Source organism: Varroa jacobsoni, unplaced genomic scaffold (genome assembly GCF_002532875.2).
Source record: "Varroa jacobsoni isolate VJ856 unplaced genomic scaffold, vjacob_1.0 contig00672, whole genome shotgun sequence".
Classification (NCBI taxonomy): domain Eukaryota; kingdom Metazoa; phylum Arthropoda; class Arachnida; order Mesostigmata; family Varroidae; genus Varroa; species Varroa jacobsoni.
In genome coordinates this window covers 1-129695 of record NW_019214508.1, presented here as the reverse complement: position 1 = coordinate 129695, position 129695 = coordinate 1, and the positions used below count along the sequence as shown (strand labels likewise).

The following is a 129695-nucleotide window of genomic DNA, read 5'->3' as shown; positions in this document are numbered from 1 at the left end:
TGTTATATCCCTTTGAATTATCTGTCTAGGTACACTTCATAGTACTTAGCGTTTTCAACCATTTTGATCTGGTTGTCGGCATGGAGTGATGTAATGGGCCAAATGCGCCTCTTGCCAATAATAGGTAGCGTTGCTCTTTTTAGGTGCCAGTGCAGTCCAGCATTTGTCATCCACCCGAGCATGGCTTATAGAGTCCTGTCAACATCAATAAATTATTGAATTTGGTGGTTGTGTTGTCCTCCACGTGGCTTCCAGATTTTGACGTATGCTACCAGCGCTATCTAGTGGACCCGTGATTGTAACACGTCGTAGGCAACATTCCAAAAAAGAGGTTCTAAAATTAAACGTCGACGAGTTCCCGCTGTTATATCGAAGTTCCATCTTTATCTCGTAATTTCCCTGTCTGGTATGTTAGTGCTGCTTTCTTTTGTAGTTTTAATAATCATCTACTAGAATAGATTTAAAGATTATTTTGACATCCAAGGTAAACCAAGCGACAGCTTGCGCGTCTTCAACAATAAACTGGGACGTAACTTAGATTTAGCGACAACTGAGTAAATTGTGGAAATTCGCTAAATTGTACCTACATGTGTTTGCGGAACCCGAAATGTGTAGAAGACAGTAGGCCGCGTTTTTTTTGCAAACACACGCAGCCTCTTCTTCATAATCATTTCGAATTGTTTGGCTATGAGATTATCAAGCAGATAGGTCTGTGGTGTCCATTCGAAATCAGTACCAACTCAGGCGTGCTTCATAAAATAGACCTCCTGCCTTCTCGTAAAACTCTAACAATCGTAGCCACAACTATTCGAGGGAGCACTTTTACCTTCATCCAGTCTCGACGCCTTGCCTGCCGCCGTTACTGCTGTGACTGTGACTGTACGTGGCTCCTCCGTTTCGCTCTTGTTATGAGTTGAAGATATGTTGAATATGTTGTATGTAAATAAATAAGTATGAAAATATGTTGAAGAAATAGATTCTTCACGATATTTATCTTCTTCTCATAATAGCAGGCTTGAACGCTTCAATCATTTTCCCTGCAACCATTCTGCGCGGTAGATCCAGGGGGCTAAACAGTTTTTTTCAGACCAAGAGGCATTGTGGACGTACTGACTTTTTCACGTACTTTTCATAAAGTTTTTTCAGGAATTATAGACCAACCTTCTTCTATGATTATTTCTTTTAGTGCTTTTGCTAGCACTGCTTGGATTTGCGTTCCGAAATGAGATTACGAGTATAAACTTGCTGGGACTTTGCACGACCAGAGCCTTTTTCACAGTCTGCTCCATGCGTGAGGTTTCAGTTAAACTCTGGTCAAGCCTCCACCTTCTCTAAGTATTGTCTTTTAGTATTGACTTTAGAGGTCTAGCACACTAATAAGTTGTATGGCTCTCGTCCTCTCAGGTTCTACTTCAGGTTCCTGTCTGCTCATTCAGTCTTCAATATTGTCCTGTTTGCTTGATTTTAGATTACGCCTCATTCCTGTAGTGACCTTTAAAGTTAGGTCGTCAGTATAGGCTGCCCTGCGTACTACATGCGGCGTAGCTATTCTCAGCACTTTGTCGTAGGCGAGAGTTTGTTTTGAGATAGAACCCTATGGCATCCCTGGATTATTAATGTGCAATCCTAAATTCGGATTTTTCGGTTGAAAATATCTAGCTTGCCCCTAACGTACCTAAAGTCACGTTCCAGTTAATCGCATTTGAAGCATTCTTTACATTCAGAACAATAGCAAAACAGAGACTACTGGTCTCTTTTCATGGTGGTTTTTTCGGTGTGCTTCAGGACCAAGTCTATGGCTGAAAGAATCGTTGGGTTCTTAAAGAAAAGGAGGTTTTCTGCAGAGGCTCCCTTTCCATTATTTTGCTAATCGGTCCTCCCATAGTAAGAGCATCTAGCGTCTTATCTTTTGTACTGAGAAGGTCCTGCACGCTTTGCTACGCGTACCAGCTATCCTTTTCCTACTTTTTCGGAAATGGCTTTCTCCCAGGGGCTTAGTGACCATGTGCGAGAACATTTCCGGGTCTTGATTTTTATGATTTTCTGCTTCACGACCTGCAATGGTTTTATATCTGACCGATGTTTTATCCACCTCAATAACTTTTTTCTAGCTCAGCTCAGTGCTGTACTGGACCTCAATTGCCTCCTGTTTTTCTTCTCGATGCTTCAAAAATAATTTTTCAGCTGTCTACCTCATCGTTCGAGTTGGCAGTTTGCACAGAATTCCGCCTGGTCTACCTCCGACTGTTTTATAACCTTGTTGCCAAAGGTCGATAACCATTTTTGTCAATAAGGTTTTGCCACTTCTTCCTTTTGCTCCTCTTAATCTTTTTCGCATATTGAGTTGGCTTCTTGTAGTTTATTAAGTTAATCCGTCGAAGCCCTTCCGCTAGCCTTTGTGCAAGCCTACATAACTCTATTACAAAGTTTTCTGGCTCTTCTGATCTCTTTGACCCACCCATATTTGAGCTATTTTTTTTTATTAGTGGTGAGATATGTGAAAATATTTACGGGTCTGCAAACGGATGCCAGGATTTTCATCACATCCTGTGTTCAGTGTACGGTGCCTCTACTACTGCATCCTTCAGCATTTCCTCGTTTAATGTCATGGGATCTCAGTCGGTCTCTAACTTTGGTTTCCTTCTCAGTAGGAGCTTCATTTCGATTTAGTACCTTTCACGCCACAACCTTGTAAATCAGATATGTATAATGGCAGAGACTCTTTAGATCCTCTGCAACATGCCATAAGCACTCTCTATAGGCCTACCGTCCTTTCTTAAGAAGAATATATTTACAGTTACTGGTCAGCTACAAATTTCAGACATCGTCGAATACGATTAAAGATGGCTGTGCACCTGAACTAAATATTTACATATGGCTCTTTTATGTGAAAGCTGCCTACCTCTGCTTTTTAGTATTAAAATATATGACGGTATAGTCGCTGGTGAAGTATTTTTGAACCCCTGTAAAGAAAGTCTCTTACTAAGGTTAGTATTCGGTTCCCCCATTCCAGGCTACGATCACTGTTACAACTCGTTTCGGCATGCTTCGAATGAACCTTCGCACCATCTTCGTCACGTACGATACCTGGGCCAATTCTTAGAGCACTGTGTTTCGGAGTTTTGAGATGTTCGTGATCTCCTGTTTGGTCCTGACTCGCCCTTGGACATATTTCCAAACTCTTTCGATCAGATTTAAATTGGATGAACTTCATAGCTATAGCAGTTTTCAACAAAATAAGCCATAAACTTTTCCGAAACATTTAGCCATATGACATAATGACTTATCATGTACGAACATATAGTTCTCATCCGGGGACCCTTTTCGTACCCGGGCAAGCACTTTTATCTGAAATACCTTGTCGTTTTTTCATAGTCACATTTACGAAATATAGAGCTCCTGCACTGTAGATAGAAATTACGACTCCCATCATTATTTTCTTAAGATGCTTGACCTGCTGAATCACACTAGTCGGATCTTTCGTCGGAACGCTTGTAGGTTTGTCGAGTGTTACTAGCCAAAATCTCGAAGTGCAAAAGTTTAAAAGACACATCCCTTTCAATCGTCTAACTTTAAAAGATTTAAATGAAGCTTACTTTCAAGCATAATATATCTAAGGTTTCTGGCTAGTTTACGACACTTAAAAACCATTCATTTCGATATAGCATCGGAGGGTTTTTACGGACACTGACCCTACCATTTTCTAATGTACTTGAGAAACCGTTACAAACCGATCTACTTGCAGCACGGTTAGAATAATTCTGTCCTTTCGTTTTGTTGTGCACCGTTTTCGACGTTTATTTCCTTTTGCTGATGATAGAGAGTAAAAGGATGAACGAGGATAAGATTTCTCATTTTTTGAACCACGTTATCGATAACACACTTCAATGTTCCGACACATTTAGCAGATTCTTCTAGCGATCGCTTTCCTGGTATGAAATGGCTATTCGAGTCCACTGCTTTTCCGAGAAATTTTGTATAAACTTATTATAAGTCCATAATTAAAAAAGCATGAAAATTATTAAAATTAACTTCAGCGCATTTATGGGCGCAATAACAAAGATAGATTAAAGTAGTAATTGCAATATTACATTTCGAATCATGTATGTCCCTCTATGGACGGAAGAACACAAAGTCATATACCTGAATTGTGCCTAATAGCTTGAGCGCTCTTACATGCTGTAGTGAACAGCCATCCAATCACGCGCCTCCGTAAGTACCTCCCCTTTCATAGCGGTTTTGAAGTGCTTTTCTCGCGGCAGTTTCACCACATGTATATCATTAGAAAGTATGGGAAATCTGCTTTCACACAAAAAATGTATGCAAATATCTACCTCAGGTGCGGAAAATCTTCGATTGATATGCCCTAGTGCTATATATTGTTCCCTAGGTCATAAGCCTTTCGGCATCTATCGAGATTGATCTAGCACACTTCAGCCATTTTTTTAAAAATAATTGTTGGGCTCGAATTTTTATTTCACCTTGCAGTCTAAGCCGCTTTGATCGTTTTCTGTGTTAGGACTTTAAACACTAGGGTTTTGAGCGCTTGTACATACGGGATCATGTCTAGCGTTGTCTTGGGCCTGAGCGCTTCAATCTTTACCACTGACCATATACATTAAGAGTAGCTCCAATTCGCCGTTTACTCTCTCATCAAACCTTGTTAGTCGTGCCGCTAATCTAACTACATCTTTTGACAACGTGTTTGCCTACTCAACTTGAGAATATGTAAGGTAGTATGAAATCTACCTAGATACACGTCGTGTCGTATTTGGTGTTAGCCCTATGAAACACCTATGAAACATGGTACAATAAAAGAAGTAAAGGTTCGAAACATTTTTTAGGTCATTGATCCAAACTAAAACTAGTGGGCTTGTTCTGGAATCCCAAACTGTCCAAATCGATGATCTGTTTCGGGCTTCACAGCTTGTCTAGATAAGAGTCATTGCCCAAGACTACAATTTGTATCGATCCAGTTTCCTGCTTTTTCCCTCGGTCTAACCAACGCTTCTTCTGGGTCTCATGCATATTACAGCTCATCGGTGGCCTCAAAGGAAACATTCTACCGCCCTTCTGCATTTATTATAAGTTAGATCGCCAGCAACTGAATAGCTGGCATAGTTCATTAAGAGATAGAAAACAAGTGTCTTCCTTGGTCGAATCTCGGCCAAGACTACCTTATAACTTTCGGCTTTTGAGGCTCTCAGAAACCTTTCCATGTATCTTTCATTGTGGCATATCGGTAACATTTTTTTCTCTTAAGAGACATCTTTCGTCATCAGGCCTTTAATGACCCGATTCTTCAACTCGAGCCCTGTTTTCGTGCGAGTTCATATCTTATATCTCAGTCGCGTCCGTCCATTTAGTAGTTTTCAAGTTACTCTCTATCTTTCAACTTTCTTCGTCCTTTACCGATTTTAGGAGAATTGCACATAAACGGATAGGTAACTTACACAGGAATGTATCACTTTGGAGATTCTTCCTTGTTGTAGGGAAAACCTCGGTAAAAATGTTTTACGCGGATGTCTAAATTTGAACACGTGACTTTTGAACTGGCTTTTGATATCAACCTCGTTACCGTTTCCGCATCACCGGAATCCCCTGAAAATCATCCGTGCTGCCTGGAGTAAATCTTTTGGGGAGCTAGCACGTTGCATCAATGATACAGTTCCAGCTTCCATTCCTTGGACCTCTGTAGCGATAGCAAGCATAAAAAAAGACTTCATCGCTGTTAGAGTTGTCGTCTATTAAAACATCCTTACTGACAACGGCTGTTATCATTCTTCCTGTTGAAAGGGCTCTAGGGACTTTGAGTCGGATCACATCTCGTAGCTCAGCTTTAAAAAGTTCTAGGATTTACCGTTCTTAGGAGGATCTATCTCGAAGGATGTAATATCTTTCGGTAAACGGGAAAAATTATTAGTTTGTCTCCCCAAGGATCCCTTGCGTTTTACCTTTATTCTCGTTTATACATACTCTGGCCGCTACATTTTGATTAGAAATGTGATATTTTTTCGTCTTCAAAAATTTCGTTTCGAAATTGCGAAGGAAAACTTTGAAGGCAAGCATGAAATGGGAATGCCGAAAGAAGTTTTACGCACGCTTTACATCTGGCTTTAACACTCAAAGCTAGCTAGTTGCTCAATCGACTCCACAGCCCTTCAAGTCCACTTATATAACATATTGGGCTTAAACAAGGTCGTCTTAACTGCGATCCCGTTTAATCATTCATGCTAGCAAGAAGACCTTAAACGACTTGGTCTCTAAATAAATGAGGTCACTGCAGTCGTAAAGGCCGTTTCAAAATGATTAGACCATAAGTAGTACCGACTGGATGGCATATACAACGAGCACCGTAAACCAGTAATGGCATACACGCATTGCTCGGCCATTTTATTCAAGCCATGGGTAGAGTATGAGAAAATACGCTAAACTATTAGGGGAGGAGCACTAAAGGGAAGGAAAGTCCCATATATCCCAAATCTCTGAGAAGGATCACGAAGAACAACTGTATGTATAAACGATTACCAAGTGTTCTTTTCTGGCGCCTCGCCTCCTATTTGAATCACCGAGACGCCGTGCCCAGTAAATAACACGGCTTTCGTGCTGACAGGCTGAAAATCACAGCGTGTGAGACACGTAAGAGATGTAGACCTTAAGCTGATCTACGTATGCTTACTGACGAAAGTCATTAAAGGTTCCAAGAAAAAAAATAGAATTGTTGATTAGGAATATTTCATAAGAACCGTATCGTTGAATAAGTTGAAGCCGGGCAACCGACAGGTTTCGTTTGAGAAAGTAACCTAAGCCTATTACACTTCTCTCACCAGCAATCTCCTCTCTGAATATAAGAACAATATTCTAACATAAAGACCATTTTATACGCTGATAATCTAGTATTGTTCAGCAAGAATCGTCATCGCTTACAACAGACGCTCGCGACCCTAAATGATTACATTACTGAGATTGCGCTGCAAGTCAACGAAACTAAAGCTAAGGTTCTGGAATTTAGAAATGAGAAAAAAACCTGATTTTTTACCTTAATGAAACATATCAAAAACCTGTTAGATTTTCCATGTATCTTGACCTCATTGCGCTGTCAAGAAATAATTTGTTGGAAAAGCGCATTGTAGAAATACAATGCATTGTATCGAACAACATGCGCGGTATTTTAATCATGTAAGAGAACTAACCCTCTAAAATTTAACTGTCCTGAGTAAAATCAAGCTAATGTTCCTGCAGTTGATGTCAGAAAAGCACTTTCTTAAGAGGAAAAAAATGTTTTACATATGAGTGAACACTGTCGGGATTAGTTAATGATCCTCTACGTACGAGCCAGACTACGTGAGAGTAACTGTGAATGAAAACGGTCTCTCGCCACTATGCGCCAAGATTCTGCAGTAGAACTGTTAACTCGTTTTTATGAATACATGCCAATGGGTTTGAATTACTGAAACGCTTGGAAAGCTTTCGGAAGCATTTACTCAGAGCAAACCCTTGGGTCGCCTTTGTATCCTTTTTTTCTGTCTCCATTTCATATCAGTGGTCGTCTTTCTTTGTTTACGTTCGTTCAACCCGATCTCCACGCTTTGCCATCTATTGACCTCATCCCTATGCCGCTTAGTACGTTGTCATGTATTCCACTATTTCGTAATTGTTTTCTCTCTAACCCTTACCGGCTTGGATTTCCTTTGCTTCGCTTATCTGTTGCACCGCACGATAGCTTTATTCCGCCCCCATATCTTTTACCCTTCTAAAAGTCTACACGGCAAGATTTTGGCTAGGACCCAAAGTGATTCGGTCGGGATTGTCTGGTGCACCCGATTGATCCTGATCACGAGCAGATTTTGGCCCAATCTTATTCCATATCTATCCTTTGCCGATTGCATTGTCAAATCCACCTGTATGGTTATACGATAGTGTTTTATTCCAGAACCGAGCCCAAGAGCCTGTGGTTGCCGCCGATGCTCTGCTAACCATCGGCAAGATCCGCAACCTGTTAGGTCTCTGCCGAAACTAATTTCACGCTAAAAACGGCTCCTAGATACATTGCCTCTTTCTCAATATCTATCAGACGACCCGCTGCCACAAGGCTAACTCTTCGTCCTCGACCATCTTGCTAGGTACACGGTTTCCGTCTTTTTAAATGTTAACTGCAAATGAATGCAATCCATTTACTGTGCTACTCTTTCCAAGACTTTATTGGTCGCGTTCTGTAGGGCGTTTTCTATGCTAGCCGTAATCATGAGCGCAAGATCAGCGGCTTAGGCCAGCATTGCAACTCTTTTTTAAAGTTTTTCCTACTATGGCATCCCATCATAGGCTAGGGTCAGAAAATTATCCAGCAAAAATTGCGAAGGGATATATTCTAAACGCATCTATTATGACGTTCAGTTAATACTCTTAGCAGCATTTCTAACATCGTATAGAATTATGAGGATGAAACCTTTAGCAACGTGATTCTTTTCTTCACCACCTGTTTTAAAATCAATCCAGTGGAGATGCTCTTTTTCTAAAAATCATTGTGCTAAAACTCTTATCGTCTATTTTTGTATTTAATTTAAATACAGGAATGTTTTCCAAAATTTTTCTCAGTATATCTAATAAACATATTTGAACGATGAACGCCTAATCGCTTCTTCGGGATTGGGAATATAACCAGGCTTCTCTGTACCACGTAGCTCTAAAGTAGCTTTCTCTGAAAGAGGGTCAGCTATCTACCCACGAGTGTGCAGCCGCCTCTGAGAGTATTTCCTTGTTCTCCTCCTTTTTCGGGTGTATTTTTTCTTCCAAAACTCTGAGATCTCTCTATTTGAAGATAAATAGCAACTGTAAAAGATTGTAATTCTATTTACCTCAACTCAGAGGAGTCATGTTTTACCCCTGTGCACTTCCAATAGCAGTTTTCCTATACTTGGCTATCCATTAGGTTGTCATGTCATCATCCGGGTGTAAAATTCACCCCGTCTTTTCATCTTTATAAATGCCTTATTTGGTTTCGACAGTAAGGATAAACATATATTCTTTCCAACCTCTGTCTTTTTTGAAAAATCATGCGCATTTTTACGTCTGTTCAGACTGACCTGTTCAATCTTATCAGTTTGCCACCTTTTTGCCCGACGGTTTTGCCTCCCATTCCAATTTGAATTCTCTTTTGTGTTCAAGCATACGGACCTCTTACTGTTTTTTACTGTTTCTCAGTCCTTATAATTTCCCCTTCTACTTCTAGCATTCTTTTCCTTGCCATTCACTTAATTGTTGTTTTCTGATGGGTTTTTCGCATCGCAGTTTTTTTGCATTCATGACACGTTTTGTTACGGCCCCCTTTTCTTTGCATTCCGGTACTCTGCGTGTTGGACTCTGGCATTCGAAGCAAGTGGGTAATGTCCGCCTTTCGCAGAGCTATCTACAGTTGAGATACCAAAGTCACTAACAATGGTTCTACGTCCTACAAAGTGCCAGAAAACTTTCAAGAAAACTTGTAGAATACACCTTTAGGTAGCTGTATTTTTGCATTCTAATTATCGCTGTCTTTCCAGAAGAAGAGTTTTTAATAACGAACTATGAAGCTTCACAAAGACACGTCCACCTGGCTTAACCTCCAGCAGAGGATAGAACTGTACTTGTCTTCCCGTAATCGCTTGATGAATCTGACTACAAGACCCGTTCGTTTTTCAAACAGCTTCATAAGCACTTCTGCTTTTGCGATATAATAACTTCTTGCGCCATTGCTGTCAGACATGTGCAAAAGGCAACAAAGGTAAATTGTATTAAATGCCACCTGACTCCCGCTATGTCCAACAATGAAAGGAATTAAAGAAAATTCAAATTTAATTAAATTTAATCGAAAAATATTTAAATTGGGAAAAAAGAAAACCCAACGAAACCTTCAAACGGACTCAACAGATGCATAGTAATATGCATTGCCGTCCATAGGTTTCATCTCTTGATATTCACGAAAAACAAGTCAATTAAATCAAGTTCTCCTCTTTGATTTACCAACCTACCTTTGATTTGAAAGACGCTATTATACTCCATTCGACTGCTAGATCGTTAGCCATAACATTTTCCCCATTTTTATAGATTATTACTGAAATTTCCTCATTAATACATTCGAGACAAATATTGGGCTTAATAAAGGGTACTTCTATGCTGACAGTCATTTTCTAGAGAAAAAAGTGCATATAAAAACGCACACACCAGTGGCCATTGACATGCAATTGTTAGTTTCCTTCAACTCAAGAATAAACCGCTTCCGCAGCGCCTCAGTCCAGAAAATTTTTATTGTGTGCATGAGATGATCCCTGCACTTAACCACGTTGACGTCAAAATCTACGAGCAACAGCTACTAGCTATTCTTGGTTCTTCTGTCGATCCACTCCACTCTAACTGCCCTAACCGACCATGGCTTGATAAACTTTGCCATCTGTACCATGCGGAGTAGTGGCTAATGCGTACTCAGCAATCAGGTCCTTATCAGTCCACCTCACGACTATCTGTCGGAAAATCCACCGAGACCGAATCATCTGAGGCTAACAGAAACTTCTAAAGGAAGCGGAACGCCATTCCTATAAATAGCAATCGTGAATTATTAGCCCGGCCGATTACCCACCGATTCTAATCCCCCACTGATCATATCAGCCTAGAACGAGGTCATAAGTACAGAACAAAAAGATTTAGGGAACGAGTTCTTGGTATAAAGCAATGTCCAGGCATTTCAAGCAATACCGTCAAGCATGGCAAAGGGATAGACCTAATCAGAAGCGATGACCTAAAAGACGCACTTATTCTGGCCACTTACTGGGCTGTGCTTCTCAATGAGTGCCCTCCCATAGGCTCGCTTTTTCTAACGCCATCTTCCCTAACATTTTCAAGAACCAGGGCAACGTTGGTCAGCCAATTTATCGACGAAGCATAGCCGAGAAAAGCTTAATCAATTTCTGGAGACCACAGCAATAATGCCGAGAAATATGACTTCTAACAAAACCGTTCTACCACGATACTTGAAGACTATGGGAAGGGCCTCGCAACCAATTTTTGCAGTATTGATAAGTTTTAAAGCGGCCTTTGACTTACCCCTCTGTAACACTTTACTGTCCATAAGGCTGCCACCAAATATCCTGAATAAGTTTGTATTCATACCAGAGAAGGACAGGACCATGATGATGATGGCATGGCGGAGCTGCCCAACTTTTGTAAAACTACCACAGTAGATCAGAAATATAACGTCAGCAAGTTAATGTTCTCGGTCTTCCTAAAAGATATGCTTGCCATAGTTCGGGGTAGTCGTAGTATGTTTAATGTCGTCTTATACACAAATGCTCTGGTCATCTATGGCCACAGCAGGCTTTAGGTACAGCGGGCCTTTTCTAGGCTGCACGTGGCCTTTCAAGAACTCGGTTTATCTGTCGATCAAATGAGTTAATAGTAATGAAATTTAGGTAGGAAGGACGTATTGAATCAAAATGCAAGTTTTCGCTTGTTTACGTAAGCAAATACACATGTTTCGGTATATTACTAACCGCGAAAAGCACCTGCTTTATAGCTCACAACACCAAAAGATATCGAAAGGCGCTTTTCGCCAGGTCGACGATCGAGAACCCTCGTTTCCCACAGATCTCTGCAGCCTTTTCCACGTGGAGTGTCATCGAGGCACCATACAGAGTGAAAAAAAAATTATGTAGAAGTACCTAAGACAGACCTCAAAGTCTTAATTCGCTTGAAAGCATCCAATTTCAAGCACATTCCAGGTCTCCAGTATCGAAACAGACTTGTATGTCTGCTAGCTAGCACCCTTTCATTTACGATACAACCAACAAAATCTCTTTTTCAGCTGTTTTTTCGCTACCCAGTTTACACTTGGCACATTTCTTGTATATAATTATACAACTTCGTAGACCAAGCATATAGGCATTTTCTTTTAGCTAGGGTCTTTTTTGTCAGTGCCCTTTCAAGTGCATACAGTGGTTCCCAAAAGTATTCGACCGCTCTGTTCCAGCAAAGCCGCTTGAGATAACCTTATTAGCAGAATCTAACCGATTAAAAAATGAGCATATCTTTTGAAAAAATAATTATTACACACCATCATCCTGTGAAAGTGGTTAACCCAGAAGATTATTTAAATAAGAGAAACAAAAAATAAAAAGGTATCATTTTTGAAGGTAGTTGCTCGCAGAACAACACTTCAATTCTTACATGACATGATTTGATGTAATAATATAGCCCGTTACATTGCTATGTATTGAGTTTAAGATGAAAAATTCATTGTGCAAAAAATCAGAAAATACGTGCAAAAGTTAGTAAAAAAAAACGTTAGAGTTTCAAAAAACAGAGTCCGACTAAACGGGCTGTAACCGTCACACAGTTCAAAAATAATGTAAGTTCACAGTTGCGAACTTACATTAAAACTGAGCCTCAGAGTGAGAAGTGAGTGAGAAGGTATGAATGCCATTGCTTTGGGTTACTTACACTTTTTTAAATTGCAGAATAGACCGAAAGCTGTACGTTGTCACACTGCAGGAAAGTCTCACTTCATACTTCTAGAAAATAGGTGGTCATTGCAGATTTTAGCAAGATAAGACCTCTAAGTATAGGGCTACGAATATGGAAAGAATTTTGAGTAAGTGAAACTCCAAAGTGACGCTTATGCCTATCCCTAGGCGTAGTGAGGCTACATCGATCCGCTGGTATAAGCTCTGCAACCAAGCACAGACTACTCCTTGCAAAAGATCTTAGACTTGTTATGCAGCGCATAAATATTGGGTAGGTAACTTCAGATTTCCCATGTCACCCTCAAAAATGGAACTACTGTCTTAAAAACAGATCCTAACCGTGCTTCTTTCAGGCAAATAAATCACAGATAGAGTACAAAGGTCATAAATAGGTTGGTTACAAACAGATTCTCGAAAAACAATTTGCATTATTTGCTATTAACAGCACATTTAGGAAAAACGGCACAGTTTAAATTTTGCTTGTCTTCGCTAATGATTATTTTCTTGATACAACGTTTTAAAAGCCTCTAATGAGTACCTTTCTACTTATCTTAATATCAGCTCAGTTAATCAGGACGCGTAAGAAATTCCTCTCAACCTTTCTGCTCTACTCCGACCTAGCTTTTCGGCCGCATATTGTGTCTCCGAAAAAGTAAAACTCATCTAACTGTGAGCTAACTTTTCCCATATCAAGTACCGGCCTTTGTACTGCACAGCTGCGTCCTCTTGCTAACCTAGTGCCAACTCTAATTAACCTTTGTTTTGAGCAAAGTGCGTTTTCTCTCTTCGTTAAGAGTTCCGTACAGTACCTATTCGTAATGAAAATAACAATCAAACTAGTGCTAACCAGGGCCCTACAGCAATATGAACTTTACTTAGCAAAATTTTTGAAAGTTGTCTTTTAAACAGACTTGGTCGGTTTTAAAATCTTGTCTAAAGTCAATGCGGTCTCCTAGAGCACAATAAGATAACGCTCTCTATTATACAACTTTCTGATGTTTTACGTATGTACATACGACGTATGGATACGGGCCAACATCGTATTACACTCCTGCCCAGCACATTGTAAAAGGATTTGATTTCGTTAAACCATCTCACAAGAAACATCGTGTTTATAATGCTTCTCACACTGCCTGCGACTCTATCTACTCTTCGATGGCAAAGTTTAGAAAAATTGCCCGTTAGAGTTTGTCAGGACGATCCAATTATATTTTCTTCTCTAAAACTAATCTTAATTTCTGCATTAAAAGTGGCTTTTAAATTTATTGAGGAATCTATGGAGAGTCTTTCAGTTTGCTTTTTTAGAAGCTACATAAGGCGTGGCAATAAATTGGACCATTAGTTTTGGCGAAAAAAGGTTTTTGATCCTGGTAAGCAGCAAGTTCAGCGCAAAGAAATTGGGTTCTTTTCCGCTTAAATTGCAAACACGACGCATGACGAGTTTATTGCTTTGTCTTAAAAAGAATATATTTTTCTTTAGTAGCACAAACAGCTCACCAAGGTTTGCCTTATGGGCAGCCCGCCAAAGGTTGATTTGTGTTTTACACCTGTAAACGTTAGCGTTAATGTTTTCCATTACTCGGACCTTCTTCTATATGCAAACGATTTACTAACGATGCTGATTTACAGGAGTTTTTTAACAATATTAATGAGAACCTTTTTTCAGTTCTTGACTGGCTCGATCATAATCGCCGCTCAGTTTCTGTATCAAAATCAACAATTTTTCTCCTGCAAAGATGATCTTTACACTTATATTAAAGCTATGCCTTAGTTGCCCTCTTTTCAATCAAACTTTTTTTAGTTCTAAATTGGCCTCGAATATTTTAGATTAGATAGCGTTAGCGGGATCTCTTCTACCTCGGCTTTAGGAAACATCTTTCAAGTACCTTCCTCAGCTGCTGATTCAGCAGCAATGTCTAATTCGCATACCACTTAGGTCTTACTATTTCACCTAAAACTCATATTTTATGCACTGATTTATAATAAGAATAATAATAACAAACATATCCGTGGTTTCTTTTAGAATACGTGTGAGTTAATTGACTCTGCAAACACTCTTTTTGCTAATGTCACATAATAAGTGCGCTGAGTAAAACACGTTCAGTTCGAAGATAGCTCCTGGGGAATTCTCTAACTATTAGTATTCATATAGTTCGCTCATCCTTTTGTCATTTTTTGGCCAATTTTTTTTTAAATTTTCAGTAGAGTCACTAAGAACACGTAGTATTGTATCAGAACACCCGAAGTCCCACTTAGCTTCACAAATAAGTGCTCCACACTTTTGACCATTACTCAACTTTATTTTCTCTCAATGATGAACTCTCAATTATTAAAGTAACCGCCTTTTAATCAGCAATCTGAACTTGCTGTGGAATCATTGCTTTTTTGTGTAAATAAAGCCGTAGTCCCATTTTTCATTTCCTTGGATTCTTAGAATTGTTTTCCGATCGATTGTTTTCACATTTATCTAAAAAGGTATATACCGAAAACGTCAAGTTTTATGAAAAAATCTGCGATGTAGAATGTTTCAGCCCAACTGGAAAACGACGTTCTCGCACAAAGATTTGTTATCTTATTGCAATAAGATTTCTTAAGAAGATTCATCGGTAGTCCGGAATCAACTCAACACTTTGTGCTGATCTTTTTTGTGCTTGACTTGATAACCTGAGTGAGGTATAGTACCTGTTCATTATGTTCGTGGTAAAACCAGTTGCCTGTCTTATTTTCCAATCAGAAGAGGCGATTTGAAACTGCTGATTGAGTCAGTACTGACGGACCAGCAAGTTCCCGTTCAGTTTGATCAAAACTTTATCATAATAAATTTTTCATCCTGAAATGCCTCAAGGCTTCCAAGCAATAAATTATCACCCCATGAATTATCGCCAATTAATTTTTCCTTTTCAACCTCTGGCTTTTTGATTGAAAGTACGTACAGTACCCTAGAACCGTAGCGGTTCTAGGGTACTGTACGTACTTTATAATAAGCCATGACACGGGGAAAGCAAAGCCAGGTTCCTCTGAATTAGAAGTATTCACAAAGTCTTTCGTAATTGCCATGGTTGACTTGGTCAAGTTCGTAGAAAGCTTGAGACAGGTTGAAACCAGGATAAAAGAGCTAAACGCTAAAAAACCTTTACTTTTTTTTTTCTCAAAAGGAGAGCGATATGTGAGATATGTGTTTAGAGATATGTGAGAGAAAAAAAATTACATTGGCCTTGAACTTAATCGGAGTAATCAGGTAACAAAGCCTTCCATGCGTTACGATCGGTAAGAGCGAAAATCAAGGATATATACAACCAGAACAAACATGTGGAAAGATGGAGTTGGCATCAAAACCCGGGATGGAGACCTGATGATCAAAATGCGGGAAACGAAATAGCTAAGATTCATGTGGATCTCCGAGAGACGGCTATCGAGACTGTTCTTTTAGGAAACGTTAAGCCCTTCTTAGATAACCAACAGATAGGAAAGGTAGTCAAAGAGTGTAAAGACCAAAATAGATAAAAAGCAGTATTACAAAAGTGGCTTTATTGAGCACCTAGCCCGGGGGCTGCAAAGGCTTGACATCCCATTGCTTCGCGTGTTTACGGATGGACACAAAGCTCCGTTCGGTACGCGAAGTACGAAAATGCTGTGGACGAAGCAAGGAAGAATTGCAAGAAATCAGCCTCGCACGTAAGCTAAACCCAAGCACACAGTAAGCACTAGCAATCGTAGGAGCAGGATGGGGATCCACAACACATGTCTTGGAACAGATTGCGTCTGGGCGTAAAACAATCGAATCACCAAAATCCTTCAAACCGCTTGAAACTCCAGGGGAAAACACATGCTGTGCTTAGTGCGGCAGTACAGAGGCTTACAGTAGACCCAACAAGAGAAGGATTATGAGTTTACCTAAATGTATAGCAGGATGCAAAATGCAACTATGTCAAGGAAAGCGTTACAATAGGACGAGAATTGTAAAGAAAGAAGCGCTTTCGGGGAACCAGTTTTGAGTTCTGAAAGGGAAAACCTACACACAAGGCAACCATAAAAGTACGTAAGAAAGCTCGCCAGAAAACAGTGAAATTGGAACACAAAAACTTTCCACTGTTCAACTTGCTGGTTATTGCATTCATTGGCATTAAATAGGGGTGATTAAGAGCGTTTTGGAAAAAAGATTCTTCCATTACCAACGAAGATTGATCTTGTATATCCAGTTGACAAAACTGTTAACATAGAGACAGGAAGTTAGAAGATACGGCAGTAGCAGAAATTTGGTAAAAGGTCGCCGAATGTTATGCTTTACAAGAGAATGTAGTAATTCGCGTTTACTTCCTTCAAAGAACCTGAAGTTTATGCTCAAAGTGGCTTTAAACCTCTGAAGAAGTTATAAAAAGGACAGCGATTTAGCAGACATTACAAAGCTTTATACCAACAGAGTTTCGTTTCTCTTGTTTACGGACAGATGAATGAGTCTCACGTTACGACGCTGAAAATTGACTATCAAAGGAAGTAGCTCCAGGTGTCCCGGCTGTGCGTAAATGCATTAGCCCATCTCCTCAGTCCGGCTAAAAGAGAAGAACAAACAGCTGGCAAAATTGGAACAACTAGGAATATGTGGAGAGACTGCTGACGCAAGAGGATTGACAACAGATCAAGATACCTAAAAAAAACAAGGTTATATGAAAACGTAAAGACTGCAAAAAGACGACGGGTTAAAGACGATATTATAGCTGAAGCAAGAAAGTTCCAGTACTATCCTGACCAGGTGCACAACCGTTATTGAAACATACTCAACTATGATCCGTATATGACAATGATATTTGTACAGCTTAACCTTGTAGTCCAGCTTCGTCGATGCGTCGAAAAATTAATCGTTAATTGTAGAACCGTGAAGAACAATGCTGTCTAGGTATGCTGTAACTCTCGAATTCTTGCTATTTGTTTATCAGTTTCTCTATCAAGTTCTCTTTGCGAAATTCTTGGTCATCCTAACACCGAAAGGGGTCTGCTATATCTGAAAATTTCACCTGAGTAATTTTTAGTGAGTTAAGCTGCAGGTATGCTTCAAATAAGTCAGTAGAAAATAAAACTTCTCATAAATTCCGATAAGGGAAATCGTCACTCGTGGTCCTTAAGATTGATGCAGTAAAAAAATCGGCCTATAGCTTGATATCATCATTTCTGTCCCCAACTAATGCAGAATTTGAGTAAGTAATATTAGTCAGAACATTGTTAGTGACCAATCGTTGAAGTCCATTTTAAACTTCCAAGATATGTCTTCCTTCAAGACTACCGGATGATCATAGTTTATTAACTATTATGAATGTAATTTACGTTCGTTATAGTGTCCCAATTCTGGTGGCAATACAGATGTTTTCCTTAACGTCGTCGTAATTTTATGACGTTCTCCGTCATTATTTCGTTTCGTGAATCCGTTTTCGATAACGACGTCATCGATCTCAGCGGTTAGTTTACTCCAAATATTTTCGTTGCCCTTACATTAACTGTCCGACTACAGTAACATATGATTTTAATGAGATAGTAATTGCTCCGAAATTTTTCTCCAGCCAGGTCTACCTCTTCCGTAAAATATTGTCGGCTTCTCAACATATTAGTAGCTTCAGGTGTATAAGGACTGTAGGTAAATTTTGGCTAAGAAATGCCTCCTATGTATCTAAATTTATATTGATCACGCCTGATTTTATATATTGACTCAGACGGATCGTTTTGTCTTTACTTTTGACAGATTGGAAGATCGCTGTAAAGCTTATGTTGGACAGTACTTATTTCAATCTCACCCACATAATCATCGGAAATCGAACGTTAACAGAAACTTATTCTTATTTTTATATTAGCCATTTATTATTGCAATAGGTATGACTGATTTTTATAAATGCGGTTTCGTTGCTTACGACTGCCTCAACATCCCATACATCGGCGAATTTTGTGTCTTGTAGCTCCTAAGTTTATTGTATCTCGGTGTTCCTCTAAATCTATTAACGCGTTGTTATTCTTGTATGCTTTTATCTTTCATTCGTTTCAATATGTTTCAAGTGCACAAACTGCTTAAGTGCAAATGCACTTTTTTTCTATCATAAAATGTGCTGCTTCATCGGCATACTGCAGAGTTACTATTTTTCATATTCTAGTTTCATTAACTCAAAAATCCAGACAGTTCATTTCAAGTAGTCAGCGAAACTATCAAATTCGACTAATAGTTGTAGACGATTAACTTCGCAGGTATAATTATCAAATGTCCTGCTTGTAGTCTAAATAACATTTGTTCAATATAGTATTTTGTATTTAAAATTTGTTGAAGCATTCATTGCGAATTTAAATCAAATCTTGAATTTGCTATATTTTGTCGCCGATATTAAGTACAAATATATGCAGTAACTCGTTATTTTCTTGTGGTAGAAACCACCACTGTGTGATCTTTATTTCAGAAATAAAGTTTTGCTTAGTAGCCGTGGGAACTGCCACAAAGCCCTGTCTTACAGAGAATCTGTAAAAACAGTAAATCAGAGTGTCAGGAAAAGCTAAAATACGACCTCTGGAAAAATTAAAAGAAGTGTGGCCGAAATCCCTAATCATTGCAAATGTAGTGGATTTAATGACTGCAGTAAGTTTGAGGATATCCCTCAATTAACATCCGCTTGTCTTCCAGAATCGTCTCAACGTACTACTGAAGTCATTCATCTATTTTAAACGATTAATCCTTCATGTTTATAGATTCGAAATGTTTCAAGAAGTGTTTATAGACGATTTATGTGTGATGATTCCTTATGTCAGGCACCTTTAAATTATCACTTTCCGTTTATCATTCTCGCTATTTTTCCTAAGACAATAGAGTCCACATACGGTGTCATTATACAGACTGGATTGTCAAAAATGTATACACTATTTTTAAACCAAATTAAAGCATTTTTTTTTAAATTTCAATATTACCACACTAAATACACAGTTTTAGTTAATGGCGTTCTTTTTTTAGTAACACCACTACCTCATACCTACAGATCCTCTGCAACTTCTGGACAAAAAATTGTGGCAAGTGATTTTTGCATCCTTTTATTGGAACTAAACTAATAAAATTAAAGGAATTTCTCAGAAACCAAAACTAATGATGGTCTTATGATAAAAGGTCCAGGTTATATGGCGGATGCATGAACATTTTTCATTCAGGTTTTTTTGTCGGGTACCTAAACACATAGTTTTAGCTACCACATACGCGTGATCTGATATTGCAACGGTGAAGGACAATGGCTCGTTGTGCACTGGCTTCGGTCGATTTTTTTCACTTGCTTACTGTCATTTTGTCAGCTGTTAACAGTAAAAGTCCGAATCAATCGTTTCAATAGGTGGCTGTAACTCATAATGCATGATTCGTTTCGCATCTTATCATACATTGCGTAACTTCTCTTGCATGAATTAGTGTGGTACTTACAATTTAAAATGTTCGGTGGTGTTTGTTTAAGTCCTTGGTCATGTGACGACTATTCATGTGTCACTCTTGCTCACCTTTCGGAACAATTTCATCAATATTTTCCATTTTGGTCGACCTTTGCAAAAAGCACCTTTCAAATCTAAATTTTCAGAACGAAAGCAACAAAGGCATTTTTGGATCGCTTCCTGCGACAACGTTTCTTGGCCACAAACACCATACATTTGTAATCGGCTTGGGCAGCGTTTGTGCTTTCGTCGTAATAAAGTTAGATATAATATTTTTGCAGAAATTTCACTCTTTTGCAAAACACGCTATTTGAAGTTCGAATAAAGGCATTCCAACAATATAGCACATCTGCTACAGTTAAATTTCAGCTTTCAAATAACACGGACGCCAAAATGACAAAATCCATATTACCTGAAATATGTACTTTTAAAGCTACCTAGCTGAAAAAAAACGTAATTTTTGGACAATCCAATATTATGCAAATTTCTGCATCATCGACACTCCACGTAAACAGCTACAAGTTGCAGACTGAAGGCATAGCGCGTGCTATCTTCACTACCTTCTGCTTTTCGTTTTGTATTTATTTGTATTTTCTCCATTGCCCACTGAACTCATCAATACAGTCAAGCGACAGTCGTTTTTCCATTCCCTTCAAACCACTGTACAGAGAATTTGATTTCCGAAAAGGTAAATATGCCAAACCATATAAAAGAATCATGCAGCAGGTAGTTCATATGCGCTCGTGCTTTATATAATAAATCCTAAACACATTAATTTAACAACACTGTCCAATTCTGCGATTTGAATACTTCTTTGTTATCTCTTCTTACTTATTTCGAAAATTAAGTACATATGACCTTAAATAATAAAACAAACACTAAGGCCACTTTTTAAAACGCACCCTGCATATGTTTTAAAAATATATGCATTTATTTTATAATTTCTTTGTACTTTTACAGACTGGAACAATAGTTTCAAATAAAGATTTAAACTAAATAGGCTTTATGATATATCGCAGTGTAATTATTTTGTTGGTAATAAAAATAATTAGTAAATTCTTCCCATAAGCGTTACTGAAACAAAAACTGTTTTCGAGCGACATCCGATATCCTAGATCATATTTAAACATTGCTTGACACCTTGATTCTTTTAGATGGGAAGGCGGCGAAGGATAAAACGTCGTTTCGACACTCAGTGAACGCCAAAGACAAACGCTCGAAGTACTGCTTTTTTCGTCCTTCGAGTAAATGTTATCACCTCACATTAAAATCAATAGATTATTCGATTTGTGCAAATTATTTATGTGGAAATATATTATTGAATATACACATGTAGAATTTATGTACGAAACAATAAGAATTGCAAATCTAAGAATTCGCCTTTATATTCTTCTAAATAAGCAGTCGATTGAAGGCACTTTGGAAGTCTCTAGCCTTTAACAGAGCAAATTTACAAACTTTGCTTTAACGTCACATAGAGATGTCTGGTTTCTAGGATACATTTATAGAATATCCGCGCTTCCATTCGATAAGCTTACTTGTCAGTGGGGAAATGTCAGCTTTTAATGCGCGCTGACGAGGTACGTCGATTTAAATTGACGTTTCGAGATGCACAGTTAACGGAGAGACCTTGTGTAATAACCATAAACTTCCTACGCTGTTCAACAAAAGATAAACCGTAACCAAATTTTGTGTTCTTGAAATACTATCGTTTATAATTACGGTCAATTACAATTGCAACCGCAATATTATTATGATCCACTATTTTGTAAGTTATCTATTGATAGAAACATATTAGTTAATCAAAGAATATGCTCAAACTCTCTCCTTAACCGTCATATGTTTATTTGACCTATATCTGTAAAAATGCCAATATCGGTGTTTCCAACGCGTGGAGTGTGAACTTATCAATTCAAAGTAGATTAGGCCTGTGGGACTTCAATATGGCACAGCTTTACAAATGTGCTTCTATAGCAAACCATACTTGACAGGTTGCTAACGTAAATACTTAATAGTCAAACGTGCAATATCATTCGTTTAGCACGAGTCAACAGCATAGAATCAGATGAACGAATTTGTGGATGAAAGTTAGGAGACTAGATGTTCGAAAAGCGTAAAAGCTCAAAACAGCCAGAAGGTACAAAAAATTTCAAAAACACTCATCGTTAAAACTTATTTAGACAATTCAATTGGTAACTGACATTCTACTCCCCAAAACTGCCATAAACTTCTATATCAGAAACCTAAGTGTATCAAAAATGGCTTTGCGGCTAGTGTGACTTATTCTCGATTTCCTTTTTTAATTTAAATCCAAGACGATGCATTGTGTTTCACCACGATGAACTAACTTTCTTTCTCTAGAAAGAACTGGCTTTCTTCTGGTAGCAAGAGTAATATATGAGCGCATATCCGCTACGACCAAGAATTGCCTACAGAAGCTTGGCTGGATTGGAACAGCTCAGCCTGCGTACTTAAGCAACAATGTAGATCATCATGTTTATATACCATGCGATAAAACAGTTTGCAGTGTGGGCAGACAGCTTGCAAGTTTGCGAAAACATCAGCACATGCCATGATCAATAAACGAAAGCCTGTGAATTGCTACATAAGAAAGGTCACGAAAGCCAGGAATGTCCATAATAGAACCAGAATGGCCTGTTTTAGTTCTAGGAGTATTTTAAGTAAGCAATTATGTGTACTCCTAGAAGCCAAACGGTAAGAAGAAATTAAGCAAAAGGAAGAAGTACGGACGGCTCTTCGAGCTCGAGACACAGTACACAGTTGACCTGAGGTGAGGCTTTAAAACGGGTCAGAAAGTAGATGTCGAAAATGCAGTAAGGGTATACCATCCGAAATCGTGAGCTTGGTAAGTTTTTGGGCCAGGTATATACAGATCATTCTGACCCTTTGATATCGAAGGCAACGCACTCAAAGCGCTTATCATGATGAGGTTTGTTAGCAAGATTGAGGAAAAAAACCTTTACAGAAAATTAGTTCGGTTTAAGAAGGAAGGGTGGACTGTTTCGGCCATAGACTTAGCCTTGAAGTAAGCTCAAAAAGAACAGCAAAAGACGCCAAACATTAAGGATCTCCACTCGTCTGGACATAAAATATGCCAGCAACTGGAGGAACTGGAATGTTATTTTAGACTTGCTGGTAACAAAAAGTATATCCCCCTATCTCTGATACATTATTTCTACCTATGTAGATGATCGAAAAATTCGAACGGAGTATAATACCAGGTACTTCGCAACGGCAAAAGCGTCATAAGCTTTTACTCTTGGAAATTCGCCTCGGAGTTCGGACAAAATGATTGTCTACTCATTTTGTCCGAATCTACGTTGGATGGAACAAGTTCAGTAACTTATGCAGACGACATAGCGGTTGTTATTATTACAACTAGAGAATAAGGCAAAGAAAGCCTTGGGTAATGCAACAGACTGAATGAATAGATACCAACGTGAACTAGACGCAAGTCATATCACTTAATAGTAATAGGAAATTCGAAAATTTTACTATCAGTATATAAGAACACAGAACAATCATAGATGTGGTTCGATACATGGGAATGAGGCTTGCTCAGAACCTAACTAAAACCTTACACTTAGAGCAAACAATGAAAATGACAGCCTTCTGCACAAAGCTTCAACAGATTTATGCTGAGAGTCACGGAACCAAGTAAAACAGGGAGAAACCTACTTCTGCAGTGGCGAAATCCATAATTTTTTTACCCAGCTCTCATCTGAACAAAAGCTGCGCGGTCAAGGCAAAAAAAGATCCTCTCAGATAAGTAAAACATTCCAAGTATCCTCTATTTTTGTCACTATGGTCATGAGCACGATGGTACCGTAAGACATTATATAGAGGAACAGTAAGAAATGTATAAAGATTAGAGGCTTGCCCGAAAGAAAGCCAAGGGAAATGCCCTCAAAAAATTGCAGCAGGAATAGGTGCCCACAATAAGGCTTGCTGCCTGGATTACAAGATTAGTACCAGAAATAGAATACGAATTGTAATAAATTATCTATAGAAATATCTTGTATCAGATTACTTCAATTTTAAATGAGATAAGCAACTCGTAATTTTTCGAGTTTTTTGTCTGGCAGTAACACTGCTTAACAAACCTCCAACACGAAACGAAATGTGCCCTCGCCAGGTTTCAAACTCACATCTGGAAGCAGATTGGTTTTAACTGGCGACGATAGTTCGGAAAGAAAATTGAAAAAGGTGATTAACGACAACCACTTATCGCAAGAATCGCAAGTATGAGTACAAAAAGCTCCCCAGGGCAAAGAAACTCTTTGTACAATCGATGGAGAACAACAGATATGAGATATCTATAAAGATAGAATGGATTAATTCTGAACACAAAGAATACACTGGATAGTAGCATGCTGATAGCTCACAAGTTAATCTAGAAGCTCTGGTTAACAATAAGATTGTTTGACTGAACACGGGAAATAGGTTCAGAATAGTCCTCTAAAAACACATCACAAGTAAAAGTCCTCAAAATACAAGTACGCCATTGAAGTTAGATCGCACATGATATAACATAGATAGCAAGGACTACGTGAGCTCCTATTCGAATGCAAAAAAATAAGGACGTGTGAAGCACTAATTAGTACATTACCGAAAGAACAATGTTTAAGCCAGCATGTAAGAGTGTACAATAGAACAAATCAAATAAGAATATTCCTAAATCGCAATTATGTTCTAGACAGAACGAGATGCAATATAAATAAACAGCTAAGAGAAACCACAGCAGAACTTCTACCGTTATAAGAAACTACTGCATGTTTCTCAGAAGTGTCAGAAGCTTATGAGCTCTAATTATCTAAAGAAAGTCATACAACAGTAGCATATAAATTGAAAAAGGTTCAGCTACAAAAAAGATCACCATAACAGGAAAATTATGATCCGACAAATGGTCCGATGAAATTGAGGACCAAGTGTGAATATGGGAGTTGGCGCAGGAGGGTGCTGACAATCTTGCTAGATACTTCTACAAAAAAAAATATTAAGATTCTACTGTAATTTCTTCTCCTTTTAGGAAAAATATGGTTACAGTCACTGAATATTGGTAATCAAAATGATTGTATTATGAAAGCTAAATCAAGCTCGCAACAAGAGGTAGCTGATGTCCTTAGAAAGTTCAAGAAGACGACATCTAGGAGTACGTATGTAGTCATCTATTCTTGCATCTTTTTGCAATAATGTAGTATATTACTTAAGCTAGGCAAGTTCTAGTTGCATAAGGGGACAAAGCTGATTTGGCCGTACAGTGATAAATAGTTGGAGGGATACTGTAATTCATAATATACAGTAGCCTACCTACTGGTTTTTAAGATATAATCACAACAAGTCTTTCTACACAGATACTTGTTTCTTAGAATTACGAAAATATTTGACAAACTAAATTGCGCAGTAGATTATATTGTTAGGCTACGTCTAGGCAGCAAGCCATAAAAAAAGTCTACAATATCTTATGATCAACACCCACAAAAGTATATGCTGTTTCACGAGTATGCGCATCGGATATTTAGGTCTAGCCTTTAATTAGTAAATGACGATGGAAACCATCTTTTCTAGAATTACAACAATTACGGGTTGTCGTTATGACTTTCTTATTGTCGAAGACACTGAGGAACATCTAGACCTTTCAAGATAAGTGTAAGAAAAATGTAGAACAATACAACGCAAAGTTCTGCGTACTCAGGTATTCAGCAAGGGGAAACAAAACAATGTTCTCAAAAAAACCAGTAGTTGCTTCAATTCCGACGCCAAGGGGCGTTATTAAATTACGCTCGTTCTTAGCACACGTAGCATTCTACGCTTCCTTTCGTTGATAACTCAAAATTTATCTCTTATCACATTAAAAACCGAAATGAGTTACTACAGATTGAGACGCGTTTAGACTGGACCATGGAGAGAAACAAATGTCTGGGAAAATTATATTGATTTTACACTTTTTACACTTTCATTTACACATCATCGAGTTTGTGGCAAAAATTGAGCATTGGGTAGTAGATCTGATATACAATTAAAAAAAGTAAAAAACATTCCACGTTTATTAAACAAATTGCATATCATTCACGTATAATTATAAATAATTGTTAAATTGTAAATAGAATTTGAATTTCTCTGCTTTAAGGACAGTGGTATATTACTGCGAATAGCGTAGGCTTTGAACTTAAAATAATGGTTTCAAGTTCCGCTTTATAAAGTTGGAAGAGGTTTTCAGCATTTTGCTCGTTAAATAACGGTGGTATAAAAGGCAAGTCAACATGGATTTCCTGGTAAGAAACGTGTCCACCGTAGTCGTTTTATAAATTGCATATCTTCAAGCATAATGATGTGTTTTGCAGTTTTTACAATGAAGAAATTATATACAAGTTAAGATAGAACCATAACCTTGTTAACCTTTTGAGCTCCAGGGAACAGCAGATCTTCAAGATCCTTGTATATTTTAAATATTGACTTTAAGTAAAATACATTTACGAACATCAAGTAGAACTACTCCTAACAATGGCACAATACAACTTTTTTGAGGAATGTCCCAAAGGGTAGGTAGCGAAAAACAAAATAATTTCAACCTTCACACAAAACACTTGCAATTAGATAGGCTGATAGCCATCATAAAATCGATTGGTGAAAACTCAATCAGTAGGATTCTATGATGCACTCTTTTGAGTGGAATAAATGCGGTGGTATGGTCCGTTACCGGTCCAGTTTTGAATCACTGCCAACAGTTGCGTGTATGTAAAGCAAAGGGCAACGAAGCCATACTGGGCGAAATCAAATAGTACCTTTTGGCAGAAAAAGCAGACACGTAATGCATTTATTTGTTTTTCGAAAACTTAGCAGGCAAGTGAATACCTGTACTTTTCTACATAGGTCTTAATTTTTTTTGGATGTAGGGATGTCAATACTTCGGCGAAGGAAGTTTAGGATAACACTATCATGGCAAAAATGGGGCTTAAGGGTACAGCATAAATCGCAAATTCTTAAAATACAAGAACGTGTAAAATCTGCTCTCGCTTTAAGTTCAGATAGTAACCTAAAGATGAAAAGGTGTTAAGGACGTGAAGTGTTCTCGAAAGCCAAAGTTCATCTCTGGGAAGATATCGTGTCATATTCGGTCACACTGACCGTGCACGTCCATTTTAAAGCGTCAATTAGAGCAGCGACTTCTTAAAAGATGTATTGGATAACTAAAAAGATTGTAGTCCTACTAATCAAAACAATCACAGCTGTTACTGTTAAATGGTTGCATTAAATATTCGTTAGAGCCGGATATTGGAAGCCGTGAGTCTCGAATAACGGCGGAAAATTTCTTAGTAAGACGCACAACAACGCAGTAGAAACAACGTAGAAAACGAAGTTGGAGTTCACATATTTAGTACCCCCTCATCTCGGATGCATTGAGCTGCCCACATAAATATAAGGACGATTAAGGAACACTTAAATGTGCAGAATTATGCATATTATTAGAAGTCAGGTTAGTTGTTCTATAAAAACACCCCATAAAAAAGCACTTAGGAAAAAAATTTAATTGAAATTAGTGACCCAGTCATCATTAGAATACAACGTCTTTTCAAAAAATTATTGATAGTAGGGTCTGTCAAATCATAGGCTCAGAAATCTTGTTATTAGATTTAATGCATTCATTCATAAAAAACACCCTAAGCATCAGTTCAAATTATTAGCTCAAACAAGGCCATTTCTACAACCTTAATCAACACCTCCAACATTCATCATCTTTGGAGCTCCCGGGCTAAGGCGATCGAGCAAAAACTAGCTTGATAAGGATCACTCTATTCATATCTTAGAGACTGAGATTATATAGGTCATCCTGATCGCCTATGCGAGTAAATATTCTAGCCTGAATAAAACTATATATTGAGTGAGATCACAACATCTTACATACAGTCTTCAAATTATATAGGTCACCTTTTCTGACCATGGAAGCTTCCAAATATATTTTCAAAAAGCAACCTTGCAAAAAACGTCATAGTAAGCTTTATACTCTATGATAAAAAGAGGTCCCCGCGTACGTGACAAAATAACTGAAGCTCAAAAGAAAACAGCGCTAAGCAACACACAGGTATCAAAACCAGAGTACTTGCCCTAGTTTTTTTTTCAAATCCTGCGTTTTCAAACCCAAAAAATTTCAAACCTGCGTCGAATAGGAAACGATATATAATTCCATATAGTATGTAAACATATAGCTATGCACGGTCAGCAACAGAGGAAGGCCTTAATCTAATGGATACTACAGTTAAGACGCTAGCTATATCTTACACTACCGTATCAGGTAACTGTATCGAGTTCGGTACCTGTGAGCAACTCACCTGCCTTAAATGCTTCGTTTGTCTACCAAGGAAAAGCACTGAAACAGAAAAAAATGTGGAATAAATAGAATTGGCAACGTGTGTGAAATGCGATGTTCGTTGCGGACCTGAGTTCATGCTCAACATCCTCAACACTGTGGAACCTAAGTCGGGAATGCTATTGGCAAACGATACTTTTTGGTGGGCGTCTTTTACCGCCAGCCAAAAAATACGACAAACTATTACATCAAGCCCTAAAATGAGCTCTTCTCTCGAGTACTAAAGGAACAATTTTTAATGTGAAGGCTGCAAGAACACTGGTTTCTATACTCAATGGTAGGACTCATACCCATGATGTGTAGCTTCGATAAGTAGTCTAAAAGAGGTTTCGTAAGCGTCGCAAATACCAAAACACTTTGCTCTATGGCAGTACGTAATAAAGCTATGAAAATGAAGGCAAACAGAAACAGAGGAAGAAGATAGCAACTGCAGGTGACACTGAAAATCTTCGGTGCTTTTGAAAAAAACCTCATTTAGGGCAGCGGTAGCCACGACCAAATTATCTCCTGGAAACTTCTTATTGAGAAGAGAATAAAACGCATTATAACCTTAGGAAGAGTGCGCTTTCCAATGTCAAGGAGACCTGAACTAATAAGTCAAACCAGATAGGTGCAACCACGGGAAAGCTCAAAAAAAAGATATCCAACGGATATAACGGACGACATGGTCAGCTATTATTTTACACGGTACAAGTATTATCAGATACGGCTTTTTCAGCGGTTGCCAAAATAAAATAATCGGAAGGGACGATTACGCAATATGCACAGATCACGACAGCAGTGAAAAAGAGATGGTCTTCCATGACCTTTGCATAAGCAAGAGTCTTTACATGATCAATATCCAATTTTGCAACAGGCTAAAAAAACTCAAGACGAAATGAGTGGTTTTCAAAAATGTTAGAGTCATCCAAAATTGGCATCTGATGAACTACTTGATAACAGGAGCACTCATTCATAAAATATCTATAGACATGAAAATGCATAGTACAGTTACCACAGCTGCGGACGCAGAGACAAAGCCATCACCTGTTCGGGCCTAACCAACAGAGGGAAGCCAAATTGTTCATTTTAATTTTTGTCAATTTAAGTAATTAGAAGGATCGATGCTTACTTTTGGTCTTTGCTTTTAGTGGATAACTATTTACGACAAATTCATCTTCTTAAGTTGAAGTGTCATTTAGTTACATATCCTAGACATGTATAAAGCACTTCGGTTGCTAAAGATTTTAAGAAAGAAAACTGCGTAATCTGAGGATATCTCATTTCTTACGTAGAGTTATGATCTGCTTAGGTCGGTAAGAATATCGCACAAACACTTCGTCAGTGTGTTCACGCACAAACTACACCTAACTAACATGCCGCGTGCCACTGTACCCAGTAGAGCCGCTCTTATGTTTTAAGCCGCTCTTATGCCGCTCTGGGTCATATTGATACTTAAAAGTGCTAATTCACTGGTGAATGGTAATGACCGTCCTGTGAGTATTTCCCCATCAAGTTCAAAGATGTTTAAGAAAGCTGTCTTCAACCAAATAAATTACGAAAACTCACAATTAAATTACCAATTCAGCAATACGATATCATTATTCAATGCCAGCTCAGGTTCACTGCAAAATTGTCAACCGTAATTAAGGTAACCGACTTCGTTGACCGCTTCAGAATATACCCACACAAAAAGACCTATGAAAGCTGTATGTGTCGATTTATGGTCGATTTTCGATCATTAACGTCAATAGATTGCTTAGCGAAATGTCCACAGAGCCCAGTTATATAGTTCGAAATTGTACAGGGTAACGCAGATAATAGTTTTTTTTAATATATACACTTATATATATTGCGCAATTCATTTTACTCCCTGGTGTCGTAGCTGTACTATTTGTTGAAAACAAAACGAGGTTCGGGTTAATAATCCGGGATTATCTTAACGGACTTTTAAGCGGGTTACCCATCATTGAGCAGGGGATTAACCTTGCCGCAACCGCAGTATACAGTTTCTACAGCTGCGAATTTTCAACGACAGACTACATAAATCTTGGAAAAACAATGCCTGGGTGTGCTGAATGACACCAACTGTCTTGACTTATAACTTAGAGTTCGATCTAACTTTTTTTTAACTAAAATTACATATAAAAAACATTAAAATTTGTTATAACTACTTGTCATGTTTACTAAAATTTCCCGAGCAATTCCAGAATAGTTATAAAAAAATTGCATCCTAAAATTGTAATAGATCAAAGGCTACTTTTGAAGTTTATTTTAATTGCCCGTAATGCTGAATGCTATTCTTTGGAGCCCTTAATTTAAATTTCTTACAATACAGCTAAAGGTACGATTTACTAAGTATAGCACAGCATTTACTGACTAACTTGCAATCATTGATCAAACACCTGCATTTCTAGGTATACAAAATTTGAAAGTATCAAGGAAATAAAAGTTTTCCTTGAACTTTTTTTTGAATTTTTTCGACATCGATATCAGGAAACCTGCGTTTTAATTCTGTCACGTCAACGTCGGGGAACAACTCAAACTGGCGACGAACCCTCCTTCGGTTTGCTTGGTCTAGACGTTCCTAAAATGGAAAATAATGATACAAATTAACGGTTAAGAATTATTAATTTCGTGTATGTTCGTACAGTCTAGGAGTACAAACACTAGAGGAGACATTATGGCGTCAAAAATAATTATGCTTATCTCAATACCATAAACTCTAAGCCTTGCAAGCAAGGCTAGAATTTCCTGTAGACAAATAAAAAATAAATGGAATTGTAGAGATACAGCATTAAAAGCATGTCTAGTTCACATTTATTAAATATATTAAGACATAATAACAAACCAAATTTTATTTTCCTTTTTAAGTGTTTTCGGGATTTTGAGATCCCAACACAGTTTCTGTTAGTGAAAGGAAATCTAAAACCTAAATAAAGCTAATTTCAACTAAAAGATATCTTTTCCTGAAGTTGCTGTTTTTCAAGACGTGTTATTTTTAAAAAGAATGTTTCGTCTCTATTTAATTATAATGTCCAATTGTATCCTCTATAGATTTGCTCTGCATTTCGTAACTAAGTACTCAGTGCCATCGAAAAACACACGTGTTTGATTGTTTCAAGTTTTCAATTCATTGTTGTTATTTATTTATTTTTTTCTTATTTATTATTTATCTATTATTTTACCTTTTGTCGTTATGTACATTTGGCATATCTTAGAATAGATTCCGTAATATTAGTTTAAGAATACTCAGTACTTTATAGAGTCGTTTGCTGAAAATTTTCCCCGACTTTTTGTCAATCCAGAGATTATTACTGTTAATTTAATTAAACAATGAAAATGTATTATTCGATCGAATAAAAAACTAAAAGCAATGATGCACTAAGATAAGCACACTCGAATGCCGTCACAGTAAACGTGTTGCAGTCAATATATTCCTGTAAACCTAAGAACTCCAGTTAACCGAAAAAAAAGTTAGTAAGAGAGAGAGGGAGAGAACGAAAAAGAATGCAATTTATTGATTAAGCTAAAAAAACGCTTCCGATAATTTTTTACATTTTCGCATAATATTCAAAGTTTTTAAAACAAAAAATTGCATACTTTTAGTGACACATTTTACGTATAAGTATAATGAAGAACTGAGTCAGCAGTTATCATGTGTACGTTACATAACTAATGTCACAATGAGACACATAAATATATAAAGAAACAACAAAATACACCGTACCTTTCTTTTCATTTCCAGCTCCCGATATCGCTGAAGAAACCAGTTTTGGTTCTTATCATTGAATGGCAAGGGGTACTTTCTGTTATATGAACTGTTATACCGCTGAGGCATCCAGTGCTCCGACAGACGTGTTTTTTTAACAATTCCCATCCAATCTAATTTATTTTGGACAGGCCTTTCCCCAGATTCACCTACCTCCAGATCGAAATAGGCCTTGTTACGCTCTCGAACAACACTTTCAAGGTTTGTCATCGATTCCTCAACCTTATCTAACCGCTCGGGGCTCGGCATAATTTCGATCTCATTCTTTGCTGCGGCTTCAAGCGTGAGCAATAGATTGCGCTCTTTGAGAAGTACATACCACAGTTTGTGGAGATCACTGTTCGATTTAATTCGCAATTCATGGAGGTTCCAGCTGCGTCCATGTTTCACTTCAAAGGCTCCAAAGTTTTCGGGACTATCAAAAAACTCTTTCAGTCCATCTACATTTGTAAACTCTTCCTTTTTGTTCTCAACATCTTTCGATGTTTTACTTGGTGAGCTTACCGTATGTGAATTAAAAAAACGAACTTCAGCGAAAATACGGGCACAACGCCGGAATGCCCCAAATTGTTGGATAAACAAAGGCATGAGTATACGGGTTGTGAGTACCTAAAAATAATTGCGTAACGCAAAATGTTCAAGATCGATGTTAAAAACGGTACAAAACGTCGTCTAGCACACACAAACGTACAGCCAATTCTGGTTGAATGCCTAACGCCGGGGCAGGACGTAAAACTCGAGATGTTTAGGTGTCCTGTGCCCCAATGTTTTTATTGATGGATGAATTATGCTTGAAGAGGTCTGGAGGCGATTGAGTTGTGAGAAAGGAGCCTTTGAGTACTTTCCAAAACGCGCGCTTTCTCAATAATTTATTCCTTTTTACGGACAGTGGGTAATAGGCTTTATTATATTACAAACACAAGTTCACATATACAAGATCCATAGCATGGAATGAATTTTGAACCTCGTTTCCGTTCAAACTAAATTTGTCGAGATCACAAAAACGGTAGCTCTTAAAAAATCTAACGTATTATAAGCTTGCCATATCGTATATTTTCATACTTTTCTGTTCATTTCACCATTCGCGAGACAAATTGGCGAAATCGAGGTAGTGAATGTCTTGAGCTACCTAAAAGCTCATCAAAGTTTTCCCTACTTGATATAGTTAGCTGGATTCGTACGTGCTTCACTCTGGTTATGCTAGCGATGGTGAAGCTGTCTTCTTGTCAACTGTATAAGAACCCCAGCATTTAATTCGCAAAATATCTTTCCAATCTGATCAATTGAATTATTTAAAAAGCAAAATAGATGGAGCATATCTGCAAATCCCATAGTCTAATTAAAAATAGAAAGTAAATAAAATTCAACAAAATCTAATATTAATGGTAGTATCAATTATTTGACATTGAAACGTTACATAGTATTAAAGCTTTTTAATTAATTATGTTTTTCGTTTAATTTTAGCTCTTTAATTAAATGTGTCTTAGAAATACTAGATAAGGTTAGTTTATTGACTATTATTTGTTAATTCGTAAACGCTAAGTCAATAATAAGAGATTATTGTCGATCTACCGAAATCTATTTTTACTTTGAAGCGTGAGGGCCCTAGAGTGTGACTTTGGTGATTTGCTGAATGGGCAAATTACCCCTGCCTTGAACCCAAGTTATCAGTCTGTCATTTTAGTAGGCTATCAGAAGCCAATAGAAATCTAGCCTCTTTTAACATATAGATCGATAAGATTGTTAAAACAACGGGACCTTATTGTAATAAGAAGATATGCTACGATACGCTTATTCACATCCTACTGGCTACTCTCATTGCAGAATTGCTTTACACGTGCGAACTATTAAAATAAGAACTAGTTATGTAATTCGTACCAACTGTGTTTCGTGTATTCCGTTAGCAAGTTGTTTTGTCCCAACTCAATGTGATATTCTGTCCTTCTGTAGCTCAATACATCGCTTTTCGGAAGATATAATTTTTATTTCTTGGATGAAGCGGGTCTTTCCTGCCAGCCAGTTTTGTTTAACTATGAATCTTGTTAAAGAAATTTTATATTTGCATTGTACTTGGGCAGTAGGTTGAAGTTTTATGTCACTCATAAATAGCAAGATAGGCTAGGAATAGGTCGTAAAGTAGGTGTCATGGCGTTGAAATACACTTTTGGGGCTTCCGAAACTTTTCTTTCAGACCACAACGTTGGTGTAACTAGGCGCAATACGCACTTATATGACAAATAGCTTCGATACAAAATTATATTGTTAGACTTATCTAAACGATAATTTCCACTGACTTCTTTAAGCATCAAGTCCATTTGACTAGAAATATAAATTTCTCAGCTGAATTCACAGTGGAGGTGCGTTGTAATCGCACACTAAACCATCGCGTTAAGTTAACTAACGATAATATGTCTGTGGCTCATTACCATTTAATTTGAAGTAACCGACCATTAACTGACGACTGAACCCAAAGCTTTATTGTTATGTATCTGGTTTTTTGCCCATCCTAACGCCATGCAAATTTCAAAGACAAATGTGGACAGATGTCCTAAATAGTATCGAAGGGAGAACAGCTGAAGGTCCATCTTGATTTACACTAAATCAAAATGGTATTGAAAGTTCAGCGCTAAAATTTACTTTGCAGATTACAACGCCAGCAAATAATTTTGTTTAAGTTAGTTTCACATATTTTATAATCAACAATATACGTGTCCCTCTGGCCATGTCATTATTCATAAAATTAATAGTAACGTAATCTTAGATAATAATTCAATCCAATTCCCCATCTAGACGCTGCGCCAATTGAAAAAAGTCTTGGAACGATCAACACGAATGTCAATATATGTAAAATTCGAAACACATCATCAATAAAGTGCGCCGTACCACGAATATACCATTTATCTTTACAACCGAATATGATGCTTAAATGAGAAAAACGATACAACCGCTACGTTTGCTTTTTAGGACTAGATCAATCTAGTCGCATTGACTACTGCAGCCAATTAGATCAGCTTTCCGGCACTTCTTAGCGTTTTTCAGAGAAGTGTCTAATACCGTTTTATTCACATGGACGGATTAATTAAAATATGTGCTAAAAATTTTATGTGAGCACAAATTGCACTTCGGACAAAAAGTAGCTGCGGTCTCTTTAAGAGCCTACTGTGTTCGAAAACCAAAGCAGCTTAATGCAAAATTGTTTTCATTACAGCCACTTTGATTAACCGTCAAAAACGGAGGCGGAAGGTGCTGTTTATGTTTGTAGACAATAGTATCTACTTCGTACCACTTTTCTGTTTTACTAAAGGATTTTGGTAATAGGAAGCAGAATACCCATATAGGTCCAGTCTATTCCTATTTCAATAAATCCTTGATGACCGAAGCAGAAACCGAAACAAGAAAAATGCTTTTTACGCGAATTGGATTTTAAATGTTTGCTTTCAAAACAGAAGATACAAGCAATTTTACGAATCTCGCGGTAGTCGTTTTAGCTAAATTGACTGACTTCGGAGGAAAACGCCAAGATAAGATAGATCTAATGCTCATAGGATACCCTCTCAAAAGGAGCAAAGATCATTTGAGGCAATTAAGCTAAAATGTCATCATAGCTTAAACAAACGTTGCTACAAATAATGAAATAGGTAAAAAGGATTATAACCTGCAGATTCTGTAGAATCAATTATTAAAAATCACTTTCTCTGCAAAACCAGATTTTAAATTTCTTAAGGATCCTAAAGCAATATCTGCAACTGGCTTAATCTCTCTTCAAGAAGCTGAGAGATCTCCGCAAGTAAAATACGCAAACGAAAAGGTCCTACGTCCCAGCGCCTGCATAACGCATCTTTTAATAACTGGTTGCGTAGCTTTCCTTAGGATAAAATCTTGTACCGTTTTTTTTGTTCTTCTTCGTCGGGTTTGGTTCAGCAGCCTCTGCCAGCACTGCAAATACCTCGGCCACTGAACTTAAATAATTTTGTGCTCATGTTTTGCAGCCTTTGTAGACAGAAGATGTTGTCTTTCAGCAAACTGTGTATGTAGTTTTATTAAGAGAATAATTATATGTTTTATAAATTAATTTAAACTACTGATGTTTTTTCAGATGCTATATGATTGGTTCTTTCATTGTATAGCAATATTTATCAGCTAAATGAGTACAACTATTTTATCTCCTAAACGCCGATAAAAGCGAAAATATCTGCAAAAGCGAAAGAGTCGCAAAAGGGAATATGTATGTATACATATTGTAACAAAGGAAATATAATATCAATAGATAAATAAACACGCCTGCAATTACACAAAATTAGAGCTAGCACTTCTGAAGCGCTTGTCCGTCCCAGCCGATAATAAAGCCAGTCCGCTTCATTTTGATGGCAAAGGCGGAATAGCTGGCGATATGGTTGAAAGCACGGAATAGTTACCTTTCCTAGGTAAACGCAGGAATATTTCGTTTGCCGGTAGAGGAGGAACGGGAGATGCTTTAACGGTTTGTGTGGATTAAACGACGGAAAGCTAGAGGTCAAGCTCAAATTTAGCGTACTCTCTAGAGAACTAGGTCCAAGGTATGCTACTTTCGGTAACTTATTTACAGCATCTAGAATCAGAAAGAAGTGTTCATTCGGGTGATCCGATCTTATATGCTATAAAAATATGAAAACCTCCACCACAAGTGTATTCACCAAAGAGGGAATAACGGTTGCTGGGAGGACCTACGCGCAGTTCCCGCAGGTAGCAAGGAAGGACCAGGAGTAACAAGTTTCAGATGTTTTGGCATTGAAATTCGAAGGCCGTCCTGCGGATCCTCTAACCTCTATACACGCCACTGAAAATACCATTCTCGGCGCATGGATCATGACGTATTTATTAGCCAGTCCTCAGTGCCCAGCGTTAATACGGGAAGGCAGGGAGGTTTCTGGGTCCACGTTCAACGAACGCACACTGTAACGGAAGGGTCACAATCACGCAAAAAATCAGCGAAAGTATTAGTGTTCCAAACGTGTTATCTGAGTTATCCAAATGTTAGCAAGATCGTACACTAAGTAATAACTAGTTTTTTGGAACATTGACACGGGGATATGGGCTGTACCACGTGAGTCCGTCGGCGGCTGCTACGTGTGCTAGTTTGTGGGAGAGAACCAAGGAAGTGCAATTTTTCACTCCGTTTACCGAGTATCCGCAAATCCTTTGCTAGAAGGTAAGCATTCACCTTATCGAAGGAGATGAACAGTTTGTCACTGTAGACACTACCACGGATTTCGGACCGTCAGTAAGTCTTAGTACCTGGGCCTGTTGCTTCGCACACCCCTGAACGCGTAGAGGCAGTTGCGCCACCCCTTAGTTGGTTTGGGAATACCACCGGACAAATGCATAAAGATTACGGGGATGCCTTGCTAGAGAGAAGCGTAGAGTTCCTGGGTTCTAGAAGATATCGACTGCATATTGAAGACATTCTGACGAATAAGTGTGACCGAATTATAAAAAAGAAAATATGATTTTGATCTATGAATAAATATACACCTGTGGCTATATAAGATCAAATCGAGTAGCTGAGAGGTGCTCATTTTTAAATAACGAGAAAGTTAAGCAACTCTGCTTCAATATATGTATTGTATATAAGATGCACCCAACAGGATGGAATCAATAAAGTAATGGAATTCACTTAGATGTTTTCCTTCATAGAGCGACCACGAAAACTCCACATTGCTGTGATTTTGACAAAAATTTTTGGAAACCGTAACACTGTTTGGATAAATCAGTTGAATAGATTTTCTATATCTATCGCTATTCAGTTTATATATATATTATATATATATATATAATTTTTCAGTCTATTGTTTAATATTAGTCTAAGACCAAAATCTTCGGTTAATATTTTTCTTGTATGGATCAAGATGATTATATCTTGTAAAACTGATGTGAATGTTTGATGAATATTTTAAGCTACGAGTAAAGAATTTAGTGGTCTTACGATCATACGATTGGCTACGAAAAAAACGTCCCTGGCGAATGTCCAAAGTACGTACATGAAACAGTTATAGATACCATATAGTTCACTAGTATTTGATTTGAATAAATATATGCAGTGAACAAAGAAAATGAGCTGATATTTCAAAACCACACAATTCTTAGTTAGCTATACCTACTTGCTTTAAGCTGCCTGTATATTGTGAACCAAAATCGCATTCAAACATTAATTCAACTATATCGATGAGTCAAAGAAACAGTTCTGCAACTAGTGGGCATTTTTTATATGCAATGCCAACAACTTCAAACGCACTTTGGCACAGATGTTCATGTGTTTGAGTTAGACAAATAAACCATTTTAATAGACCATAAATAGACCATTATCATATACAATATCTGTGCTTTGAAGCATTTCTCATTTTTTTTTATTTGACATTGGGATCACTATCCTCCAAACATAACATCTGAGGATTTTGTTGTATGTTTGCTGCGAATACTGCAACAAAGCTTGGCAGTCATGACGAGCTTTATGCTCGCAATGCGGCAAAAAAACCATTTGTTGGCTATTTCGACGCCAAATATCATTAATCGACAGCGACCTTATACATCTGCCGAGTATCAATCAAATTTCATGTGTTCACCTTTGTCAGCAGCAGTTAAAAATTCCAGATATATTAGTCAAGAATACAGTATTACATAATAAGGACAAGTATATATAACCATTTAAAACATTTTGTATTATATGGGGTATACTGGTATTGTTAGGTTTATAAAATTAGCTTAAAAAGATCTTTCAAATATCCTAAAAATGATATCAAGGGACAACAAGCGGCGTGAGATATATTATAATTTCCTCCGTATCTGGAGTACCTAGGTACTGCCAAGCTCGTGAAGATCCAGTTTCCTGCAGAATCTGTCATGAAATCATCCATGGCCAAGCGACTGGCGACATATTTGTTTAGGCGGTTCGTCTCTTTCCACTTGTTTTTCTTCATTGCGTGCGGAGCAAAAAAATCTTTTCATTCTTAAGATAAATCTTGAAGGCTTCCGGTGCTGACTGCCCAAAGCGACGTAAGCTTTGGGACAGCAGGGGTGAGTCGGCCAGGGGATACATGAGGCGACTCCCGGTTCCAGTGCTCTTTCGAAAAAAAAGGCTTTGATGCGATTTAATTAGTGTGAGATCTTCCCAAATGACCTGTATCCCATATGCTGCAATCGGAGCTACCTTAAAGTCAAACAAGCAGCCGCGAGGGACGAACGATGAGGGGGACTAACAGCCATGGGCAACTACTAACAACTAAAAACAACTACAGATACCCTCGAATCTGTAGCCGAATGGAGTATCGGTGTCTAAGTCTATGTTTAGCCATGAATATATTAAATTGAGAATATGTACTTGGTATCGTTATATTTTTCTTTCAATATTTTTGTTCAATTGATCGTATAGGGAATAACATAGGATTAGTAATATATGCAAAGTTCTCAATAATTCTAAAAGTTTTGAAACATTCTCTCTCTCTCTCTCTCTCTATATATATATATATATATATATATGCGAAGAAAAACGCCGAAAGGATTACTATTATTTTTTCATCCGTATCTGTTTTGCTTTGAATCTGAGCTGATCTACTGGATATCTGAGTGTTCTCGACAAAGCATATTAATCATGTTGCCACGTATACAAGTATGGGTAAAATATACTAAGTATAAAATAAAGAAAGAAACAAACAAATTAAAGAAGTGACACAATATCTTGTGTTACAACAAGTGTTCAAGCGATTCCCTTTTTAAATTATGTGCAATACATTTGATGCCCGTGAGCCGAAAATAGGAACATTTAAATAAGACGGCATAGCCTGCCATAACGTTTTCTTAAACTGGCTCTAGTGGAAAAATCGTAATTTGGTACAGCCGGATATTCGTTTACTAAGAATTAGAATTTCGAATTAAATGAAGCTGGGCAACAGGTAGACTTGGATAACTTGTTGAAGAAAGAAGAATTGATAGCCATCAGAGACTGAGGCGCACGATAGGAAAGGAAGCGATTAAATTATTATAGATAGATGCGCCACCGATGTGGCTGTGAGACCCAAACATTTTTTGACGTTGAGGCCCATTGAGGTCACTGAACCACTGAAAATAGCTATAATAGCTAGTTGAACAGCTGATGATTACAATGCTGGATGTAAACCGGCACTGTCCCGAAGATGAGTGAATATCTCCTGCAAGACGCGCCTTGTGCACTATAATATATTCATTTGTTGCTGCTATATTGATGGAGCGCGCATGCGTGCTCCTCTGCTGATGTTTCTTCTATGGTCTTGTCGATTTGTGGTTCACTGTCCACTGTTATAAATAGGGTCGATGACCGACTGAACGGTGTAGCACAACAGGTATTAAAAAGAGAGACACAGAAAGAAAAGCCAAGCCGTTGCAGAAAAGCCAAGAAACGGAAGAAGGCATAACTCTTTCTTCTTTTAACTCGCTCTTCATTGGTCACTGTTACACGAATCTCGCTTTGGTCTCTGACCCTCTGGAAAGGAGGCATAGAGCAAGGCCAAGATATAAGAAGACTGTTCCGGGGAGGCTTTCAGTCGTATCAGAGACAACGTAATGAAGGTGTTTATCTTCGGAGCGCTTGTGACTGTAGCAGTTGCCAGTCATGGCAGCACCACCGGTGGCCAGAGCTACATACAGCAAATTAAGAAGCGTAATTCACATCTAAGTCATCCTCCAGCAACCCATAATCCACCGGTACCAGAACTATACGCCGTAGGTACCCAGGCGCAGTTTACTCAGTTCTACGAAGGCTCTCCTCAGGACTCATACACTCAGTTCTACGCAGGAACAAGGCAACCGCCTGCTTCTGAGGTGGATGTTTATAGCGGACCTGAACCTGAGGAGAATGAGTATCAGCCAGGCTATGGAGAACCTAGTCAACTCCAGCAATCTGTCGCACCCGCGTATCCGCAGCCCCAACAACGAGCATCTACAACTAGTAGACCAATCTCCTATCCGCAACCAACGCAGAGAATAACTACAAAATCTTCCCCTGGAGCTAACAGTTATCAAAATGCGATTGAGGATGAGGAAGGGATTCCAGAAAATGGCTACAGACGACTTGAGAAGCCATCAACAACACGCCGTCCGCCAACTTATCCCCAGATTTCTACGACGGTTCGGAAAGTGACCACATCAACAACGCAGCGCCCTAGCGTGGGAAGCTATCCTCAACCTGCCCGTGAGGGATATATCCAACCTATAAATTCCGACTACCCCCGGCTTCAGCGAAAAGCCTCAACCACTCGCAGGCCTATAACGTATTCACAACCAACTATCCGGACTACCGCAACTACCAGGCGCACTTTAGGAGATTACCCAGGAACTGCGCTTGACGAAATTGACATACCCGACTATAGTCGCTTGTCGCGAAACAACCTCCTGTCACAACCCACCACATACACTCAACCGGTGCAGAAAAAACCCCCAACAGGTTACGACAATGATATCGAGGACACCGATCAGGGAGCCTATGGAAGACGACAACAAACAGTCCAACCAGCCACTGTTATTACAAGGCCGATTGGAGGATACTCCACAGTAGATATCAATGAAGTTGAGCAAAGCGGCTACATTCGTCCCCAAATAATACCTTCAACATCACCACCAGTGCCTAAGCAGCCAACTGGCGGTTACCCATCAGCCGAGTTAGACCAAGCTGAGCAAGGCGGGTATGTAGATCCTTCACGTCAAATTAAAGAAATTCCGACAGGTCAAAGCCGCTATCCAAATGACACCAAGCCGCGGCCAAAATCTATACTGCCACCACGTAAAATAGCTTCGTCTGGCTATCCTTCAGCTAGTGAACTACCGAACCCGGCAGCCGCATCGCGTTCACAAAACGATTTTGTCGGTGGACGCCTTAGCGCGGGAAATCCTGACTATTTTCCCCAAGTTTCACTTTCACGTGCTGCGTGGCCGGCTTCCCCTGCTGTCGCACCCATTCCTGCATTCTCCTCCGAGTCATTAAATTATCGTACAAATAGACATCAGCCTGTAGAATACGTTATCCTCAATGGTGAACAACAATGGTGAAAGGGCTTAGGCTAAGTTATTGATCTCCAAATTGTTTAACGGCTCACCAGAGCATTGCTAATACCCAACATTCACAGACGTTGAAGAACCAAGTAACGTACGCTAATCCAGTTTTTTTTAGAAAGCAAGTATAATGTTTTGGTAAGATCATAATTATGTAGAATGTTTAGTAACGTGAATTTTGCCCTATCTGCTTTGACGTTAAAACCTGCGTTTTTATGCATGTAGTGTACTGTGAAACACAGCCAGGTGAAGCTAAATATAACTAACTTTTAACTAATTTATTTAATTTTAAAGTAATTCAACCAATGTTGAAATTGGTGATGTCAAAAATCAATAAATAACGTTATTTATCCTACATATATAGTTATTTTCTCTAGTAGTTTCGTTCCTCTGGTAAAATTTAAGAAGAATAATAGGTGACATCAAAATTATCAAAAAAGCCTTTTATCAGAGCCTTTTTTTCTATTCAAGTAATTGATAAATAAGCAAAAAATACATTAAACCTTAAAACAATTATGTACCAGTGTTATGGAATCGCTTGCGAAAATAGCTGAATTCGTACTGCCTCTATAAGCCTTATAAGCTACTATTCGTAAAAAAAGATTCACTTTCATTAATTTCAGCTTGTTCCATCGCTCATTTTATAAAGCAGGATGTTATGGAACGCTCTCTACAACATTAAATTCTCTGATCTTGTCAGGTAAGTAGGGTCAATGATAAGCTTTTAAAGCGCCATATTTTAAAAATATTTTATTTTCCGTTTTAGGAAAGATATCAATGCCATTCGCAATTAACCAACTGAGCTGAGGAAGTAAGTTACCAATCAGTATATTACCAGGAGTAAGATACCAATCAATATAACTGTTTAGGCACCGAGAATACAGATTCTGTGCGCCTATGTGATACCTTTTTGAGCTGACTAAACAAAAGGACATCTACTTCAAAAATTTAACGAAAAATATTGATAAAAAAATATAATGCGTATTTTCAAAGACAAAGTTCAGTACGATTAAAGCATCCAGCTCTATATACTTCATTTTAAAGATACATGAGGCTATTTTATCCTTGATTTGTTTATTTTAGTCGAATCTGCTCAGGCCGTACAAAATGATTTACCCGTATAAGAAGGTGTATAACTTCTTATTTGAATATCTTTTCCACATTCCACCCATACATTAAAAGCCTATTACCCGTGACACGATGGATATCTTTTTGAATGGATAGTTATCTGAAGCATAGTACGACTAACCCTGGACAAACTTTACTTCGCAATACATCGATATTAATAAGTCAGCCTTTTTTAATTGCTGCGTTTCCGTTGTAATGATTATTAGTCCGGCACATTACACAACGACACGACGAAACAAAAATAATTCAATTTACTGGATTTAATTAAAGGGGTAAACACCCACAGTAAAACCATCTGCACCATCCTAATAGCGCTAAAATAAATAGAAGGATAAAAGAATAATTTTGCAATGAAAACATTAGGATGATGATATATGATTTCAGATAATGAAATTTTAACTTTTAAACACAAGCCAGGCAAACATATTATGCAGTCAGTCTGCTTGAACCCGCATTCGAGCCGCTTCTTACAAAAAGTATTATGTTCGGTGTATATTTTGAATAATTTTGTCAACTAAAGTCATCTTCTTTACACTCAAAAATGCACTGTATTATGTGATTCACTTACAATTGCAACTCATTCTTCTCTAGCAATATTTCTATCGAATCTGCATTAACAAGTTGTTTGTATTTCTTTAGCACAAATTACCACAAGAACGTTGCCTAAGATGTTATAAACATGATTATTTAATGTTTATTGTAAGCCCATAGTAGTAGTTTGTATTCCCTTTTTATTAATTAAATAAGATTACCAAAATTGAGGAAGACATAGTTTGCAACAATCCTCTAGAAGCTGCTGATAATACTGGGGTACAGGTGGGCCTCTGCGAAAGATGGAATTAAACATTTTGAGTCTATTCGTTCGTAATCCAACTATACATGATATTGTAGAAACTCGTCGCCCGAGTCCTTTATGTTCGATGTCGTAGATAGCCATTGCTTTATATAGTGGGTTTCCGAAAACGGAGCGGCGTACTTACGCTCAGTTTCGAGTATAGCCTACCTCACATATCTTTAAGTTTAGTAGGCAAGCACATTACCATTACGCCATCACGGAATAAAGATCCTTTAATCGGAAACGGCCGAAGTGGGACTCTGGCTCACCGAAATATTTGCTGTACTATATACAAAGCATTTGAGAATTGTTTTGCCTATGGGCGATGCGGATATGACAGGTTAAGTTCTAGGTTTAATAATATTGGGGTTTTTTGTAATGGGCATAGTCTTGCATAATTTAACGTTACCTGCACGAATAGTAGGTTGAACACTTTAGGAAGAACATTTTTAAAGCCTATAATATAAATACGTGGTGCTTGGAGGACATGACAAAAGTAGTAGCACCCCCAGAACTACTGGTTAAATTACTAGATGTTCTATCCAATTTCATTTCATTCAATTTCATCATTATGGGAGAACTTTTCTGTCCCTAACGAAAAACAAGAAAATGCAAAAAAGTCGAGTGTGTAAGAGATCACCAAGTCACACGAATAATTATTACCTTCTTGACAATATTACTGGCAACTAGACACTGTGTCCTACTTCGAATTGCTCTTCAGCCTTTGGATGGCTCGTAAGCTTTGGATGACCGGAAATATCAACAGAGCTGAAACAAAGATATATATGCTTCCTTTAAAAGGCAATTTATTTTTCTTTTATTTATAAATTTATAATTTTTTTTTTAGATTTAGAAGATTTATAATCTTATGGACGTTTATACATTTCGTTTTGGATTGCGCAATCTTGGTTGCATCTGTTAAGAAACTATGAGTTGGTTTTCAAAATAAGGCCGCCGAAAAAGTTCGTGCAGTTAATAAACTTGATAAAATGTGTCCTGCGTTTGTACTATCTTGAAACGGTTCCAAGCTAGCTAAAAAGTCATGCTGTTCTTCAGGTAGTGGCGCCACAAGAAAACTATTGCTGCGTATACCGATTCTGACGTGGCCAGAATATTTTTGTCGGGCGTCCACTGGCTCGCTCTGGTGTGAAATGGATGCCACTACTGGTACGAGCAAAGCAGCAACCAAAATACGTAAATGTGGCTATTTTGAATTTTGTTTGCGCGTCAGCATCCAGCGCTTCTTTTACTCGTGGTGAACTGACCATCACGATGTCTAGGTGGATGTGCTGGCTTAGTGGAAGGTCGACACTGCGAATGAAAGCTATTCTCGATGATGGTGCCGTTGCGTTCCCCAACACTGCCTGACTAAGAATGGAATGAAGAAGCAGCAGCGGGCATCTCTGACAGCATTATCGTGGTTGCGTTAATATTTGATTTAGTTCTACAGGGTGTTGGCGCATGAGCTAAGGTATATACAAGAATAAAGCTTACGTTAATTCATCCCTCTATACTTACAAAACAGGCCTACATATTGCTCTAGGAGAAGCGTCCATAACTTCAGCTATATTATTTAGTTTGACGTACAAATTGTCCTTTGAGTTGCGATGCTGGTTGTGCATGCAACAATTAATTAATAATTAACCTAAGTTGAAAAAGTTAGAGACGCCACACTCCCCAAATGATTACAATGTAAGGCCCGATATCCGCTGTTATACTAGCATCTTAGTGATTATAAGTCAAAACAAACTTCCATTTTATAATTGAAATAATATGAAAATGGCTTATCTGTTCAAAAACGTTCATGGAGGCTTCATCGAGGTAAACTACCACAGTCAATAGCTTGAATATTCAGTGTCATTGGACTACAACATCTGGTCTGTTACATGTCTAGTAACTTTAATTTGTATTCCTTGAGCCTCAAGATTTGGTAAAAATAGATGTTGCATGTCATGCAGAAACCTCGTACGACTTCTATCCATTTGTGCCGTAACCTACGTTTGCTAAGTTTTATTGTCGACTAGCCTATAAGTACAATTTGCAGGGTCGTATTAGAGTTACTTCAAGCTGTGCTATTTATTTGTATTTTAGCAACTTGATAAGGTCTCAATTACATGTTGTTAATCTCTTATCTTCGTTGAGTATAATTAGGAATAGCAAAAAAATGTTAAACTTTCTGAACAGTTTCAAATTGCTGTGCTAATGTGCATAATATATTTTATCAGTTTTGATTGCTGTTAAAAAATCGCTAAAAGATATTTGAATGAAAATCGTTTAACCCGATTTTTAGCTTAGTACTATTTACGTATTGGGAAACACAAAAACGTTTTTGTTTCTCTTAACTTTAACTTTTACAGAACTAAATATACGGAAAAAATCTACAGTTCCGGTAGCTTGGGCCACAGCCCATACCTGGTTTAAATCGATAGATCTAACTTGGCATTTGTATACGGCCATTATTTATTCTACACATACTGATATTTATTGTAAATATAACCTTTTGGGACTTTAGACTTATTGTCATGTTTACAAATGTAGGATATCTAAGTAAATCTATCTCTACTTGCAGTTAGTGGTACAGTCTCCTTGGCGATATCAGAATCTTCACATAAAATGTGATGAGAAGGCACCAACTTATAGGTAAATGCTTGAAGTGAACAGATGGCCCAACTTAGAAGTACAATAATAGTGTTTTAGTCCAATAGAAAATGACAAAATCACGATTAAGTCGAAAATTGCGTGATGGATCCTATATATAGCAAAAGCTACTAAAAGATGCTAAGCAAAAATTAGATATACTAAAAAAACATATAGCATAGAACATAATCCTCGAAAAGAAAAAAGGCACCGTTTGCGATAATATAATTTAATCCTTTTGGCCAAACTCTGTAACAACTAAATATCGGTCGTCGGTATCCATCATAAGTTACTGAAAAAGAGAGCGCGTAAGTCAAACCTTTGAAAATATTTTCACATAGAATTGACAAAAATCACTTGAAATTTCGGTTTTCAGCCATGCAATGCTGATTTTTAAATTCAAATGATCAAAACAGGAGCAAAAATTCAATTGAGCTAGTTTTATTATGTATTAAAGAACTGTTGATACGACACGGACGTAGCGCGATTTACATAGGTCAGCTTAAAACTTAATTTCACGGCCGCTGTGGTGCACAACACGGGTTGTATTGAACTTTTTATTGCGCCCACGGGGTGCTCTTATAAAACGCTTGTATTCCATTTGATAAAACCCCTTTATTTGGTAAATCTGAAAACTTCAAGAAAATACATATTATTTCTATGCATGGTACATTTCCACTATCACTTGAGTGTTTGTTTTTTTGCTGGTCTATTTTTGACCATTATTACTCCAAACTGCATAATACAAGGAACTTAGGGATTCTATAGTTTTTTTTTGTGTTGATGGAAAGCTGCACTCGATAGTTATTTACACGTTAATGATATCAGCTGCAGCAATATATTTCAGAATATTGAGTTCGAGTACTATATGTACAATAATATTTGGTCGTCATTACCATTCTCAATCACTACTACACTAGAATTCTTTGATTACGTTTGATTACGATCGAAAAGTAAAATTATGGAAATGTGTGATAATCTTTAGATTGTAGTGATTTTAGGATGTCTGTCTCAGTTTAATAGGCATGCTAAATTAGTTGTACTACAGTATTTGTGTGTCACGTTTAGCAAACTTAGCAAGTTTGCTAGCAAGCAGGGAGTGAACTTAATATTTTTTTGCCCAATTTCTAAGCAAAAACGGAAACTATCATAGTTATGCATTTCGCGTCAGAAAAGCTCTTCCGAACATACCCCTTTACTTTGGGTTTGACACCGAAGATAATCTATTACACACCTTAACACGTTGTCTGGCCCCATTGGAAACGCAAATCGCTCACCTAAATACGTGGGTAGAAACGGCTCAGAACAGAACAAAATGACTTTGTATCTATACGATAGAGCATAAAAGGAGGTTGCCAGAAGTTTGATAGGGAACCATAGAGGCAAAAGAACGCGTGGCACAAGGTCGGGTGTGCAGAATAGCGTAGGGAACTCTCCTTCTATCCAGGATCGGACTCGTTTATTGCGGTGGAGAGTCCAACAAAGGAAACGCTGGCCAACATATATGGTGGCTAACACAACTCTCTTTAACTAATGTGTATTACTAAATACTGATCAGCCGCGTCAGCTCGAAGTAAGGCTTAATGGAGGAATCGAGAATTTGCGGGTAGTAATTTCGACGAAGCTAAGTCTACCTGTCAAAGCTGAGGCCCAAGCTTGGCCAGCAGAAAATAGGTTTTGTCTTGTTAATATTCTGTCGTACTTTCTAAAGCTATTTAAATTGCTAACAGGTGCGACACAAATGCGGTAATTCGAAACCGGATTTTTTATTGAAGAAATTGACACCCTTTAATTACATAAGAAAGCTACCGATGAACTCTAACATCTATCATATACAAATTTAGAATATGGGCCAGTAGCAGATAGTACCATCATTATCAAAGGTATATTGTAACTGCCCTGTGAGACTGTGTTTAAAAGTTCTTGTCTCTGTATAATAATGGTGTATCTTTGTTGTACTGGCGAGTTCGAATGTTGCATTCTAAACCTATTTATATATAGATTTTTATATACCTCGTAATAATAATTTAGTATTTTATTGAACATATGTATTCTGATTTCAGTGCATATTACATTTGCTCAAGCCATATAGCGGGTTGAAAAACTTTTAAACCAGGGTGTTTTGATATATGTTAGATGTACTTCCCTTTCTAGTTTACATATTGACAACTCTGTACTTATGCTTTACATTACCATACCTAATATCGTCATCAACGACATATTAGAGAGTCAAGAATAAAATGCGTTAGGCAACTTATCACCATCCTTAAAGCATGGGAGCAACCGAATCGTACGAATTCGAATTTGCAGAACATGAAGGATGAAGTTGTCGCTCGATCCTGTTCTTTCAATCCAGGCTGTGCAAGGTTATGTGACTGTATGTTGTTGAGTTACCCCACTAAGTGTTGTTGGTTGCTACACCACACACCTGAAAGGATTTAAAATTCGAGATATCTGGTCGCAGTGGTTGTTCGAAGCCTCAAACTAATATTCTATAACAGTTTGTTGTTATAATTTACGACTTATCTCCAATGACATATTGACAATTACGCTTATATTAACCTTCTAGAACACAAACACATTCAAATAACTCTAAAAGGTAAAATTACACCACAAAGGCACAAATTCAAGAACAATCGCTCACAAAGTTGGAAATGCTGAAGTCCATACGGTCTTCATGCACGGTAAATTCTAATTACTGAACAACGGATAATTTTATAGAAGTAACATTTATTTTTCACGAACGTACGATAACAGTCAGCTCACTTGATATATATATATATGATCTAGGATCGATAAAGTAATAGCTTCATATGTATACGCTATAATGATGCACTCAACAATAATTAGTATTATATTATTAGGTAAATATGGTCCAGATTAGAAACATAAGGAGTCGCATAATATAAAGTAAATCGCGATAACCCAACGATAGCTTTTTTATTGGTAGAAGTTCATGGTAGATAAACTGAAATGAGTCCTAAGGACAAGTTAAAACAAGTGAGCGAAATGTTTGCCGCCAGTTGCGGACTGGAATAGCGCTTCGCTGACCTTGCAGCAAGCGTCTAGACAGAAGCAGCAAGGACGTGCTTGAAGTAGGTGCCAAACTCAAAGCTCGTATTGTCCTTTTCTTTAAGAACGTCACTAATATTACCCTTTCGCTCGTTCCTGCACCCGATTTTTTTTTACGGTTAGACTACGCCGCGCCAGGCAGATAGATTCTCCACTTATGATTTGTCGCAAATACGTCCAATCTCGATTTTACAACTTGTAAAAGCTTGGTGAGACTACATTCACAGAAACTCCACTTATCTAGGAATAACTCAACACTTTACCGTTTGAAGGATCCTTGAAGAAGACGACCTTCAGCCTGTCGGAGTGCTATGCTCCTGCAAGGCGCCAAGCCCTTTCGTACCTTCATCGGGGAGAATTTCTCAAAAGGCATGAAGTAAGCGTGCCAGAGGTAACAATAGTGCCACAGGAAAGTCCTCTCCTACTGACTTTTAGTCACAATGCTCAAAACTTGTGCACTGTACCTTCCCTAGGAAGACGGTTTGCTATCCAAGCAGAGTAACCGATGATCCGTTCATGCTCGAGATTACTTTGTCTTGTAGAAAGATATTTGCCACACTCTACTCAAAGGAAGGCCAGTATAGTTTTCACCCGCCCAGGTTTTAAGATCCTCTTCGTTATTAAATGCATGGTTACTATTTCATATACTGATAATCAAGGAAGCTGATAATTTTATGTCTTGCAGAAAGGAGAGTTTGGAGAATATAGTGGATGCATAAGAACCCTTTACCCAAGTTCTTGCAAAGCAGCTTTCACATTTTGCTATATAGAGACTATCATTGTTGTGGAAAAAAATGAGTTTGCTTCTTCTGCTAGGTACTTTCTGTTGTACAGTTTCATTCGCTCGATGCGACTTGACCATGCACAGATTTGTATTGGCCGTTTTGTTCTTCTCAAACATTTTTAAATGCATAAAATCCATCTAGCCCCATGAAACGCAAATAGTCATCTTTTTGAGATAGAGGCCTAGTTTAATTCTGGGTTTGGGAGTATCTCGCAGAATTACCCATTTTATCCGCGCTAGGACGCCACTTCCCGTCATCGGTAAGTGTTCTGTGTAGAAACCTGTCATTCCGCCTGCGTGTACCTCGACGCCAGGAGAGATATTAAGAGGCAAAGAGAAGCCGTGTTTCTTTTGTTACACCCACTCAATTTATAGTGCTGTTCACCTTTCGAAGCACCTTTCAAGCATCCAATTTTTGAGTAAATCCTGTAGACCTAAAATGCCTTTTGCTTTAACACGACTACAATCAATTTTTTCGCCCGATTCACAATTATCTCCCGGCAATATATTTTTAAAAATGCCGTCACTTTGCTTTCAACGGCACTAGATGGCCAACAGACGCGCAGTGCATCCTACAAAAAATCCAAAAATCTATCCTTGGGCTTTGCAAACCAGTTTCGAGCAATCATCGAGTCCTCGCTGTACACACGACAAATATCCCGAGCTGCTTCGGCCGTTGTTTGACCTCGTAAAAAGACAAAAAGGAATAATTGTCGAAAGTACACTTTTATCTAGAAACTTCACTTTTGAGCGCTGAACTCAACCTGTTCACTGCACAAAAAGATCACATCAGAGAGCACTCAACAGATTATTATTTAATGTAAAATATGAAACCTTCAATATTTTTTATAAACTTTTATAAACCTTAAGTACTTCGAATACTTTTTGGCACTCATTGGATCACTTAAATGTTTTTTTCTTTAAAAATCCGTAAGATGATTTCGATGTGCCACCAAGTAGTGTTACACACCTCGAATCAAATTGTGTCATGTCGATGGTAAACCTTAATTTCAAGGCACTCTTTGAGGTAGGAACTTCTGTCATGGCTTGCGTATTACCCACACACTCAGAGATTTCAAAGAAGGGTGAAACTATAAGACAAGATGGTTTCATCATAAGAACAGGAATCTCACGATCATGATCTTGCTATTAAGTAATGTTGTCTTCGTATCCGACGTAACCTGAGATTTTCTGCTAAAACGGAATAGGTTGCCTTTTATCAATCGGAAATCAATCTAGAATATCTCATAAACATATGTTTGAACTTAAAGTTTCGCACGTGTATGAATTCCTAAATGCTTTAAGTATACCCCGTGAACAATTCATCGAACATATGCAGCCCGCTAATCAACCAATGAATAATATTTAGCAACGCTCAGTTTGTCTATTCTTCCTTTTTCACGTAACGCATAAGCGTCTTGCAATGACATCGCTTGATGTGTATATATGTAGCCTTAAGGTGTGTACATACGTATATCGTCACCTTTCTGTTTGATATATGAAAAACTTTATCGCTTGATTGGCTGGGACGCATGATGAGGACTTAGCTTAATTGGCAGCAGATGCATTGTTGTTAAATCACATATTTAACCATTCGGTCCTATATTGATTCTATTCATCACGAGCGTCATCAAATATCGATATATACAATATATGCTGTACATCTATATCAGTCCGCTTAGTTAAAAAGTAGCAGTGAACTAACCTGCGTTTTGAATCTGGTAAGCTCCTTGTCGCAATATTGTTGTCGGAAGACAAGACTCAGAACTTCATTGGCTTTATATAACGATATGTATTTCACTATAAGCGGTACCTATTTAATATCTATCAAAATCATAAGCTCCTCAAGCATAAAAGAAGAGGAAGTTCATATTAGGGTCTTCGCACATGTTGGAAAATAAACTGGGAAAGTATTTCATGGAAAAGGTTGTTAAGCAACTATGTCGTCGCTGCCTTGTCGTGACACAGCAGTCGTTGTTGATTTTAACTAACACTAGCGCTGTTTAAAAAACAATTCATGTAATAAAGATAATAAATAAAGAATGCTTTTTTTAATAAAAATATGGCTTTAGATTTATTTCCTTAGCCTCGTATTATTAGGTCTCGTACTTGAGACTTGTCGAATGGGCCGCTCGTATAAATAATCAAACACGACTCCAACTGAGAATAAACCAATTCTTTGGAGATCATGCGGTACTATAGCTTCAAGGGTCGACTGGTTTTAAGGTACATAGATTTTCTAAAGTTTCGTATTGAGCTCATTAATGTATTTATGCTTGTACGTGCAGGGTTAAGTGTAGATTTTGCTTGGTTCTGGCGAGAAAAAGAACGTGAACGTTACAAGCTCATAAGCGGAGATTAAGTTATAATTTTAGTTATATATAGGTAACACTTAAGTTTATTTCACAACATGTTTATTCAACAATCGTGAGGCAATTTTGTAGCACTGTTTGTGATAAACTTTTGTTTATCTGAAATGCGTTCTGTCTCTAGCGACCATTTTACAGTACAAAAGTCAATATTTTGAAAAAACATTCTGATTAACGAGAGAAGATTTTCACTTCCTGATAGCTATCACTTTATAATTAATTGTTATTCCAGCGAAAAATTTCACAGCTACAATAGGCGCAAATAATTTTGTCAACACTGATTGATGTCCGGATCATGACTCATCCAAGAACGTAGTTGAGGAAAGGCGAAATTGATCGTCGCAAAACAGCTCGTACACGACTACGAGCCCAGGTTACCGATATAGGATCTTTATCGTGAGGTGTGCGCATATCGTGGCCGTGTGCTCCATTCCGAATTGAAATTACAGTAACGCCTTCACTGCCGGTTAAGATGCCGCCGTCAAACCATGGGTCACGTTGGTTATTACTGTACGTTGGCCAGTTTTATAGAAACATTTGAAGACAATTGAGACAGAAACATGACAAAAATAAGACTAACGGTGTGTAAAACTATGCGCCAAAAAACAAAAAAAGATACTATACATACCTCATTATTTACGGAAAATAAATTTTTTCAACTGGATTTTAATATAGACGATATATTACTTGGCAGGTGGCTCAATAGATAAAACAAATACGAAGATTTTTCTTGGCTAGAGAACGCAACCTGAAATTTCTTGAGAATACACTAAAAGTACTCTAGAATAAATGTCTTATAAGACCCAGACTTGTAATTATGTGATAAATAATAAATTTATCGAGACTATCAGGTGCAGTGTAGAAGCAAAACAAGAGATAAACACAGGCAGCTGAAATTTTGCTTTAGTGTAAAGAAGCCTTAACAAAATGATCACTTTGACGTAGCCCTATTTGCAATATTGTGTTAGCGTTAGTATGTATTAGTATTATTAATTGCATAAAATGTGTGGCCTACATTTGGGCCAATACATAGATTATAGGTATAAAGCTTTTATTGCTATACTAACAATATGTGACTTACTGACCTTGCATTGAATTTATTGTACCAAAGTAAAATTAGTCTAGACACAAACAAAAAGACAGAAGAAGAATATTGAAAGGACAAGAATAATTTGGCAAAACAATGGTTCAAAAGAAGTAATACTATATATGCCTGCCTAACAAAATGGTAATGAAGACATTTGTTAACTACTACATTAATAAAGAAGATCACTGTTAATCTCCCTATATAGCAGATACATAAAACCTACTGAGCACGTGTGATTCGCGGCGTCGCATGCGATATTGACAAATAAATCCTGATTTCTCCTTTAGCTTCTAATGCTGCGGACTCGTATGATTTGAATGATAGATTCCCACTTAAAAGTATAATAATTTGTTTGTGTGAGTATTCTACTCCCAAAACGCTCATAGCAGTCTGAGAATAACACCATTTGAAACAGTATAGATCAAAAGTATGTTCTCGTAGGTAGGCACATGTGCAAAAAGAGCACTAAAGAGGAAAATTCAAATATGTGCTGAATTTAATTCTTGGATCTGTGGCTTATGTTACATTATTCTTTGTGGAAACAACAGCAATGTGATTTAACCCGAATAACTATTACCAAATTATTTTTTTCCAGAGATACGAGCATATAATCTTAGAACACTTTTCACATCTCTGTAATAACTATCATGCCTAGAAATAAAGATTTACAGTTCTACGCCCGATATATCCGTTAAGCATCGTTTCAGATTATCGCCTCACAGCACGAAACGACTCCACTATATGCCCCTAAGTTTAGTGAAAGGACAGGTCCTTATTACATTATTGGAGGACAACTAATTGTCATACCCGTTTTTGCCTAACTAGCTACAGTTTTGTCTATTAGCTTTATTGGTCTTTTTCCTTAAAGAAGAAAAAGACACTAATTAAACTTACGTAACAACGATGTTTTCAACGTTGTTCAATCCTGACGCTCCCCCGAAAATGGTTTTCAGACGTTGTGGATCAGGCCAAACGCCAAATTTATTCATGCATTTACGCTGTACTCGCTTGAGATCCCATGCTTTAGGATTGAACATGTCTTCCATACCGTCAGAGCACACAGGCATGATGAGCTCTGTGCAAGCCTGTATAGGAAATTTACATACCCTTTTTTAAAATAGGTTTAAAATAGCTTAAAATTTAAAAAAAGAATATAAAAATTAGACGACACATGTCAGAAATTAATATTAGTAATATTATAATATGGGAAACGCTTCTCCAATACTCCAACAATAGAATTTAGAACAGTTTGATAAAAGTTCAGATGCATTTTCGTTTTGAACATAGAACTTGCATACCCAGTAAGTAATTTCTCACATAAGATACTTATAGTGTAGAAGTCTATGCATACATATTTGCTTAAAATGATGAAACGGTGAAGAGAGAACCATTCTAATTTATAAACACCTATCAGTATAAAAAAATAAAATTAACTCGTTTAATGGGAATCGACTGCCTCATCTTAAGCTCAGCACCAAGATATAATTGAGCTTCTAATGAGAAATGCATTGTCATCATTTATTTACGCATTTTTCAGGTCCGTAGATAAGTTAAATGTGAAAATATTATAGTAGTAGTATTAATTGGTAATCCCAAATATTTAAGTACTGAACTTCGTTTATACATAGGTGTATCTTGCGCACATTGGGTATAAAAAGAAGGTTTATTAACGAACTAAGAGGATCGTAAGTAGACTTGTAACAGTAATTTGTGTAAAATAAAGGAAAATCCATAATGAATTTAAAGCAAGTAATGCGCCTGAGTTACACAACAGAGTAAAGGTGAAAAAATAATAGAACCCAAATTAGTGAGGGTTAAGACTAGTGGTAGTTTCACTCAGGGCACCTAAAAGAGGCAGTTTGTGTCACTTCAATGTCATTAAGATGAAACGAGGCAAGTGTTCCAGTTACTCTCTCTATTTGCATGTGAAGCAACTGATAGGATTGTAAAGTAAAAGGTAAAAACCGCGCCCTAAATGCTCAAACTATGGTAAGTAGTGTTGGGGGACGTTTCTACATTTTATGGTGATGAGCGTCATTATCGTTGAGCTAAATAAGGATTAGTTAGCGAGAACATTGTGGCATATGTAAAGAAAGGTGAATAAGAGTAACATGAAAATTGTTTATAAAATTAAATTATACACAATAAAAGCGATGGTCTCAAGTTATTAGTATCGTTCTACATTATTTCTGTGAACAGTTTTGCTTACTGAACTTAAAGACAGATGACGTAGTTCAGATTAAAGTGCGGTCCCCGTTCCCCTACCACCTTGGTGCGGTGGTAACATGTTTACCTACTAGATCTAGTCTAGGTTCGAAACCGGAAGCAGACACAGTTAATCTTGTGCTTGGGGTAATGCATAACGGCAGTACCGGATTTGAAATCCGCAACATTTAATTGGGCTTGAGACCGAGCGTAGACACACTTCGTTTCATGCTAGGAAAGGCCAGTCGTCTGAAGCAAAGCTTGGCAACAATACAAGACGTAAAACTTGAAATATTCTAGTACTGTCTTGTATTAAGGGCCGTGAAGTTTGAAACGTGCATTAGAACTATCATCATAATTACGTATTGCTTAAATTAGGAATATAAATTGCTTTCATTCCTTGATTTAATTCGATTTTCGCCGTCCTCGGCAGGCCTTTAGCCATGTTTAGCGTTTTTCATATTGGTAAACGGCTGAGTATAGTCTTGGGTCTTTATCTTTTCTCACAGGTCGCAGTGGTATATGTGCAACCTTCTACTTAATTGCTGTGAATCAATTTAGCTGATTCAATCATTAAGAATTACTCAGTTTCTTGAACTCTACTCAATGAACACTGAATTAAATTATGTTTTATTTATTAAATTTTTTTAATTCCAAAAAAACACTGAGTTTTTTTTACAGATGCTTGAGAACTGATAAAATGTGTCGACGTGGACGTTGGGAAACATATAGTTCTCTATAATAAATGCACTAACGTATCGGTAGCACCAGCATGAACGGAATTCCCGGGATAGCCCAGTTGTGAAGCTGATGGATGTGTAACAGGTCGAATGATAAAAATATAATTTATTCAATTAACAAATTATAGCATATTCGCTTGGCTTCAGTTACTGTTTGCTAGCATAGCAAGGTATGATACTTTATTAGAAGTGACGTTCTTAATCATTTTACAAATTCTACGTCAGTTGAAGGATTGAAAAAATAAGCTTCCTCTACAAGACTCTAAAGTCACTCAATACACTTCTTTTAATAAAAGCGCGTTATTTTTCAAAAACCTATATTGTTTTTCAAAAAATAAAAAGGACTTATATCAAATTCATGTTAAAACTGATTTCTCACCCATTTTTATCCGCATGTGTAATATGCTACCACTGAATGGGCCAAATGTTAGCTTTTAGTGAAAAAGTGGGGTGCAATCTTAGCAGACCATTTAGGATAAGATTCGCCGTTTATAAATCGACTTAGAAAAAGGCGCTTTCACAGGAAGATGGCAAAGGATGCTGTACCATACGGTTACGAAAACAATAGGTTTACGAAGAGGAAGTAAGCCTACACTTGAACCTACTTTTCCTAAGTTGATGCTTAGGTGGAAATCTCAAGCCCTTTAAGCGAGGTTATTAAATCTAAATTGAAAAACATAACATGCTCACAAGGAAGGCTGACCAGATAAAGCTGCTAATAAGCGGGCGCCTCTGAGTTCTCTTCACGTAAGATTATAATGATTGTCATTTTCAAAGCTGTCTATAAAAACTCAGATAAATAGGGTCCCATCTATAATAAACTCCTTGTCTACCAGCTTGTTTACAACGCTTAAGCTTCTCGACTTCGAAAACGATTTTGCCTTCCCCTTTATAGCTTTGCTCATATATAAACATTCTTAAAAGCCTAAAAAGCTTATGATCAACTTATTTAAATTAATGCTCAGTTCGTCCCTATATAAACAATTTCTGAAGTTGCAACATAAGCTGGTAATATTTAATAACTGGCGATGTGTATTCACTCAGTGCATTCGACATTGCCTTTTAAACTAGCGTGGTCTAACATGCAAACTACCGTTTAATATATCTTTGTTTTATATTCTTTTAATTTTAATACCTGCTTCTACCCGCCTTGTTTACTAACCTGAAAACCCCACCCGGCGTTATTTCTAAGCGTATTGTCCAGCGAATAACAAACTACCTCTCCCGTATGGTTATAAAGGACAGATACGGCTTTATAAGTTGCTCTCATGAGGTCCCGTTCAGTTTGCTGATGATTCCACAGGTAATTGCATGCCTCCTAGAAAAAAAACACAGAATGAGAGAATATTACAGAGTCAACACGTATACATAATTATTTATAAAACGGATGGCTAGAAGTGATCCGTTTATAAAAATAAGGCGCTCTTTATACAATATAAGTAGCTTTTGAAGGAGTCTTCTAGGTTGCAGAAATCTTACGTGAGTTTAAAAGTACAGGATAATAGTTATAACCACTTTTGCATTCGATTTTAAATAAAGTTCCGTATACCTTTACGGGGTAAGCAGGTAGTTTGCCGAAAAGATCTGTTTCATACGGAAAATCCAGCATAGAAATTGTCCTGAAAGACTCTTTCAACCATCGAAAGAGATTTGATATATTATCTCCTCTTACAGGTTGGCATGTGTTGAAGGCCTCTCCAAGAAACGTCATGCCATCTCCTATAATATTTAAATAAATTGTCAGCGAGCAGCACGTAATAAAAGAGGAGACACCACAACTTACAAAGTGATACAATTTTAGTTAAATAAAAGAAAAGAAGCTAGATAATATTTCCCGTTTAAAAACATGCACTGTGCACATGTCGTACTTACTCGACGAGGCCATACTTTGAAGAACGTTCCAAATTCTTCGTATGCTCTGAGCGCAAGATTCCGATTCACTCTTAAATACTGCTGTGACAGATTTTAAAAATTTCCCGCATGGAACCTCGCCACTGTAATAGCCAATGGGAGCGCTTGAAGCGTACGCCCTACGTTCACATACAACAAAAAAAATTAAAAAGCACGAAGAAGCACTATGAAAAAACGTTAAGTGCTGATTGTATGCGCAAATTGTACATGTTATGTATAGTAGCCTGTTATACGGCACGATTAGACATCCAGTTACTCTGATGTTCTTTATATAACTGATTTCCGTAGAACATAGACCGTGCCATAAGTTTCATAATTGCTATACGGCTAAATGCAGATGTAAAAATATATTTTTCTCAAGTTACAGTAAAACCAAACAACGTACAGCTTTGCTAGGTGAGGGTACTTCACGCGCATCCATACGGCGAGCATTCCAGAGTAGCCAGAGCCCCATGTAATGAGATCGCTCTTTGCTGCTCCTGTTCGGTTTGCTTTGAGGTGGGCTGCTAGAGTGGCATAGTCCGCTAATGCCTGTTCTGTTGTTAAATAACCTCGACGTTCTGAGCCCTGTTGCCCAACGCATACGTTAGTTCTTCTATCTTTGTACCAATATTATAGTTCCTCCAAAATTACACTAAAACGGTTAAGCTGCATATCAGGCTCCACATATAAACAGACAGATTTAACAGAATCCCTTTTCTCAATTTTTGTTTATATTTGTCAATTCGACTCCAATATGTCTAATCTTGTGTGTGACATACGGATACCACCTTTCATTTAGGCAGTAATTATTTCGCAAATGTAACAGCTCGACGATGTACGCGATCTTCAACAATTTCTTCAATCTTCGTGAAAATGTAGCTGAGTTGACACCGCTACATAAAGTTTCTTGCAAAATATAATTCGATTGCTCCGGAAGAGGCTTCTTTTACCGCGGTGATGATTTTGCCAAAACTTTCTTTACTTAAAAGAGTCTAAGATACCGGCTTCAATGGGTCCTAGAATTGAATGCAATTTGGAGGTCAAATCAAAACAAAAACCCGAAAAAAGAATCTTTAAATGGATCGTTTTCGCGGAATCGACAATGATATGCGTACAACATAAATAAAGAAACTACAAGATACGCCCCCATCGACAAAGTTGTCAATGCTAACATTTACTGAATTTATGTATATATATACATAAGGGTACGGGTTTAAGTTGGGTTTTATTTTTCATGTTTTATTTCCAAGATTTTGTCCAAATAGAAATATTTTAATGAAATTTTTTGTCTGTGCTGGAAATGTTGTTCCTTACGTTCATGCCTACTTAATGTAACCACCATTCAAATTGATGACAGCTTTAATTCAGGTTCAAAAATGCTTACAGGCTCAAAGGTTCCCTTTAGAATTCTGTGAAAGCTTTCTTAACAGCATGAGTCAGCGGGTTGTCGTTTTCATGTTGAGACTTGTTGGAATCTTGCACAATAACGCTTCATACGCAGTAGTCCAACGAATTTAAATCTGGGCTGTCTGGCGGCCATGTGCGATCAGGTCAGAACAGGGTTGAATTCTCAAGCGATCAAACCTATGCTGATCGGGCTGTATAAACCCATGTACCAAGAACATCGATCAAATCTTTTGGTTGTACTTCCTTATAGGACATCTGCCTGACTTGTATGAAAAATAACGGGTGTCTGAAAACCTTATAAAAATCCGTGACATCTTACGCCAATTTATACAAAATTTCTTCACTAACGTCCCTAAGTGAAACAGAAAATTAGTTAGAAATGCATCTTTGGGAGGCAGCAGTTAACTTTAAGATCCGCACTGTTCTTTTTCTGTCATGAATTTTTTATTGTGCTGTGGCTTAACCCGTCTTCGCTTTTTTTGAAAGCCGCCTATTCATTTGGAACGTGGTACACTGTCGATTTCCGGTGTCTAGAATTTAAAAGTTTATAGTCTCGGTGTGGATTCGTCCTACGATTAAAGATTGGATAATAGGTGATCATCGCTCCAGTTCTAAAGACAACGCATTATAGTTTGACATAACAAGCTTGTTTCTTTGTTGCAGAAAGTCTCGTCTGGTGTCAGGAGGACCGGATGAATGTATGCCCATTGCGGCAGTCAGTCCGGCAAAATTATATATATATTATTTAGATTTTTCGGTATAAAATGCGAGATACGTTAATTTCATATCTACAAGAAATGCTATTTTATAACGGTGCAATTTTTCGCGATACTTTTTTTAATTTTCGAGATACACTCGTACTTTCTGGAAACTAAGACCGCACAGTCATATATCGTAACTTGAATTTTTAATAGGCAAGTTCCAGTGAGCAATAGGAAGTTAGAAATTTCGAATGACTTACAAATCTGAACATCATACTGTAGCCACAGCGACGGCGACTGCTCCCCATATTAATTTTATATTTTGTGAAAAAATGTATTACTAAAAGCACCGTGGTCCGTTACTTTTAAAAATTTTGAAATCAGAAACTTGTTTTGTAGAGACCTCTACACGAAGGCAAATAACCATGCGGAGTGATGATGGAGGTTGGTTGCTTAAGCACTTAAGTACTTATATATCTGTAAAGCCTAGATCTCTAAGACTGGAAGTCTTGGTAAAACTGGCCCTATCCTGTTTTATGATGTTTTGTTTGAGGGGTGAGGGTTCTATACGGTTCTAGGAAGTGAAAAACTGGTGCAAAACGAGGTTCATGCTTCAATTTACTAGATGCAGGTTTTTTCAGTTGTAATGTAGCAGCATTTCATCAAGTTCTCCATATATTTTAAGTATATACATTACCATACTCACGAACTATTATAATTGTTTATTATGTGGTGACGTTGTGATAGCTCTAGTGCGTTCCGTTCGGTTGGTTGTATAGTTAACCTTTTACTTGAGAGTACGCAAGAAAGCCAGTGCATGGTGAAGCTTCTTTTTCCTTTATTTAATAGCGTTTCCATTTTGTTATGCTGTTCTAGTTCGTCCATCGAGTTCTCCTTTTCAGCTTCGCCATACATAAATGTACCTTAAACATATCACGCTTGGGAGATTGTCACGAGGTAATTTCGCGTAAGACAGTGCTACAGGATCGAATTCAGTGGAAATTCAAAGGGAGATTAGCCTCCGTATGAGACCAAGCTCGTCTGCAGAGATAGAATTAGGGAGACTTCAGCCGATTGATCCGGCAGCACCTGATACTTCCTTGCGCCAATCCGTAGTACTTAACGACGATCGGCCGGAGTGAAGTATAAGAAGGAAACTGAGAATTAATGGGTAGTGGTCTCGGCGAAAAGAAGCCCTATATGGGCCGACCGTCGAGGCTGAGCCCTACATTCGGCCCATATAGAGTTGGTTTTGTCCTGGCACTGTTCAGCGGTACATTTAAAATATTACTCAACTCTTTGTAAAAAAGTGTTACTAAAGCGTTTTCAATTTTCAAAAAAAAACCGTTCGTGGTACGTTATTGTCAATGAACTTGCTTGCCCCTCTTAGAGAAGTTTATCTTACCAAGCGAGTTTATAGCCAGTTTTTTAAATTATCTTGATCCTCAGCCGTCAGCGAGCTTTTACCCAACAGCTGGTAGTATTGTTTTTGCAGGTTTCCGACATCCAGGTTACTATTTTTCATTGGAACCAATATTTGCATGTTTTTAGATTAACTGAAGATTGTTTTTCTTCACGCAGCCAACTCTACTGTTGCTATTATTAACGCCAAATACACAATTTATCAAGTTACAATGCGTTTCACTATAGGCGTACTTAGACTTGTGCCCATTTTTAGCAGCGCACTTTTGAGGAAGATTTGATTGTTGCTTTGATTTACCGCGTCTAACAGTGCTTTCAGAAAGATTAACACCTCTGTTGGTTTTGCTTAAAACTGATCTTGTGATTCTTTATATCGTTAATTATCTCATTCATGTTCCTTTTCCGTCACTTTTTGTGCTTGACATTACCTGACGGAGGTGTTCCGTCGGTACTGCTTTTCCATTTTTTTCTGTCTCAAGCATGACTCATGTATATAAAATCAGTTAGGAAACATAAGAGTAATTAAATTAGGGCAGTGTATTTGGTGGTAGGTGCATCATTACTTGTCGTATAGTCTATACATGCAATTAACATTCTCTACGTGAGAGCTTCTTTTTTCACTAATTGCATATTTATATCCATAGTCTGCATAGGTAAAGCATAGAATGAGGTAATGGGTGGGTTACTGTATTATTTTTTAATATGGCGGTATTGATAAATATTCACATTAATATCTATCATATTCGTGTCCCAGTTTCATAAGTGTTTTTCATACGCAACTCTTGCAAGGATAAGTCTTTCGTTTTTTTTTTCGATTGAAAAGTCCTTGTTACCAAATAAACAGGTTTTAAAGTTTAAAGTAGCGAAAGCGATTCACGAATTCCCTATGTAATCCTAGCGTGTCAACTGAGGCAAGGCGTCCTCGTTTTCTAAATTTGATTATCTTCATCTTGAAAATACTTATTTATATAACATAGTTCTCTGATGCAATGGATACCAAAGGACGAAGGATTCGCAGATAACCTAGTGTTTCGTCTAGCTTTAATGTTGCTTGAACTCTAAAAGTGGTAGCAAATGCAGATTATAAATTAACAAATGCCGCAAATAAGGGTAACACGCCAGTATACTGGTTCAAACGATGACTTTAAATTAATCGTTTTAATATCGTCTATGAAAAGACATATCTGATTTTTACAAAACTGTCTTTTACAAGGGCCTCGAAATTTTTTCAAGTTTTTCTGAGTAATTTATATGGAAAATACAACTTTCGCGAGGCTTAATGCGAGCACCCAAGCACAGTTCTTGAAAATGCTGAATGAACATTAAGTATTGCCCGGAACAAGTTATCTTTCTATCCCCTTGATATAAGCACCTTTTTTTCTTTCTTTCCGTTCTAGATCAATATTACCTTTCATGTGCTTAGTAAGCTTGTCTCATTACCCGTAGCATTTTTATATACAGTTCGCTGGGGTTTGCTATAAAAAACAGTCATATGGTGCTTAATCAATGACAGTGTAAAGCTTATCTCATGCAGCATCGCGCCTTCTTCTGTACAGATCTGATCACCTTTGCCTTCGAAGCACGCCATGTGTAAGGACTGTTCTTAACGAATGAGTGTGCACTAGTGCACAGAGTCTCTGGCAGCGCTAACCAAGAGCAATCGGTTGAATGGACAACTTACACTCAAGGCATCACATAACCAACTACCCTGTTGACAGGCACACCACTTTACAGTACAGTTATCTGTGTTACTCACTATGGTTTCATGTACTGTTGAACTCTTTCGCCAGAGTTCTTTTCAACTTTTCCTCCTGGTACTTGCTCGCTATTAGTCCCCACATATATTTAGCCTTTGATGAAATTTACCACCACCTTTAAGTTGTACTCTCGAACAACTAGACTCCCAGTGCTTCACTTCAACAGATTAGTATATAAATTATGTGTTGGCGCGACAATGACATACCTAAGACGTAAGGTATTAATTCAATTTTGATGATAGTCATTTCGTCTTCTGCGAATCAATTATGGATTTTTACAAGTGCTGATTTTTCTACGCGCGGTCTACTTAGATCGTATAGCCATTGTGATGGTGATCGACAGGTAAGGCTTGAAGGCGAATGCAATGAAACTCTTTTACAGATCACAAGCAAGAAGGCGTACTTCGGTAAATTCGTACAAAAAATATTTGTAATGGATACTCTCACTGTCCTCAAAACGCGTATTCGTAACGCTTTTTGCCAATCCAAAATTGCCAAAATCTGACAAGATGTGCATACGTATAATCGTCTTCGACTTATTTGGTTGATCAGGGGAATAAGTAAGATCTTTAGTAATTATTATGGGGCTCCTATTAATTACTTTTTCAAGAAGTATACTAGATGCCCTAGTATATATTATTGCAATATATAGCAATTTTATTATCTTCATTGTCTTTAATACTAAAATCAGCATCAGAATGTTTAAATTAGGCATCTCGATTTTTGTAACCTTTCCGTAAGTTTGCAATACAATTTAGTACATGTAGTTCGAGCATTATTTATGATCTATTTATTTGGGTACCATCATTGGACAGTGTACTTGGGGTATACTGTCCATTTAGAAACTTCTTATCCGAATACATCCGTCTTAATGGGCAGTGACTTTTGTAGTGTTATTCCAAAAGCGCACTTGATTCTCGTCTCTTGCGTATAGTGTTGCAACGTAATGCATAGTCGACTTGGGCGTGAGATAGAAGTGTTCCTTCTACATCCAGCTGAAGCAATTAAGGAGTTAATTGAAGGTCGATTTGAGTTATTATTGCGAAAAAATTCTTGACAGCTCATTTGAATTCGCCTTCGCTGATTTTGCTTACCTAAATCTTATTGTCGATTTGTTGTCAGCCACCCCCGCTCATGGTTCGATGGTCAGCCATTTTTCTTGAATGTTAGAAAAGAATTTCAAACACTAATCTTCAGTTACCAAATATGGGCTACGCTTTTCGGCATTAATAAAAAGTTTATATTAAGCTTCCTTCGAGCCAATAACTTTATTATTCTTTCAGAATGAGTCTGAAACCCTTTATCTCGTTAATGAGCTCCAGTCAGTGCCATTTAAATTTGCGCATGCTCCATAACAAAAAAATCATGTTTTTTTAGTATTATAAGTAACACGAAAAATTCAAAGGGATTTAGAAGTCTGCTAGCTTACTCATGGCTAATTTCAGTTCTTTGAATTCAAGTAGCCTCAAAGCAACTTTTAGAGAGAATTAGCGAAAATATTATACGTATATAATATCCAGTGCGGTTTAGTAGAACGAGAATTCCTTGGTTAAGTTTCAGAACTTCCGAATTGAAAAAAATATTTTGAACTATTGTAATAACTTATAATGTGTTCCTGGACATTGTTGTTTGCAGTTTTGTAGACGCAAAGACGCTACCTACCGAAGTAGTAGATGATTGACGCCTACCTAGCTGAAAATATCATGTGGAGAAAGGGAGGGGAGATTAACGGTTGCAGCAGAAATGGGAGGCTTTAAAGTTAACGTGGTTTATATGCAAAAAGATCTAGACATAACAGTTATTATTAAAATGTATTGATTATAGTACAACAATGGTGTCGCAGCAGAGTTTTTTTCTCGGTCACGTATCATTAATCATCGGTACTGGCGCAGAGCTTTTCTTTATTATTCATTCACTTACATGGGAAGCCAACTTTTGCTTACACTTCGTCAAGCATATTTTATCCTTTAATGTATAGCCATTGAAGTTGAGCTCGGCACAAAGCTTCAACAGCCAACTTACACGAAAGAAAAACAAGTGTAACATTTTGTCTAATATACAGGTCATATATCCTGGCATCTGCACTTTAACATTAAGTTGAGTCGATTTGTGTTCACAAATGATTCATTTTTTGCTCAACTAGCTTGTCAATGCTCTCGTTCCACTCCGCGCAAACGTTGTTGGCAAATATGCTAGCCGAAAGGTTTTAATTATTTTTCTTTTCGATACGGCCAGGTAGCTTAAATAAATAGTATTAGAAAAACTGTACGTGGCATGTCTGAGAAATTACAGGTGCTAATGCTTGCTCGAGGATTAAGAACGGTGGAAAAGCCCTGGCAGAATTACCGATGTACGCTCTCTGTGTATTAGACATAGAAAATATAGATTGTGTTCGACAAATATACTATACACAAGATAACCATGTTAAGAAGCTAATAACCTTAATAAAAACCTTCACTATCTATAAATTATTTCGCATTTTATTATCAAGTTTTTTGTTCTATTATTCATTGCATTTTTGTTATAAATTTGTATCGGACATTGCCCAATGTACATATTCTCAAGAATTCTCAAGAACCCTTTCTCTTGTCATCTAAATGTGCAATTGAATAAAATCTCGCGGTCATTGTTTTGCAATATTTGAATTAAGTTTACTTTCATAAACACGTACATTTTTTTATCGGTTAGGGTCCTCCTGTTCCACAAATCTTTTGAATACATGTATATGCGTATAATTCTTTTTTATCCGCGCTTCATGCCAACAACATCTCACTTAGTAAGTATCTTAAAGACACTATATATCTAAACCAGGAGGGTAGTAGTAATAAAAATAATAATATGATTAATATTAGTACTTAAAATCTCTAAAAGGTTAGAAAATCATATGTTCAGAAAAAGATATAAAAAATAAAAAATTTCACAACACTTTTCAACCTAGAACGTTTGCTATTTATGTCTCTGTCAAGAAAGTTATTAGGTTGTCCAGGTACAAGCTTTTTTTTGTCTGTAGCATGGGGGCTACCGTATAAGATCATAACATAAAATATTGCATCTTCATAGTAAAAAAAAAAGACAGATTCGGGATAAGCAAATTTTGATGCAACATCGCATTTGTATTAACTCTAACGGGCCCATAAAGGTCCGTAAATGTAATTTTCTCTACCAATGGTAGGAAGCGACTCTTATGTTTCGAGTGTTACGACACATGTGGAATATATGCATGGACACAAATCTTGTTTCCAAAAAAATTGCCTCTACATTATGCAGGTTAAGCATGTACTGGTGTAGCCACCAAATACCTTTCTTCTCGCAAATCTTAAACCTGTGTCCTAAGAAAAAAGTATATATATAGCAAATTTTGTAGCAAAAGTGTAAAATATTACATTTCTACTCTGTAAAAGAAGGCTAACATGAACGTGAGTGAAAAAAGAATTCATGGAATGAAACAAGTTTGGTCAGCCTGCGAAATAACGTCCGTACTATAGAGGCATAAGATATATGCAAATCGCGAACCTCACAAACATAAGAAGACCGATGATAAAAGGTAAGGCCAAAAAGTTCTGTATGGAAGTAGGTCTTTCAGAAAGCATATATTCTCTACCTGAAAAAGCTTAAGAAGTTGTTTATGTAAATGTATCCGACAAGTGTAGCCTGAGTTTTATAGCCGTTAAGCGTTGTTTTAAATGGCTAGTTCTCAACACCAAACGAAGGCTCCCTATATCCGGTTTCGCTAGGCTATCGCATGTGTTTCCAAGTTTAATAGGCAAACACGTTATTACAACACCATTACGGAGTCTCATGTGGATGGATTCAAAATACCAATTGTATTCATTAGACAGTATTCGTGACTAAATCTAGCATACTGCAAATACGTCTACATTAATATGTTCCAAGATAGTCCGGAATATTGGCCGCTAAAGTACCCCAACCCCACAAAACCTGAAAACGGTACGCTGATGAGAATTTTCTTTTATGTCCTAGAACTTCCAGAAATATATATAAAAATGATAAAGTCGTATTCGGCAGCAAATTAGGTGTTGAGAGCTGGAGCGCTACAATTACTATCATTCGCCAATTGTAAAGTTTACTGTTGGTTTTACAGCAGAGCGTCCCAGTTAACTTATTTTCTAGTTTGGAAACAGATGTGGCGACAGTGAGCTACCTTCAGTAGCTTGTTTAAATTCATGTGTCACTTTAAACTGCTTACAGATAGGAGGTTAGACCTAGTCATAATGAGAGTATCCTCGGGGCTGTTCCACCGACTAACTTTGCATAAAGGATAAGGTTATTTTATTACACAAACGAAAAAAACATAGATAGCAGATAGACGCATTGTACTTAGAAGTATCTAAAAGGCCAAAATAACAAATACATCTTTTTGCTTTAATATCTCCAAAGACAGTCCGCGTGAGGTTTATGATAAGCAGAGGTAACTGGGGAATGGTAAACTATGTGACAGGCGCTTTTGCGAAAAATAAACGTTGAACCCTAAACGAAGATACGATTAATATTAAGCACACATCGTAATTTCTTTTATATATCCTTAGAATCTTTCAAGCCTGTTCTTATATATTTTACATTTGTACATGAAGCTACATAACTATAATGATGGACTGTCGATATCGGTTAAGCTAGTTTATCATCGAGGAGCCTTTCTATGTACCTAATTTCGAGCCGTACGTCAAACACGATATTTCTATTTTTCATCGGTGGCACTAATACGGTTTTATTATGGGCAAAACACGTTTTAGGGTCGTGCATCACCTGAAGGCATTATGGTAAAGCTAAATTCTCAATTTGTTCAGCTAATTATCAAATTGTTTCATATCTTCCTGGCACACCCTGTACATTACAAGCGTAACTTACATAGAAAGATGTTTCTCCATATGGCATCGAATCGCCATAGTATCGATGCTCAGCGAACACCAGTAGTGCTTTGAATTCTCTTGCCCACGTAAACATTAAGCCCTGAAAAGTAAATAGAAACAAAGATGGTTTTACATTGGAAATCTTCAACTATCTTGGCAACTATCTTGGGAAACCTTAGCTGATAATTGTTGGCTCCTATGTAATAGGAGAAAGCATTTTCGTTCAAGTATAGGGTATCTAAGAAATTGCCAGCCCATTTTGCCTCTCCTTCGTTGTATGTACATAAACAAGGGCTAACGGACCATCGAGCGATAAATTTAGCAGTGTGTGCACTTTGTAGTGATGAAGCGCTACGGTTTATTTTTCGTAAAAACCTACTATTTAATAGAAGCCAATTACGAACAGATCAAGAAGTACGGACAGACTGGCTTCCTCGCAAATAGAGTGAGGCCATGAAGATCATGAACCAAACGAATATGCAATGAGCAGTACTATATATATACCTTTCCAAGTACACATTGTTTGTTGGGTCATAATTGCCCTTCATTTTCGGAATGTAATTAATTTGAAAGAAAGGATAACTAAGATTAACTTTTGAACAAAAAATGTTTTAAAGGGCTATTGAAAGTATGAAAATTCTAGGAGAAGTACAAGGATAATATATGAGGGAAGTTGAGATAAGTCTACCTAGGCGACTTAAAATTAATCGGATAAAAGATTAAGTTGAAACGGTATTGCTCAGGATGTTCACGGACAATGTTTCGGAAGACCAAGGATATCAACAAACTTTACGAGCTAACAACTTGGGAGCTAAAGCGAAGTATTTCGAAAATTTATAAGACGATCAAGTAGTATTTTTGGAATAAGCAAATCAAGTGTTCCTTGCATTTTAAGATACTGTAAATAAAAAAAGTTTCGTTTTTACAATGGTATGTGGCATCAATGAAGAATGGAACGGAATAAACAGTCTTCGGAGAAAGTTGTTAAAACGATAAAAATACATTCAAAAGATTATCTAAACCGTTCTTTTTTTAACAATACAGTGATTAAAGTTAAGTACTTGAGTTTACTGCAAGAATTTGTTTTACTATACATTTAGAAGAACCTTAGTGAAGATGGAAAATTTTATTTCCAACAGGTCCGAGCATCTGCACTCTACCATCATGATGCATAATCAAAATTGATTAGAATCTTTCAAAAATATAGGGTCGAAAATAATCTAATGCCAAGGTCTTTTATTGCGACAACCTAAAGATAAAGAAAATCGACAATGCTGGAAGGAATAGAAATTGCAACTCAGCAAAAATGAGCTGCAATATTAAATTAAAAAATAATAAGATGTCTGTTAAAGTTTGTGAATTAGTAGTCTGTGTTATCAGCAGTTTCTTGACCAAAGCAATAATAATTTGGAACATGCACATTCTTTACTACACATAACTAAAAATTGAAGTTATAACCGCTCAAACTGTGTATACATTTTAAGGTACCCTAATATATATGTATATATATATATATATATATATATATAATGTTCGAATCGTCAGATTTATTTTAGACAACGAAGCTTTTATTCGATATGAGGTTATATCCGACTTTGTTGAATTAGTTCATAATTTAGAGCTCATCTAAAAAATAAAACCATACAAATGTCTTTATTTGTAAAGATCTAAATTTCCTTGCAAAATGAATATGAACAACCAGCAGTTGACATAAGTATAAAAATCATGAGCTGCAGATGTCTTTAAATGAAATTAAGTGGCTGACATTATGAAATAAAGTTTTCGATTCAATTTAGAATCTAATCCCCTATAAAATCATTTTTATAACGTTCTTAGATCGATTTAATCGAGATATGAATATGGATAATCGGACTTTCGAGTCGAATAAAGAATTTTCAGTATGCCATTTCTAAATATAAATATATATATATATAAAATAAATATATATATATAAGAAATATTCGAAGCATCTTTAGTAATCATATTGTACAATGTATCTAACTTAAAGAGAACCAGAGTACTCTACAAAAATAACCTCAGAACTTATTGCTTAGTCAATGATTGAACTATTAGATTTATTTGCCATATACATTAATGACATTAAAAACAAAGAAAATTACTTAAAGATGGCTTTGCCTTTTGCAACGAAGTATCAATACTTACCGTTTGTTTGGCGTGTAACTCGACATGCATTTCGCCTCCACAATAGAAAAAAATTGGTCCTCTTTCAACGAACTCCTTATCATAAATGAGATATTTCTGACGGAAGGTGTCTCTTTTGTGGAAACCAAAATGATCCACCCGTTGATCGAAATAGTGCACAGTATATTCCGGAAGCTCGTCGCAGAGTTTCATAGGTACCAGCATAGCACCAATAAGGCATAACATGGTGGACTCTGTTACTAAAGGAGAATTTAACATCCTGAGTGATACCTGTAAAGCTTTCTATCGAATTTATTACTTTTTTCACATTAGAGCCCGTCTGTCATACTCAAAACTTGTTATTGCGCTCGGAGTTCAAAGCACGGCATAAAAGTCTCCATAAAGCTCCTACACAGGTAAGAGGTCAAGAAAGAAGCGGCTTTTCATAGGTAGATCGCATTAAAATTCAGTGAAATTTTTCTGGTCTTGCTACCATTTCTTTTTTACACAGATAAACGGTACAGTTAAAAACGTCTGCCTATCAGGGAGACAAGCGGCAGAAGCGTGGTACTCGTAATGGCATTAGTTCAAAACGTTTTGCTGTTCCACCTCCGCATTGCAAGCGAAGAAAGTAAAGGCGACGGCGAGGAGGTCCGTCTACGAAAAGGGCCGAGGGAGGTATTCAAAAGCGAATCCTAACAATTTAATAGCATATATTGTTTGATTCTGTTGTCTTCTTATCTTGGCTAGAAATTGCAACAGAGCATGACGACAGAAGCAAGACAAAAACAGACAGAGATAGCAGCGGAAATACTTGAGGAAAAATTGAAAATCTCCCTTGCGGGCCATGTGGAAGCGTCAGCCGACATTCTTCGGGAATAAAGCAGCGGTTAGTCGAGCATGCGATCCGGGCAAGCAGTCATCAAGCAGCCGAAAATAATGTCAGGTACCGACAGCTACCGGGGCAACAAATGCTAAGCGGGTATAGAAATGTTAAAATACATATTCAATAAACATGCGTTGCGAAAATATTTACCGGGAACGATTATAAGAATTTACTGTATTACTTATGTTATTTTCAGACTTGACTGAGCTAGCACGTGTGCTTTTCTATGCAGCTTTTTTTTTTAAGATTTTTGAGCCTATGTTTGAAGAACCAAGTATGTAAGTACTTACTGACATGTGTTTACAAAAGTTAAGCCACCAAACTTGTATGTATATACAAATAGGGCTTTAAGAAGGAATAGAAAGAGTGCAAACGTCTGTTGAAGACTCCAGTGCTTTGGTGCTTAGTGTAGCAGCGTATACAATACGCAGATCAACATGAGGATGAATAGAACAGTAACAAATTAACGTATTAGCGGGTACAACGTTTCAAGTTATTCGCGAAAAACTTAAGTACTAACTTCAAAATGAGTTCTATAACAAGGCCAAAGAAACCCGAATAATATTATTTGCTTCCAAGTGTTCTCAAGCAAAAAGCAACGGTGAACAAATATTTATTATAGAAACAGCAACCAATAGAAGGACCGACCGCTGTCACAAGTCCTTGAATCTATGCTCAACAGAGTTATAGACGTCTGTCGTAGAAATGACAACAAAAAAAACAACAAAACAGATACCGAAAAAGTTCCCAAACCAACCTCGTGCTTACCGATGATTCAGATAAAATCTCCATTATGGGCAAAATCAAATCTCCATCGCAGCGCTTATGCTCTGACTATTAATTCCACTACTAGAAGCATCATGCTGCTCTTTTTTTTCAGAAAAAGCCCATTCGTACGGTAAATGAAGTGTTATAAGACTATAAAACCATGTAAAGCTTTTGTATCGAATGGTTAGTCATACGTTTTTTAGCAATATGATGCACTAGCCCATGTGAACGAATTAATATAGGGTCTGTTAAACATCTGAGTATGTTCAATAAGGGCATATGGTCGCCCTGCAACAAAGATCTGAAACTGTAGGACCGCTGTGCATAATGTACTGTAGGTCTAACATATCACAATATAACAATGTCAACTTGTTTACTGTTGTTATTAAAAAGGCGTTCAAAAATATAAAATACTTTAAAAAGTTCCTATGAGCGGTTCACACCCTAAATTATAATCATGATCCGAGCGAATGACAGTCACGTTGAGCAGACTCACATACTAACACACGTATTTAAGAAATCGGTTTTCATAAGTATGCTATTCACAAAGAGGCGACATCTTTTTTGTGCCAATTTACCTCGAACTTCCAATATATAGGAAGAGAGTAGGGCTATGTGGTATGACAAAAACGTTCTTGAAAACAATCTGTGCCACTCGAAAGGAAAATATACCAGTACATTTGTTAGAGACTCTTCTATTATGTAGCTTAAATTCGTTTACATTTTAGAAAAAATATTAATTGCAGACATTAAGGTCATTGGCCAATAGAGCCGCATAAGCTAGGGTTATAACGGTCGAAGAAGTCAGGCTGTCTGTAACTATAGCGAAAATAAACATTACCTTATGATTGTTTACTGTCAAAATAGCAGGTTAAAGATTATGATTACTATAGGTCCACATGAAGTCTTGCTGCACATTATGAAACCAGATTTCAAAGCGAAAAGAGGTAAGCATCTCTACGTTTTTGATTTCCGCTTAAACTATGCTGTTTCCATTCGTCCAATTTGTTACCTTATTAATTTGATAGAGGTAAGCAAGTTTGGTAAGTATATATACCAAATTCGAGCGCTGTTCTTCGAGGTGGGTCGGCCTTCACCACAGCTGTTAATATATATATTTCATAATTCACCTGTCCTCTACGAGACTTATTTTCGAATTAAAAGTCTTCTTCCAGAATTTTTAAACGTAAGACCGACTTTCCAGTAGTACATCCTTCACCGAATACAAGGTTTATACGACGAGCTACCATGAACGACTCGAATTCTCCAGGCTTTTATTGCGCATTGCATCTCGTTTGCTATGAGTGGCCATGTTCGGGTTAATCGCCTTAGATTGCAAAAAGCGCAAACGCTTCTCGAAAGGAAAAGTGTCGCATCGGTACAAAATAGTGCCATTTAGAAATAAACGTATTTTGCATTTCATACTAAACCACATAACATATATACACACAGTGGTCCATCTAAAGACTTTATTTTTTGACGACTGTTTCTTATAGCTTACTTTAAGACTGTATCTGAATAAAAACAGATTTCTTAACGTTTTTTTTTTTGCACGGAGTAAAATCCCATTCATGGTGCTTAGGTTAATTCAAAATAGTCGTTATTTACTGTAATTACAGCTTTTGTTTCGCAATTGCAGCGACATCGAAGCCTAGCCTTTTACTATTCATTTTTCAATGCTCCTTCTTTATTCCATAAACAGTTGGTCGATCTCAAACCCTTTATGTACAAATCCCGTTGAAGATTCTTTGGTTTGCCTCAAAAAAGTCTTGTTTGAATTTTTTAGAAACCCCATGAAAACAGGCAATGGCATAAACCGTCGATCTCAGACAAAAAGGAAGTTATTATGTCTTGGTGGGAGTTTTGTTTTGCATATATATATTGCATAATAAGTGATCTTAGTTAAAATTTCAAAAAAAGACGCATTGTGTTTCATCATGACTAGTTTGTTATTTTATTTTAGAAAGAGCTGGTTTTCTTTTAGAACTAAAAATACTCACTTTCTAAGTATAGAAATATTATATTATCTGCTGACAGCTGTTGATCTCAGACAAAAAATAAGATAATATCTCTGCTATTATAGCTAATAACATGCTTGAGATTAGACCGTTATGTGGTCGGTTGACTTATATTTCCTGTTTTGAGATCATGTTAAGCTCTGTCTGTAATACCTACAAAGAAAATCCTTGTGTGCCACCGCTTTTACCCAGCTGGCATCTGTTTACTTAACACCAGCAGAAGCAACAAGTAACGAAGGTTACCGACTTGACATGTGAGACGGTTTGGCAGCGCAAGGTCAAGTCTGAAGGCAGGAATATACATATAGAAGCTGACTTTTAGTGTAGGTTAAATAGCAACCAACGTCTATTAAAATAACCGCCAAAAAGCGCCGTACAACGATCGATATAGGCACTCAAGGATAATGTGTACATTTCTACTTAAAACTGTGTAGATGTCACATTTGACTGACAATAAATTGATTCGCCCACTGGCTGTTTTCAAATGAGATGCACTGTTTTTATTTCTAAACATTGTAGTTCTATCTGCTAGATAGTTATCGATAGGTTTAGATCAAAATGTGATCTAAACCTATCGGTAGTTCATCGATACCTCAGTTCAACCTAAAATTCAAAAACAAACTTCAATTTGCTTTTGAATTTTACTGACGCTCATCTGTCGATCTTTCCACGTCATCTATCTCGTCAAACGTTGATTTCATTAGATCGACAGTCGTTAAGATCAAATTTGTGGAATTCGCTGGACGTTTAGAGGTCCCAGATTTAGCTATTTGATTACTTAACACACGCCAATTAACAAAAATGCTGATAGTGACTCTAAACAAAAATGGTAAAACTATGCTTCTTGGGAATTTAATGCAATTGATACTGTTCTGTCACGAGACGATAGTTCATATGCTCCAGTCGTGCTGACGACGTTCAACAATTGCGACCTCTTTGGATTTTTAACTTTAAATTAACAATGCTCTTTTTCTCTTAAGAGAAAAAATTATCTTATTTTGAAGTGTGCGTTGAATTCCGTAATCATAACCAGCGAACAAGTGAAAAACTTTTCAGCATGAAAAATGTTCACTGAAGCTATTTGAAAGCAATCTATAAGCCCTAGCTGAACCTTTTCTCGTTCTAAAATTATGTATCTGAAATACAGGTTGTTGTGAAAAAGGTTATATAAAAATCCTTTCGTAGCTGGTGAATATTTCTTAAAAAGTGAGCATTATTGATAAATGCCCGCAGTTTAGAACAACGGAACGTTTGACTGTGACTTCTATGAGGCGCTAACAGAACTACGTAAAAATGAACGTTAAACTGTAACCTCTTAACATAAAAGCACGTATGCCGGATGCATACCTCTGTTTATTAGTAGAGCCGTTTTACTAAATGTATTCCTTTAAAATATAAGAATGCACCATTACTGTAGTAAAATGCGAATGCTAATGTCATATACGCGTGTAATATTGCAAACATGAAATCGCTCGAAGAGCCTAGGCATGGCCTTTAAGTTTGGAAGGAGAACTGTAAATATTATATATTTGCAAAAAAATATTTGTATAATGTATGTGCTGTTAATAAGAGCCGTTTAGAAAAAGCGCAGTGGGCTGGCTCTCCGAATAAGCAATTATGTCTGAACCAACTCAGCTTTTCCCACCATGGTTAAAGAGCGGCAAGAAATATTTTGCAATCAGAGCCTTACATGAGAGCAGGCAAAAGAGAGTGCACCCTTGAAAGTTGTAACAGGGGTGGGAAAGCACAATAGGAGTCGTTGTTTAGACTAGAAAATGAATACGAGAAACAAAAAAGTAATGTGACGGGCTTTCAAGGGAGTAACGTACTGTCCATTCCAGGTCTTCACTGGCCACGAATATTTTCAAATGTACTTTTATAGGAAGGAAAAGTCACCAAGTTACCCGTGGATCACATGCAACGTTGGCATGTACTAACTGGCATAACTAACAAATTAGATCACAGTATAATCTTTGAGGAGAAAAGGACCGAAGTTCAACAAACGGCCGTTTCGGACAACCATCAATGTGAACTAGATGTTTCAGAGCAAAAAAGGTAATTTTAGAGTACGTGGTGAAGGCTAAGAAAACACTTGAAGAACAAACGCGAGCAAGAAACAGCAGAAAGACAAACCTGTTTGGGTTCTGTGTTGAAAACCGTATAAAACCGTGGCGTGTTCGTAAAAAGAGGCACGGTGTTTGTATGCAGTGCGTACTTACTGCATTAGAATTAATAGAAAAACAAGCCACGCGATGATTGAATTCACAGTATGATCTCATCAAGCGTGTATCTTTAAGTGAGGTCATAATTTAATTCAATCATCACATTAATAATAGTTTTGCGGCACAGTTGTTCTTCGAATTAATTCCTTTGAATTCATGTGTGACAAACTCCACAGACAGTGCTCCAAAAATGAGTGTTATTTAGCCCCTCAGTTCGGATTGCTCTTATTGATATAGTCATCTCTCGTCGCGGTTTTCTTGATTATAAATTATGTATGACATTCTACCGGATCAAAATAGCTTCTAGAACATGTTATGGTCGATTCAAGAGTACAATTCGGATCTGAGCTTAAAAGATGTTTAGCTCTATTCACAACAAATATGAAGGTGAATGTGCTAAAAAAGGGACTCGTTACAGAGAGTCTATAATTTCCCCAATAAGCTTACCATACATCAGAATGAGTTAGAAATATGATAACTACAAGATTTTTGTATTTGTAAAGTTGGATTTTTAATTATTACACGAAGCATTTGAAGTTAATACCAACGGTGAGTAATGCTGATTTAATGATATGATTTATATGAAAATCAAAAGCTTGTTCTGGCGTGATTGTAATTCCTAAATCTTTCGGCGCGCTGACTACAGGCATCATTTGAAGTAAATTTAATAGATTGTTTGTAAAGAAATAATATCATGCATTTTCTGAGAGAGATGATCATGTTCTTGGCGACACATTACATAAACGCAATGTCGAACGTCCGCTGAATTAATGGGCGGTTGCCGCTGCTAGAAAAGCCACATAGTTTCAAGGAATCTGCATAGGGTTTATGCTGAACTCCAGCTGGAAAACCACTTTAAACATCTAAAAAAAAGTATCAAATAAAAAGGCATCGAAACTAAATTGTTAGGTGTTTACAAGGCAAACCCTTCTAAAGCCGAATTTTGGGAGATCGACGTATATATAACCAAATTTCTTGTGGCGATATTGATATAATGCCCAGACCTGGATCATTGTAATATGCTACACTTGAATTACCCTGTATAGACTCATGTTGGTTGGAATCAAAAAGCTATCACTCTATTGGGTTGACATCAATGCAATTCTTTCTTGAAATAAGCAAGCTATGAACTCCTGAGCTATCAGGCTGTAGTTGTCCACTAAAAACTTGACATTCTTGTCGTGGACTGGTGCGACTAATGAAATCTTGACGAGATCATCCATACCAATCATTATAGAATAGGGTTATTATCATGCAGGGGGACCCGACATACGCGTATGTAAGGCCTCCTGAGAAGTAGATCGAAGGTCTGATCACTATAAAATCACATTTAGCAGGAAGTTTTCTAGTGGTTCACAAGTGAAATGCCCTCCTCCCTTGGAACGCCACAAGAATTAAAGAAGAACCCAACGAAGTACTTAAGTTTTTGACCAGATCCTCGGCAATTGGAAACTATCAATTTTCAAAAATGCAATTTTCAATCTTTTATTTATTAGTTTGCATACCGAAAGACAACCCGCGAAAAAGTGAAGCTACCATTTTTCGGCAATTCGAGGTCAACAGAAGAAGTTCATCGGTTTAGACTCGAAGTGAGAAGTGGTATTCAACTAGTATCTTAAAGTATGAATGTGCTTATGCAGCTTTATGTGAAGAGATTTATTCATATAAATATGGTTAGAAGCTGGGATCAGATGTCGCACCTTCTCAATAATATCATTGAACGTACTGTTGGCATCCCAACTAAATCCAAAGAGTTTAGTCTAGTCTCGATTGAAACTATGGACTAACACAACAAGCATTATAGTCGTTAGAGTGAAATTGGCTGAATAATTGAAGTTGTCTCATTTTGGGCTCGTGTCAGATCTTACATAGAAAAAAAGTACATAGAGAAACAAAAAAGAGTACAGAAATGTACCGAACAGAACTTTTTTGTAAACTAATTGCAAATCGTTTGTTGTATCAAGAAGACACAACATTCACGGAGAGAACTGAGTTGCGAATTTGTTAGAAAAATCTGTATATATACGTTGATCAATGCATAAATGGTTTTTGGCATTGATATTTGTCAATATTTGTCCCTGAATTTCACTTTAAGCATCTTAGGTCACAATGTCCGAAGCTTTGTAGTCGATAGCATAACGAGAAAACCTATAACATTATTCAAGCTTACGTTAACTAATGACACGCACCAACGAACCGAGCTCATTTACTGAATGCATCACTGCAGATTTGTAACAGATGTTTGTAATAGGAAGGTATACTAATTACCTGTTTTACTAACTGCACCACTCATCAAGTCCAATAGTTACCAAGAGCGTACTTGTCTTATATTCAAACAGCACTAAAATACAAATTGCGAATTCTTACTATAAGAAATGCATTACGTCTAAAGTTAAAATTATATGTTTCGGCACAAAGTGAATAATAAAAATGGAGGAGGGTCAAAATATGTTTGCGTTGTGTACAGTATACGGGTTAAGCTTAACCGGAAAGATAAGAAGGCAATACGATTCTACGTAGAAGCATAGATTTAGCTTGTAATTCTTAACTAACCGGCTAATTAACTGACGCAAGACAGCCGTGTGATACAGATATACTCATTATGAATGTTGATACTGTTTATGTAAGCTTGGGTAATCAAAACCATCACAGTTTGAGCTTGAACCTAAAACCAACCTGTCCTATAACACCTTACATGCGCTCATAGTTACAAAATGAGTCAGGCTATTAATTATTTCGACATTGTTGGAAGTTTAGTGTGTCTGTGAATGACCTATTAGTTTTAAATGAAAATAACAAAATAGAAATTATTTTTTTTTCTTTAATTAATTCTTGAGAAACATACAAGCGCTGTCCTAATAAAACCATTAAAACCATGGAAGTCAAAAAACATGAATGTAACTAGCGATCACAAAACGCAGCACAGGTACAATGAAAGATCTACTTAAAGAACTTGACTTATATCTGCGGAAGAAATCGCCCCTGTGGAAGACACTCGACGATAAACTATGCAATAGAACCGTGAGCTCTTTGTATAAAGTAGTCACATTCCTCCAAAGAAAATATCACGTGATGTTCGTACTCCAAAGGGTCACCACTTACTACTGCGCTAATTGTCAACTTAACCGGTTTCTAACATTCAGACTCAACAAACGTACGTTGCGTTGATTGAGTTGTATCGGACGTGCAAGCATGTGTAAATAATTTCTTTAAATATATAAATTAATTAAATGTTTAAGATTGGATTTGAAGCACTTAGTATAAGAAGTTCAAGACCACTAATAACATGCAGATTGCAATAAAGGAACACAATAATTTTTGCTTGCCGATATCATTGATTCTAAACTTAAAAAGTTAGATGAATATTTAGTGCCATTTAATTCCAGGTTAAATTTTTTCAAAGACATAAAACTTTTTTTTCTCACATTTCTAACTTCATTAGCGTATTGATTCTGCATCGAAACCAGACTGCGTAGCGAACTACAGCGTTTTTCGTATTTTTTTGAATTACTATAATTTAACTTAGAGACTATTACCCTGTAAACCAGCGCTACGGCCAATAGACTCCAGCTTTTAGTATGGGACTACAAATCTGCTTTTTTCCGTTACTGGAAACATATTTTGGCTTATTCCTTTCTGTATCGAAATTCAAATAAATCGGTCCCAAAACGTGTAAAAAACCTCCATCGTAATATCGGAAAGGCTTCGTCAGCTATTTAACTATAATATAAATCCGTGTTTGAACACGATAATGGGTGATTGTTTAGAAATTACTAAATATGCTAAAAGAACTACACTGCTCGTTTCTACACCTGCTGCTATTACATGCAAACATTACATACTGATATGTAGATTTGCATCACAAGCATTGCGGGCAAACACACGCTCCTTGCTGCCATACACATGTCGTCCATATATTGCCGAAACCTTACATGGAAGTGGATGCAAACCCCAATGAAAAATAGCAATAACAGAGAACAAATTCCTTGTGATGGTATAAGGTTATCTGTCTATTTGAACGACATTCGTTTTCCTTACTCCAATGCCTTCGCCTGGGAAGTAACAGAATTCGTGAAAGCTCTCGATATCATTTAGTGCCTTCTTCTGGTTAAACGCTGCTTTACCCCTATTGGATTTCTGTTTTTTTTCTTGCACTCTGTCATACGTTCGAGTGAGAAAGAAAAAGAGGTAATGCATCACAGTTGTCTTTGCACTGCAGTGCTGCCGATTTCCTAACCGGCAGGTACATGGCGGTTTTGTTGAGAATATTTATTCCATAAATACTTGAAAATATTTTCTTCCTGGAGCTTTTCTTGGAAGCCTGTTAGATTTTTCTTCTTACCAAACTATTAACATATTATTCTAGATTGAGAAATTAGTTGGTTTCTCTTATTGGTTGCATTTAACGTACTAATTACCCGTGACGAGCTCGTTAAATGACAGTCCTTCGTTTAAACGCAGCAGAAAATGACCGATCGTATAATTAGTTAAATTGCGCAGCTAGCTTTTTCGTCAACTAGTAGTCAGTCTGAGAAAAAAGGATGAAACTTATTTGTCAATAATACAATCGAATCAGCGTCAACCAGACAGCCCTTCAAATACGGCAATAGCATCTATATATTAGCCGTTATCTGGATAGGAACGCTGGATCGTCAACTAGTACTCGGTTAGAAATAAATTTCCAATTTCATGCGCTTAACTACACTAACTTTCATTGAACACTTAAAGAAAACATTGTGAAATCGATTAGTTTATTTCTCAAAGTCTACTCAAGCAGATTAACAGGGAAGAAATGAAGAATAACCACTGAGATCATAATTTCTAGAATACCTTTAGGAAAGTAGGGTCAAGAATGCATACGCGATACAAGACGATAAAATTATATCATCTGAACGTTTGATATCTTATGTATTGCACTGCAGTAATTAAAGATGTCTAAAAAAAATTGCATTAGGTAGTTCCTAGATATGGAGATTAAGAATAACAATGAACTTTTTTTAATATTAAATAAAAGCATAAACAAGCCACGGAAAAGTGATATTCTTTCCGTGAAGGCCTATCATATTTCTCTGAATATATAGCTATTACGACTGCCCTGCTTTTTTTAGCACATTACGAAAAAGTAAGCTGGATCAGTCAGCAAGCATGCATCAAGTGTCTGCATATACTAATCGCATATGTATTCCCGATAGGTTCATGTCGATTGGTATGTACGCCGAAGAACGAAATGCACACCCGCATTGGTTTGTTTCGTGATGGCAAAGGTCAGTACTCTGAAATAATGTTCATTGGAAGTACCGGTTGTAAAACTGGAAATAATAATCTATATGTGTGTCTTGGTTGTAATTTTCTCAGAACCTAGCTATTGTGCTATTTACCGACATTCTAGAATATATTTTGTGTAGACAAAAACTATGAGATATTATTTCTACAAATTTTATCTAAAGAGAGTAATCCAGCGCAATAGTGTAATTGATTAAAACCTGAAGAAGCTCGAGTAGTACAATTTAGATTCTACGTTTTATAAATATTTTATACGTTTTCATTGTTAAATTTATAAATTATATTGGCTACTGTTTGCATAATTGCGTCATATATAGCTTCTTATCTATGTCTTTTGAAAACATTTGTCTGGAAGCCTATCCAAACACTTAGTTTTGCATGTCAGGAACAATGAAAGCATTTTCTCCAGAGTATGCTTCTCTGGTAGAGCTACCATCTTTACGCGAATTACAAATCACAATCTATTTCAATCAGATGCATGGCAACTACGGCTGCCGCTATATTGTTGTTAGTTTTGACACACCTTTGATGAATTGGATTTAAGAAATTTAAATTTTTATGACTTGTGGTTAGTCAGTTGGAATGATGACAGGCTTTGCGAATGACATGTGATTTTTCTGGTCACCTTTGGTATTACATTTTTTCCCAGAACTTTCTCATAACTTACTTAATAATTTGCAGCATTATCCATCTCAAAAACGAATTCGTCAACGATGCGAGATAAAATATACATGAACGTCGGTCTCTAAGCTACTTGGTTTGTTAGGACCTCGAATACGGCCTTAGTAAAAAGTGACGTACTAGCACGCTTTGTAGAAACATTACGAGATACTTTGCTTGACCGCGTCTCTCTGAGTGTCATTATTATGTTGAAGAAGTTTGCAGTCATAGGCCAAATTCAGAATATGTGCCATCTTTTTTATCTGATCGCAGTCGACTTCGGAAGAGTAAATTCCCAATTATACTTTTTGAAAACTTCCGCAAAAATTAGAACAAATTATTAAATCTTTCTTAGATGTTCATTCCACCCGGCAACAAGAGCTAGAAGAAGTGAAAGCTTTTTTCCGAGTATCCAATGAATTTTCAAGAACTCATCCATTGCGTTACACCGGAGAGCGTCGCCTTCGGAAACGAAGAATGCGGTCGATAACCGTTTGTCATGTGTACGTGTTGTCGCCGTAAAAATTAACTGACATATCTTTTGGAAATATCCTTAAGACCAAGTCGACGTTTTCTAGTTGGTTCTCACTCTTACCAAACTCCTCAGCTTCTTCGATGCAAAGCTACTCCGCTTTATCCATAACTGTTTCTTCTGCGACCAGATGATGCTTGCCAAAACCGTCCGACACTGCAAGATGCACAGCGTGTGCCATGCGTAAACCTCTATGGTAGTATCTTTCGAGCTTTTGGCTAGTTTTAGTCTAAGTTCTTGTCATACTAACGCTTCTTCAGTGAAGGTACCGAAAAAGTTTTTAATAGCTAACGCAGTTTTGCAAGAGCATGACTGCCCTCTCTATAAAATTCGCGACGGTCCCCTTTCCATAAATTAAAATAATACAAACTTAAGCCCAAATTTCTGCCTCGTACGCCAAGTGCACAAGCTTAACCTTTTCACAGTAAGACAGTATTAATGTTTTATCACTGTAACAATATCCTTACATTCGATCAAGAGGATAAGGCTTTTCGATAACTTAGACGAAAAACTGTCACTACCTCATTGAAACTTTGTGGCTTGTACCCGGTCGATGACTTGTATATAATAATGTCTTCCCTTACTTAGTGTAACAATAGTGTTTGAGGACTTTAAAGATTAAAAACAGCGTATTATATCAATTGTAGTAAGAGTTAGGCAGCACATATTTGTATCAGACCGAAAATTCTGTTTGGTAATGTTATATTTACCATTTGGACGTATGGGAAGCCTATTCATTAATAGATGTACCCCCCAACAGAAGCTACAGTTGAAATAATACAAGTAACGAAGCAAGAAGATCCCGGAGGTCCAGCGAAATGGTCGTCCGTGCTCTTTACTAGACTGCTTTAAATATGGTGTGCTAATGTGCATGGTTACATTGTTTTTTTTTCGCGGTTATCATGTTCTTCCTGTAACAGACATTGTGAGGTTCTTTTAACCTACCGGTCGACAACAAAATAAAATTTGGCACTAGGTATTTCTTAATTATAGAAGAACATTCGTATGTCATGTGGTTGCAATATAGATATAATATATTCAGTTACAGGGTTAAAGAAATAAGATATTTATCCTCAATCTCACAATGGATCTTTTACGTGTCCAATGGAAACGAAAATGGAGTGTCTAAAATTGGAAGTAGTCAGGCTAGTCAGTTTCAGTTCGTCCTAAAGTACTATGAAGGATCTAAATGAGCCAAGTAAACAATGACTTGCCATTTTTATGGTGATAAAAATTAAAGTCAGTGGTAGGCCGATTTTTGTCCAGTAGCCCAACTGCCTGGTTATACTTGTGTCCGCTAAGCGCCAATAAATCCGCATAACAAAACAATCGTATGATGAGTTACCTCTACAATGCAGGTAATACTCACCTAAACCAGCCATAGCTGCACATTACCGGTTAACCCAGTAAATAGCGTTACTTACTGTGAACTTCGAACTTAACCATGTTCTATCTGTAAAACAGAAGAACAAACGAAAGTTGGAGAAGTTCAGTTTAAACAAAGTGTTTAAGTTTGTTTAAATATTATGTGGTTATAATATTTTGCAGAGACAACAATAACCAGACCATTTCTTATTTGAAATATTTTTTACAAGAGATTATTCAAATTGGATTAAGTTATCTTAATACCACTAAGATATGTCTCTGTTGCAGAAGAATGCACCATTGTTTTCTAAATGCAACTGTATTGAAGAAACCTATTGACGAACATTTAGGAGGTTGCTGCATTTAAGGTCCTACTAGTAACGAATAGAATAGGCTAGAATTATAAAAAAACTTCTCGACGAATTGTGCAATAGAATTTATTACTTAAAATTGGTATCTCTCGAAGCACATCTAATAAAGCGTTATGATTCCGTTGCCTTGGTCGGGCATCCGAGGTCGACGAAGACTACGTAAAGGCACCTTTCAAGGAAAATGGTGGGCAAATAATTCGCGAATTGGTTGAGAAAACGAGCTTCAATAATCTGACCATTGGAATCTATGGGATTTACTGAAAAATCAGGAGCCTGGATGTCTTACTGAGTGATGAGCATTGAAAAATATGGTTTCTCATTGTTTCTCAGTAGCTCGTTCAACAACCGACAACAGACAAGCACAATGACAAGATTCTACACAGAATTATTTCTAGAAATCAAAAGTACTATCTCCACTAAAACGGTCTTAGACGGACTATAGCTTCTGCGTGGGAAGAACAAGCATCCTTTATTTGCACAATGCCAAGCTGCACATGACAAGAGTTGGCAATACTATTTTCCAAGACCCAGAGTAGAAGGTTTTTTGCGCAACGTGTACTATTCACCTTGTTTCTCATAAGAGAAAAAAGTAAAATGTTTTTTTTTTTACTGAAAATTGTTTTTTTTTTTCAAAATATTTGAGTGATTGAAATTATTGTGGAAATATACTGCATACAGAAACTATGATTTGATGGTTAAATATTGATTTTACGGTTAGAAGTCTCTTTTACGGTGTATTGGAATTCACGGTGGGATGTCTCTGATGAGCGACGTAACTTCTACTTCTGGTTACTGAATAGATGTACCTGAAATTAAACAAAGTAAAGTTTGTTTCTAGCTAGTTATTATGCTGCTCGCTGTTTTTTGACTTTTCGTAGTTAATCACCTAGCTTCTATTATCAATAGAAACATAGATAAATCATAAATATTGTGGTTGTCATCTAGAGTTAAGTTGCGACTTGCTCCTCATTTTTAGCTGTGTTAAGATCTCATGAATCAAACTACTGTGAAATAGAGACAGCTCTTGGAAAGTGCGTTTATACATATCCAGCATGTAATGTGCATGGTTCACGTTTAGTTTTGTAATAAAAAAGTTAAAATTCATACAATGAGGTAAAAGTAGGCACGATGAAAATCCCTGCCAAAATCAAAAAGATCGAAAATGGACAGGAGCTGAACATTGCAGAGGTGACAAACATCTGAAATAAAAAATTAACTCTATAAACGTTACGAATATACAAGTGCCATACGTACACTCATTATATGCTTAGTGTAGTTGCCATAAAAGGACATGCCTTATTAATGAAGTAAGATGTGTCAGAATAAATACATATGCGTCAAAATGGTCTATTATATTATGCGATAAGTTGACATATATTTAGAACGCCACTTCCACCTTTGAGACGGCGCAGTGAGTTTAATATTAGTGCGTGACATGAAACTCTTCAAGGTCTCGGATGATAGTAAACTCTTTTGGATATATGGTATCAGAAGTAAGTTAGAAAAATAAAATTAATGTTTCGGTCGCAAGTCAATGAAATGCTTAAAGGGTTCATGTATGTATTTTCAATTTATGGGTTTTTATTTCTAAGGATACTTAACATTATGGATAGTGCCAGAATTGACGAATTAGAATCACAAATGCGTGCTCGTACGCATACGTCATTTTACCATAACTAATCTCTATTTTACACGAAACGACAAGACACAAATTAGCTCACAAAAAAATTCGTGAATACACAGTGTTATACCTTGTTACAAAAATAAGCACTACTGATTGATCGCCAGTACTTTACGCTCTGGCTAACCACAGAGACTTTATACCATTCATTTGATTACAAATTGTGTATTTAAGAGAAATTGGTAATATTTCTCTAGTAAAAGTGTGTGCAAATAATCATTAGTAATTATTACATAAATGGTTCTAGAACTTTTGCATAGGGAGAAGAGTAAGAAGAACATACTAAACGTTTACTTTAACTGTCAACTCTTTGCGATTAAGACGTATATCAGCTTATGACGACGAAAATCGTAATCACAGTCTTTCTCCATTTGTCCAAATCATGGCAACAATGGTAAGTAAAAAGTTTGTAATCTAATATCTAACATTCAACTAGTTTCAAGTCGTCTCCACAAGAAATATTACAAACGTAAATTCTCTTGTACCTTTAATAGGCTATTTGCCAAAAGCGGTAGAGCCCGTTGTATAATACAGATGGCAGAAAACACAGGCGCGAATTCGAAACTTTCCAAGAGTAGGCATAGGTGCGATCGCAAATATACGGAACCAATCACGGGTGCTAGTTGCAAACTCAGAGCTATAAAGAAACAGAAATAATGATGATGCCAGTTCATGCATATGCATTACTTTATTTAATATATATTATGTTTAACTATTTTATTTATGCAACTAGTACTTATTTCAATTTACTTCAGACAAGAAAGCATTGTGAATGAATATATTGATTGACTAGTGAACTAGTAGTTTGTCTATCATATCTAATCTTAACTCAATTCGGCAATATAGGTATTGTACTTTTTTGTACAGCACAAGTACGTATTAAAGTTGATTTATGTCCACATGCACCGAACGTTTAAGCTTTCTTCGAAATGTTCTATATCAAAACTGTTTGTGATTTTTTACATATTGTGAGATGGAGTATTTTCCTCCATGCCATCCAAAATTTAATTTTTAAATTACGCACCTTTTTAGCTAATTTCAGGGCTAATATAGTGGATTCGGTCAAGTCACGTATACCAAAAAGGCAAATCTAGAAAAATGTAACATATAACTAAAAATCAATAAACACTGACATAGAGCTGTTTACATAAAAGAGCTTCAGTTAGTGAAGAGAAATGATAAGACAGATCAAAAATAATATTTAACGCAAAAATAAAGTGGACCTTGTTTTTATAGCTAAAACTTATTTTAATACACAGATATTTGTTTATATTTTTGCAGAATTTGTTTGCAGTAATACCCTTCACGGAGGCTGTTGTTTCACACCAGGAATTTGTTCTGATTATTGTACGAAAGTAATTTGATTACCTAGTATGCAGCCCGAAATTAGTACGTACGTCATAGCCAACGGGATCGATGTTCTTGCAATTTACTTCCAGAGCAATGAAGTTCCTTTGCAGTATAATATAAAAGCAATAAAAATTTAAATGTTAACCATATCACTTACAAAAAAAGACCTACTATTTGTGACTATCGGGTGTTTGAAGACTACTTTGTTTCCACTTTCCACGGAGGAGTGGTTCCCGATACCAGAGCGATTTACATTCGTATAAGCGTTCCATGATAGAAACCAGGCCAAGCAATCATGTCACCATTGGCCATCGATCATTTGATAAAGCCTATTTGAGCCTCAAGAAAGCTAAGATTGAAAATAAAAAACGCGTTTCGCCTTGAATAAACGGTAGTTCGGTTTAATAGCTTTTCGTACTGTGTATTTGCTACAACAGTTTAAAATAATACTCTTAGCTCTTCTCATCAGCTTGGGAAGACATTCAGTCAAAATTATACACCGTATATTAACTAGACGAACTCAGTGTGAACATAAAACTAACCCTTCTCAAATCTGTTTGCTTTTGATTTTTGCAAACTTGATTAAGTTTGCACCTGACAGTAGAAAAATTTATTTTCCTTCACACAAACCGAATCGCAGCTTTAGCTGCTAAGTTAGAGGATTAGTTTAAATTTACGGGGCAGGTCATTACCTAGACTAAAATTTTCATTGGCATTTTTTTCTGTTGATACGCAGGTAGCTCAATTATCGGGCTATAAACAACCCTGATATACTTACCCCTCACTCTATGGGACCCCTATCATTCTAAAAAATGTCGATGATTGTAGCGCCATATTTTCGTTGTTGAAAATAATGATGTTTGCTCATTTAGTCCTCTGAAACATCCATTCTTTAGCAAAGCCTCTGCTGCTTTGTAGGTGAAACTTGGCCTAATCGTCTATCGAATACAGTCAACGTAAGTTCTTTAAGGCACATGTACTCCTTTCTTTATTTTTTTTTAAATTCAAAATTTAGTGCCGCAAAAGGAAAACGTAGAAAACAAGCCAGAAAATCCAAGTCCTGCGTGTAGATGTCAGGGTACATTATTTGTCTACCGTGAAATACACGCCTAGCCTCGTAGTCACGCAATCCTTATATATCTAAAGTTAATCTCTATATAGCTAAAGTTGAAGTCTATTTCTGGTCTGTCTTTATCAAGCACATGTGTTCCATGTAATGCATAACAGGATGTGGGGACTCAAAACTATGGGCGTCTAAACTAAAATTATTAGAAACGAGGAGCAAGAACCAGGTTTATGATGCATTCTATATATTAACTAAATCAACCCGTGATGCATTCTGGGGTTCAAGCTAGATAGCGTCATAAAAGGTAGAGACAAAATACGACCAAATGCGATGTAATCGATACCAGTGAAATCAATGAAAATCCTACCCAGAGTTGGACATTGCAGCTGTGTTAGACCCTTTATAAATTGATTGTTCACTAGGTGTATCCTAACACTAGTTTCTAAATCGCGGGCAAGTTTCGATTCGTCAGTTAAGATATTATTGCATAAGTTGACGACCACAGCCACAGTAAGACAGAATCTTACTGTTCAGGGATCTACAGTACCACACGTGCATCGAAACTCCATGGTGCTCTGCTTTTTAGTGGAACTCGGAATATAGAATAGACTGAAGCACAAAGCGTTAATGTGACTAGGCTATCAAAAAACAGGTGCCAAGTCACATGGAGATTTAACCTTGTGTCCTTTACCTTTTACGTATTAAAATTTATGAGCGGTTCAATAGGTCTAACTAAGCAATCTAATTAATAAAGTTAGACTCATCTATGGCTTGATATGGTAATATAGATGTAGGTCTCCTTAGCAATAGCTTAGTGGGTAATGCATTTGCCTACTAATCTTAGGGACTCATTGTGGTTTGGGTTTGAACCTAGATATAAATACACTTCGTTTCGTGCTAGGATTTAGCCGTCTGATGAAACGTCTGACGACGATACCCGACATAAAATCCGAAACACAGAAGCCTCCTTAGAATAACTGCTATAGACTCCGCTTTTGATGAATGTGATGCAATACCCGCGTAAATACATAGAGATTTTCTGATGATGTTGTTTGTAGCGGAAGCACTAAACCAACTACGGGCCGTGAGCAAAGGGCTGAAAGTTCCTGATCTTCCTGTGGTATATTACCCGGAAAAGCGATAAAAAGGATCAGGTCATCACAACTATCAGGGTTTTCGCAATGTTACTTCCTGAAGCATGCTAGTAAGATTAACGCGGTCCACTTCTGGACTGCGTATTTTGCTTGACACAACTAGCAACTAGCATACACCACTTAAATTTCGGCTGGAACATAACAGCTGTAACAACAAGCTGCAATAGTTCTACAACTGCAGGACTAGAGTAATGCATGTCAACTCATGTGGGTTTTTTGAAAATCAACCAGCTAACACACTTGTCAAATACGATATACACAAAGTCATTACCGGGCACAATTAAATCAAAGCTAAAGTAAGCAGCTTATGTGATATATGGAATATATTCTACGCGATGATGTGTAAGGAAGATAACGCGAAGAGTGAGTTAAATATATATGGCAACCACAGTTACTACAAGCCCCGCTCAGGAATTTAGCCAAAAATCACAAAATCTATAATGTTAATTAGAAAGGTATAAGACATTGCCGGTTATGGGCCACCCGAGCTCACCGGGTAATCAAGATAAACTTCACTGCAGCATAATTTTCCGACATGACAGACAAGATGTCAGATATGACCAGTAGAAAGAGTCTCACTGAATTTCTAGAGCCACACTGTATAAACAACCCTACAAAGGGTCACAAGAGGACATGCTGAATGCTATATTGCTTTGATGACGCGCAATACTACTCATAGTCCACCTAGGGATTGTGCCTGCAACCACTACACCAGATACGTACTTGGTTTTACAGCATCTTTAGCTTTTACAGGTAATGACACCAAGCGGTTATTCAACTCGATCCGCAATCTACTAGCAAGCGACCTGGCGTTGCGTTACTGACACAGCGCATTTTTAGTGAATCGTTGAAGAGGCATTGCTCGCACATCTTAGAAGGCTTTCAAAAAATCGTATTCGAGAGTGACGCCTGCTTGGTCAAAGGCTACAATCTTCTATAGCTGAAATTAAATTCGGTGCGCATTAGTGATTGGTATCTATAGGGACACAGCGATTTAAATGCAATAGTAATATTTTCCGTTGACCATGTGGCAAACCGTGCGACTGAAGAGCTATGCTCACTTGAAGTTGCCTTAAGTTCTCCAATGGCATCAATCTATGGCAACAGTAACTAAACTTCAATATAGAAAAATAATAATCTAACTGCATAATTGTCTAATATAGCATCCGGTATATCTCCGGAACAGATTGCTGTGCAATGCCTTCAGATTATAGCGAAAAGTTCGTGTACTAATGTAAATTCGTGTAAAACTGTACTACCAAACTTCGACTAGGTATGCGACCTTTAAGGAAACGACACATTGAATGATGATACTAATGCTCGAAGTCAAGTTAAATCATGTAATGAAATGTAGATGCAAAATAATTACGAGAAATTACACAGAAACATTGCATTGCCCAGCACATCAACGTTTTTATGTAATAACGAAAAGCCTGTGTTAAATGAATATATCGAATTTCGACTACTTATGCAACCCTCAAAAACAGAACAAATTGACTAATAATACTGGCGTAAGGAAGTTCACGTTGTAATAATGCTGATGCAATAAAGTTTACGTTACAGCCATAGTGGTATAACACGTTTTATATTACGGTCGCAATGGTGAAATAGGCTGAGATCGAGAACCTTTTAAAAATGCTTGCAATTAGAACAGGTCAAATACTAGTAAATACTCCCTGAGCTTACCAGTAATTTACATTCTAGCGCGCTTCTCACAAAATGTCTTCGTCTTCTAGACTCATAATTACTTTTATATTTATAATTTCGACAGCATTACGGAAACTTATTCATAATTCCTTCACTATAATATTATAAAGTTATTAATTCTCGTTTGATTTTTTCACCGTATATCGCGTTCTAGAATCGTTTCACTATCCTTGGATAAGTTGAGCGACATTTGATGCCAAAGTTTGTTTCTGAATATGTTTATTATTATCTACTTTGAGCTTCCAGCATTAGGTATTTCTATCTAGTTCTGACTTTTTCTGATTTTATTTCCTGCATGTACCACTTGCCATTGTCACTTATGTCAGTTTATGCTAATTACTAGCGTATAAGCAAGCGTAATAGACATAATTCCAACTACTACCATACATACCAGCATAGTAGGCGAAGATGTTGAACTGACTCAGTGCAATAGCAACGTAGCTTAGAGTTAAACACGCGTATCCGACAAAAACTACCAACAGATCAAACAATCGAGTCCTTCGTGTGAGCACAGCCATAACTAGCGTGCCCACTATAAAGCACCCTCCCATGGCTGTCGAAGAGACGGATGTAAACATATATGCGTCCCATCCATAGACTTGGCCCAGAAAGTACATTCGAAGAGAGCTGAAAACTGCAGAATTCCAGAAAGATACCCCGCATTCAATTATGAAATTATTTTTCTGTTTACTCAGTGACTGCACTTGACCTAAAGGAAATATGATTACAAAACTATATATTTTTACGCTTCGAGGTATTTTTTTGAGTGAAAATATTTGGTATTACCTAGAAGTTTCTTAGAGTTAGGCGGGCCTCTTGCTGAGGTCGAACCCCCCCAAAAACTGTTTGCTTTTTTATTTACCCGGACGCCTTAACACTTTACAGGTGACTCCATTAATTGAAAAGAGTACCGATAATATAACCATTTTCTAGAACATTTTAGACAGCGTGGCTTCAATAATCAGAAAACATAACCCTGCAACCAAAATTGCTTCTGGCTTGAGATTTTAACGTCTGAAAGTGGCAGATTAGATTCAATTCGAGTAGCGCTACTAAGTAGATTTCTACGGATCTCAAGGATTTGAGAAACTTGAATGATATAGCAGCTGGGCAATGTACGTTTGCAGCCAAGCTGAATTCTTTGCAATGAATTTGAGGAAACTAGCCAGATATGATAGAAGGTTAATCGCTCTGCTGCGCCGTTGGTAATCCTCTACTGTTTTAATCAAACCTGAAAATAACCTAAGAGCAGATACGTTATCCGTTAAAAATAGCCATTTTCAGAATTCTCGAACTCAAAGACCTCGGACCAAGACCGGCAGTAACTACGAAGGCTATATGGCTACCCCTTTCCATTTCTTAAGATAAAAATGCCAATGACCAAAAGAATCCGATAGCCAACTTGTAAAACTCTCCTTATACCAAATTTTAAAATTAACTTCAATCGTTTCTAGGCGTTTATATGGTATGTGTAAACAATACTGGTGTAAGATTCTCTCAGCAACGGTCAATTCTTGAACAATGATCCCCAACTGACATAGTAGTTCTAGTTATGTAGCTGCGTCATTGTTTATACTGACCACCGATATAAGTTGACGGTGTTGCGAACATGAAGATAATCATTATTAATTGGCGCCGTCCCTTGCATTCGCGTTGCCTTGTAAAGCACATAAGGGTTTGTTGAAGGCCCACGAGGCCGAATGCACATCGCACTCGTTGAATCATCGTATGTTCGTTAAATTTAGCAGGAAAGTCCTTTAACGGAAGCGTCGACGAAATCAGAATTGCTATCATAATGAGGCAAGTCGGCGCCGCATTGAGCTCGACCTCGAACACCTAAATGGGAACCACATCTATTAATGTAGAAATATATTCACATATGCTATGTTTTTCAAAACTGTCAAGTCTTTTTAGCATAAAATGTACGTAGTTTACGGCTTATGCATCAGCATGGAACAAGCAATTTCTAAAAAAAAACTACCTATAATATTTTTTTAGCTTATTTTTTGAAATAATTTAATGTACAAATTGATTGCAACATATTCATGTGACGAAGAAATCTGCCAAAACCTTTCTAATTCCTTGTTTTGCTAAAAGAAATCATAATGACATGTGGTGTTGACTGTAATATTTCTCGCGTAGGCCCGAAGTTTTAATTTCTTAGATTTAACTAATAATGTGGACGAGCCTCTTAATATCCAACAAGCACATTTCAGGTAAGTCTAGTTGCTTCTAGATGTTAGCAACCCGTACTCATTTTTAAAAATAACAGTCTATGCAGGCCGAGGTCTGCGCAGTTATCAAGAAATAATACAAATGAGCATAGCAATTCGCTATATATTGAGTACTGCGTCACATTTAAATCACTTTGGATAGGTTTTCTGCACGTTGTCTACCTAGTGTCGCAAATACCGCAATGGTAGCAGTAAAAAAAGACCGATAGCAGAAAAATCTGGGTAATCAAGTATCGAAATGTAAGAAGTATTTTAGCAGACAAACTGAAAAAAATTTAAAGGAAAGAAAACGCAACCTGTTTAAATTTTGATGCATGCAGAAAGAGGATACACATATGTTCGCCGCAAACCGTGGGAAACCTACCCACCACAATATATACGATTCCAACGTTACTGGAAGGGCCGCGTAGAACACATAATGTAAAAGCGTTGCATCATACATTATACTTGTTCATTTCATATTGTTAATTCTATTGGATCATTTTAATTAGAAGCGAATATAATAAACTATCTGCACGGATCAGGCTAACCCATATATGTAATATAATACATATGTAATATATACATATGTATGTAATATATGTACATATGTAATATAATACATGTGCAACGCGAACATTAGGAATATTTATATTATTAATATAAACTAATATTATTATATTTTAGGTAAATGTGGCCGAGATCTGCATAAAAGGGACTGCATAAAATCAAATAAATAGCAGTTTGCCAGCAGCAGATTATTTGTTATCCATGGCATTTTTGAGGCAGCGACAGTTGATAGAATTCGGAATAATAATGTTAGCCAGATGGATGACAATATTCGGCGTTAACTACGGACGAGGTCAGCGCGTTGATCAGCTAGTGGTAACCACCTCAACGTAAGCGACTAGGACATAGCGAAAGCTAGCTCCATGCTTGTGACTTTTATCGTCTACATGTCAGTGGTTGTCATCAACTTTGCTTTACTGTTGGTTCGTCTTCACCACTTGCCGCAGTAAAACCGCTGGGCGCCCAGCAAATGAATTCTGTCGATGCCCAAGGGTAGCCTTCTCACCAGCTTCTGAGAGCAACCTTAGGGTTGCTTCCAAAGTCAACAAGGCCATGGTTCGAGACGGTCATAGCGTATGCAATGCAAGCAGCGTATGCTTGAAAACGAAGCTGTTTGAAAAATTTCCAGAAGAGGTGGCCCCCGATTCATCTCAGTACTATGTTTGTAGGAGACGACGGGGGAATGCTTTTATACCGTTATCCAAAAAAAACGCTTCCCGATGGGCCTGTTAGAATTACCATACGCCCTAAAAGACGCCTTAAGAGACATCAAAGAATAATAACAAAATGATAGTTTCGAGCTACTATCCAGACTTTCAAGTGCGATTCTCCTTCGAATACTAAAACTCGGAAACGTAAGGGATTAGGTTCCAATCGGCACTTAATAGCCGGCGCGACGCAGTAGAGAGATGAACTTCCAGCAACCGAGTGCGAATGCTTTAACTGTGAGGAGCGGGGTCACTTTAAGGACCAATGCCTGAAGTTTCTGTCAAAACTTAAGTTGCACAAACGACGAAAAGACGGCCCGTTCGTGCTCGCGGTTAAACATCATTACGAAAATCTAGGTGCAGTAGTCGACTTCGAGATGGACATGAACGCAGTCTTTTCCGGTTCGTGGATAAGTTGCGTTCCCCATATATTGCACGGTCTTCGAAACTCGTGTGTTCGTACGATGCTCAGCGTCCGCTGTTAACGATTTTAAGGATGAATAATTTTGCAGTCGATAACAGGCTTGGAGAAGCCTTCCTCACCGTTGGCAAGCTCACGAAGGATCTGATTCTATTTGTTAAGAAGAAAGCTTATTCAGAAACATAATTCACCTTGTAATAACTAGTGTAGGACCACTGGGAGGTCCAATATAGTACAGCAGTGTGCGTAGCAGCCCAAACAAACCACCGTGGTACTATACTGCAAGTGGAAAGTTAGCGCGGTCCTAAGCTATCGTTCAGGGCGCTCGTATGCTTCACCATACAATGCTGTAAGCGTGGATGCGCTAGGCCAGTAACTGACGGTACTCGCAAACTTAACAGAGGACCACCAACCAAAATAAAAACTCGCATCACCTGGGTTAAATATAGCGACTCTAAAGTGATTCTTGGGGCAAACGGGGTCCCTTTTGCTCGCTTGATCATATAGGATTTTTTAGGGGAAGTATAGGGTGTACAGCAAAGTAACATGGCCGCCTGGTAGAGATTCTCATAGGTCAATATGACCACCTCTTTGGGCCATCTCACCGACACCAATCTTGTTCAGCACACGATCAACTCTTAGCCGCGACAGGTCGTACCCGACGAATAGCAGGCTATAAGCGTTCAGTCTGTGCTGCGCAACAGCATTATCGAATCACCATCTCGGTGATTCTCTCCTGCAATCCTGGTGAACAGAAAAAGATGGGATGTACATCTCCGCGTTGACTATTCAGCCTCGCCAGCGCATCCATGACCTTTCCAAAAATGGTGGGCAAAGTCGTTGGCGTTTTGAAGTGCTTTCGCTTTTCTCGACAATGTTATAGTCTATTCATCTGACTTCGACATCTATATGATTTTAAAGGCCAGCCTTGGTCGGCGTTTTTTCGCGTTAACCACGACGTAAAGCTAGCTCGCAATCTGTGCAAAATTTCATATAAACCGCCAGTGAGAGCAAACTAGGCTTGGAAGGAGAGGAAACACTGCCCATACTCTACCAGATGAAAGAAGCTTTTACGTACTATCACGCGAGACAGAAATGGTAGGGCATGTTGGCACCCGAAAGGCGTTGCAACCCGTTAAAAAAAGCGTTTTTTTTTTTATCAGGGTCGGGGCTTTCAATGCAGGCTCAGAAGGTGTCGATTTCATCTGCGAGCAGCGTAATGAAAATCCAAGACAACGCAATACGTTCCAACCTGTCTTAGCATTTAAAGGTGCCTTGAACGGGTGATATGAGAGTCCATGAGCTCTTTGCGACCCATGCGGTAAGATTAAGAGGCGTTATCGGGTTCCATGATTTGGGCGTTGAAAGCCGTGCAGCGCTCCTTCGAAAACTTAGAGGCCATTTTGACGGACCAAACGACGTGCTTCACATCGCGATGATACGCAAGCTACGCGGCTACGCAGGGCGACACCACATTAAACGTATCAACGTCACTGTCGGACACACGCGATGCGATGGACTGGTCGACTGCATTGTTCGAATGATTCCAAAGGCGTTCCTGGGTTTCCTGGTGGCTAAAACACACAACTCGCTTTAAGAGCTGCTGTCTCGCGTAACGTTTCCGCTTAACACATACACCAACGCGAACTTCAAAGGAACACCATTCGAATCACTTTCCAGCCGTCAGACTGTATTGCCCGAAGAGCCTTCTAGTTGTAAAAATGCTGAGACACGATGTGCCAATGAATAGCATCGGAGAGCACATTCAACACTTTGGCACATAAAGTTACGGCTCAAGCGGGAAAAGTCTACCCCGCGAGAATTCAAGGACGAAACGAGGGTACTGGTAAAGGTTGAATGGGCACCACCAATACTCTCCAAGTTGTTGCAGCTGCGTTACCACAGGCCTCTTGCTATAGTGAGCTGAGTTGTTTTGTACAGCTAAGGGGTCGCCACGTTACGCGGCCGTGACCGGAAAAGGTATACAGCGCTATATTGGGAAACATACTCCAGTATAACGGCCAAATGTAGAAATGTGTTTCACGTGCCTCCGACGTGGAGTTTGCCGAATCTGTGTTTGAGAAGGATCTGGAATAACAATTTTGTTATAGCATATTTTTGTTCAAGAAAGAAATCCATCTTTGCAGTTGAAATCGCGCCATATTTCTGGTCAAAAATCTTCACTGGTTAATTTAGTTTTCTGCTTCACCGTTTCTGTTGATAAACGGTATCATACAAAAAAAAAACATACATTATTTTTAGCAAGTGGTCAAGAGAAGTACGGCGTTTTTAAGGGCCTAGTAAAAATGCTCTGTAAAAGTGACATTACCTTAACCTCAAATGATAACCGACTGAATCAAGAGCTCTCTTAGTGACGCCCACCTTTAACCACGATTTGAAGATATGCTTTGATTAGATATATTTACGAAAGTCATACATCTTTGTTTAGTCAACCGAAAATATCTTCTGCAGTATGCAAAATCTCAGCTGCGGCTTGCCCATGTAAATATTTCAATTTTTGTGTTCTGTCACGACATGTCTACGCTGAATCAGCGGTAGTTCTCCCAGACTTACATCTGGCAAGTCGTACCGTTAGTTCTTGCTGTTTATTAGGGATCCTGCAGTCGAATTATATATTGCCGTTATATATTGCTTGATTAGCACTACATAATCTTACTTTGTTGGCTGATGTAGTAAACCGTGTGTTCTACTGTTCTCTACTTTCCGCTTTTCACAACAAACTCCTTTTAGGTAATTTCTCTTACTTTAATATGACCACTTAGGATTTTTTGGGGCCAGTGAAGATCTCCGCATTTCAGACAGAGGGTGGGCGGTTTCCTGAAATGCTCTGGCCTATGAGGACCTGCAACAACGTTGAGCTTAGGTCTCGTTATAAGCTACCTAATATATTTTACACTTTTGAGAAGGCCGATGTGGGATTGTTTTGATTTTGCCTTCCCTTAAGCCTGTTTTGCCTCATTAAATCTTAACTTTTACAAGTCACATGCCGTCTTTTATTTAACCTGTATTGTTGTTGATCATGTTAATCACTTGTAACGGCTATATCAGCGAAATTGTCAGGTACCACTAATATGGACTTATTTCACTGTATTCGGAAATACCAGCGGACGAAGTAACTGGTCAAATGATTGCAAAAATTTGTTGTTATCTTTTTGAGTTCATCTAAAAAAAGTTCCGAGAACTGGCGCACTTCTTGACGAGCATCGAAATGTGCGAAAGCTTTTGCGTGCCGTTTGGACACGATTAATTTGGAGTGTTCAGCGTCCGTCAAATATATGATTTCTAGGATCAAAATCCCCACTGAATCAATGTTTTTTTTCGCGTAGCGTTGATGTTTATCTGAAATTTACTTTAATCACATTTTGTTCCGCATACATATTGTTTCCTTGCGAAAGTAACAACGATTATTCTTCCCCAAACGTACGAACCAACTGTTAATCTACTTGACGGTCTAATCTGATATTCATTCATGGTGAATGTGTTGAATTTTCAAACTCCCTGGCATTTCTTTTTTGACCAAATTATTTTTACTGAGTGTAAGTAGTACTGAGTAAGTGAAGTAAGTACTGAGTAGTAAGAAAACTGACCGAGTCAAAGCAACAACTTGAATGGATAACTACGCGCTATTATAGGTGCAAAAAAGTCAAAAACGCTTTTTTAAGAACATTACTCAGCATCCTAGTAGACGAGTTGTTCATAAAGAGCAAGGGTTACATATATATATTTATATATATATATAACGGTGCTCATTACTCTTCTATTATATATTGTAGCTGCTTCTCAAATTAGCTTCTCAAAAATTTAAAACAGTATTTTAAGAAAAACAATATGTTTATCAAGTGTATTAGATAAACTGTTTAATGAAAGTATTAGGGGAATTAATAACTTGATAGGAAATTATCTCTAAGAAAACTCTGGTTTACTGTATTTTTTCATTAGAGATGGTCATCCTTGATTAATGTAAACATAAACAAGCCTTCAGATCCTTTTAAGCAACGGCTGCGAATATATTGAAGTATTCTACAGTCACAGCTGAGCATAAGCCTGCAGAAGTTGCACAAACATTGGAATTAAATTAGGATGGCCAAGACCAGCTATTATTCTAAACAATTTTTATTCAAAAATGTAATAGTCTAGTAATATTGCATTTAATTGAATCAATTGATAGAATCAATAAGTAGATAAAATTAACAAGATTTTCAATGCGCAAAAGCCTTAACAGTCGCTAATTTGCAAATTAAAAACATAGTACACAGCTTGTATAACTAGAACATTTAGTTAACTAAAAAATTTTTGGGATTGAATAGAGACACTGCCGCAAAACTATGTACGACTCGCATAGACAAACGAATGTCAGTGATATTTCAATCAGGATAAATAACTTTTGAGTTGTTATTAACGAGTTGGAATCCTTAGTCGCCTATCATTGGTGCTAGCTATCATGACTCAGGTGAATATAGTTGCCGAAGAGCTATCCGTTATGCAACTCTATCCTTAATAAACAGCAAATAGAAGTAGAAAAAGAACTTCTTCTCTTAGTCCTAGAAAGACTAAATGATAAAAAATTTATTTGACGTACCGATCACAAACGTTTAGTAATAATATTTAGCATTTTTTACACGGAAATGAGAGTTCAAAATTACCCAATAAAGGTGCGAGTTTAAGATTCTTAGATAGAATGTAAGAGAACAGGCAGATTTAGAAATGCTAATTCACAGTAACGTTCTTTTTTGACGGAGAACCCGAAAATAATGTCGGAACTGAAATTGAATATGGCGCCCACAGTAACAAACGACTTACTGTTTACCAGCAACAATTATTGAGCTAAGGGAAAAGCACATCGAAAGATTCTACATTTCAAAACGTAATGAAGCTTATAAGGAACGGAAAATAATTTTCAAAAGTAGCGACTGATAACACATTATGCTACCTCGGCAATCGTTGAGAGTCTCAATACATAAAGGCTGTATACAAAACCAATGTCGTATTTCAAAACCATTACAGGTTTGAGTATTACAAATAGTGTGTCAAGGTCAAATGGGTTATCTTAGAACAAAACAATTGATCCTTATATATAAATAGAGATATACCATGGATCAACTAAAAACTTGATAATTTAATACGAATATGTGTCAACGAAGCGTGGATTTTTATAAAAGTATCTGTTAAGCTATAGCTAGAATCTGTACACGTATTTAAACAAATATATAAATTTTACGTTGCCAAGCCAACAGATGGTCTGATGTATTTATTGTTGTAAATGCATATTCACGATAGCCTGAACGACGTACCATGCAATCATCAACTATAAACACAGTAAACGCACTACTAGTTTTTTCGCTAAAGTAACCCATTTACGATAGTTTTAAGCAGTAGTATTCAATACACATTAGTACAATTTTCCAATTCTCAAGGAAAACCAATTAAAGCATACGAGCACAATAGCTGCGTTTTATCGACAATCCAATGGTTTAGCCAAATTATTTGTTGGTATATTTAAGCTATCGCAAGTTTAGACAGATGACCCAGTAACTTCTAAAAAAAGGATTCAATCTTATAGATCCACAACCAAAGTAGCTGCTAAATCTCCTGCAGAATCATTTTCGGGAAGGAAAATTCGTGTTCAGTTCGATCTCGTTTCTAAAAAAAATTCCAGCAACAAAACGAACCTAAAAAGTCACGAGACAGATATTATTTTCACCATTATCACAGTCTTAAGAAACTAGAAGACGAATATATTTTTTCTATTCTAAGAGGGATTGATCGAGTAATCTAAAAGGCCAAAATAAATAATTGGAAATCGATACGTCAGACTAATCGATTTAAGCGTAGAACAGGTTTGCCTTTATTCCACAGACTGGGGAAAACTTCATTACCGACCATGTCGGTCAAAGCCCTTAGAGACATTTACCTCAACCAAAACAGGTTTTTTAATCGCAGATACCACACTCGGACTAAGGCAGAGCCCGATAGTAGTGACAAAGATTAAAAAAGGCTATGCAACTACACAAAAGTATTTCTTATGAACAAAAAAGGGATGTCATGAATACTATATAAGTACCAATATTTAAAACAACGAGGCAGTAGTTTTATCGATGAAAAGATAACAACGAGTCTTTGTTGTATATTTTAACGCTCACTGTTTATAGACACTTCAGTTGTGTCAAAGATAAGCCTAGCAAGGCCACACATACAGGTTAGCCAATAACCAACGGAAAAAAGCACGGGATGTTGTATCTCACATCAAGTTTGAGACGGCGCAATGCAAGCCAGCCCTTCACGGGTTTCGGCGGAAGATTGAAATAGGCGATGCTATTAGCCCCCTCCGAGATTACCCTTGTAATAATACTTTACGGTTCAGATCTGGAGGGTTTTAGCGTACAAGAAGTAGAGGCTAAGTGTCAGTCATGGCTCGAAAACCTTTTATCAAGCCGTATTCAGCAACTCTTTCCAGAACTCAGGTGTTACTATTGCACGCTAACAATCTTACCAACTTCTTCTTGTAAATGATATAAATGATGATAATGATAAAATGTTCAACGGAAGCAAAGCCTACAACTTAGGGTATTATAATCGATTCGATATCTCTGTGAGATAACGCATCGCTTTCAATAGTTTCCAAGAGTGTTAATAAGCGCAGCATAAACTGTGATTACTTGCAATAATAGTTTGGCTTAGTATGGGAGATCAATCAAGAAATTGGGTATTAAAGCTACGTTTCGGTTCGTAGGGACTAAACGGTAAACACAGGCATTCGCTCTTACTTAAAAGTGTAATGACGTACATGTTCCAGCATTAATTGTAGCCGGACGGCAGTGGCAGTGACCGGCCAGTTACGCAGGGAACTGTTTATTTTCAGCAGCACAAGAACCTAACTAACTGGTTGCAGAGTTTGACTTCCTGTTCAATTATAATTGAATAACAAGGACGATTGTAGACGTATTTTACAATCACTCACTGTTAAATACAGTCTACCAAGGCAGTGCGGGAATTATTTCATAATTAAACACACTCCGTACTTTTATGCCGTCAAAAAGAGGAAGAGAAATACCATGACAGTTTTCTTACATCTCTAAACCCCTGTCTGAGATTGGATGGCATCGTTGGGGTGGCACCAGCAATGTCGAGCAAAAACAACTTAAACCCCAGTATCTGCGGCAGCAGTTGAGTTTAACAGTACGAAAAACGGCGACGGGGTGATTGCTAGTTAAAACTACACGATATTGCTCTACACATATGATGTCCCACAGATAGTTCAAAAAACAGAAATTCGGTATATAATGAAAACTATATTCCATTCCTATTATGTAAGCATTGCGTGCTTCACTTATTAGCTTTTTCGTTACTTGTCTTTTTCATGAAGGAAGAATTTTTCATGCATGGATAAGCGGTAAAAAGAGGTAAAAAGACTGGCATTCTTCCTTCACGAAAATGGAGAAAAAGATCGCTTGCCATTTTGTTTAAAAGCTTTTTTCGTTACATGTTTAACACACCCGGCTCTCAGAACATTAAAATTTGAAGAACGCGACAAATTAGCTTCGCACTGGCTTCTGCATAAATACAAACTACCAGTCATGCTTTAAACCCACATTATGCCCGTGGACACTACCTATATATAAGGACACAAGATTTAACGTAGTGAAACATCGGTAAGAATCCAATAACCAATTGAAACACACCGGCAATCTATGTACATATCTAGTTAAATGTAGCACATCAAATGAGTTTGGTTTGTTTAGCACCTTTAATAAAGTTGTCTGCTATGCAACAGCTAATCGATTACGTGGCGACTAGCAAACCAGCGAACTAGAAGAAGTGCATTGAACTTTCTAAAGTATTCGGAAGAGTCTAGCTAAGCAGTAACTTTTGCCTCTAATGTAGCTAAGCGGCAACTCTCATTTACGTGTGACATAAGTCTCGTTTGTTCTTCACATAGGGGCGCACTTATATGATTATAACACGTACAGTGTACGATAAGGAGATACATACAGTTGGGAGCACATATAGATCGAGAAGCTTCGGGAAGAGTTCGGAAACAAACACTATGAACTCATAGATGAAGAACCTCCAGCACAAACGATTTCCGGTTGAAGAAGTAGCAATTTCAACTGATGTCAAGGTCATCATCACGATATCACCTCCTATAGTGACAGTTATCAGACAAACGGAATAACAAATAGGTTAAGATCGGCATCGAGAATAGATAATAAATAAGGAGATAGGGGTATTCGGTGTTTTTAAATCTGGTAATAAATAGGTCTCCAATTATTTATAAGAATCATAGTACCATGAGAATAGAATTAAATGTATACAAGAAGACAAACATTTAGGAGAAAAACTGTGGTCCATAGAAGAAAAAGCAATATTATGAAATGAGCAAGGTGCAGGTACATAGAGCTAGCAACAAAGCCTCGTAATTGAGGCAATGGAAAACAGTAACGTAAGTAATCGTAAGGAATCGTAAGTACTAATAAAAATATACTCACGGATTCTATAAAGATTTGTGCAGCACTAAAAAAATAAATTTATTTTTTGCGAAACATATATATATATATAGGAAAAATTCCTAAATGGCCACCTAGACCACATCTAAACTAACTTTTTTTGCATATGCTACAAATTCTTCCCGATGATCATCATTATTTGATATCATTGCCACTCACCACGATTACATGCTCAATTTAGGGCTGAAGCCACTTACTAGTTGTCAAAATGCTCTTTTTTTAATGCGTAAATGTGTTTTTTTTAATAGTAACCCGTGTGTCAAGCAATATTGATAGGTATGAAGTCGTTAAATTGTCACTTAGATACGCTTAGAATACGAAAGATTTTCAGCGAGGGTAAATTTTTGGGTAATAGCAGGGCAGAGTTCCAAAAAATACAATAGGTCAAGTCGGCCAATAAGAAGATGAGATGCGAAGAGGTGAAGAGAATCTTAAACGGAATAACTGCTGGAGCTTATCTAGACGATCTAATTGATAATTAAAATTCTGACGTTCAAAACGGCCGCTAATTTCTATCCTAAGAAATCCAGCTGTATATTTTTTGATGACCTTTGAGCACTTAAAATCTAAACCTAAAAAAAAAGTCTTCTAATTTGCTTCCTGGAAACTTCCTCAGATTCTTCAAAAGCCATATGAAAACAGGAAATAACGTAGACCGTTGATATCGGATAAAAGAAGAAATTGATGATCTTAGTAGAGGTTCTCCCTGTATGAATACCATGGATAAAAGCTGACCTTCGATCAGATTTCAAAAACAACGGACTATTTTTTGTCATGATGAGTTAGTTACTTTGTTGTAGAAAGCACTGTTTTTTTAATAAAAAAAAAAAATGGAATGAACGCATGTCTGCTACGAAGCACAGCCCACCAAGGTCTGTTTGGATTTAGGTGCCACATTTTGTATGCATCTATTTCAGTATAATGAGAATTGCGAAGTATGAGTGGCCTGTGAATCCACGTATCTCATTAGTTTAGCTAACTTCTCCCGTAACTACGTGTATATAAGAGGCTAAAGTATTAGTAACCATGTCATCTCATATCAGCGGTCTATACCACTAAAAAAGCTCAATGCTACCGAAAATTATTATCAGAAATGAATAATCAGGAAAACAATGAATTAAGGAAAACGACAAGTTGTTTTTAATAAATAGTTACTTGAATGGTTGCCACCTTGGAGGAACCTTAGGTTGAGTCCAGCAAGACATACATAGTACAGGTTCCTAGTAGGAACAAGTTCCTGATGCTATACATAAAAAATGACAACCTGTCCGCATAAAAAGAAATAACTGGAAGTGCTAAAGAAAATCTTACTTTTGTTACCTTTTGTATTCTATTAAGAAAACGTACAGTTTAAAATCCTTCATTCGATTTCTTTTGTGATGACTCTATATCTTTATTGCTTCACATTTTCTTAATTTGATATTGTAGTATACATTTACTTTGTTGTAAAGAAGATATTAACAGCAGCCACTCACCTGATAGCACAGCTGGTAATATCGCAAGAAATGAAAAGTATATTTGAGTCCCGGGAAGGAAGAAGCTCATTAACGCCAATACAGTTGTCAACCACGTTCCAAGCAGACACGCATAAAGAAGATGCCTAAGACCATACTTATTCATGTATTGACAACAAAGAAACGCCAAAATCGCGCCTAAAAGATTAAGATGACAAAACGAATTTGCTAGTCAATATAGGTCTTAAACATATTTTAGTTATACCAACGAAATTTATAAATCATCTCGTTTAATATTAAATGCCAGATATAAAATCCCAGCTTCTGTGCTCTATACTTGTTCGTTGATGCATTGGAAATTTCAAATTATTTCGTTGTGCCGTTGTAACTCATTAGTTGACTAAAGTGATATAGATCAAGCATTGGGGTCAAGATAACTACTAAAGATATTTGTGCCATTATTAAGCTTCCATGAAACGCTTAACTGTAAAGGTTAAAAAAAAATTAAAAAGTAAAGGTGAAATTAACCTTAGTCGGCCCTTCTTCATCGTTGACCATATTTATGACTCGAATCGCATATCAAAATGTGTGGCTGAGTTGGCATCATACGATTCATTTCAATCTATCTTCGAAAAATGGTTTTATTCAAATTTTGTGTTAAATTATGGATAAACATCTGGGAAAATAGCCTCCGTACTCTGCTAAAGAGTCCAAAAAATGCTTTAAAGCATGGGCCACTATTGTATGGGCTCTATATAATTGACTTTCTCTTCTAAACAGAAATAACATTGAGCTACTTCTACACTTCTAAGGTTAAGAAGCAATTAATACGAATGCGCAGCACAGGAATCTTTAGAAGACAAAATCTTCAACCAAGGTAAAAGCGACTGCATAGTACAATAACGTCGTGAAGACTATATTTTTAAATGTGCCTAAAATATCTGTGATTGGTTATTTGAATAATAAATTCACAGTCTGCTGTTTACCTTTGAACCATCTAAAATTGGCTATTGAGATGAGACGCCCATAAAAGTGGTTAAGATGAGACTGCAATAGTTTCCGAATATTGTAAAATAAAAGGGTTTTTTCGTCAAATAAATATAATTTAACTCAGAAAAGGTTTTTGTTATCATGTATTGTAAGTCGTACGAAACAAAAATGAAGATCCTGAAGTTGCATATAGTTAGCGTGCACTGACAACCTCAGTTTAGGTGAGTGTAGTATATGCGATGCGCGCAAACAACAACAGCCAGCACGAGTCATGCTTTTCGGAAAAAGAGAGAGTCGAGATTGGCGCCCCCAAGACATACATAAAGAGTTTCCGTGTCCCTCAGACAGTTGAATTTTAGTTATGGTCAATTGAGGATGTGTCGGTGACCTGTGAAACTATTCTGGGAATCAATTCACTGTCTTCTGAGACTTCAGGTAGCTCTTCAGGCCAGAATATTACGTAATACAACCATAGTATTAGGCTGTAAAAAAGTTCCCGCGATTTTTTTGTGATAGTGTTACGTCATTGTTCACGGCTGTTTCCCGTCCGTCTTATTATGCCGTCTCATCAGAGGATAATGGGTTCCGTTTTAAAGGAGTTTTTTAACCACGTTTTGAATTCTTGATCAATGCCGAAGGAAGGCCACGAAAATGATTGCCTATTGTACAGAAAAGGTGGAAATCCGTCGACGGAGAGTCTGTAGAATATAGAGGGTGCAACAAAACCTCCCATGGAAGGTACACGAGGGCATCTTTGATGATGTTTGTTGTGCGTGGCCTTGTATTGGCATAGAGCGTGACCACTTGACTTTACCCATTGAGTCCTTTTTTTTTGGATAACCTTGTTGACTTTATGCAACTGGGCCAACTACACCTGTCGAGATACTAGCTGGTTTGTAGGAAGCCATTTCTAGTAAACCAAATTCGCGCAATTCCACCAAACGCAAAGCATAACCTTTTTTTGATCAAAATTTGATTGGACTCTGAAGCCGCCAAGCGCACAATGCAGCCAGCCATTTTAAGCTTTACTTTATGTTGATATACAGATATTACTTCTCATCACAGGTGACGATTCTATGCAAAGATCTTTGTGGCTGCGTGACATTTGACACCTAACTAGATGTTGAAATACAACGCTAGGCAGTAATTCCTCATTGGATTCAGAGAGTTCATGGGGTACTTAAGCTTCAAGTTTTTGCATAAGCCTAAGGAACTTGAAGTAGTTTACGATGGTTATGTGGCTGCAGCTTATCCTTTCTGCCGATTTCCGAGTTGCTTGTCGGCCGTCTTTTTTCAAAGGTGCCTTCATATGGTTGTAATCAAACTCAGCCGGCCGGCCAGGTCACGACGATACTTTAGGCTTCGGAGATCGTTTCTAAACTTACCAAATCATTTTTGAGCAGTTGTTTTAGCGATAGCATCGTTGCTGTATATAAGTTCTCACATTTTGGTCTTAACTAATTATGTGGTATAGGTGTCGAAAATGCATTTTTTTATTTAAAACATCCAGCATTGCAAAGTTTTCTCTAGTTGAACTTTTTACGATACGCCACTGTTACGGTACGTTGATAGCGCAAGAAGAGTGCTTTTTAACGGTATACCAGGAACCGTTACACGCGGAAACTTTAATTTAACTGAATATAATACGATTTATTTATCATATAAACATCTTATAATTTGTGTTTCAGTATTCTTCTAGCAGTGTGTTGCATCATTAGTGCATCATTCACGGTTTCACAGTTTTGTTGTTGTAAGAGTAATAATAAGGTTTCGCCATTTTATGTGCGTTCATTAGCAAGCGGAGGTTCTTTACAGCTTTTGGTGAACTCCAAAGTCCACTCAAAAAATCGCAGATATGAAATGCAGATCGCGTAGCATATTGTATCAACATATAATACCATAACAAAAGACAACTGAGCGCATCCAGGTATGCCAAGCCTGGAAGGAAAAGTTTTGGTTGATTTGATACCTATGTATGTATAGTAAGTCCCGAAACTTAAACCCCGATTATAGAACAGACACGATAGGCACATCACTTTACATGGCAACGTCATGTCTGCAGTCTTGTCTGGCGCATCAACGCACATTTCGCCGAATGGCCAGCCTGTGTTTTCTAAATCCCAATAAAAATGCCTACACAAATAGTTTCCAGATACTTAGTAGCTAGCGTTCTGTAATTCTTGATATCAGTGCTTCAATAATACTACAGGAAAGTTAGGTTATTTTCGGCGATGGTGTCCCCGAATCCAAGCCATTCAGTCGAACAATGAACGCTGTGAGTAGGCGTGGGGCGGCATTTTTAGCCCACATATTTTCGTCATTGCCGTCAACCATTGCAGGTAATTTGGAGCTGAAAGGTAAGGTGCTAGGATGTATGAACTCTTTTAAGCAAATAATATTAAGTGGCATTTAGCATGCCTATAACCAAGCACAAGTATAATTGAGAAATACAAGCTCTCAATGTAGAGGACGCTGACATTCTTTAACTTAAAGGTAGCGTCCACGGCATCGTTCATCGCAGTAAAGCAGATAACCTAGTTCGATTAACCTACTTAAAGAGTGTTCTTGAACCCCCCAACCTTGCCGAAAATCAACTTGCCTCTGCTATGCGAAGCTCCTTTATTATGTTATGAGAAGCGCAATTGTGCCGCCAGTTTTTTTTACTATGAGTGCTTTCTGGTATGTAGAGAGTCAGCTAATAAAACCTGGACCGACATAACACACAACCGGCCGTGTTCTTTTATACATAGATTTCATAAACATATGCTCTAAAGAGCAGACCCGAAGCAGAAGGATGTGAGGAATCTGCAATGTTATCGTATACCTAATCCATCTCACATAAATACAGTTGAAAACGGGCGTAAAAGCTTCGTTTTTTGTAGATCTACGCTGGAAGTCACCAATCTAGAAATTATGTTATGAAAGTTCAATACAATAGCTTTCAAAAAAGTAGGTGCTGTATATGGTTTCGTTTAAAAATGAGAAAAAAAATAGGAAATCTTTCTTAGCATAAAGTGCTTTTTTTTGACGCCTTTTGTAAAAACATTGGAATCGCCTTAGAAGTGTATCATAAATATCGAAATATTATTGTCAAAACAAGCGTTAGGTATTTCTTTCATATTTTCACATGAGCTTCCTTGAAAGCCGCGGACATGCCAATAGGAGTATAACCGATGGTGCGAGTACATTCTTTGTAGTCCCATGCGATGGGAAAATTAGCAGCTTCTGTTAAAATTGGAACTCAGATTTATTTATATTTACAAAAGTATTAAGTAAAATAAGTTAATAAGTATGCATTTTAGCGTCCTATATGTTAAATGTAAACAACTTGTTGCAAAATAATAATGTCGGGAATAGAAAAAAAATTCAGTGATCTGGATTATATTCTAATAATTTGTCTATAATAACATAACGTACTTCAAGAGGAATTCATGCGCAACGAACATTATGTTCTGTAGATGGTACATTTAGATTTTATAGAAGGTGATCGAAATATTGGATAAAGTGTAGAAACCATGTATTATTATATCTAAAAATGATCTTTTATGTATTAAGGATTAACCTACCTGTGACGCCACACTGGCCTACGTGTCTACTCAGGGTAAGCTAAATCTGAGAATACTGGACCGTTTGTTTTGTATTTAGCGAACGCTTTAAAGTAAATGATTCTCGGCTTTGTTTCGTTCTCCTGAAGAACAAAAGGGAAGTACTAAACTTATGTACATCATGGTCTGCGCTGAAAACGAAGTTATGTGCTCACAGGTGGAAGGTTTTGGAAATTAGGCTATAATTCAAACCAATATGTATAAGTAGTATCAACGAATTTTCCACAAACGAGAAAGCCTTGGAGACAAACCTTGTTATTGATTTGGTTATAACAACAAATAGGGACTGAACGTCAAAAAAAAACCAAACAACTTGTTGAAAAGATCATCAGATCAGGGTCTAGGAGCTCAGAAAAGAACTAGATTCTCTATAGAGGTCAAATCTGTTTCTTCCGAAAGAAAAAAAAATAGTTGGTTTTATGACGGTTAGTCTCAAGCCACATATTTATTAAATTTAACATAACTTTCCGTTATGAAAAGTCTTAAAGGAAGGATATTTGAGAAAATCGTGGAAATACAAAATACGGCTTGATGTTTGTTTCCACGATAAAATTTGGAAACTGTTTTAGAAACTGGAGAAAACTGTTGCATACGTACATTGAATTTAATGGGGATTACTTCAAACTAATAATTGGGATTGGAGCGATTGAGTCACAGTGTAGCCGATACAGAGCCACATTATTAATATCCTTATGATACAGTTGCACGCGTAGTTCAACCCTACAACCCTTCCTAAGATACACATTTTCGGCGTAAAGGAACTCGATATGTTGTTAAAGCCACAAAAGGCTCGTCTGAAGAAATTATCTTTTGTTTTCTTAACGTTTCCCTCACGAACTGCAAGTGTCGGTCAAACCATATATTTTATACTATTTTTACGAAGACAAGAGCACATGTCTAATAAATAAAATTATTTTTTCTTTGTATGTGACGTTCAAATATATCATCGAGATACGATTATATAGATAAAACCATGTATCTTCTAGTGCACTCTTAGGCTGTCTTTAGAAAAATCTCAATAGAACTGCTGCAATACCTTCCTACTCCTTACAAAATTGTGTAGACAGTAACTGTAGCAAGCAATGCTAGATATCACATGACGAGGTATGTCATTTGGCTGGCTTGCAATTACTCGAGCTTTTACGTACTGCCTTTAAGCACTACTTCAGAGTCAGTCAGTCTAAACCCAACTTTATAGGTTTAGCCTCAACAATAGGCCTACCTTATAAGCACAACAAAATCCAAGAGCTGAAGTGTTATCATCTAGAAGCAAGTGCCGTTTGTGCCACTTTGTGCCACCAGACAAGTCGCAAAGCTAAGTAAAAACCTTTCTTCTAATATCGTTGTTGACATGAGTCACGTCAATTGCATGTGTTCTACGCAAGGCGGTGACTAAAAAGTACTTTTTAAAATGATACTTATACTTCATACTGCTGCTTACGGCAGTTGTTCCCACATTATTATCAGATCTAAGCTCGTAGAACCTTCTTAATAGTAGCGAAAGTGTTAGTTCTTTAGTACTAAATATAGTTTCAAAACTGGCGAAGTGCGCTCGGGAAGATGTATATAAAATATATACATTTAGCGCCCCCTAAGGCGCCATAAGCTTTATTTAGGACTTATCTTAACTAACTGTCACCGTGGCAATCAGTAGGAAACAACCCGAAGAAAAGTATGAGCCAACTTGACACCCAATTTGAAAGTGTTTTCAATTTAAAAATATTTGTGAATACTGCAAATATCTAGGCATGTTAGATTCGTATTTCTGAAAATGTAAGCCGGCTTAACTACGTATGCTTATTTTTATTAGTTTCGTATTGGCAGAAAAGCATAACCTTTACGAGTAGAACGCTAAAATAATCCAATTCCAACAAAAGTTGGTAACACCGCTGACGATCAATTTAATGACTACTATGCACCGATTACACAGATTACGATCTCGAAAAGATTCGTCCCAAGCAAAAAAAACAGCTAAATTTTTCTCATGTACAGAACAAAAGTACTAACCGAAAGTGTAGTGGAGGACATCTCTAATCAATAGCATATCATTGGCCCAAGCGTTAATTTGTCCTTGCCGTAGAAAGCCTTCTCTTTGGAACTCCTCACAATCATCCAACTTAACCCAGCCGTCCTCAAGACACTCCTTGATACGGAACACCTGAGTACAAATAATGAAGATGGTCACGCATGTAGCACTGCTGCCTAATCTACTGTACGCTCTTGATACAAATAAAAAGCAGGATATCTAAGTCTGGGGCTTTCTTTATGAGTTGTTTCTAGAACTGTATCTAAGAAAGCAGATTGTTTAACAACATTTTTTGCACGTACCAGGAGTATGTATATTTAAGGTCATCGTCACTTATTGCAATTGTAACTTTAATTTGGGATTTAAAATCTTAGCGAGACATTTTTGAAATAACCCTTTCTCAATCCGCAAGTAACTTTTTATAGTAAAGGTGCGTCAAACAATATTGGTACGTGTAGACCCTTTAAAGTGTTGCTTAAATAATGTACATACGAATAATTAGAGCAGAATTAAAGTTTGGATCGATAGCAAATTAAAAGATCAAAGGATTCAGTTGAATGCAAGGGCTCAAAACAATCAAAGTTGCAAACAATTTTTAAAATATTAACGTTTTAAACCGATGCTAACAGTCTAGTTGACGGATAATTTTCCTCCTCCTAAAACGGCCGTTAATTTTTGTGTCGAAAGCCTAGGGCTATTAAAAATGACTTTTTGAGTCATATTGATGAATATATAAGCTCTTCAAATCTAAATCGTATTAAAAAAATCCAGTTTGCCTCAGGAAAGTATTCGTCGATTTTTCAAGCGCCGCATGAAAACTGAAAATAATATCAACCATCGATTTCGAACCAAAAAAAAAGTATTTATTCTTAATGGAAGTTCGCGTGGTACGAAAATATTATAAAATAGGCGATTGGCAGTTGAATCCCGAAAATAACGCACTATTTTTCGCTTTTATGAGTATAAATTATGTTATATAAGAATAGAGTAAAATCTGTGAAACCAAAATAAGTCGTACAAGTTAGAACAAACGAAACTTTACTTCTTCTGATTAATTAAGCTCATTTTAGATCCACAAATTCCATTGCATTCAGCCACGCTGCCAAACGGTGTACTCTTATCCCGCCTTTTAGCGCCGCTCTATACCCAGAGATTAACCGTATCGTTCTCGCGGCTTACGAAAACACTGAGACGCAACTTGTTGTTCTATACTTCATGTTGGTTGAAACCATGGCACAAACTTCTATGATGTCCCAGATTGTTGGCGTGAACTCCATGATAAAATTGTCTCCCACGACCGAAAAGCTGTTCAGCACGTGACAGTAACCTCATCGTTATGAAGTATATAAGTGTTTTGTCTAATATATATAGGACGCTGTTCTAGCAGAATAAGAAGTAGGAACAAATCACACACAGTCCCAGGATAAGTACGACTCTGACAATTTATAAGGATTCTAACAACGGTGATACGAAAAAGAACTGTAAGTCGGCGGCTAAGCACATGCGCTATGGCAATTGAAAAACCAAATACGTCAATCAAAAACAGACTTTTTATAGTTTTCTTTACGCTTGGTGTTACCTCCTCAGTTTTAAGTACAGGACTCGCATCAAACCTACGACAGCACGCCATCGCAGTATTCGATAATAGGCAGCCCAGGCGTGTAAAACCTGGCTGACTTGACCTGCCCAATGAAAAGGCAAATTACATTTGAAAATATTTAAGCATTATGAAGCATATAATAGGCAGCTGGTTGAAGTGGTGAAGGCTATCATCGGTTGTAACCGCTGGTAACTCAAAGGAAAGCTGAGAAGAGGAACGGACATATCATATAAGAACGAGCTTCATATTGAAGCTACATTTGCAGCGAACTTGAAAATGAGTCTCCTGGAACACCCTTCATGTAGGTGAATAATAAGGTGCCTGGAACTGTGGTGGAAGCCAATTCACCTCAAAAATTACAGGTGCTAGCGCTCAGCTTGGGTGTATGCAAACAATATTGTACTTGTTCACCCAGATAAAACTAATAGGGTAAAAAAATCGGATCAATTTGTGCCGCATAATTTGAGCGAAGAACACAAAACAAAGACGTAGAGAAGCTTGTTTCCTTTTGGTACTACATTACAACATTGACTCACTTCTGCGTTGGATTCAGACTTGCGATGAAATTTTTTTATAATAATCGCAAATCACATTAATGGAAAAATACAACAAATCATGCAATAAACAATCAGAATTATTAAACAGTGCCAAACTACCTACACTATACGGCAACGCACGACCTTAGGCCATAAGTATTACTATGATAAAGGTGCAGGAGCTACAGTTAAATCTACTACACTCATCAAACATTCCCAAAAATTATTATTTTTTCAAAATCGCGATAATAACGGAGTACTGTTTAAATTCTTCTAACATTATGTTGAAACTTTGCTCGTAAAAAGATTTGAGAAGTTCTCGCATATCATAGTGAACGACCTGATATAGACATATATATAGATATAATAATCAAACTTTAAATGTTACTTTGGGTAAAAAAATCTAAAATACAATATACTGTTACTGTAACGTAAAGAATACACGACTACGGTTTGGACAGGGTTAACGTAACAAAACTAGCCGTGGGCCGATGCACTGTCGGTCTCCGACCAACTACTTTGTCCTTTAGTAGTTGGCGGCAGCAAAAAAGCTCCTGCCCAGCCAAATTTGTGGAAACGTTAAGCTATAAGAGCTAGAGGTCAGCCAACTGTTTACGAACCAGATCGAGAACGAAAAAGCTACTCGCTAAACCGCCAAAAAGGTAGATCGCACAATCATTAACGGCGTCAGGTCGTGGTCTAGGTGGTCGCCTGCACTAAAACAAGGGGCGAAGGAACAAATTTAGTCGCTAAAGGTTAGTGTCGACGGAAGAAAACGCGACAGACGAGGAAAACCAGGCGTATGTTGTACGAGGAGCAAGTAGCCAAATGCAAACTCAAGATTGAGAGGCGCCAGGTACGTATCACGACGACAGATATAAGTGTGAGAGCGCAGGGCTAGTGGAGAACTGTTGCGATGGCATACGGCCATTAGGAAGGTTGTATGAAGCACACGAGCCGCACAAAGAACATACGAAGCCGCATGAATAGTTGGTTGGTAGCAATGGCCAAGTATCAAAAAGTAATTAGTAAACAGTCGGTGGTTCGGCCGTTACATGATTTAGTGTTAGTTTCCGATCAACGACCTAATTTTTCACAATATATATATGTATTGTGAAATTGCGTATTATATATATGTAAGGATGGTTTCTGATTGTAGACTGTATTAGAGAAGTTCTGTGAATATATGTAACTCGAAAAAAATTGGTCAAAAAAATTAACCTCATATATTCACTCGGCAACGTAGACGACAATACAAGGGACTCTTTAGGTTTTAATAACCTATATGTACTAATGTTTATTTGTGAATACCAAAAGCTTTTATGCTATATAAAATATATTTGTTAATGGTAATTTCTAGGGTGCTGGTACTAAAAACCGTTGTGCTACATAAAGTGCTATATAAAACTAAATATCAATAAAATAAAATTGATACAATTTCAGTAGTGATTATTTTACTAATTAACTAGACCTTTCCGTGAGTGTCTAACTGACTTCAATTGGTAACGATTAGTTCGTGTGTTTATTTCTCTCCGTTCTGTCGGATCAATGCGCGATGCCTACATTTTCACATAATTTGTTTCTATTTTTGGGGGTTCTATTCAGTTCATATTCGATCAATAATTGAACTATGTTAAAAAATAATCAGTGATTACCTGCAAGAGATTTACTCTTAAGAAGGCACTTGCGGTAGCATATAGAATTAACACATGCTCCATAGAGAAAAAGTTGCGCCGAGAATCGCCTTCATTGTGAATTACTGTAATCTGTAAGACCAATATGAGTCATGTTGTATCTAAATAGCAGACCGTCTTTAAAATGTTTACATATGTTAAGATCTTGATGCAGCTTAATTTATCGTTGCTTCCTAAGCTATATAGGATCTTATTATTAATCCAAATGTATAGAGCATGTTATATGTTATAATTAATTTTTTTAATTTCATACGATAAATGTAATATATAACAAAGCGTGATATCAATTTTCATTTCACATGAATTTTTTGTGCAAGCTGTAATACAAAATACGATTAAAGGCATAGCCAGGTGACTTGCCACATTAAGACGAGACACATACCAGTTTGCAGTGTTATATCTACCTAGTGAACAGGTACCTGGTCAGTCGTCTTGTCCTGTAATGAAGTTACGTCATCGTCTAGATCTCCAAACACATTATGAAATGAAACCTTACTCGCATTCGACTCCCTGTGTCTGTCTGCGCCACATGAAAGGTCATTAAGCATCTGACGTGGCAAGTGTGAACATGTAAAATCCGACTCATTGCAACGTGCACATTTTTCCCAGCCATCATTTGAGACACTTAACTGCCTTTGCAAGGGTCTTGAAAGATTCTTTGCAGACATTTTTCTTCTAATGAGCAGCCTGAGAATAAAGTAAAAAACTGTTATGTTGTAGGTGCTATAAACAAAACCAGCAAAATAGTACTACTGTATAATTGTCGCAGTGTCAGTAATGGTTATTTTGTAAACTGTGTAGGCTTCTTTGTAAATATCAAATTGTTGTAATTCAAATTCGTAATGATAGTCCGTGTCTTTGTCTATTCCCTACTCTGTCCGAACAATAAGGCATGCCGACGTTTTCTTAAAATTTTTCGCTGTTTTTGAGAATTTTCTCCAGCTCACAATATGCTGAACCATGTTATAAAATAATCGGTGATATTTTTGTGATAAGTTTGTTACTCTAAAACGTTGTAAATATCTTTTATATAAAGGTTTTCTCGCCAGTACGATATTGACTCGTTTAATGTCTTATTTAAATGTAATAGCTTCGCAAACCCATCTTGGGCAGGACTAAATCTCTATATTAAAAGCGAAGCCCAAACGTGAGAACCTACTTTGGTTACTTGGTGAAGCCCACTTTCACACCACATTTAACACAGCATAAGTTACAAGTTAATGTTTCGTTTTTATTAGTATTCTTAAAACCAGGTTATGCATATGGAATGCTTCTTTAGTAACTGACTGTAAGCCCCTCAAGCTCTACAGCATTGACTGTAAAGTTTAGGGTGCTTCGAATATTTCTATATTTTAACTATACAGGTTTTGTCCGGCAAATAAATTGTGATATTTTCGGTATTGTTCTCGGTAAAAGCATATTTAGAACAGATATGTTCATGTTATTAACAAAGTTAACCAACTTTGGCAGTTTCGGTTCATGCAATCCGTTGTATGTAACGGTGTGAACTTCACATTATAAATACAGTACGTTTCATACAGTAAGTACGCGTACATTGTATACGGGATTTTACAAGTTCAAGTCAGAACAGTCGTTAAATTGTTAAAATATTTCTCATAGTAAGAAATTTAGGCATAAGTTCTAAGTACGCTTTATACAGGTAGTTCTTCAGAGAACACCCTTTAAACCCCGAATGCGGTACACCAGCTCAAAACTGCCGAGTTTAATCAAGGTGCATTCATTTTTTATACTTGAATTTTAAGGCCCATACTAGGAAGAAATCGAAATAGGCAAGGTAACCAAGCAATTTGCGATCTCCAATTAGTGTCTAGTTCCTGTATTATAGTTAATTTCATTTTGGAAAATCCATACTGGCATGTATCAAATTGTTATTGTATTCAACGCTAAGCATTCTAAAATCATCAACTGACAATTTTCTCTACGACTTGAAGACGTGTGTTTTGCACAATTGCCTCTGGTCTTCAAAACGGCTATAAAATCTTTTCTTATGCGCAAATGTAATAATAGATCCTTCAAATCTGGATGGCGCCGTACCATCTTTAGCGCCAACTAAAGATGATGGAATGAAATTCAGATAGTAGACAACGCGAGTTCTCAAAATAGTACAGGAGACAGCTTAGCTGGCACGACGTTACATAGTTACGTTTTCATTCAGTCTCACCAATTTTACGAAGACATCTTCTGGCCTATAGTTAACGTAATTCAGTCATTTGCCGAAATACCGTAGAAGGTTGGAAGAAAACGTGCTATAGCCGTGATTAACGTATTTTCTTCTAATCTTCACAGAACTGTAGCGCCTACGGTAATTGGATATAAAAAATAAATATAAGGAATAAAAAATTAAGGATGCATGAACAGTCAGCTTACCGAGAACTAATTTAAATTGAACCTTCGCAGAATTGCAATTCACGAAGACGAAACACCAGCCAATCAAACAAAGTGCACCTTTAGGTCTTTTGGCGGAAGGCACTGTTTAGGCTGGTTATAGGAGAAACAGGTTTAGGTTCTTCAGAGTGTCCCCCAGTACGTCGTATTTACGGTTTCGAGCTATTTAAGCAATCAGACAATGACAAGTGAAAAGACTCCGTTTGTTACGAGCGCTGAATGAGCGCCCAAATCCCCGATCCAGTTGGATCCCCAAAATTATTAAGCTCTGTTCTCTCACGTTTGACCTCAATTGCTATGCCCGGGTATTTTTTTCCTATTTATTAGGAGCACTGTTTCTCACTTAATTGATACTAATCTCAGCGTGTATTCTCTTATCCAGTATCGTTACCACAAGGTGGTCCTCGTATGCCATCAGGTTTACTTCCATTGAGGGGTCTGGTACTATCATTCCGTCGTAATATCAGATTTCAAAGCAAGAGTCCCAAAAAAAAGCCTCTCGGGCAATGCGGGTTACAAAACACATAAAGATTGTGATCGCCACAAAGATAAGCCTATCAAAAATAGTGCCAAACATACATGGCACTTGACTTAAAAAATGCTGTTGATAATAGTGGCCGAATCAATCGTAATCGCTGAAATCTTAATCTGGACAAGGCTTAGGCTCAGCTCAAAATTTACACTCAACGTGTTCTTGCCCTAAAGGTATTTCGGGCGTACTGCCCGGTCAGCATGCAGGGAGCCTTCGTGCTGACAGGCACTGTTATATATAAAAGCTAAACATCGACAGATAGCTTAAGCAGACCCGACAGCGGACACAAGGGAACCTTACTGAGCTAATCGCAAAGAAATGGGCTGCCGTTCCCTTTTACACCCCTGGACCAATTATAGGGGACATCATTCCAAACATTAGAGATCGTCCAAAGAGGCTAAGAGGCAAACTAATGTACTTCCTCACAAAAGTGCTTACAAACCACAGGCAATTAAAAAAATACCTGCGTGAAATAGAAAAGGCCCTTTCGGGCATGTGCCTGCAATGCACGGGCGGAGCACAAGACGCGTTTCACACCATAGCATAATGCAAGGCGCGATATAATTGAGAATTACTAAGTGGTGGTTTCGGCGAGACCAAGTACATATCCGGGGGGCAAGCCCGATATTTAGCCCACATGATGTAGGCGTTGTCCCGGTGGTGTCTGGTTATACTTATATTGAAAAAATTCAGATTTGTGAAGAAATAATCTGAGTATGCTAATGATGGCTCAACCGTTTGCTACCATCTCCTTGCCATCGAAAAAAAAATACAAAAAGATCGATATTCAGGCCTGTTCTGCTTTATAAAGGAATTAGTTGTGATAACGATCAATAAAAATAAATGACTAAGTCCCTATATAATTTAAAGGTCACGGAACGTTCTACTTAATGCTAGATAAGTTAACTGAACTGGCTCATTGTTTTAATTTAGAATCTCTACTTCAAAGCTTAAAATGGCATCCTCCCCTTAGACTCAGCAATCAACAAAAAGATCGGAACAATATTTAGACACATCAGTGTAAAATATTATCATATATCTTCAAGAAGTAAGTTACAAATATTAAAGAATTATCAACAATGTCACTTACGAAAAAGGTTCAACGACTTTGGATACTTGTAATAGTTTCCTTCAGAAATCTTGTAATACACGTCTTCATAGATTTTCGAAGTTGGAAGGACGATAATCTTGAAGGCAAGGCCATACTACTACATGAAATAGTTTAATTTGCAAAATCAATGATGCAAACAATGATCAATGATGAGGATGAGTTGCAACATCAGAACAAAGTCTATGTAATAATAATATGATGGAGTAATAATATGAAGTATAATAATGTCATAATGGGACATTTCAGTAAGAAAGCGGAATTATTCCAGCAGGGTAACCAATCACTGCTGGAATATGGTTACAGAATATTTCCCAAAGTAAGTAGATCATTGACACAAAGCAAGAAATTCACTAGATTAGAGAGGTTTGACTATTGAAACCGGATAGGAACGATTGGATAACAGAATTAATACAATATGAAATCAACTAGCCGTTTGTAAAGGTTTCTACAATCTAATTATGATTCATATTCGGTTGAGTGTGTTGGGTAACGGGATTCCTAATTAAGCCTATTGCTCACTATAGTCTATCTCTTTCCTGCTAAATCTTGGTATGTTGGTACTGTGAAGCGGAGTCATATTAATAAGATTACCAACCACCTAGAACAGGACAACAGAATGACTGCTGCAAGGTGACGTGGTTACAGCCACATAGTAACAAATACTAGATCAGAGAAATGATTAACCGGATAGTCGCAGCGGAATAATAGAATTCATATAACAAGGTTTAAAAAAAACCGGACGCCTGTAAAGATACCTATTTATAAACGAGTTAGATTAAGTGTAACACGAATCGAATATTATAACGGGCTGATGAGACAACTGCAAAATGGTAACAGGACTGCTGAACAATTCCTATGAAAACACGAGATGCGCGTAGCGAGACAACTCTTATAGGATAAACCTTGATACACATTATTGTTCGCATAAGGCTGAGTATATTATAGATGAACCAACTTAATTACATCAACTCAAAACAGGCGCTGGGCAAAGCTCACGGGTTCATCTAGTACATAATAATATACAATCATACATAATGCATTGTGTTAATTTTCTGTGTATTCGCTAGTTAGTACTGCAAGAAATGGCATCTGACACTTACCTGCATGCCAAAACAGTTTATGGTATACGAAAAAAAAAGATGAAGGATACAGGCACTCCTACATAATAACTTTGCAATTAACGCGTCACACTGAATCGTAGGTCAAACGATTGAAGTCGTTCACGTGTACCTGTATAGCATCCAGATCACTAGGACTAGTACCGACCATAACTAGTAGACAAAATGGGCACTATTCAGCGACGAATCTGTTGGTAGGACTTTCGTTATTGGGCCCGCGAACTCAACCAATAGATAATCCTGGTAATCCTCCGCTAGTTAACAAACAACCATGACGATGACGTTCCACTAGCATCACCAGTACTAAGCTAAGCTATCGTTATTATTACCTCCTCACTTCTTTTAGGAAATTCTGTACACTCTATATTAGGTACTCAAGGAAAGTATAGACTGTTTTTCTAGCTAGATGACTCTAAAATCACATATTACAAGCAACGGGTCGTGTCGGGTAGAAGTTACCGTAATTTGAAAGCTAAAATTCGGCAGTAGATGTGAAATTGTTGAATATCTCTATACAGGTTTAGAATAGAGCACATTGAATATGAACGAATCTTCCGCAGACGTTTGCTATATTTTGATTTTATTATGATAAAGACACAAATGCTGCTCAGGCTCATAAAAAATATGCTATTTATGGTCACGATGGGTTATCAGAAGAAAACCCTAAAGATAGTTTTTTCGTTTTGGTCCTAAAGTTTCAACATGATATATTACGGAAAAGTTATTGTGAAAGTATTAATACCAAGGAAAACACGTGGGTAGCCATGTAATCATCCGGAAGCCCAGCATGAACTACAAAATTATTTTAGATTATTTGGTTAGAAAACTGGTTACAAAAAAAGACCCAATAGTATTTCCATATGCGAAACAATAGAAAGGAGATGAAATCGAGCCATTTCTAAAGTGGTTCATTGTGAGTGGTGAAAAATAGATGACATACGACGATAATGCGCAAATGAAAAAAATGTGCTCCACAATCTGTGGCAAAGCCCAGACTGTCACCACAGAGGATGATGCTATGTGTTTAGTGGAACTAGAAAAAAATTATGCATAATGAAGTGCTATTGTCTGGTACAATAATCGATTTAGACGCATGCTGTGAACAACTAGCAAGGTTGCAGCAAGCCATTTATAAAGGAACTGACCGGAACTAATGAGCAGAGGAGGAATCTTCTTTCACCACGAACCAAAATATACAGGTCGTTAACGTACGCTTGCTATTCCAAAGGATGCAGTTTTTTTTGTTGGCTACCTCAAGTAACACTGTGAATCGGGCGTACGATCTTACTCCCTTCGTTAAAACCCGCCTTAATTAGTATCTGGAACAGCCTAGCGATTACAGTACTATGTCTATCTACTCTTTCTCATAACAATATGTACTACTTGTCTCTTATTACTTTCTTATCCCTACTAAAACTGACCCACAGATCGATTTCTTTTATTGACAATTTCAGTTCTTCGATTACCAAATTCGTTCAATACAGCGAATTTAGATAATACACATTATATTCGTTTTACTTTCCAAGCTGAATAAGAGAACATATGCTTTATATTTTTCGGAAGGAAACCAGAGAATGTCTTTCAAGGTTTTACCGATTTTGTTTATCTTATTAGTCTTACGGCAACAGCTTTCGTACCATGATACCGCAGCCAAAATTTCGGAAATAGGGTTATGACTGTAGGAATTAACTGTTAGAGGTCATGAGAAAGAAATGCGGTAGACTGCCTCTTAAAAGGTCAATACAAAAGGTAAAATACATTTTTAGGTTTTCTCAGGTTAGTCTACAATAGACAAAAGCTACAAAAAAAACGATAAAAATATTTTACTCCCAAAGGAAGTAATAATTGAAATGTGTGTCCGATGTGTTGTTTATACAGATCTGCCAAACATATGGAAAGCAAGAGTAGGTCGTACCAATGCTGTTAAGATTATATCGAACGGGAAAGATCACTTTAAAGTATATTTTTCCAAAATTCTAACGAAGTTTTTTTTTTTTATCAGTGAATCTATTATTCCGGCGTCAAACACGTCCCTATTCAAGTTTTTCCAACAAAAAGAATGAGTCTTTCTTTCCCGAAATTTTTCATATACCCTCCATGAAAGAACTCTGATAATTGCCTCAAGACTAATGCGCGTGGTTTTTTCCTATCTACGATAGTCCTATGAACAGGGCATCGAATTGTGATAGCTGACGAGTTAGTGTAACGCATTATTTTTTCAATATTGTAGCATTTGTCACGCCTAAATTTTCTTGAAGATTATATATAACTAATGATAATTTTTGCGTATTTATGGTCTCAGAATTTACCTTAGCAGGTGGGGAATCTGCATGTATGAGCATGTTTAATTTCTCTTTGATCTCTAGCAAGCAAGCCTTCACGCATTCGGATAGCGGCGTCGCTTTGAAAATTCCTAGCACTCTAAATTGCTTTCTCTAAGTCAATGACTTCCATGATACTGTTATCATTTTGAAGTATTGCGGAAAATCTTCGCATTGAATTTGTCAATTCTGTGAACGGAAATGATATTCTTGAAGTTTCATCCCGTCAGCCGTCACTTCCGATTAATAAGTTTTTGAAAGCTTTTTTTAGCTTGGTATAGTTCATAGGAAAAAAAGATATTGCGCTGTGTAACAAAATATACATCTCGCTCAGAAGCTACCCTTCTTGGTGATACTAGTTCTAATATCTGTCTCGATCACATCATTCAGACAGCACTTACAGCATGTAAGCACTCAGGCAGTTCTGAGATGATCTATTCTAGTTCCCGTGATAATTTTACTATTTGTGATAAAATCGGAAAATCCCATATGCACCTATCTCTCAAAAAATCTAACAACAAAGTAAAGTGTAATTTAACAAAAATTCATATTGACCTTATAAATCTAAACTGATTTCAATCTTCAGGCTCTTTTGTGGCTGCTTAGAATCATGGAAATCTGTTTAATGTAAGTAAGCATCATAAGACTTCTGAAGTATGTTTATTATAGGCACCTGATTTTTTAAAGCCGTACCAGAAGAAACTCGCTTTGGATTATCATTAATAATATTCTCGGACGTATTCACAGAGCCTTTCATCTGTTCACCCAAAAAAAAGGACTGAAGCATTTCACGTATGTTATTTAAGAGTAACCAATCAACAGCCAATAATTATGTGCTTCCCGATAGGTTTTAGACCATCCACCAGTTCGTATTTTTATTTTATTACTACTTATTGAGTAAAGTTGAGCATACCCTAGCTATATGTAACCCACATCTACTAATTAACAGGTACAAGTTATTGTGCTACGCAGCTGTGCTCGATCGCTAGCGATTCGTGTTGCAAAAACTGTAACATCATCTATCATTTAAACTAAAGGAAATTTTTTGTTAAGCTAATGGTAAACAAAAAGATGAGAAAAGTACGGAGGTAAAAACAAACTACACCACCAAAACTGTTGAAGTAAATAGACGGCAATAAATAGGATAAAAGTTGGAAACGATTAATTGAAATTTGCCAATACAAAGAATATCTTCTTATCCGATATGGGAACCAGGTTACTACCATTCTTTAAGTAATCTTTAGCTTTAATGAGTTAATAATACCATGAACAGACAAATTAAGGTCGTACCGCACGTGTCATATAAGCTTAAGCTATACAAATCACGAGGCTTTACACAGCTGAGCATTACAGTGAACGCAAGTTATAATAAAGAGTTATTTGGATGCGGCTACGAAACCAATATTCTTCCACTAGTGAGTCGAAATACAAAATCCGTGGCTGTTCTACAATATTCTGCAATCCCATATAGATGGGCTTGTTTAACTGCTGTTTTTCCTTTCGGCAACATTGTTTAAAAGATGCTAGTGGATCAAGTGAACATTTCCTTTATCTCAGTTTAACGTACTAAATTCCACTTTCTAGGGCTTCCGTAACTTTTGTAGTGCGATTTATCCTGACTTAACTTATACTCACTTCGCAAAGCCATAGACAAAGCCTAACATGCATTTGCTGTTTTACTTAGTTTTTCGTTAAATTCCTCCATATATCACATAAAATTTTAAGCCTGTCATTTCATGGTAGCGTAATGCATTCGGTTGTGGCTTTTCCTAGTCGATATGCTGATATCCGGGTGGTATCGATACAGTGCAGTAGTAACGTATGTGCCTACTAAGCGAAAAGACGCAGAGGTGGTGTACGTTCAAACCGGGATGTGGATACACTTCTTAATACTTCAGAAAGATCCGAATTACAATAGAAAAGACAATTATCATTGTAATTATTTTTCTTCGCCAGCTTGATCTTTCCGAAAAGTATGTATTAAGCCCTCTGCTGTGATAAGCCTTTGAGGCAATGCTCAGAAAGTGGTATTAAATTGTTGAAAGTCAGTTACAGAATAGCTTATCAGTGGCTTTCCGTGCTTTCCAGTTTATGTGCTGGCTCTTATTAATTCTATTTTTAGCAACAACAAATGCTATTTATTTTTTATTTTTAGTCATATTTCAGTATGTATAATCAGACTAGACTTTGGGACATTGTTGGATTAAAATAAATGATAAGATTACGAATTTGCTCACTTCTAGCTGCATATCAATTATTATCTTTCAATTTTCCTTCGTACGACTTCGACTTTCTTGTGGCAATAATGTATCTGTAATGAGTATCCTCTTAGAGCCGCTTCACTGTCAACTGGAGTGTACTCTCGCTAGACTTAATTATTTATTTATATATTTGTTACTCATATATAGTGTGAACAGGCTTCTACCCATCGGCCTCTTAGTCAATCAAACATCTTGTTCCATAGATAAAGTAAATGTATCAGGTTATCCCGAACTATTGAGCAGTTGCAAACCACGTAATTAAGGACAAAGATATTTTGTATATTAGACTCACTCGCTTTCATTACTTACACATTGGAAATTCTTTTAAGATCTGTGTGCTTTACTATACCCAATCTCATTTGATGGTTTGAGTCAACGATAGTTTAGTTGGGGTATCAACGATAGGAGGCACCTATCACTCCAGTAAAGACAAGCAAGGTCATACTGATTTCAATCTCTCGCTCGATTGTGTTTGCTTCGACCCAGGCCGTTACTGAAGCGTGAATATGTAGCTTGTAATTAAGTATCCACATTTTGAGTTCTCTATTGTCGCGTCAGACATCTAGAGTTTTTTAAGGAATCTGAAATATTTGGCAATATTGAGCGGTGTCGGGCAATATTTAAAATCAAATGCCTCTAATATGCATTGCAAGACTCATTTTCATGTTTACAATTGCCTTATTTTTACTTTTTGGACCAATAATTTACAATATTTTCAGTAGTAGAAGTTTTACCGAAAACATATATGATGAGCTGTCTCCGTCGCTATTTCAAGGCAGAACTCCTACTTATAAATCATTCGAATTTGTGGGTCGCAGCAGCTCGCCTACAAAAAGTCCAAACGACAATATCAAAGTAAATGGACTAAGATTTAAAGAAGTACAAGTACCCAAACACAAAAGTACATAAATGTCATACCGTTATATAATAAAACTATTTTGGAATATGAAATTAATACATGACATGCTTGATGCTTGACGACCTAAAGTTTCCTTGAATACATTTTTTTATTGTAATAATTTCATTTACTCTCCATTGTTTTACTGAGATGAAATCAAAGCCAATAAATTGATAGTTTAGTTTTTATGGAAGCGGTAAGCTGGTTAATGATTTGGTCGAAGTCGCAAAACGGTCGCTGGAATGCTTAGCCGATTGGGAACTGCCCCTTGTCATGTGCACCAAAAGGAAACCTAAATGTACCACCGGCTTGCAAAAACACGAAGATGGTCGACGTATTAGGTCATGAGGCGGACGTATTGATGTTTACAGGGAACAGCCCAGGCTCTTTATCTCAATATCAGTGCACAAAAGATGTGCAGAAGCTTTAAAATTAACTGTAGGAACGCTTTTCTTCCAAGAAAGCAGGCTGCAAGGGCAAAGCTGGCGAGACCTTCACCGAGTTCGTGAATGGCAGATGATCTTTGACAAAAGAGTTGGTTATAGAACTCAGGTTTAGAGTTTTTTTTAAGCAGAATCAGAAAACAAAGATATCAGCACATTTTGCTGATTTTCTCACCACGGAAAAAGTGTCATAATATGCTAAGTTAAGTTGGATACTACAAGACTATATGCCGGAAAGCCCAGCACTTACTGATATGAGCAGTCTCAGCAAACTATGGTAGCTTCGCGTTATGTGATCAAAGTCTGGTTCAATGACAGGAGTCTACGTCCCTTTCCACTCCATTGACGACAGCCCTGCGAATACGCCGATCGACAAAGGTGAGCACGGACATCTTGCAGTCGGAACAGCTGAGATCACTACAAGTACCACCACGACCACAATATATACGTCGGGCACGACGAGAAGCCTCGTTGTGCAAGCCTATTAGTGCGAGCTCTTGCAAGATACAGTCAATCGCGTCAAAACTCAGAAGTTATGCAACCCGTTAATTGGCTTTAGGAACAGTGAAATCATGTCCGTACGAGAAAAATGTGAGGAAATCCGAATAGCGCAACGTGAAGTTGGATAAACTGGGTTGTAAAGGATCCCGGCCATGGAATGCGGATATTCAGCCGGATAAGCGTGGCCGAGTTTACGGTTTAAATAGATAAGTAAAACACCTGCGACTATTTAGTCGCAGAACGAGTGACCGAAATACTCTTCCCTGTCAGCCAACAGCAAAACTAAGCTGATCCGCTCTAATATTGTAGTATAATAGCTAGATCAATAGGGCTTAAACATGTATATAAAGCGCCGTCTAATACCAAACCAATAGAAGTGTGCCAGTAGCAACATTGTTATTAATAGCATTTTTGCGCCACCAGTGACAATCTTGAAGTGATGCCTACACAAATGTGGAAATGTGGCCTGGATTTCTTAATGGCTTTCCAGCTTAAGGTAAAGCTTAAGATATTGTTTAGTTAGCCATGTTCTCGATTAAAAAAATTCACTTGATTATTTAAACGCGCTAATAAAGGTGACTATAACCTTTAGTTAGATAAGGATGATTCGATGAAGTATTTAAAAGTATGAAATAAATCTTCTTTGTTACTGTTGCTCTAAATCAATAAAAAATAAAGTCCACAATAGGGCTATCGGTCGCATCAAAGAAAAATGGCCTTGAAAAGTAGTATGTGACAACAAAATGTTCTAAGCTTCCATCAAACAGCTGGCTTATAGCACAATACCAAGGCTTTGAACCCAGACTACAACATGTCCCTCAGGTTTATCAGGCCAACACAGAGTTGTGCGATAACAAAAGATATTCATCATGTTGTAGTGCGCCTCTTTAACGTCGTTGCATTTAAACAGGAAGCAGCCATTTGTAAATGCATGCATCATAATCACCTGATGCTTAAATGAAGTGAATCAATAAGTTTTCAATCAGCACAAATTCGAAAATACGGGATAAGGAAAATAGTAAGATTTTTTAAACTACGTAGATTCATTACGTTTCGTGCTTGTAGCCAGCCGTTCTTTTGGTATTCCGAACGACTTAAGTACCGGAAGTAAAACTTACTTGCTTGTTACCCGTGTATTTCTTCTATAATAACAAACATTCTTCTCATCATTTTGCACTCTTAAAATGTCGATAAGTATTCGAAGGATAGAACGTTTGCTTTGTAACATAATAAACATCTTAAACATAATTTCAAATAATTAAACAAATTTACAAATATTTATGTACATAAAAGATCGTGATGTCATTATTAGTATAATTAGGTTATTATTATATATTAACGAAAAGGTTGGTTGCGTTGTGTTTACACATCCATTGTGCACTTTCCTTTGGTATTGATGTTTACATGATAATTATTGAGGATCGTTAGATATCCCATTTGATAAACCCCCTTAGAAGCTACTGCAGGCTGTCTGGGCAAATTCCAGACATGGATTAGAGTACACTGTTCTGTAATATTATAAAAAATGCTTA

At 37.2% G+C, this 129695-nt stretch overlaps 3 protein-coding genes across 18 annotated transcripts; all 3 read right to left on the bottom strand.

Moving 5' to 3' along the window:
- Positions 1-30453: 30453 nt before the first annotated feature.
- Positions 30454-32846, bottom strand: mRpL47 (mitochondrial ribosomal protein L47). Its single transcript, XM_022852311.2, has 2 exons — positions 32024-32846; positions 30454-30880 (listed from the first exon to the last, which is right to left on the bottom strand). The coding sequence occupies exons 1-2, from the start codon at positions 32651-32653 to the stop codon at positions 30731-30733; spliced, it is 780 nt and encodes a 259-aa protein (XP_022708046.1). The 5' UTR covers positions 32654-32846; the 3' UTR covers positions 30454-30730.
- Positions 32847-48519: 15673 nt separating this feature from the next.
- LOC111271484 (lysosomal Pro-X carboxypeptidase) lies at positions 48520-71743 on the bottom strand. 2 transcript variants are annotated; one of them, XM_022852313.2, is made up of 8 exons: positions 71190-71743; positions 69025-69126; positions 59275-59456; positions 58851-59008; positions 58528-58697; positions 58141-58296; positions 54928-55118; positions 48520-49149 (listed from the first exon to the last, which is right to left on the bottom strand). In XM_022852313.2, exons 1-8 carry the CDS (start codon positions 71445-71447, stop codon positions 49137-49139), a joined length of 1230 nt encoding a protein of 409 aa, XP_022708048.1. In that variant the 5' UTR covers positions 71448-71743; the 3' UTR covers positions 48520-49136. The 2 variants fall into 2 exon arrangements, with proteins under 2 accessions (XP_022708048.1, XP_022708047.1); XM_022852312.1 differs by lacking the exon at positions 48520-49149 and adding an exon at positions 52624-53454.
- A 10049-nt stretch (positions 71744-81792) lies between these two features.
- Positions 81793-129684, bottom strand: LOC111271482 (uncharacterized). 15 transcript variants are annotated; one of them, XR_002686889.2, is made up of 15 exons: positions 129282-129676; positions 116992-117259; positions 116534-116644; positions 112724-112874; positions 106143-106319; positions 104153-104304; positions 93812-94067; positions 92623-92865; positions 87440-87591; positions 86381-86472; positions 85986-86079; positions 84907-84990; positions 84248-84448; positions 83601-83693; positions 81793-82335 (listed from the first exon to the last, which is right to left on the bottom strand). XR_002686889.2 is itself a non-coding variant. In XM_022852306.2 (12 exons), exons 3-12 carry the CDS (start codon positions 117238-117240, stop codon positions 86001-86003), a joined length of 1662 nt encoding a protein of 553 aa, XP_022708041.1. In that variant the 5' UTR covers positions 117241-117259; positions 127056-127147; positions 127913-129673; the 3' UTR covers positions 85724-86000. The 15 variants fall into 15 exon arrangements, 9 of the variants coding, with proteins under 9 accessions (XP_022708041.1, XP_086829063.1, XP_022708038.1 ...); XR_015315343.1 differs by adding an exon at positions 84748-84834 and having other exon boundaries at positions 81793-83693; positions 84248-84444; positions 84962-84990; XR_002686888.2 differs by having other exon boundaries at positions 81793-83693.
- Between the last annotated feature and the right edge of the window lie 11 nt (positions 129685-129695).

Bases quoted from the DNA above. Each gene is read 5' to 3' on its own strand.
- mRpL47 (XM_022852311.2), bottom strand. From the start codon at position 32,653: ATGCCTTTGTTTATCCAACAATTTGGGGCATTCCGGCGTTGTGCCCGT. The intron at 30,881-32,023 runs GTACGGTGTATT...TTTCCATTTTAG, and splicing joins AGCTGGAAATGAAAAGAAAG to GAACGTCTAGACCAAGCAAA.
- LOC111271484 (XM_022852312.1), bottom strand. From the start codon at position 71,447: ATGTTAAATTCTCCTTTAGTAACAGAGTCCACCATGTTATGCCTTATT. The intron at 69,127-71,189 runs GTAAGTATTGAT...TTTACTTTTCAG, and splicing joins AGTTACACGCCAAACAAACG to GGCTTAATGTTTACGTGGGC. The intron at 55,119-58,140 runs GTTAGTAAACAA...TTTCCTATACAG, and splicing joins ACGCCGGGTGGGGTTTTCAG to GCTTGCACAGAGCTCATCAT.
- LOC111271482 (XM_022852303.2), bottom strand. From the start codon at position 129,409: ATGTTTAAGATGTTTATTATGTTACAAAGCAAACGTTCTATCCTTCGA. The intron at 117,260-129,281 runs GTAAGTTTTACT...CTTTATTCTCAG, and splicing joins AATACACGGGTAACAAGCAA to GCTGCTCATTAGAAGAAAAA. The intron at 94,068-104,152 runs GTATGTATCTCC...GTTCCCATTTAG, and splicing joins ATCTATATGTGCTCCCAACT to GTGTTCGAGGTCGAGCTCAA.